The following is a 144,179-nucleotide window of genomic DNA, read 5'->3' on the forward strand; positions in this document are numbered from 1 at the left end:
AAAGTTGTATTTGCAATTGATGGATTTAGGCTCACGATATTTCGGACCTTTCGATAACACATTTCGTAGAGAAGTGTTATTGACAATGTTAAGGTCACCGGTAATAACGTGGCCAGCAGGATTATATGTGAATTGGGAACTAGCACGAGTGCAATCGGGAGGTTTAGACTTGAAGTCGTCAATATCGAGATCCTGCAAAACGCGTTTGTAATTGAACAGTTTAGTTGATACAGGTTTGGTATAGGTATAAGAAATTATTGGTACAGACTGGTCTTTGAAATAAGGAGGTATTTTCGATTGAACTAATTTATGATGAAGGATATTGCCTATGTTGACGCCATCGACACCTTTTTTTGTCATGCTTAAGAGGATTTAAAATCAAACATTGTTCAAATCTGACTTTAAGTACACTTATGATGGACAAATCAGGTTAAAAACAATAAATACAAATACATCAGTCAAAAACGAAACTGTACTAATATAAAAAGAAATGCCTGAATTACGCTCCTTTGAACTGTACATCTGTTCTAGTTGAGGAGCTAAAGACACCAGAGGAACATTCAAATATGTTCAAAATGAACAGACAAACAAACAATACTAAACATCTCACAACATAGTAAACTAGAGACTGAGAAACAAAAACCGAATCATAAAGTGTGTGGTGATCTCTGGTAATCCGGAAGGGTACGAATATCCTGATCCACGTGTTGCACTCTTCGTCTTGGTAATCTAATCACAAACCTGGTAATAAGTCTAATTCAGAAAAGGGTGCGGTATTACATCAGGAAATATCCGTTAAAATCTATGAAATATAAAAAAGCAGATGTGGTATGATTGCCTATGAGACATCTATCCACAAAAGACCAAAATGACACAAACATTAACATTTATAGGTCACCGTACGGCCTTCAACAACGCTATTCCATATCGGTCAACCAAGTCGTGATGGCGTCTTTAAAGCTTACGAAAGATAACTTCAGTATCACCACGTGGGACTCTAGGTTTGGTATGTTCCTTAGCAACCCTTTAACAAGGAAATAGTGATAGGAAGTACAAGCCCTGGAATGTCGTGTCAACTGGGAGATAGATACTTCGTATGCAGGCTTTACTAGAATATGGTTCTACATAGAAATGGAAAGTTTACAATTCGAAGCTGAAATCATCACGTTTGTCGTAAAGTTTTGTTTTCTGGCTCCCATTATCAATGTCTAGATGCAAGTCAAGATATGAGGCAGGCTTAACTGTATCTTTAATATCCGTTATCTCAAGTTCGATGGGATAGATTCGTTCAACATAGTCACCAAATTTAGTGAGATCATTTGCTGACAACACCAACCTAGATTTAGGTAAAGAAATAGTTTACAGAGTGTATTGTGTTATTCGTTATTGGATGTATTTGCATCTGAATATCAATGAAATGTTGGCCACTAAAAGTTTAAAAAAAAAAAAAAGAATGAGCGAAAGTCACCGAAGGTAGTCATATTCAAAGTGGAAAACAAACTGGCAATAAAAATAAAACACTAATAAAAGACAAACAACAAGTACACAAAGCACAACATGGAAAACTAAATACTGAGCAGCAAGATAAGCAAGTAGCCATTTTCCAGGATTATGCAATTTTCATTTACAGTGTGAACTATACATGCAATTACATGCATGTGAACTATTGAGATTTGAAAATAGTAAAATTTTAGAATATTTTGATGGCAGATCTCTTCTCCATCTCATGTAGATAATTCAATACAGAAATAAAACAGAATTACAAATAATCACAATTTTATTCAAATTAATTATAAATAACAGTAACAACAGGGACATTGAATAAATATAAATCAAGTATATAAAAATTCATTCACTAACAACATTTGCAAACATACAATAAAATTCTGATATGAATCGATAAATGGAAATATATTTACAATATTATGCATTCAATTATGTGAGAAAAGGGTATGCGTATCACATAAAAACAATGATTCAGGGGAACATTTATAATACTACAAGGAAAGTGTGAACAGATGCATAGATAAAAAAATCAATCTGTCCCATTTACGGATTCATCAAAATTCCCTTCGAATAGAAATTATTATTTAGAATGAAAGACAAAGGTTTTGGACTAGAGTTTTATCTATAATTCACTTTTTTCTCCGTCTGACGAAGAACCAGACTCTTGATATACTTTACTGACAATAGGATTAGCAATGTCTTCTAACGATTTCTTCTGTTCTTTAAGTTCTTCTATAGAAGGATCTGGATTATTTTCCAACCATTTAATTTTTTCTTCAATCGCATTTTCTATGGTTGATTTGTCGTCATCAGTTAGTTTTCCACCTAATTTTTCTTTATCACCGATTTGATTTTTGAGGTTATAGGTCAAACTTTCAAGTTCATTTTTAGCATCTACTTTTTCCTTTATAGCTTTATCTTCATCAGCAAATTTTTCAGCATCATTTATCATACGATCTATATCTTGTTGTGAAAGTCTGTTATCATCTTTTTGAATAACAATATTGTTTTTCTTACCCGTTCCTTTGTCTTCTGCACTGACTTCCAAAATCCCGTTAGCATCAACAGCGAACGTGACTTCGATCTGTGGTATTCCTCGCGGAGCTGGTGGGATTCCAGTCAAATCAAATTTTCCCAATATGTGATTGTCTTTTGTCATTGTTCTTTCACCTTCAAAAATCTGTATTGTTACGGCGTTCTGGTTGTCGGCTGCTGTTGAAAATATTTGTGATCTTTTTGTGGGTATTTGGGTATTTCGCGGGATCAGTTTTGCCATGACACCACCAACGGTTTCTATACCAAGTGTTAGTGGGTTAACATCCATCAATAGCAGGCCTCCAGTCTCTGCCTCACCGCTCATGATGCCACCTTGAACAGCGGCACCAAAAGCCACAGCCTCATCTGGATTTACCCCTCGGTTTGGTTCCTACAAAGTTGAAGGAGTTTGTTATGACCTATCATAAAATTTGTTTTTGTCTTTCAATATACAATTTGAATCATATCAAAAGGCTATAAAATTAAACTGACATGTCGACCTGTTACTGCCATATTCACTATCTATAGTCTAGTGTTGTCCAAATTTTAATGTATCAATTGTTTGATCACAAAAGGTAAAAAATAAAATTCTTTGAATATGGTTCCGTAGTAGAGTATATATAGTTTGGACGTTCCTGATGAAGGTAAATTGGGACAATCGCTTAAAACGAATGAAATTTATGATGTGGTGTTTTCATTTTTTACAGCCTAGTCAGGAAACCTTTAATAGCTGATGGACTTTGAGTTCCCGAGAGTACAATCAGTTCAGTAGTTAGTAATTCGGTACGGACATGATTAGTAACAAACCTTCGTATATAAATTTTAAAATTATAAAGAAACTATGGTTTGAACTCCCTCGGGAAAATTTGACTTTAAAAGTTTTTTTGTTTTTTTGGTTAGATAGCTCTTCAACTGTTTCGGTTCTTAAACATGAAAGGTGACCTATAGTTGTTAATTTCTCTTTGGTCTCTTGTGGATATTTGTCTCATGGCAATCATACCAAAATCTTCTTTTTTATATTTGAAATACTCGGCCGTTGGCGTCTCTGGTGAAGGAAAATCAAGAAAAGCGCGTAGGGCGTGTGAAATTTACGTGTTGTTTTTATATTTTATAAAAGTGGTAATTAAACAAATGCAAACACCAAACTTCTTAACATTTTCTTGTTTAACTGAATAGATAAAACTGGCACACACTCACCTTGCCGCTGAAGTAGTCTTTGAGAAGTTGTTGAACTTTAGGAATCCGTGTAGAACCACCAACAAGGACTACTTCGTCAATCTCAGATTTCTTCATGTTGGCATCATCTAATACTTTCTGTACTGGTTTCATTGTAGATTTGAATAAATCCTGCAAGACAAAGTTTTTATATTTACTAATATAATATCAAAAAGAAAGATGTGGTAAGATTGCCAATTAGACAACTCTCACAAGAGGCAACATGACAAAAATCATTCTAGACTTTCCGATAGCGAAACACAAACAATGGTCATTTATTTCACTTGCTTGATTTCGTACTAAGCTAAGCCTGAACCATAACAAAATTCAAGAAGGAGTTGTATTAACTTGTTCCTATCAAAATGCACCGTTGATTAATTAATCGGTTTTGATCAACGTCCTGTGGCAAATATTTCATGCATATCCTAGTCGATCTTTTCAAATGTAAAATCATACACAGAATCAGTTATCCTGTATGAAGAGTTGCAATTCTAATTTATTTGGTTCTATATTGCAGAGTAGGTTAATGCATAATTAAGGGTGTTTCTTTACGAGCATGTCAGTGTCAAAAATATTTACATGGTGTATATCAATATGCTCAAATCTGTTATGATATAAATATATAAAAGGAAGATGTGGTATAATTGCCAATGAGACAACTCTCCACCAAATACACAGAAATTAACAACTATAGGTTATCATACGGCCTTCATTAATGAACAAAGCTCAGACCATATAGTATGCTATAAAAGACCACGAAATGACAAATATAAAACAATTCATACTTAAATCAAAACGTACCATGTTTAATTCTTCAAACTTGGCCCTAGAGAGTGTTTCTGAGAAATCATTTCCTTCAAACAATGATTCAATTTCTACTCTGGTTTGGTGAGCAGACGACAGGGCTCGTTTAGCTTTTTCGACCTCACGTCTTAGTTTCTGCATGGCATGTTTATCAGTCCTCATGTCTTTCCCTGTTTTCTTTTTATACATTTTTATAAAATGTTCCATAACTCTCTGGTCAAAATCTTCCCCTCCAAGATGTGTGTCACCGTTTGTTGCGATGACTTCGAATATTCCATTATCGATCGTTAGTATGGATACATCAAAGGTTCCTCCTCCAAGGTCAAACACAAGAACATTTTTCTCTCCTTTCTTATCAAGCCCATACGCAATAGCTGCTGCAGTTCTGAAAATAAAAAGAACATCAACTCAATGTACAACAAATTGAATACAAAGGACCTGTAACTTTCATCGATTGTTATCTGTAGTGGCTTTGATAAGTTAAACTATTTAATTACAGTAAGTATTGCGAACGGAGTATATTATATTAATTATAAAGTCTAGTTTGTAGAATGTTCATAAAAATTTGGTAGCAGTTCATTGTTTTTTTTACAACACAACCTAGAGCAGCTATATAATCATTGTTCATAAATAGACTGAGTTACTTCTCTTTTATCATACAAATTGTACGTCTTTACTTACGGTTCGTTGATGATTCTCATCACATTTAGACCAGCAATTCTTCCAGCATCTTTAGTAGCCTGTCGCTGGGCGTCATTGAAGTAAGCAGGGACCGTAACAACAGCATTGGTCACCTTTTTACCAAGATAGCCCTCAGCAATGTCCTTCATCTTACCCAAGACCATGGCAGATATTTCTTCTGGTGCGAACACTTTCATAGAATCTCCAACTTTAGCTTGTATATGTGGCTTGTTATTCTTGTTCACGACTTTAAATGGATAATTTTTGATGTCTTTCTGTACAGCTTCATCATTCCATTCTCGACCAATCAGACGCTTGACGTCAAATATCGTATGTTCAGGGTTTGTTGTCAGCTGGTTTTTAGCAGCATCACCTATAAGACGATCGCCATCTTCAGTAAACGCTACGTAAGACGGAGTGATTCTGTTTCCCTGGTCATTTGCGATTATTTCAACTCTTCCGTTTTTGAAAACGCCAACACTAAAATAAAGAAACTCGATTGTATATAATAGATTCATCATATAGTGAAGCAGTGATGCTAAATTGTGTTAGTTTTGCATGTCCCTGTAACCTTCTATTGACACAGTATATTATATGTCAAAATCATATATGATGAAGTGAAAAAAAAAAACAGGAAAAAAGCGCAAGCCGTGTCTGTTGTTTGTTTTAGTTCGAGTTCTAGGGAATATATCAATGGAATCCAACCAGAAAAAAATGGATTGTTAATGAAAAGAACATCATCAATATATCTGAAAGTGAAATTAAATGATCTGGCTTCTTTGATCTTTCTTGTTTTGACAAGTGTCTAAAGGAACTCTGATTTATATGAAAGTAAGAAGAGGACTGTAAGAAGATGCGCACACTTTGTTCCCATAGGAAAGCCGACAATTTATAATATCTTGAAATAAGCACTGTATTTGCTTTGAACACTGTTTTCATAATGAAACATTATAATTAAGGAAAAAATAATAATTGTTTTGACTTTCAACTTACCAAGAATAAGTTGTTCCAAGATCTATACCAATAACTGTTCCAATATCATCGTCTTTTGCCATTGCGCATGACAGGAACACAAGCAAACTAACTCCAATTACAAGAAACTTCATCATGTGCATGTCTATAGGAGAGGAGAGGAAATAAAATATACATAATTATTTTTTTTTTCTAATTGATTTCTTCAAATAAAATGTAGAACATGATAGTATTGGGAATTTTACAATAACTTCAATAAAGTTACTTGAACACATATCTAGCATATACAATTTTAGGTTGAGATTTGTTCGTTTCTTCATTACATAAAATCGGCCAATATTTGATCCCAAACTTTGAAATTCCATATACGTAATATATTCAGTTCAATTCAATTCAAATATGTGTTGTCACATAAAATATTAACAAGGAGTATGTGACAAATTATATAAACATACACAAAATACATCAAGTTCACAGACAAAACCGAAAGAACTGAAACCTCGAGGAAAACATATTATAGAAATATAGAAAAGTTATATATATATATATATAGGGATGCATGTAATACAATATGCTTAAAATGCAGTCACTTATTTGTATTCAGTTTTAAATGATATTAGTGTCTACGGTGTTGTCTTTATGTATACACCATAACGAAATATACAACTCCAAACGATTTTAAAAAGAAATGTTGAAATAAGTGTATAATCGCGAATGTCCAATGTTAGATTATTCTATTTTAGAGCTTTTCGTTCAGTTTATACGGACTTAATGTATCTACACGTATATCAGATGGTACACAAAATGTGTGATGATATATCCTTAAAAAAATATTTTCAAATCAAACTTCCCTAACAAATATTCCTTTACAACTTTTAAATGTATTCGGTTTCTTGTAAAACTGAAATATCCCCAAGAAAAAGATATACTATATCTAAATAATGAACTGAAGACCGAATACCTTCTATAACACAAATAAAAATCAGATTCAATTTCACCTGTATTTTCAATGATGAGAACCATCATAGTTTATGTTCGTCCTTAAATTGTTTGAAATATTTGCCACTGAACTTTAAGCAATATTAACTTATCGTATATAGTTATACTATGTAATATACATGATATATGTACTTACTGAGAGATGTTCAGTCAGGTTTTGTTATAAATTAACAGTTTAGGTATACTAATTTCTTTCTTCCGGTAAACAATAAAATAGTTGAAGTCTGAGGTTGAAGATCTCCGGTATAGGTTGATTGAATTGTAAGCTTTGTATCAAAGGTGAATAAAATATATGAATTTGCATTTGATTTTATACTAAATTATTTCTCATTGTACTTAGTATAAGTTGTCGTGTCATTTATTTATTTGTCGTAATCATTTTCGCAGTAAATTCATTAAGTATACGTGTTATTGATAAGTACACGTGTTATTTAAATTCTGCGCCTGAAAATGTAAACAAACAAAAGTTTCATCATTCAGTATAGAAAGCTGACGTAATACATCAATGTATTTGTAGATATCTATTTTTACATGGGAATGAATTATTACCTAGAAAATAAGAGCATTTCTATAAAGCTGGTCACCCAGTCAATAGGCTTAAACAAAAGCTTGTTTTTCATTAAAGAAAATGAAACTTTCAAAGTTAAACAGAGATATAGAAAAATCTAGAAATATCATAAGTATATAGTATATTTATATACAATCTTGACAATCTTGATATCGGGATTTCCCAAAGTTTAAATAGAAAAATAAATAAATAGGTCAATGTAAAGGTAAAAATATCAGCTAGAAAATACTAGTTGATCTATTGGAACATTCTTTTGTCGAATCAATCATGTATGAAACAGTCAAACATATAATACTATACACTGCACAGTCAATATAGCATTTTTTTTATACTTTAGAAACATTTTCTCTTTTTTTTTGGCTAGAAATAACAGAAAGCGTGCGTAAACATGTGCAATATATGGCAGTCAGCAGGGTTCAAGAACATCAGTTGTTCGACCTGTTAGTCAAATGCGTTTTGTTTAAATATACTTTTTCACTCTTTTGGTCTTTTGGAAAATGTTGTTTGTGCTGTTTTTAGACCCTTCTACAACGAAATTTGTTTGACATGCACACGTATAAAAATTGCGGTTTTTATCCAACGCAGTCATTGGTTTGAACGTAGTTTTCAATTTAGACTCGTTTATATAAGATTAAAGTATATAAGATTAAAGTATATATATATATTGAAAATTAAACAAAGGCATTTCGAGGGCATGTACCTGTCTTTTTTGTGTTTGCATTGTTATGCACACAATCTTAAATTAGATATTTGTTAATACGTGTCCCCACCCAACACCAAAATGACACAGAAATTAACACTGGGGATAGGTCTCCGTACGGCTTTCGACAATGAGCAAAGCCCATATATTTCCGTTTTATCAATTTATCTTTTCTTTGTTCTTCTCGTGAGTTTATTTCCAAGGCTTGAAATCATGGAAATACTATGATTATTTATCATGATTGTTTTAAATTTAACATGTTTAACAGTGTGTTCAAGATGCTTTACTTTAAAAGATCTTAAAACCAGAAAAACGAGTTTAAAAACAAATTGACTAACCACTACAACAGCGTCAAACAATCGCAAGTCGGAATGACCATCGCAGTTCAGAGTCATACGTACGTACATCAAAGTTGCCAGAGCAGATGAAAACATTTGTGTGTTGATTGACCCTAGGCGGATACATGTGTTCTTGGTGCATGGGACTGGCACGACCCTATATGTAGCAAAAATTTGGTAGATTATATAGGGATCCACTGATTCAAGATGGGAGTGCCCCCTTTTTTTTTTAGATCATTCAGCCCCCCCTTTTTTAATAAAAGTTCTACCAATGATCCGCCAATGTGATATCTGTGTTCTATATAGGGCAGAGTGATATTTTTATAAAGAAGGATTTATCTCTCCCTTTAAACCCCGCTCACAACAATCGTACGATTTATTGTCGTGGAAAATCTATAAAATGGTTGTCGTTGCACTGTCGTGCGTAATGTAAAGATAATATTTTGAGTGGTCACATCAGCTACGACATGACCACTATGGTTCCATGATATGTACAAGACAGGACAAATAATTGTAATTGTAATGTTGTGGGTTTGTCGCAAGTCGGTCGTGTAACAGACTTGCGACCATCGTACGATTATCATGAGTTGCAATTGTTTGGGGCTATTTTCAGGTTTTCGTGTCATGGGATTCGATGAACTGTCGTGCATCTGTCGTGTGACTGTCGTTCCACTTTGATGCGACGGGCAACTCCCAGCAAAAGTTCTTGAAAATGACAGGCTCCATCTGCATGATTATCCAAAGGAATCTGCTCCAACTCTTGCATCAGTGAACTATACTGCGCCGTTCGATCCATGACAAAACTCACCAAAGTTGGGTGTTTGGATGGTTCCATTACAGTCAAATGAACGCTAACAGGACCATATTTTGCACCTGTTGTAGTCCGACAAGGCGCCTTCGTCAGCATGGCCAACTATAATCATGCTGATGGAATATCCATCCTCTTTAAACGGTAGACGGTATGTTTTTCCAAACATTCTTTCCCATCGGATTGTATTTTTCTACATACAACGAAATTAGCGGTTGCACGACGAACGTGTCACTGTAGTACGACAGACAATCAATGTTGTGCGAGCATTGTATACGAAATTTGGTATTCGTAATACAATCGCGCGACTGTATTGCGAGTGTCTTACAACAGTCGTGAGATTGTCGTACCGGACAGTCGTATGACGATTGTTTTATTAAAATGGTTTATGTTGACGTTGTTACCCATAGCTATGTGTTTATTGTACGACAGTCGCGCGACGGTTGTAAGACACATTAATTAACGACAGCCACAAGACAGTAAAATGACAAAAATCGTAGAGCAAAAAAGTTGCATGTCCAATTTTCGTCCTACGACACACGACAGCGCCACGATGCTCAAAATATCGTTCGACTGTCGTCTGATTGTCGTACTACGCTCACAGATGACCATCGATTTGATCAAATGTCATGTCGTAGCCGCTACATAGATGTGTCGTGCATGGGTCCGTTGTGACCAGGGCTTAGAGTTAGACTACGTTGGCTTCTTTTTCATAAACCAAAGCAATACCAACCAACTCTTTCAATTTGTCTTTTAATTTGGAAAGGCGAATTTGTATAAAGTGTAGAGAAGTCCATTGTTTTAATACTATTGCAAGATGAAAGAGTCTTAGATTGCGTGTACTCTTAGTGAAAAACCGGATCTTTTGATTATTTTAAGTATCCACATCATCGGCAGATTTACGCCAGCCCACCGTGGCTCAGTAGAATATATGCAGTTTTACAATAACTGTGAAGAGGGTGGTAATGAGGGTACGTCTGGCAAACCAAAGTCGACAAAAAGAAAATATATTTTTTTTAATATTAGCTGGGACCGGTATAATAGACCCAGATATTAGGAAATGATTTTGTTATTGAAAAGATAATGAACAATATAAGTGGTTAGTGGAAACTCTTTTTGTATGTAACTGTGAAAGAGTTTTTACTATTAGAAAATGATTTATTAATATTACAAAAGTAATTTCTAACATTAGGTTAATTTCTAACTCTTTAGTTTAAAAAAATCATTTATTTAAACAAGGACCAGGGACGGATCCAGCCATTTTAAAAAGGGGGTTCCCAACCCAGGACAAAAAAGGGGGGTCCAACTATATGTCCCTATTCAAATGCATTGATCGACCAAAAAGGGGTGTTCTAACCCCCGGAACCCCCTATCCGCCCCTGGATCCGCACATGGAAACTGATTTTAATATTAGAAAATGAATGACGAGTAACTGTAAAACCAAATGACGTTAACGGTCCTTTTCAAAGCATTACTACTCTCTTTGAAACCCTGTGGTTTCGTCGAACATTAAATGGAAAATGAAGACATTCACATATAGTTTCTTTCCCCTAATCTCATAGATCCCACAAGAGCCACATGCACATGTTTGTGGTTTGACACAGATACACATTCAGAATAATTTTAGGTAAACTCTCACGGTCTGATCATGACTATCTTGAGTAATTTTATTATAAAACAGTCAACACTTAATGCATTTTCATAGTAAGATTGAATTTTCGATTCAATTGTGTTTCTAAAAAAAAGAAGAAAACTTCTATTTATATGGATAGTCATCATAGTGATCACAGTCGACCTTCCGATAGAAACAAGGCAGTGTCTGCGCGTACCCGCATGCGGGTACGAATAGTCAAATTGCCGTTCTAGGCTGCGCGTACCCACATCCGGTTTTCTAATAAAAGGCCATCGTTTCGAATCGGGAATGAAACGTGAAATATGTAAGAAAATTATCGATAGTATAGGGATTTCGTGTAGAAATAATATTTTCAAATTGTATTTATTAATTAAAATTAAATGCACAATGATGGAAAATGAAACTGTACAGTCCCTGAAAAGAAAAAAAGTAAAATAAAACTACTAAAATTAAAGCTGGAGTTAATAAAAATTAAAGAAGCAAGTTATAATATCAATTTAAACAGAGACATATATTATATGTCTCTGATTTAAACCAATTACAAAAGATTCATGTAACTAATTTAAAAGATTTGGAACACATTTTACATATCAAATATGATTGTTTTGGCACGGATTTCAACCCGGCTGCACATTTCAAATGTTGCCAGCCTCCATTCACGTTTCATTAATCATTATTACTTGCTTCTTTAAATTTTAATTTTTATTAACTCATGCTTTAATTTTAGTAGTTTTATATATTTTAAAATTTTAGTTTCTGTTTAACATTTTACTTAAAGATTATTTTAAAATATCATATGGGTATATTTTTAATTTATAAAAAAAATATTCTTTAAATTTGCATTAAAATTTTATAATAGTATTAATTTCTATCATGTTTTTCTTTTACAGGGACTGTACAGGTTCATTTTCCATCATTGTGCATTTAATTTTGCAATGACTATTAATTATGTATCATTATTTAATAAATACAATTTGAAAATATTATTTTTCATACTTTTCACTCGTTCTACACGATATTCCCGTTTTATCGATAATTTCCGTAGATATTTCACGTTTTATACCCGATCCAATGGCATTTTATTGGAAAACCGGATGTGGGTACGCGCAGCCTAGAACGGCAATTTGACTATTCGTACCCGCATGCGGGTACGCGCAGACACTGCCTAGAAACAAGGGCTTGTGGCACAGCCAGTATCAAGAAGGACTATCACTAAATAACAGACTCCTGACTTGGGACATCCACTTTCAGAATCAGGGGCAGATCCAGTCGTTTTTAAAAGGGGGAAACCAAGGACCAACAAAAAGGGGGGGGGGGGGGGTCAAACTATATGTCCCCATTTAAATGTCTTGATTGTCCAAAAAAACAGGGGCTCCAACCCTCGGAACTCTCCCCCTGGATCAGCCACTGAGAATGGTAATGGGTTAAACATGCTGTGAGCACGTAACTCTTCCCTAACAGAGAAAGGTGTTACATAACAGCATAAACATGATAAGATTATCTTTACTATTAAAGGAGAAGACCTCATTTTGGGTGTTGCTTCTCTTCTTTCCAAAATAAATTAATCAACACGCCTCTGTGTCCCATAGGTACAGTGCATAGTGCCATTTGTCATCCATTCATATGATTATTCAGATTGAGTTATTTTTGGAGAAAAACGAGAAAAAAGGCATCTGGATATGGTCCCGTCATTGAATGAAATTTTAAGTCAGATTAGACTTCCAGTTTGCTATTTTCTGTATATTTTGAACATACATATACAAAGAATAAAGTCATTGAAAGGTATTTTCAGAATTCTATCTGCTATCATTTTCAAGTTTACTATCCACGGCACAGAGTTTATTAAATAGAGAGATCTGTATACTATATCAATGACCACTATGGATGGATGAGTAAACTTAGAATTGAAAGTAAATACACTATATTTATAAAGTAACGAATGTTCATAATATGTATATATACAGATAAGCGCTAAATATATTCATGTGAACTTTTGATTCCTATTCTGAAATTCTCCACTACCAGTCATTAAATATTGTACAAAATTCATTGATTACAAAAAAAAGAAGATGTGGTATGATTGCCATGTTGAGACAACTCTCCACAAGAGACCAATATGACACAGATATTAACAACTATAGGTTACAGTACGACCTTCAACAACGAGCAAAGCCCATACTGCATACTCAGCTTTAAAAGGCCCTGAACTGACAATGTACAATGATGTAAAACAGTTCAAACCAGAAAACTAGCGGCCTTATTTATGTACAAAAAAATGAACGAAAAACAAATATGTAACACATAAACAAACAACAACCACTGAATTACATGCTCCTTACTTGAATGTTCATAACATTCATATTGAAATTGATAGAAAACCAAAAAATGGGAATATTGGAAATAAAGGAGGAGGGATAAAAAAAAAAGAAGCCTTTTCCTGTCCCCAATAACCCGTTTAGGATGAAAATTTCAGGAACTCAATTTTCGGCTCTCCCTTGACACCATTTGCGATTATGGTCTTGAGGAAACGATGATAGTCCGTCGGACGGGGACGATAAATGGCTGACCCGTGTTAAGAGAGAGCCACATCTCTTGCACGTTAAAGACACCCTTGTAGATTTCGAAAAAGAGAAGGCTAATGCCGCTTCAAGGCAGCACTCGCACCCGCAAAGTGGAGAGGGATTAATATAAGTTGCAAAACTTGTTTCCCAATCCACTATAAATAAATATGTTTAAACTAATAACCTATGACTTGTGATACTTTTGCTGAAATTCTCCAGTCATTCAATATTTTACAAAATTCTTTCAACAACACTTTACATACTTTAAACTACGCTCTGAATGCCCGCGATTTCGCGGGTGTGTTCTAGAACTTATTAATATTAAAATCAGTTTCACTTTGATGATAATTTTTACCATTTTATTTATAGTTTTTTTACTTACATCATGTACATAGTTGAAAATTATAATAGATATAGATAGAAACATAAATTAGCAGACATGATTATTCAGACAAGATTTTCATTTTAAGACAATATTCATGCGAACTTTTGATTCCTTTTCTGAAATTCTCCACTACCAGTCATTAAATATTTTACAAAATTCATTGATTACAAAAAAAAGAAGATGTGGTATGATTGCCATGTTGAGACAACTCTCCACAAGAGACCAATATGACACAGATATTAACAACTATATACTGTTCATCATCTCTTTCAAAATTATCGCCCTTTTTTGACAATTTTTAGAATTTTTCGGAGTTTGCCTTACACAATAAACATTACAATACACAAGAGATAAGTGAGGGGGGGTTGTAAAATAGAATTCCCGGATCCCAAAAGGGTAAATCCTGAAATCCCAAACTTGAAAACACCCAATACCTGCAACGTCATGGAAAAAGTCCTGCCCCCCCTAAGTCGACACATGTTTTCCCAAACATTATTAGCAAGGAGCTGTGTTGAAGACTCATTGGTGGCCTTCTTTTTTTCCTGTCCTTAGGTCCCTGTTTTGTCTCTTTGACACATTCCCCATTTCCCTTCTCAATTTTTAGATCTACTTAAACAAATCACATTTTACTGATATAGGAAGTACGGCTGTCACTCTTTATAGAAGTGATTGCCCATCCCCTTAACGAGGATTTTTTTACCCTCTTTTGTGTTGTGAGCAAAATCCATAGATGATAGAGAGAAATTAAACAGACTAAAATGATCAGTAAAGCTGAGATTTCTGTCATGAATTCTATTATCTATAATGTTAGAGAGTGGCCTTTGTCGAATATGCACACTTAGGTGAGCAAATCAGTTTCTTTAGAGCCTGTAGTCTTCAAATGCACCTTTATCTAAACAAATTACACAACCTGAATTGTTGTAAAAGAAACTGTTGAGCAGGGAAGAGTTATCTTTCTTTGACTTTTCTGTACTTACATGTATGAAAACAAACTTTTATTATGTTGCTGTGCTCACCAATTCTACTGACTCACTTAGTAGGGTCTGATGGTTACATTAAAATGCAATAAAATTATTTTCTATGTTCATTTTTAATCATATTTCACTTTACAAAAGCAAGTAAATTGCAAGTCGGCAAATTTTGTATCCTATCCATCTGGAAATACCAAATCTGGATGCAACACTTGCAAAGAAGTTACAAGTTGCAGTTTCATATCTGTCTAGTCTAGCAGCTACTCCTTCTATGACAGCTGTAATCCTGTTTGCACTCAGACGACCTCCAGTCCAGGATTCAAGTCGTCTAGCAGCTCTTCTTGCTAGTGATCCATTTCTTCTCAGGTCTCTTGCCAGTTTTTTCAAAACCAATTTAGTTAGTCTAACTTTACCCCATCTTAAAATGAAAAAAAAACCCAAATTTTTACAAGATTAATTTTTATCATGTTTTTAGGCCTGTTCACAGGAGATACCGGTACAATGTACTAGTGTTATGGTAAACAGTCATCTATGATCTGTCTGTCCGTCCTACTTCAACATTTCAGTCAATATCTCAAAAACACTTGAAATAATTTTCATGAAACTGTGATTAGTTATTTATATCCATTTACCATGTTGACCTAAGCTAGCTTTCCATTATTTTGAGCAGTTTTGGTTAAACTTTGGTGACTGGTTAATATTTGCTAGAATAACATGAATAAGCTCCTTTTAGTTTTTATTTTAAATTTTTGATATGACAGTAATGGAAATTTATTTTTTTGAAAAAGGGACAAGAATATCATGCACTCATGGTGCAGCTCTTTATTTATCCTTCACCTACCTTAACTTTGGGAACAGTATCTCATTAATAACCAGTCATGTTTTTATATTGAAAAAAATCAACATGAGTTCATGGTCTATTATTCAGATATATATGTATTTAATTTATGTTGATGAGTTTTAATTTAATTTTTGCTTTTATTTGCAAAAATGATTAAATATACATTTTTTCTTTAAGCATGTTAAGAATGTAATTAGAAATGCTGTACCTACATGTAAGAGGCTATGTAAATTTACCTTTTCTCTACTCTATGATCGTTCTCTTCTACATCCCTTTCATCAATATCATTTATTTCATCCAAATCATCCTCGTCAGATACAGTAGTTCTCTTTCGGTCAGTCTCTTCTAGTTCACTTTCATCAATATCATTTATATATTCTAATTCATCTTCTTCAGGTAAAGCAGATCCATAAGATGTTGATGCGATGCACAAAACAAGGAAGCACCTGTAGAGAAGAAAATGAAATACATGTACTGAACGAAATACCTTCATACAGATTTGATATAGATATAGGAAGATGTGGTGTGAGTGCCAATGAGACAACTCTCCATCCAAATAACAATTTAAAAATTAAACCATTATAGGTTAAAGTACGGCCTTCAACACGGAGCCTTGGCTCACACCGAACAACAAGCTATAAAGGGCCCCAAAATTACTAGTGTAAAACCATTCAAACGGGAAAACCAACGGTCTAATCTATATAAACAAAACGAGAAACGAGAAACACGTATATATTACATAAACAAACGACAACTACTGTACATCAGATTCCTGACTTAGGACAGGTGCAAACATTCGCAGCGGGATTAAACGTTTTAATGGGCCCAAACCTTCTCCCTTTTTCTGAAACAATAGCATAACATCACAACATATAAAAACATACGATAAAATATCAATTAGCAGACTTAACTCAATCAAAAAACGTATGATTACACAAAGAATACAGGTATATGTAGAGTGTATTTGTTTCTTTTATGCTTTGATGAAGTTACAAGGTAAGAATTGGAAGTGCTGTCTCACTCGCTTGAGACAAATGTACTTCTGTGAAGGTTTTACGTCCCAATAAAATTATGACAAAAATAGAATTGAGAATATTTCAATAAGACAACAACCCAACATAAAAACAGAAAGCAGTCCAAGGCCAACTTTGTAAATATGCATGGTCTTGTTAGGAGGACTATTTATAAGAAATGAAAACAACACGTTATTATTTTAACACGTCTGAAGTGCTTTTCTTGAAGTGCCTTCATCAGGAACGCTCAAAACCGAATATTGGAAAGCAAAGGATGTATAGGAAGTGAAACAGTTGAAGAACTATAATACCTAAAAGTACCTAAAAACAGCAAAAAATCCATCCAAGATCAACTTTGCCTGAAGGAGTTCAAACCTGACAGTTTCTAAATTTATAAACAGACAATTTTAGAAAGTTTTTTTATAAATCATGTCAGTACTGAAGTGCTGACTACTGAGCTGATGATACCCTCAGGGACTTATAGATCATCAGCAGAGGTATTGACCAGTCTGTAAAAAATCAAAACAACACCTGATTTAATAATTGAATGTGTCTGAAAAACGTAAATTTCTGGATTTACCTTCATCAATAAGACAACAAAATAGCCACAAAATGAACATAACTCAAAAATGTTTGACTGATCTTCTGAAAGATTAAATATAATATTAAACCTACCAAACAAGTTTCATGTTTTGTTTATTACAGGAACGGAATGATCTCTTCCCTTTGAAATCAGAACTGGATAGTAACGAAAGTTGATACTTTTTATCTAAAAGTACCATCCAAAATGCTGGACAACACCTGTTATTGGTAAGTATTAGGTTTGTTTTGTTTCAAGGAAAAATTGTTTATTTTGTTTTCCTGTTAATTGATCTTTGTTTACAACTTTTCCTTGTTTCGGCTTATTTTAGAAAATTCTAATCAATTATTGAAAAGTTATTCAGTTGGAACAATGCTTCAATGGCAGACTTTGAAATAAAAGGGTTTTTGTCAGCCTTGTTTATGTAATCTAGAAAAAAACTAGTTTGTTTCAAAACGGTGCTTCAAATTTTATAAGAGGTTTAATAGCAGTTGATGAATTAAGTGCTTTAGCTACTTTTAAAAGCTTCAAATTTTTTTGATAAACTATAGGAACTTGATCATAACCTATTTTTTAGCTTACCTGGCCCGAAGGGCCAAGTGAGCTTTTCCCATCACTTTGCGTCCGTCGTCCGTCGTCGTCTGTCGTCCGTCGTCCGTCGTCGTTGTTAACTTTTACAAAAATCTTCTCCTCTGAAACTACTGGGCCAAATTGAACCAAACTTGGCCACAATCATCATTGGGGTATCTAGTTTAAAAAATGTGTGGCGTGACCCGGTCAACCAACCAAGATGGCCGCCACGGCTAAAAATAGAACATAGGGGTAAAATGCAGTTTTTGGCTTATAACTCAAAAACCAAAGCATTTAGAGGAAATCTGACATGGTGTAAAAATGTTTAGTAGGTCAAGATCTATCTGCCCTGAAATTTTCAGATGAATCTGTCAACCCGTTGTTGGGTTGCTGCCCCTGAATTGGTAATTTTGTGGATATTTTGCAGTTTTTGGTTATAATCTTGAATATTATTATAGATAGAGATAAACTGTAAACAGCAATAATGTTCAGCAAAGTTAGATTTACAAATAAGTAATCATGACCGAAATGGTCAGTTGACCCGTTTAGGAGTTATTGCCCTTTATAGTCAATTTTTAACCATTTTTCGTAAATCTTAGTTATCTTTTACAAAAATCTTCTCCTCTGAAACTACTGAGCCAAATTAATCCAGACTTGGCAACAATCATCTTTGAGGTATCTAGTTTTAAAGATGTGTCTGGTGACCCGACTATCAAATCAAGATGGCCACCACAGCTAAAAATAGAACATAGGGGTAAAATGCAGTTTTTGGCTTATAACTCAAAAACCAAAGCATTTAGAGCAAATCCGACATGAGGTAAAATTGTTTATCAAATTAAGATCTATCTGCCCTACAATTTTCAGATGAATCTGACAACCCATTGTTGGGTTGCTGCCCCTGAATCGGTAATTTTAAGGAAATTTTGCTGTTTTTGGTTATTATCTTGAATATTATTATAGATAGAGATAAACTGTAAACAGCAATTATGTTCAGCAAAGTAAGATTTACAAATAAGTGAACATGACGGAAATGGTCAATTGACCCCCTAAGGAGTTATTGTCCTTTAAAGTCAATTTTTAACAATTTTCATAAAATTTGTAAATTTTTATTAACATTTTCCACTGAAACTACTGGGCCAAGTTCATTATAGATAGAGATAAATGTAAGCAGCAAGACTGTTTAGTAAAGTAAGATTTACAAACACATCACCATCACCAACATGACCAAAACACAATTTTGTCATGAATCCATCTGCTTCCTTTGTTTAATATTCACATAGACCAAGGTGAGCGACACAGGCTCTTTGGAGCCTCTAGTTTTATGTAATCTAGAAAAAGGAACTTTCAGTTTCATTGGTATTTCAATTTGTCAGTAGATATTCTTAGCACACTAAATTGAACAGTTTCCAAGGTAACTATATGACTTTATAACACAGTCATTAGCATTGCAAAAATAGTGTCTAGATTAATAAAAAAAAATATTCTTTAATTCATTGCTTGGTTTTTGGTGTTTAAGACCTTTTTCAGAACTATTTTTTTGTTTGCAGTGGTAAGGTTTTATTGTTGGAGATTTAAGCTGGAGGGGACCACCAACTTTCTACAGGAAAACAGACATTCACATCGTCCTATATCTATTTTATTCAATTAAATGCCAGTCTGCCTAAGAATCAGGCAGTGGTGAAAACATGACCAAAAAAAAAACACCCAATTTGACATTGATTTCAGTTCATAATATGTAGTTATTCACAAAAAGAACATTACTTTCCATTTTTTGTTCTTGTAATAGAAGATACAATTTGCTTGAAATGCACTAGATTTTAACAAATAAGGGGAGATAACTCTGCAATTTGCTATCATCATGATCATTCTAACCAATTTTCTAACCAAGTTGTTTGATGTTACCAGACACACACAAACGAAAGACTAGTAATTTTTAATTCAGAATGATGGTTAATATTAAATAGCATGATAAGCTCGGTGGTTTTTTTCTGATTATGTTTTGATTTATACCTAAATTGCCTCATTCTTACATAGACTGGCACTTAAAACTTAAAACCTCAGTAATGACAGGCTAGTGATACAGTACAGTAATAGGAATTCAGGACCACTCTGCAATCAAGAAGCTTTAGATTTAGATAATGTTATTTTTAAAAAACTTGGCTTATTTTTTCATCATGTTCATCACTTTGTTCTACATATTTATGCTCTATTCACCATTGTGGGTCTCATTGGTGTTGAAGCCTGAAAGGGGATTGACGATTTTTTGTAAGCGTGACACTTAATAGTCAAATTACTGGGCCCTAAAAACAGGAAATAAGTCTAAGCGGGACACTTGAAATTACCAAAAAATGAGAATTGCATACATACAATGTGTAACCCAGATACGGGAATCTGACAAAACAGTACGTAAGCATGGTAAGGGGGATCCAGGATCACAACCCCCAATGAGACCCCCACCTTTGTTCATACAGATATGATTGCACGGAAATGATAAAAGCATTAAAAATAGAAATAATGTTAATGATATCACATTTCAATTGCATATTCCAGGAAATAAGTGTTCTACTGAAGAAAAAAAATATGTTGTATCCTGATTTTTTCAAGGAAAATAGAATTTGATCCAAGTTTTGTTTTTAACTTGTTTTGTCAAATAATATTAGTCTCTAGATATTTGGTATATTATTTCTCACAAATAATTATTTATATATATTTTTAATCTATATGTTGAAAGATTTATTTTAATTTTTTAATCAGAATTATATACTTAGGAATGTATTTAACAAAAAAAGAAAATCTCAATTTTAAACAAATCAGGTTCATTGTTAATTATGATTTTAAGTGGAATAGATATACCCTTCTAGATTATGAGTTGGCCATGGGTAGATACTGTCCCTGATGTGAACAGACATTATCCTATCCATTAAGGATAAGAATTACATATCATTTAGTGTGACAAAAAACTTGATTAATTGGATTGTAAAGCTTGGGAGAGAGAAAAACTAATTCCCAGGTTCATCTTCAAATATGACCTTTAGTTTGATGCCACAGTATAAAGAGATAATTAAGTACACATCTTCAATTATGACCTACAGTTTAATTTCGAGGTATACCTATATAAGTACATTAATTTCAGTGTGATTACATTTCAAATTCAAATTCTACCAAGATTTCAGTCTACTGATACTCGGAGGTGAAAATAGAAATAATATTTACATAAGGAACCTTTAGGATATAAAAATTTAGATATGCAAAAGCCTTCTACATAATTTTGTGTAATTACTGTATTTTACGCTGCAGAAAATAGCCGAACCTATCAATTTATAGCACGTCAAGGTGATTGTTATCGCCATCTGTGGGAAATAGACAATTATTCAGAAGTATATATTATTTCGTCTGTAAAGCTATTTCATGGTTTTTAAGGTAGAAATTAAATATTTGAAAAGATTTCTATTTGACTTGTTTAATTTGAATCAGCAAATTTTCATCAACCCATAGTGTTAACAGAATGTGGTGAAATAATTATAGGACTTTGTTTGATTCAAAGAATAAAATTTGTGAAGTTAATTTTTTTTATTTGCCTCGTTGGGTTTTGAAATTATATCTATTAAAACACCCATCATGAAAATTGACCAGACAGGTGTAATTAAAGAAAGTGGGGTTCTTTGGTTAGTTCTTCAGACTGATGTTGTCATGGAATTAGTTTTTTTAAAGTAAAATATTTAGTTCTAAAAAGGATGACCTTTTTGTATTTTAGGAAGAGATCATAACTTTACCCAAGATAGGACGAAAATCAATATTCATAGGCAGATCCTGCCCCCTCCCCCTTTTGTTGGAAACAGTTGGTTGCTTATGTAGGGAATCACTGAAGCTTTTAAATAATTCGTAAAATAAACTTTTTGCTTTCATTATTTAATTAACTTTATACACCTTTAGTTATTTTAAAAATCAGAATTATATTGAACACAATTTAAAAAAAGGGGGGAGTCAAGTGGAGACATTAAAATTGTGTTTATTTTTAAAGCTTGTTATACTTATTTATAACTTATCTCTATGATTTAACTTATGTTTATAACAATATATTTATGCATGCAATCTTCTTTACTGTATTTTCATCTGTATTTTATTTTTCTATAGTATTTTGTAAATTGTTGGTTTTTTTTCTAGATCAGCTCTTATTTTTTAACATTTTTAATATAAAAGCAAGTTTCAGCAATTAAAAATTATTTATCCCTAACAGCGTTTTTTGCATAATTTTCTTTATGGATTAAAATGTTTTTTAAACATTGAAATCTACATCATTTGTACATATTAAGCATTAATGCTAAAGTGCATATAACCTTGCTACACTGCAATTGTCTAGAATTGGGTCAGATAGTAACAGGTGCTTAGTCATAAACTTGCATGCTGAAATGAACAACTTGTTATAAAAATAGACTGCATATGGAAAGCATGCTATTTCCTGTTCAGTGTTTATTAGTCAGGTGACCTTAAAACAATGATTCATCCAATCAGTGTTCTTTGTTTGCTTTGATTGACAGGTGCCAGAGTGAAATGAACAGCAAAACTCACCAGGTAAAAGCAGGAACACCCCAACAAACATTGCTTGCAGAAGAGAAGATGAAACCAGCAAAGAAGAGAACTAATATTCTGATCTTGTAGGTAGAAATTAGGGTACTAAGTCATTGCTTTAATACCAGAAAAAATGTAAGTTATGCATCATGTTGGAAATATTGTTTGATATTTAATTCTACATAACACTGAAGGTCATGCAAACATTTCTGCTTTAAACAACATTATAAAAATCCTGCTTTTTGAATTTGGGGAACAATAGAACATGATCTTTTTATTCATACTATGATACTTAATAGTTTGTTTTAACTTTGTATCAATTTCCCTTTCAACCAAAGATATTACAATACTAAAAATACTTGAAATGTTTGCTGCTGGGATATAAGACAAAAAAGCAAACTTCTATAAATAGTGACTGGATGGAGAGTTGCCTCATTGGCACTCATACCTGATCTTCTAATACCTATTAAACTGTCAATGAAACTTTTAGAGAATCTGTTGTGTGTCTAGTAAAAAACAATAAACATGGTCATGAAATATACTGTACTGTAGTGTAAATGTATTGAATAAATAACAGAAATGAAGATGTGGTATGACTGCCAATGACATGAATGAGACAATTCTTTACAAGAAACCAAATGACAAAGAAATTAACAACTATACTAGGTCACGGTATGGCCTTCAACAATGAGCAAAGTTTTAAAAAGAAAACCCTAATACAATCATGACATTGCAAGTATTCTGTAGTAGGAACAGAGCCTATAAATCTAACACGTTAGTCTGTTGTATGTAACGTTCAAACTACAAAATTTAATATATTATTAAGAGTATCAACACTCACACCATTGCATGCCAAACATTGTAGAATATAATACCTTTCATTGTATACTATGCTACTTTGATACATATTTTTCTGGATAAAAATCTTGTAATGAGATTATAATTTCAAACGTAAATATTTTATATTATATTTCAAAATGATCTCATTATGATATCGTAACACAATGTAATGATTTGCACTTTTTAGAAGTGAATTTTATTACATGTACAATGTACAGGTATTCTTTAAAAACGTTGATCAGCTGTTCTTGCATCTGCATCCCTACATCGTTAAAGAATGGTTTCACTTTAATCCTAGGGGGGAGGGTAATGTTTTTCATTTAATAAATATATTATCTCTTAGTCTATAAATAAGAAATGACTACTTTAAGTTGGGTTAATTATATACATATACTCATCAGAGTCAATTGTTATTGTTAAGCAATTCCCTGTGTTTGGTTTTTTAATAGAAGAAGGGGGAAATAGAATAACTATTGAAATAATCTTACAAAAAAACTGAATATCAAACTGGAAATTTTGACAGAAATCAGTGGAAAGGGATTCTGAAATATTTTTTATTAGGTGTAATCTCTTCAAACTTTTCAAGAATGGTGCTTTAACAATGCCTTTTAAAAAATTGTGACACAGTTCCTCATACTGGAAAGAGATAGAAAAGGGGAATAGAATGATAAAAACGCACTGTGAATTCGTTTATTTGTCGGTACCAATTTGCATGGATTAAGGAAAACTTACATGTTTGTCGATATTTAATTTTGTGGTTTTGCCCAAGTCTAAATAAAAGCCTATAGAAAATTTGTTGTTAGTTGAACATGTAATTTCGTGGTTTGCCTGTAAATATGAAATCCACAAAAATGGGTATCCCAAGAATAAAAATGAATCCACAGTATAGGATATCTAAATTGGCTATGAATGCAGATCTAATTATTCCCCTTTATCTCGACTGCAGAAGTAAATTTAGTTGAATTTCAAGTTTTTATTATTCAATGTCAATAATTAGACTGGGGGAGTATTGCAATAATTAGTATCTGATACATATATCTGTATGCAGATTTTCCTGAATGTACAATAATTAAACTCACATTGTTGTTCATTCTTCAAAAAAAGCGAAAATAAATGCTCACTATAATTTCTAAATTTTCCATATGATGAATTATAGTAGAAAGAAGTACCTAAACCCACTATTATTATAATAGGAAAATTCTAAATGAATAGTCCCTAAGCAAGTGGCAAAATCATGCAAAAGCTCAAACACAATAAACTAATGGATAACAAACATTCATAAAATCTTTTAAACACAAATCACAACTAAAATTAATTTAATTTCTGCATTATTGATTATTAAATGCATAGTGGTGCAAAGACATCTAGTGATTTCTACAAAAAAAAAAATAATGAATGTTATTAAATTACGGTTCATGTTGCTGGCAGGCAGTACCAAGAACATTTAATGGTGATCAAACAATGATCCTTAACCAGAGGTGACACAATAATGGAGCTTTTATAAAAAGCCCTTATTTTTCCTCAGTGACTTCTCAATTAAATTGGCCAGTGAACAGTTCTTTCAGCTCTGGTGTATACAAAAAATAAAGATGTTAGTCATAGATGTACAAATGTTTTGCAAGTTATGACTGCAAGCTGCTAGCTGTTACAAGATTTTTGTACAATATTTGAATTTGAATTTGTTGTAAATATTGAGTTACTTCCCTTTATCTGGACTGTCAGTTAAGCAGTTAAAAATTGGATTTTTTTATTTTTTTAAGTGGCAAAGAAAAAAATAATGTGATGTGGTGATTTAATTATTGATAATTAAATGTAGTGTTATACAGAGACATTAAGTGATTTCATCAACAATTATACAAAAACTATTTAAATAATGAAGGGACATTACATTAAGGTTCATGTTGCTGTTTGGCAGTACAATGCACCAAATATCATTTAATTGTGATCAAATAATGATAATATTAGTCCTTGGACAGGGGTGACACAATAAGTAGGTATTGATGCAAAGCTTTTATTTTTTTCAGAGATACCTAAATTAAGTTATCCTGTTGACTGAACATTATGTTCCCTAACATATTATGCTGTCTATAAAAATAAAGGTGTAAAAGAACTCTGAGATACATGTAAGTCATGACTACAAGTTTTTTTCAATTACTGTGGGTTCATTATTATTCGTTGGATACCAATTTTTGTGGGTTTCGTGGATACAGGTGAACAAAAAATTCAAATGTTCAACAAATAACATATTTTCAATATGCTTTGTATACATAGATTAGCAAAACCACGAAATCAAATATCCACGATTATGAATGTTTTCAGCAATCCACGAAAATTGATGCGCACGAAAATAAATGAATCCACAGTAGTATTCTGAAACATAAGTAGTTTAAAGTGGTATTCTTTGCAATGTTTTTTTATACACCCCTTTAAGGGACATATTATGGTATACCTTTTGTCTGTCCTTCTGTCGTCAACTTGTTGGACAATAACTCAAACATGCTGGAACCAATTTGCATGAAACTAGTATTTTATAAATTTCTGCTATGACATTGAGGAGTTATGGAATTGAATGTAAAGTGTAACAATACACTAAATTCAACAAAGTGTAATAATACACTAAATTCAACAAAGTGTAACAATACACTAAATTCAACAAAGTGAAACAATACACTAAATTCAACAAAGTGTAACAATACACTTAATTCAACAAAGTGTAACAATACACTTAATTCAACAAAGTGAAATAATACACTGAACATTCAACAAAGTGAAATAATTCACTAAATTCAACAAAGTGAAATAATACGGAGGCATAGAGGACAAACATTCCCTTTGATTGGTTGTTGACTTAATGAATGAAGAAAAATGATGTGAATATGTCAAACTCCATCTGATGAGTTAATTATGCCATCATCTGATTTTTATAGTTCGTTCTTATGTTGTACTGTTATACCACTGTCCCAGGTTAGGGAGAGAGTGGGGATCCCCCTAACATGTTTAACCCCGCCACATTATTTATGTATGTGCCTGTCCAAAATTAGGAGCCTGTAAATTCATTGGTTGTCGTTTGTTAATGTGTTATATATTTGTTTTTCTTCAAAATTTTTTTACTTAAATAAGGCCGTTAGTTTTCTCCTTTGAATTGTTTTACATTGTCTTATCGGGGCCTTTTATAGCTGACTACGCGGTATGGGCTTTGCTCATTGTTGAAGGCCGTACAGTGACCTATAGTTGTTAGTGTCTGTGTCATTTTGGTCTTTTGTGGATAGTTGTCTCATTGGCAATCATACCACATCTTCTTTTTTATATTCAATCACTTCTTATTTGATTACATCATAAAAAAATAAGATTTAAAAAAAAACACAAAAATAAATCACTGCAAATTGAAAAGGCTAAAAACAAATAGAAGGGTATGTGAAAACAGGTTTGTTTATCTAATTTATGTTGATGGAAAAAATTTAGTTTTGTTTTATTTGAACTTGAAACATGCTTCCTACACAGGTTACAGTGTTTTAAAAAACACGTCTATTACAAGATATAAACTATGATATAGAGCTTCCCTAAATTGATTTTCCTTTAATGTTAAAAAGTCCCACATAGTTACAAAAAATATAAATCTAGATTTAGAGTGATTCTTGAATTGAATTATATAAATAAAAATATTGACCTAAGGCTGAAGATTGGCAAATCCTAATTTATGACCTGAACTTCAAGTTAAGATACATAGGTAAGAGTATTAAATAAAACTTATGTGCACCTACAAATAAAGATAACACAGATAATCCTCAAAAGTGACATATTTGGGTGCATATATATTTTAAAAGTCACAATTTTGATATTAAAGTAACTCTTGAACATGATACTATCTTTAGATTTTCCGATCACTGGGTTACTCTATAACTTTTGCTTTCTTTGGCCATGACAAATTTCATGACACTTGAATGAGATCCAACCCTTACAATTGATTTTTTTGTGTAGATGAAATGAAAATTACAAAATTCATAAAAAGATTCTATTAAATGGGTGGTACCTTGAAAAGAGGGAAAGATTAGATATTAAATGTAATAATTTAAATCTTTTATTAACTAATCTATTTCACCAATCTTTTTAATTTGAAGATAATGATCTAATGACCAAAAAAGAGAAACTTTTTACATGGGAAGTTTAAATTTGTACCCTTGTACCAGAGTTTTTAAGAAACATTTTTAACCCATTTGATCTGATAAATAGTCTTTTGAATTAGACGGACAAATTGTAAGTTTAAAGGATTAAAAAACAACCTTCACAGTTGTCTCTGTGTAATTATGCAATCAAGTAAAGTTTTCCTATGAAGACTGCTGACATCTGACAGTGAAAATGTACAGACTACGTGACATCTTTTAGAATAGACGGATTCTGTGTTTGTGTCAAGATTTGGTCGTCTGGACCACCTTGAAAATCTTCAAAGATAGTTAAAGTTGGCACTTGTGTTTTCGTCATCGAATAATCAGAACCTAGAAATAAGTAATCTTATATGAAATTAGTTTTTGATCTTGTTTTGGTGGGTTATTTTAATTCAAAATTGGCAAGATTTTTTTTTTTTTTTCCACAAATGAAACTTAATCTGTCACCTTATTACAGATGTGATTGTAAGTGCGTTTTATCATTTTACGCCAATTTTAACCGATCTTGCTTTGAATGCTGTTAGGGAGGTCCTCTACATGGGATCTTTCTTCTGTTCAGTTTGGATGAAGAATATTGTCAGCAATTGTATTCTTTGATGCCAATTATCAAAACAAAATATATAACTTTTTCAAAATATCTTCTTTTCTGAAACATGCTAAAGCTGCATGGTATACTGTTTAAAAACTCGGAGTTGGGGTGAAGTGATTGTTAAAAACAAATTAAGCCATTTCAAGATTTGTTTTTATAATTGGTCAATATTATATATAAGATACGATAAACTATAACTGAAGGATGTCACTATATAGTAGAAGTAGCCCAATCTTTATCTATGTCAGTCTATTCCTGGTTGAGGGTTGTTTCATTGGCAATCATTAATGAACAAATTTGTTCTTGTAGGAAAATAGGAAAACAAATACTTGTGGAGGGGTAGATGTTAAGCTATGAAAATTCTTCTGTGAATTTAATGTTGAGAGAACTGGAAAACATTCCTATTGAAAATGTATGTTCCATTTATTTTCATGAATTCTTTTTCAAAGGTTTGCCATATTATAAGGACCTCCATGGTTGCCTTTGTTCATTCCCCTAATCTTCCGTATGAAAAATTAAGTTGTTACCAATTAGGTTTTATAAAAAAGTTGGACTGGTGTCTTATGTTCTTGTAACGGTGATACTGATGATGCAATACACATGTTTGTGTAAATAAGCTAAAAACTGCTTGGACATTTCCTTTTACTGAAATTCTACACAAATTACTCTTATATGCTTACACTCACATTATGTTGATGTTTTCATTTGGAAAAATAGTTTTAAGAAAATTGATATTTTTTTTTTCTCAAAGTATCACCAGTTTATGAGTTTCCGCTATGTGTTGTCCTCTATATATTTCACTTTATTTAAAAAATGTTGATAAATATCTTTTCATCATCGAATCATGTAATGTCTGGCAATAAAAGCCATTTAATATCTGTAAAAAATCAATTTTGGAACACCACTTTTTAAAAATGACTAAAATACAATTTTAATGTTGTGTTACTTTGTTCATTGGGGGTAACCTAATTGAATTAGATGTCCCCATTATGCACGGAAAGTTTCATTAAAATCACATAACAAAAATTGTATGAAAGCATTATGATCAACCGAGGTATATTAAGAAACACTTTTTTCAAATAGAAATTTTTGAAGCAGAGAAAATAGCAATAAATGTGCCTTTCAAGTGTATAATTTCACAAAGATTTAACATGAGATAAGAGAGAAATAAACATACGTAAAATTGTCATTTTATTGAAGGGAGATGATTGAAAATGCATTATTACAAGTGTAGTTCAAATCTTTTCTCAAAGCTCATGAATTATTCATATATTAAAGATATATTTAGAAGGTAAAAATTGGTCAATTGCTAAACTGATATTGTTTACAGTTTTTATGAAACTAATCAACAGTTCTATAATATGTTATCATCACGAAAGGCTGTATAACATGATACATTGAAAATAAATCAAGACCAGATATTATCTTTAGACATATCAAAATTATTTTTAAAGGTCTTTTAAAGATATTTTTTAAAAATCTGTTGAAGAAAACAGAACAAAAAGATATTGATATTTGTCCTTCATTTTATGGATTCATGCAACAATATTTATTGCTACCCATGATGAAACTGTATATAATTTAAGATGAAAATCCTGATCTATGAGATGTTTGAAAAAAAATTACAAATCCCCCTCCCCCCTTTTTATGTAGGAAAAATTTGGTTCATTATTTGAGAAATCCTTGAAGCTTGACTAGAGTGTGCTCCTTCTTTGGTGGTAAATAGACCCCCTTATGATTTTTTTTATCTGCCACTGTTTGATAAATAGAAATTTTGGTATTGCATGATAACATAGAATTAGAGGAAAGATGCACATTAGGTTCTGAAGGGATATTTAAGCTAGTACCTGTAAAAAATAAAACGACTTCTCTATGGCTGAAAAAAATTAAAAAAATAATAAAAAGAACACAACATGATAACTATAGAGAATGAGCAACACAAACCATGTCAAAACAAAGGATTTTCATTTGTCCATTGTGTTTTTTTTTGTCTCTGTCCCATGAAATTTTGGTAGCACATTTTACAGTAACTACAATCAGAGCTTTTTGAAATTTAGTAGCAAGCTTCATGCCAGTATGCCATTTATTTATACAGTGTATGATATATTTTCAGATTTATAGCCCAGCAAAGGAGGAGGTGAGCTTAAGTGACATATTTTTGTGTTCAGGTGATATTGACCTAAATACAATAAGTATGTGTAAAGTTTTAACAGTGAGATCTTCGAAATATTGTCAATATTTTCTCCTAGAAATGACAAAAAAATGCATACTTTGACAAATACATGTTTGTTTATTAGATATTGAGTGCATGCATGTACCACAGACAATGAAGCACCATCACAATGCAACAAACAAATCAATGAATAAAGCTTTTAATTAACAAAGTCTGGAAATGATTATTGGTGTTACCTTAATTCCCAAACTTAAATTAAGGGAGGTCTGCAAAATTGATGGTTTTTCGAGTTTAACAAAAGGCATGTTCAACTGAAACATATTAGACTACTGTGGCGATGAAAATGTTACACTACTTATATTTTTATAGTATGCATAATTAAATAGCTACCCTTTTCAAAAGACATCATAGTTGTCTAAATATTCATGAAATATTTGCCACTGAACATTAAGCAACCAACAATCAATCAATCAAGACAGCATTTGATTTGTCATTCTTTTTGAAAAGTGCTAAAAGCTAAATAAACATCTCTTACTGGTTAAAACAAATAAAATGCAGGAGTTCTGTTTGAAATATAATCATTCTATGTGAAACATTAAACTGGTGATTCGATCCGATATTGGAACAATAATGTCCACGTTATATTAATTGAGATAGTGATTTTGATATTGTATTCAGTTGAGCAGACATTATCATCACAAACAGGAATTTTTTAATTGAAATAATGGTCCAAATATTTTTACCATGGTAAACACCATACTCTCAGATGTCTTGATATCAAATGAGGTTATAGAAGAGAGCACTTGATGAATTGATAGTGATATTGAGAGAAAAAAGAATGATACATTATTGAATAGGATTTTTTTTTATTTGTATGCCATATGGTATCTAAGGTTGGTAAAGAGTGATTTTTGCGGATGTTATTGAGCATGGTATCTAAAAATCAGGAGATGACTGGTATGATTACAACCTGATTATTTAAGACCAGATGTAGAAGTTAAGAACTATAGGTCACTGTACTGAGCCTTCAACCATATGCAAAACCCATCTTATATTAAGGCCCTGATACAACGAACATAAAATAATTCAAACAAGAAAGCAACATCCTATAAATTATGTAAAAGACAATATGCAAAAACAATTATCACAAAATGGTATACAGCAACAAACTACAACCGCTTATAATCACAGGTTACTGACTTATAAGGGATATGCACATACAGAATGTAGGAAACGTCAAACAAACTCTCCCCCTCCCCTTTGTCTTAGAAAAGCAGTAAGTTGTACTTAAACTACATGTATAGAACATAGGCAAAATATTTTCATATTGCAATGGTCATGCACCACTTTTCAGCTAACCTTTGTGCCTTAAGTAAGCAGATTTTTGTACCATTCCACCAGTATGTCTGCCAAACAACAAATTAAATATCAACTATAATAGAATTGTTGTTATACTAGTAGGCAATTTGTGTCACTGCACATATAACATCAACAAATTGCATAACAATATGGAAGTCATATGCCAAGCATTGACTGTCAGTCTTCATTCATTGATGCATATTTATTACAACATAAATTATTGTATATTAGATAAAGATAATGTTATCTATAGTGCTCAGACTAGTAATTAAGTTTCATGTTTTATTACATATACTAATTTCAGAAAGGAAGACATGAAAAGGTAACAGGAGACGAAACCAACAGGCACTTGTAAGAGATGAAAGAAGGTTACGTCAAAAAGGAAGAGAACCTAATTGATGTCAAAATAGGCCATACTGTACGATCGTTGACAGCCTCGTTTTCATTGTTATCAGGTATCTAAATGGTCATGTAATGTGATGCTCTAATATCGCAGCATCATTAAACGATTTGTTACGTCAATTAAATAATGGAAATAGTCGTAAATATTTCTATCAAGGTGTTTGCTTGGGTTGTCTTGTGTTATAGTCAAACAGTTATTTTTTGCTTTGTATACATTTTATTATTAAAATATTGCTTAAAAATGATTTTTTGTAACAATGCACTCAAATGACCACATTGTTATGGGTTTTATAGTTATCAATAAAATATTGAATATTTGTTCTAAAAACGTGTTTGGACGACAATGAACTTGTTTATGGCTTGGTTTATTGCCATAAAATTGTTTCTTGATTTGAAATGAATGGTATGTAACAATGCTGATGACAAAAGTTTACATACATTTTAGAATTTCGGAAGTTTGTAAGCTACAGATGTACTAAAGATAGTGGATTGTAAGAAAAGAATTACATGTACATGATTCAGAGGATAATTTAAAAATAAAACAAACAAATTGTTTAGTGTTTAGAATTTTACATTGATTAGTTTTTAAATTAGAATAATACTAGTGCATTAAAGGTACCCTGGCTCGAAAAATGTCAACTATTTGTATTTCATTTTAGTTAAAAGTCTTGTCTTATGATAATAAGTGAAGAAAATTAAACTGTATATTGTATACTTTAGAATTCGATGGCATAAGTCCTGCAAGCCCTTCACTCTTACTTTGAAAAAAAATATGTAAGGATTGTTTATCAGACTAACTGTTGCTTGCCTTAAACTTCCATTGACAAATGTTGTGTGTCCGTAACCCCCATATATTGAACACTAATAGAAACACATAATTTCATAATTTGTTAGTTTTAATTTGTACTAAATCTAGCATCTGACAAATGAAAAAATGATTGAAATGGAATTTAAACTGATAATGTTGACAAAAATGTGGCCATAAAAAGTTTGTATCAATTCTTTAAATTTTTCGCTAAATATGGAGTGAAATCTGTTTGTACCGACAATATAAGATGGTCATTGATAAAAGTATTATAAAATGATGATCACAGTGACCCGCTAGAGAAAACAAACATGTATCACTCATATTTACTACATTTGTATCTTTCCATGTCATAAAATCAGTTATCCTGTTGACCATCTTGTCCATTAATGTTCTTTGGACTGGAAATCTGCCCATAATAAGCCTCTGGACTAAAATTGATACTGGATAATGTACGGGAACTTGCTTAAAACTGGTGCAGTCTCCTGCATCTGTCTTCATTAACATAGAAATTAGTGAGAAATTGTCATTCAGCCACATGTGCTAATCTGCCGTCAAATTTTGATAGCCTGTCTGAACAAAAGAAATCATATTTCATTTTTAATAGAAAGTGATGCATGATAAAAGAGTAGATGAAAGAGGTGAAATTTCATGCATTTTAATGTTGTTTTTAGCTATTATTATAGTCCTTTCTATTGTCATCCCAGAAGATGATAGCTTTGTTGTGTTGACTCTGTGGTCAAGTGCCTAATTTACATATCTTGTGTGTGTCCACTGGTTTGCTTAATCACATTTTTCTGTCGTTTTCCTACAAATCATATTATAATTATCTTCTTTTTTAGGTGTTTAGCAGAATAATTTTGTGGTTTATTGTCCCTAACCTTTGTACTGAGAGAGGAATTCCAGTCTTGTTTGTGTTTTAATGTCATATTAAAAAACAGAAATGATGAAGAACAGATGTGCACCAGTATCAAGGTGACTTTCAGGGATATCATATGTTTTTAAGGATTTCAGCTTAAATTGAATTGACCATATATTTTTTTTAGAAACAAAATATGTTTTCAGAATGTAAGAGATAAGAATAGTAAATTTTATACAGCTTTTGGTCTATATATTAAACTGTGACTTTCATGAATCAAAGTAAACCTCTGCATTTTTTAGTGGTTTAGTACTTGGCATTTCTCAGGAGGTGCTTTTATGAGGGTTCTATAATATATAATTCTTACATAAAAAATAAGTTACTTAAAAATGTTTCATACTTGTAAACAAGTAATGATGAAATGAATTTTAATGTTATTTACTACATGCAATTCATTAAATTCTTCACCATACAGTAGAAGGTCAATTGTATGAAATTTAAGATTAACATTCTATTACAAAAATGTCATGGATTTTTGTTTACAGTTGTATATATATAAATCATGTTAAAGTACTTCAATGTCTATTTATTAATCTTTTTAAATATTTGATTAAGCCATATAAAATTGAAAAAGTATCCTAAGGTACTGCTGACAGGTCAACAAACCATAAACCACGAAAATCTTGAACTCATGTCGTGTTCTTTTGAAGGTTAAGATGCTGAACCTCTTAGTTTCCATGGCGATATAGATTTCCGTGATGGAAGGATGGGTAACAGCAAGCCTGACGTCCATAGATTGTAACGTATTGTTGCCGATTCTGATTGACACTGCTGGATTTTTTACGACTGGGTTGAGCACTTAATTGAAAAAGTGTCATCTTAAAGATTATTGCATATGAATTGTATTTAAAACAGTAAATACAATACTCCTACATAGAATTGTTTAGTGGAATTTCAAATATCTCAAACTGATTTGTATTGGATATATTGAGTATTTCTGACTCAGTACACTTCCGACTAATTGTGAAAATTTTAATTGGAAACTAACCATACTAGATTTTCTCATGGTTTGAATCAGCCACAAAATTTTTCTGGAAGATCTACTGCTGTGGTGAAACAATTGAAATTTTATTTTGTTCATGATTTCATGAAAGGTTGTAATTTTTTTATGTCTTTCATATCTTGCTGAACATAATTCAACATATTACTTCTGAAAAGAAAATAATGACATTCATATCTAGATTCACCTAAGTTTGTAAAATACAATTTTTATTATGATTTTTTTTTTATATTAATTAGGAAGATCTCAATCTTTACTCATACACCGATTTATAAGAAGATGTGGTGTGCGGGCTAATGTGACAACTCTCTATCTAATTCACAATTAGTAAACGTAAACCATTATAGGTCAAAGTACGGTCTTCAATTTGAGTCTTGGCTCACACGGAACCTCAAGCTATAAAGGACCCAAAAATGACTAGTGTAAAACCATTCAAATTGGATAAAACGAAGGTTTAATCTATATAAAAAAAACGAGAAATGAGAAATACTTATTAATAATATTTATTTCACACTTTTCAAACATAAAGTAACCACTTTTCTGATTATTGTTATATTTCTAAATACATATTTGTAATAATAGGTATTCAAAACAAATTTTAGATGTGACCAAAGATGAAATATACTTGTATAACTATATTTGTAGGCCTGGTCATAATAAAACAGGTAGACATGAAAGTGAAAAACAACCAAATGAACTCAATGCAAGATGCCAATACTGACCGAGATTTAAAGGTACCATCATAAAATTGTATTGTAGTGTGCTATTTTATGACCAACTGTATATACCTTTTACATATGTTTTATGTTGAAATGATTACATTTTCTTGTGGTAATGTATTATGTTAAATCTATAGTTCCCATAACAGGCAATGACCTTAGAAATAATGATAAAACCCTTCCCAGTTAGTAAGTGTTAAGATTGGTATACTTCAGTGCTTATTTTAAAAAAGTTTCAAGAGTTAGAAGAGAGCAAATGAGAAGTTAACGTTGTTTTTAGAGATAAAGTGCACTTTGTGTTAACATTTCACAAACTGTATAGCCGAAATATCACCTACAATACAAATAAACCTTAAAGCTGACACAGAAACAGAATGCAATTATTTGAATTAAATCCACAGTTTCTCTTGGGGTCTTATGTAGTTAGGTTGCTGTCTCTGTTTTTCGATGTATACATACCTTCTTCAATTCTATTAAGAAAAAAAACTTTTTGATTTTTATTCAAATTGAGATATGGTATAATGTTTTTTTATCGAAATCTGTTAAACCTGTCAAATTTGTAAAAAGTTAAATTATTTTTTTATGATATAACCATAATTTTGAATCCTTTGATTTTTTTCAGTAGTAGTTGCAGGCATATCAACCTTTATGTATACAACGTCGTCCTATACATATTTACCATAAAGTAAAAAAAAAATCTTTTCTAAAATGATTGGCTTAATTTACAAAAAAATATAATTTTATTATTGCTGTTCAGCATTTAATGATTAACGTGACTAAATGATTTATCCCTTGAAGTATTACAGCTTGAGAATCAAAATGAAAATCTGATTTTATGAAAGCAAACAAGTTACAATGTAATTATCAACATTTACTATAATTTCCCTGTGGTTAAGTTGTATAAAGTACCGATTGCTGTGTATCATTTGGAACCTGAGGTGATGAAAATCGGTGATTTTATCAGTTGTCCGAGTTTTGATGTGTTGTTTGTTCGACTTCTCCATTCATCTGTATCCTTCCCGTAACATTGGTTATATCTGATGAAAATTCTTTAACATAAAATCCAGCTTCTAGGCATTTACGATTTATGAATTAGTCATTTCGGGATTTTGCAGGTTGTTATGATCGAAAGTATAGAAGATTAATATGAGAAAGAGACAGCTGAAAGATTGAATGTAAGTTTTTGCATGCAAACTATTTTCATTCTATCAGCTAGAGCTAAAAAAGAAGGAGCTATTAACTGCCAGCTTACCCTTTTTCATCTGTCCCATTGGTCTTTCATATACTTGCATCACCAAAGATAATGTCTGTTCTCTATCTCAAGTTTGTCACAACAAATATTTTTATAAAACTTACAAACAGTTCTAATTTTTCTAGAATGATGTGGGTTTTCGACTTTATAGTTTTACTGAAGTCTGCATACAAGCCTTTGGTATACTTGTACTTAGTTGATTATTTAATTAATTTGTGCTTTACCTTCATCTCTGAAATGAACAAAAATTGGTACCACAAAAATAGATATAGCACCCATTTTGATGCCATTTATATATGTTAACATTTATACCACTACATTCAAAGTACTTCTTAAAGAACTTTGTTTACTACTTCTGGTAGAAGGATATGTACCTAGTGTTACTCACACTTCCATTTTAAAGGTCCACATCTCAAGTTGCATAGCATGCATGCTAGGCTTGGGCTTCAATTAAATATCATTAGGGAAATAAGCCTAATCTAATGTGTTTAATGTAACTACCAAATTTGTGTAGATTTATCTGAGCATGAAAATAGAAAATAATTTATGAAACATATTACCCGTATAAGGTTAAAACTCAAGTGGTTTAGGGTTTCTTATAACTACAAAAAGTGATCTTTTACAAACTGGAGAACAAAAGAGCTCTGTATGTAATCATTGTGACCTGATACAGTTAAATACGGAATAATGGTAGGTTTCGCTTAAAAGGTTAAAACGAAGCATCCAATGATTTGACCGAGACATTTATATATTGACATAGTGTCGTTTTCCTTTCGAAATCGACATGAGATGTGAAATTTGACAATTGTAAAGTAGGACTTATTTCAGAACACCTGCTGATCACTCTAATGTATTATGTCTTGATAAGCTTTCATGACAGAACTTTTGTATCAATTTATCTGAAATTTTTGGAACTTGAAGCTCAAAAGTTGTATTGCTGTGTCATTAATTGTCTTAAATTGATGGTTGAATTGCATATTTTTTTCATTTGTTTACAATGATATAAAGTGATACAATTTGCAATTTCAAAATTATAAATGATCTTTGGCTTTTTCTTTCATGAGTAATCTATGATAGCCTGTTAAATGTGTAATCTAATCGCATTTCTATTTATAACTTGTACTTGCAAACAGGAACACTGCTAAATATAAAGCACAAAGAGTTTTAAAAGAAACATATCAAGATTCAGTTTAATTTTTGATATTTCTTACTTACAACAATTGGAGGAAATGTTTCATGACTTGATGGAACTTAAGTTTATATCAGACTGACAGATGTCTCTTACTTTTGACCTCAATTTCACAGTTCATTGATTTGCTTTAAGAAATAACCATTAGGTCAGACACTGAATTATTGTTTCAATGAGTGAGATAAATTTATATTTTGGTCCATAGAATTGTAAGATGTAAATTATCTGTTCAAATAGGTGAAGTCTTGACCTGTACATCATTTTATATTTCAATGAAAATATCGAGTTTTCATGATCAGCTGACCTTTTAGTTACTTCCAGTAATTGATTATCGTATATATCTAAGTAATGCTTGTCTTGTAGGCACTCATACCACATCTTATACCTGAGTAATGCTTGTCTCTGGCATTCATACAACATCTTTTTATATCTAACACGTATAAGTAATGCTTGTCTCATTGCAATTGGCACTCATGCCACATCTTCTTATATCTAACATGTTTAAGTAATGCTTGTCTCATTGGCATTCATACAACATCTTCTTATATCTAACACGTATAAGTAATGCTTGTCTTATTGCAATTGGCACTCATGCCACATCTTCTTATATCTAACATGTTTAAGTAATGCTTGTCTCATTGGCATTCATACAACATCTTCTTATATCTAACACGTATAAGTAATGCTTGTCTCATTGGCACTCATACCACATATTCTTATATCTAAGTAATGCTTGTCTCATTGGCACGCATACTACATTTTCTTATATCTGAGTAATGCTTGTCTCCTTGGCATTCATACCACATCTTCACATATCTAAGTAATGCAAAGGCTTGCTACATATGATTCTGCCATGATCTCTGACAGAATTTAAACATTTCAGAGTACGGGTAACACAACATTTTATGCCCCATTTATGGGCATTATATTTTCTGGTCTGTGTGTCTGTTCGTCCTTTGTCTGTTTTGTCTATCTGTTCATTCATTTGTCCTTCTGTCCCCCTTCAGGTTAAAGTTTTTTGTTGAGGAAGTTTTTGATGAAGTTGAAGTCCAATCAACTTGAATTTGGTACATATGTTTGTTATGATATGATCTTTCTAATTGTAATTTAGATTAGAGGGTTTACCCAATTTTAAGGGTCCACTGAACACAGGAAATTACAGTGCGGATTGGGCATCAATGTACTATGTACACATTCTTGTTTTAGGAATATATTTAACAAGAATGTGTCCAAAGTACATGGATGCCCCACTCACACTATCATTTTCCAGGTTCAGTGGACCTTGAAATTGGGTGAATATCTACAGACGGACAGACACACAGACCAGAAAACATAATGCCCCTCTTTTATCCTAGGTGGGGCATAAAAATAAGAATGCGAAATATTGGGCTTTCATCTAATTCTCTTGGCTAATTATTATTAAAGAACTTTATTTTAAATTCATCTTTACATGCCAATTACAAGAAATGCACCAAACAGCATCTAATAAGCTGCACCATTTCTGTACTGTGAAAAGAAATCTACTGTGAAACACGACTCTTGGTGCAGGAGTTTCTCACTGCACTGAAGATCCATTGGTAGCCTCTCGGCTGTTGTTTGTTCTTTGGTTGGGTTGTTGTCTCTTTGATACATTCCCCCATTTCCATTCTCAATGTTATGCTTGCATGATTTTGTCAGTATACTTTTAAATATTTGTAAAAATACTGGTAAACTAAAGAAGTTGAGTAATATTTTTTTTTAAATCTATTGAAAAGTCAAAAGATATTTTTTTTTAAAATGATATGCAAGAACATAGATTGTTTTCAGGAGATAGACAAATCCTTGGTAAAGTGGGTCTGGGCTTGCTCTATGTTTGTTTTAGAAGAAATAGACAGTTGTCTGTAATAAAATTATGATTTATTAGACAAAAACTGAATTAAAATGAATTTTAGAAATAAAAATCATTGATTTCAAAAGAAAGGAAAATCTATAAAATCTACAAAGATGATGAAAAGCCATTTAAATATTGTAGTTTAAAGTCAGTATATCTTATTTTTGAAAAGTTGTGATGTATTGTATACAAGGCATTATCGTGTGAAACAAGCGTAATCTATTTATATGTCCTATAAACAAACATCCTGCTGGTCGATTAATGTTAATATCTGTTTTATTGCTGAGGTGTGAATAGAAATCTTCGGTTTCTTGGGAATAGAGGAAATCCTAGTAATTCTAGTGGCGGCAAAAGTATTGCTTGAATGAATATAGAAAGTAGGACATACATACAGGTCTGCTTAGTGTTATGAAGGTGTCCGACTTTGCAGATATTTATATGGGGAATTGATGACCTGCCATTAATCTCTCTTAATAAATATAGTAAATGGTTTTCAGAATTGAAAAAGATGGAGATTTATCTGAGTATTAGCCGAGTAGCAATTCGACCACATTGTTATTTATTTAAATCTTTAAAGAGGATCCTTCCGATAAGTGAAGAGTAAACAAGCTTATTGATATGGTGTATAACGTTCACAAAAAAGGTGATTAAAGAGGTCCGATGTCGATACAATTGTATTGTGGCTTAAGACATAAGGCGGAAAGGTGTCAGCTGGCTATCACCATCTATCAACTATTGTTAGACCTGACATGTATTTGAGGGGCTTGACACAATGAGAAGTGTGAAATTGTTGACTTAATAAATACTGATTCTTTAAAGCTGGCTTCTTTTTGTGCTTGCCATGAATATTTGGGTATATTTTAAGAATTTTGATGATGCACTTTGTCTGTTTTTAAGTAGCTTTACCTTTGTTTGAACTATTCTCATTTTTCTCTCTTTTTGCATTAATTTCTGCCTCTTTTTTTTTACAAGATAATATATTTGCATATCTTTAAAAAGAAACAATTTAGATGGGGATTATTTTAATAAATAATCTTGAACATGTTGAAAGAATGTGCTTTCTAAGAGGACTTGGACACGACAATTGAATATGTTCAGTCAGGATGCTACTTCTTCAAATTATCTCCCCATTGCGCCAGTTCATTTTCACAATCGTAGTAATGAAAGCCTTGTACCAATGATCATATGGGATTGGCTGAAATAATTGTGGTCATGAATTTTTAAATATATGTCTTTTGCTCATTGTTAATTTATTCAATGTTTAAAATCCTCCAAATACACTTTCTTCACCATACATATATAAGTTTAAAGACTCTTTTTAAAAAAAAAATTTAACACCAGTTGTCATTGCATGTAATGGTAATTCTAATATGACGTGCTTCTTTCGCTTTGTAAAAAACACTGTGATAAAATTCTCGATATATCTATACTTAGCGCAGAATCCGTGGTGTACATAATAATGGCTGTTACAATATACTTCCCACGTAAATCCACATGTATTGAAACCTATTTGCAAACCCTTTGTCGATTTAATTGTTTTAAAAATTGCAATTCAGAAAAGACAAAATCACTTTTATTCTTATTCGGATGCATAATAAAAAGAAGTCATGCATAAGAGCTCGGAGAAACCAACAAAATAAAAATAAAATAAAATTCCGCGAAAGTCTATTAATGTTTTTGGCGCATTTAAGTCATTTCAAAACATGACGTCATACAAATGAAAACTCTAGAGTTGAACGTTTTCTGTTACGTTAACTATTGACATGTTGTTTACTATTGTATTTAAATTGATTATCAAGGTAGGTTATGTTTGATTTTCTATTCTATTGCATTATTCGCATATGTACTGATTTCAGCAAGTCAACATGGCGGCTCATTGGTTACGAAATGTCAACTTTGGATTTGACGGTAGCTCACGGGAAAAGAATATAAATCAACATGACAATTGTTGGTTTTGAGAATGAAACATATTTTTTTTCAGCGGTTGTTCACGAAATAATCCGTGCAAGCTACGGATCTATTAAAATGATGAGCTTTATCTAACAGGGAGTAAAAAAGAACAGCCAAACACACAGATTTACCCACCCTCGCTTCAGTTTTTTTAATGATCGTATTTGTCCTATTAGAATCGAAATAATTCATGGAAGCCATAGATTATTGGAAATTTACACATGGCCTGGGCCGTGATATTCGTTGATTTTATCCCTCGCTAACGCTCAGGATAAAATTCGAATATCACGGCCCAGGCCATGTGTAAATTTCCAATAATCTATGGCTTCCATGAATTATTTCTTAAATATATCATATGCAAATTTTGTAACTAAAATAGATTTTTTATTTAACTGGCTGACAAATTTCATTGTGTGCCCTGCTTGTTTTTAAATGTCTGTCACAGATACATCTTAAAAAGTGTTCCTAGAAATGACAACACTTATTTTTTAAGGGGCCAGCTGAAGGACACCTATGGATGCGGGAGTTTCTCGCTACATTGAAGACCCATTGTGGCCCTTGGCTGTTGTCTGCTCTATGATCGGGTTGTTGTCACTTTGACACATTCCCCCTTTCCTTTCTCAGTTATTTACTAAGAGGAATCTTCCAGTTTGTTCTCCATTTATTTGATTAAATTATGTAAACTTATACAAGTACTAGTTATTATAAAAAACATTAACCTAACTTTGCATAAGAAATGATACTGAGTAAAGGGACAATAACATGTTTGGCCTTTGCTCTATACATGATCCATAGTTGTCTCATTAGTATTCATGCATTCCACATTTCTTAATTTTGATAACACTTTTAAGGGATATGTTGTTTCAAGAATCAGGAAATACTAAAGCTTAAGACCTGTATACATGTTATAACCACAACTATAATGTCATACTCTGCAATCTTGCATGTCATATAATAATTTGCATGTCATGTTATAAAATGCAAATATTATAACTAAAATAGATAAATTATTATACTGTCTGACAAATTCCATTGTGTGCTCTCCTTCTTTTTAAAGGCTGAACAATTTAGTGGCAAATGTTTTGACCACAAAAGTCATTTGAAACATTTGTCTCACCACAAATGAAAAGCAAAGTTTATTTAATAACCATTTAATTGTTAACAGTGTAAATTGTAATAGGCACATAATTAAATCAAAACTTGTAGGTAAACAAATTATGCAAATTATTGTTTTTATTGTTGATACGGTGCTTCCTTTCAAGATCCTTTTTCAGCAATATTATTTGAACAGCTATCATGGCTATTGTATAGTATACATTGGTTTTTTTTTGGTTTCCTCTACTTATTGGATCTTCCTTCTTACTATCAGGAAGAAAAGGCTGGATCTGATTTTTATTCTGTGGGTCAATGCTTTATTTAGGGATGATAAATTCACACTATTAAACAAGTCACTGTAAAAATCAATTGAGGAAGATGATATATTTGGTTTCTGAATAGTTCACATAAAATCAGTGACCTAGGCGGTGAATTAAATAAATTCAGATGCTTTTGAATAGATACGGTCTTTGATAAGATCAGAATAAATAATTTTGCGGCAAATCTATACAATCCACCCATATTATTAGGTGATATATGATTTACTGAACACCTTTTCTTCTTTTATACTATAGTCCTGTATGTTAATATTGTTGAGTCTTTATCCAGCATCTATTAAAATCTAATGATACCATGAAAATCATTGATATTGAGAAGGTTTATGAATAGGAAGAAAATTAGCTATTATATTTTCGATAGGTTTAATTCTTTTCCCAATCTGAACACTCATGAGAACTGTTTTTACTTGGCTGGTTTTGCCTAAGACTGTGATGGAACACAGAACCTCCCACCATTGAGGGACACACATGACTATTATAAGACCTCTGGGGAAGTTAAACAAATGAAAAGTTCTGAAAGTGTGTTATTGGTTAGAAAAATTCTGTGGTTTTATTCAATTTATAATATTGAAAATATATTATTCAAGTGTCTACCAATTACTGAGCAAAGATCTGTATGTCTTATATATAAAAAAGAAGATGTGGTACGATTGCTGATGAGATATCTTTCCACAAGAGACTAAATGACACAGAAATTTACAACTATATGGGACTGTACATCCTTAAACAATAAGCAAAGCCCATACTGCGTAGTCAGCTATAGAAGACCCCAAATCGACAAATGTGAAACAATTCAAACGAGAAAACTACAGGTTTAATCCATTTGAACCTGTATATTGTTTGAAAAAACAAGCCAAAATTTAACACTTGTCATCCACTAGTTAACATTTGTAACTGTCTTCTAATGGCAGCTGACACAGATAATCAGTTGACCATTGTTTTATCCTATGTCCATCTGTTACAAACACCACCTCCCTAAGGAAGACAGATCTAATGGACCTAAGCTTAACTGATATATCTTGTTCCACTTGATTGAGTCTGACCATTGGTACAGGTAAACAACTGCACACCTGGATATCTTATCAACTTATCTGGATTCTGTCAATTTGTTTACTCTGTGTGAAGATTAACATCGGTCCTGTCAGAGAGTATGCTGATTTTCTGTGGCCTTGTCCTTTTTGTTAAAAAAAACTATCTAAGTAAACACTTATTGTTAAAAGATTATCTGTTGATGTTATTGGGACAAAAAAACATGTATAACTACACAGTCAAAAAAATCAGGTATCATTATTTAAATGTTGTTTATTGCTATTCTTTGTCTTTAGAAATGCTGGTCCTTGGATGGTTGAGATTTTCAGCAATAAACTTTAATGTTACACCTTATAGCATAATTGTAAGAACAAAAAATAAGACTTGCTTAAAGGACTTCCCTTAAATAACTGTTCATAGTATGAAAAGGGGAGATAATCAAATATGTTGGGTATCCATTTTGTCAGATCACTGACAGTTCTAGCTTTTCCTGAATCAATGAAAAAAAATGAATCCATGTTTACATACTAGCTTCATATTCTTTTTTTTTCAATTCAAATATTTATTGCCATATTAAGTCTGATAATGCAGCTGTAATTTTGTGCCAAATACATCTAACAATCATTAAATAGTTGACACTGGATGCATGTTCAGCCATGTTCACTCAAAGTTTCTTGTGTTTTTGATTTTTTTTAACAAATCACATGTTAGATACTCTTGGTGTGTTGTATGTCTTAAAGTCTGATACAATTCTTAAAATCAATCAAAATGATTTCAAAGACAAAAATTAATAATAATGTCCTATAAAATGTCCCATAAAAATGATAAATTTGACACTATATGGACATAGAGATAAAGGTTGACTTGTTAGAAATCAATTAGACTATGTGATATGTAGATGTGTGGGATCACCTACAGTGACAAATTGACTTAACTCTTGTAACATTAGTTGTATAATCATTTTCTAGATGTCCAACATCTCATAACATATTGCATTAAAGAGATGTATTTATCTTTATGTTCAAATAGATCTGATTCTGTAGTACAGGAATTGTTAGGTTTATAGACTTAGAATAATTCTATTTGGAAGAGGTTCTATGATCATTTGATAGTTATAAAATTTAGATCTAATAAAATTGTTGTAATTTCCGAACGAAGAAAAAAATAATTAATCTGATACTTTGCATTGGATTTGTGCTGGAAATGAGTGTAATTTACTTTTACCATCACCAATTTGTTAAGATTAACTTTGTTCTTAATCTTGTTGTTTCTGCATATCTTTCCAGATATCTTTTTTTTTATACCATGTTCAAGCTGACATATTAAATGATATAGCTTTGCAGCAAAAATGTTCTAGCTTTTTTAATTTATATACTGGTCCGAGACCACAATTAGTTAGTGCATTTCTTTTAGAACATAAATAAAAATTAAAAAAATCCCACCTTCGCTTTCTCGATGAAATTTTTACAGTGTGTTGTACTACTTTTGGGACAAATTATATCAAAATTATAGAAAACTTCATCGCCTCTAACTCAAAATATGGACAATTTTGTGTTTAGGGTGTCTTGAAATCTTTTGACAGCTTCCGAAGTGCTAATTTTTAACCTTTTTCAGCTGGACCAAATCACTACTTTCCTGTAAAATTCTGGACCCAAAATTTTTTACAGTGTAATTTCACCTCTCTACTTACAATTTGAGGCATTAAACATGGAGAAATAAATTTGGAAGGGGTATAAAAATTATTGGCAAGTAACCCACTGTTAACACTAGGGACTATATTCGTGAACAACGAAAATCAAGGGACGACAATTGTGGTCTCGGACCTACTGCAAGATTTAAGACAACATTCTTTTTTCTCTTTCATTGACATTTTTGTTTCAGCGTTGATAACATTTTTGAATGTATTTCAGCTGATTTCCTAATGCATGAAGAGCAAGACTTTGGTTAGATTGCTTGCTTTGTTTGTATATTGTATAATTGTAATTGGTATACTGTCCAATCAAATTTAGATATAATATGTACAAGTTTAATTATGCCTATATATATTGCTTGAAGATGTCAATCTTAATTCTAATGCAATTATTTTGTAACAGTTGTTCTGATTGGATGCCAGCAAGCGTAAAATTCTCTATCTCCTTGTCTGTAACTAAGGAAGCCGACATTTTGAATTTCGGAATGTATTGAAATGTTATTTCTACAATAATAAACAAAAACTCACTTTTTGCGCCTAAAAATCTTCTTTTTATCAAATTTTATTACATTCTGAAGCGGCACAGAAGCCTGAAAACGCCCGGTGTTTATGTTTGACGCCGGAAGCATACCTATGACGTCACCTAGTGTAGGGACCAAAGAAGATAACATCTTTTCGCGGAATTTTCTTTAATGAAGATTTTATACTGAAATAATGATTGAAATTTTATTATAAACTTGTTTTGCATTAGAATAGAGATAACTGTATTGTATTTGAAGCTTTTCGGACGTCCATCGGTAGTTTATCTGTCGCAAATACCCGTTTACCTGTCTCCGCTCCGCGTCGCCAGGTAAACTAAATTTGCGACAGTAAAACTACCGATGGACGTCCTTAAAGCTTCAAATACAATACAGTTATCTCTTAATTGCAAAGCTTGAGTAAACGTTAACACAAACAAAGCAAGCAAGTCAACCATAGTTTTACTCTACAAGTATTATGAAATTAGCTGTAAATTTTTGGAACTTTTGCGAAAACGATTTCAAATTTTTTATTCATTTTAAATCAATTAATTTAAAAAGTTCTTTAGAGTAAAGCATTTTTTTTAGTTAGACAATGTTAGAGTGTGAAGGAAAAGGTATAAAAGGGTTAAGGGAATATTTGAAAATGAATATATAAAGTAGATTTTCTCAGGTCATGTAATCATGTCGACCATTAATATTGACACATAACATGTGATGAATGATCAGCTTCTAACTATTGTTGACAAATATTGCTCCTCATTTGTCTTGTTATGTAATCAGGAACTGCCATAAGTCTGGTAAAGGATATTAGGCCCAAGTACGCATGAATTCATGCAAATTAATAGAAGCTCATTACAACAATTTTAAGTTTTGGAATTTTCTGTTACATCACGCTTTTGTCGTTTGATTTTAAGATATTGGGGAAATATTTCAGTTTTAGTTAAACAATATATATAAGTGTTTTAGACAATCACATGATAAAAAGGAAATGTAAGATGTAAATATAAGAAAATGTGGTATGAATGCCAGTGATACAACTCTCCATCCAAGTCACAATTTGTAAAAGTAAACTATTATAGGTCAAAGTATGGTCTTCAACACAGAGCCTTAGTTCACATCAAATAGCAAGCTATAAAGGGCCCATAAAATGAATAGTGTAAAACCATTCAAACAGGAAAACCAATGGTCTTATCTATATAAAAAACAAGAGAAACATTTATGAACCACATCAACAATGGACAACCACTGAATATTATGTTCCTGAATTAGGACAGGTGCAAACAAATGCAGCTTAGATAGATTCTTATGGATTATATATTTCTGGAACTTTTTTTTTCAAATATATAATTATTTTCTAATCATTCCAAAGACTTTGGTCTTGTGGTCTAAAATGAGTAGTTCTGTCAATATAAGTTTGTAAAACTTACCTGGGTCAGGGTTGGTGGAGAGCATGGAGGTCATTTGAATTTAAAGTTAAGTGTATAAGTTTATCTGGTATGGTATTTCTAACCTTGGCCTAATTTTCATGGTTCTTTGATAATGCTAAGTGGTTTGACCTATATCATAGATACTTTTATCATAAATTTAATCATGATCAGTATATTGGGCAAGACATTGTGATTGCACTCCATCTAAGCATACATTTCATATAAATGCTTAGAGTAAAACAAAATTATGGTATAATTTAGCATGCTCAGTTCTGTTCATGTCAAGCTGGACGTTAATAGGAACAGTAACCCAACAACAAAATAAATCTAAAATGAAACATACATTGATGTAAAGTAAAAAATGTAAGGCCTGTTTAGAGAAGATTATAAACTTTGTGGGAAAGATTATTGACATGAACATTTTCTTCAGAAAAAAGAAAGATTATATATACTATTAGGTATATGTCTGAATATTCCTGTTAGCAAAAATATAAAAAAAATCTACATGTTCCATTAAATGCCATTCTTGCTTGAAAAAAGTAATTTAAGTTAATGACATCACAGTAAAATTGAGGCATTTATTTTCATATGAATAATGTTTGCATTCTCTGATTACAGTAATTTTCTACATCATTTTTCAATGTGATTTTGAGTGAACTTTAAATGTTTGCACAAGTTTTATTATCAAAATGACAAATAGATCTTGCAACAATAAAAGTATTATTTGAAATCTAAATTATAATCCGTATTTCTCGCCTCCTGAGAACTGTGTTTGCTGATGGCCCAAATCATTTCTTAATATTACTTATTAACATAAAGTTGAAATCTGTTTTAACTTTAAATGTATAATTTTCTTGATTCGCCAGACAATAATGATATGGTTAAATTTTCAACAGCATTAAAATTCTTCTGAAGTAGAATACTTAAATGTAGTTAACAGGGGTCAAAGTCTGCTGTTGCAACAAAGTTCAAAGTAAATCTGTTTCATTTTTTTTTTTGGTCAAGTCGTTTATCAGATTTTGCAGTAAATTATTGCTAATCCTTTCAGTAAATTAAATGTTTTAACTGTTTTGATGATTTTATCAAATTGATTTGTAATAAATGATTTGTTTATTATTAATTCAAAGTCCAAGCACCTGACAATATTGGTTTGGAATAAAAGGTCCAATTTGATAATGTTAGTTTTCAAGCCTGGAGATAAATTTCCGGAAAGAGTTCCTCGTTGAAATTAACATAAAGTTTGTTGACTATTATGTTGTCTTTTAATGGTTTGATCATATCACCTAATTTATAGGTTTTGGCTGAAGAAATGGACAATTCGGAATCAATTTTATTTTTAACTGATTGAAAAGGGACACTTGTAATACCATGCCTTGAGGTCAAGTCAGACATTTAACGTAAATGTTGATCAATTTTATACATTGTACTGTTGAAATTTCATTAATTATGTACAGTTCATAAAGTTCTTATACATACATGTGCCTAATTCAAGCCTCTTGGGGATGGTTTCAATGTCAAATTTCAAAGTGTTCTGCGTCCATTAAATTTAAATAAGATACTTTGTACTCAATTTGTAGTAACATTTATAGAATAAGTAGTAACAGATATTTGAGAATAGAAATATGATAATGTTTGAGCCCTAGGTGATGTGTATATTAAAATTTTGACAGAAACCATCAACCCTTTTGGTTTATCTGATGGGGCCTAAAAAGCATTAAAAGAAAATTTGTCAAAAATGGACACAGTATCTGTTGAGTAACAAATATTTTGCCTTCTACCATGATGACTGAGTGTTCCTAATTGATTTTTGTCATAAACATAATGGTGAATTTGCAGGTGAAAAAGTCTTTATTTTTTTATTACAAATATTTAATGAAATATGATCAGTTTTAATGTGGAAATTATTAATGAAAAAGTAAATGCTACTTAGTATAAGATGCAGCTTCTTGTGTATTGTACTTGACTATTATATCACGTAAACTCCATTATTAAATTTCAAGTTCAGATAGGTAAAAGTCATTCAACAAAAGTGTTCTACTAAGTATGAAGTTGGTATTTATTTATATTTTGCATGTTATTTAAGTACATTGCCTTCTTTGTTTTTAGGGAGGGAGTGGGGAGTTACTTTATCATAATGTTGATTTATGGATGTAAGTGTGAACAATGAACCCACAACTTCCTTGAAAAATTAAACAATTATGTAATTATGAAACATAAAAAAATCATGAAATAAAGTATCCAAAATAAAAAAAAAATATCTTATCGAGAATTTTATGCGAAAATCTGCCACAAAGGCTAATGATATGTAATTAAAAGTGAATAGTAAATTGCAATAGTGTGTTAATTTAAAGATTATAGTTTGTTGTTTGAGAGTCAGATTATTTTTTATTTCATTTTTTGTTAAGGTTTGCAAGTATATGGCATAATCAGCACAGGTGGATTCCTTATGGGAAGTACCATGAGTATGAGGCAACATATATGTTGACCTTGAACTTCATTTTCAAATTTAAGTGGTAAGAATAGATCATTTGAGAAATTTTTAGAGGCGTAGCGCATCATGGTTAACATTGTTAATTTGGCTGATGGATAGAATTATATAAATTTTGGTGAATGAATTAATGTTAAAGATTGCCAGTGCTGCAAACTGGACATGTGTCTTTGTGGCCATGACCGTTGTGTCTTATTCTTTTACCTTATAAATTATTTGATATTTATACACCATTGTGTTCTACTATTGGAGTCCATTCGTGATGAGACATTGTGAGTTTGTCATGGATTTGTGTTCCCAGGATATTTTGAATTAGTTTCAGCTCTTAAATCTTTCAGTATTGTTTATTTCCTTAAGTACCAATTATCATTATTTATTTATGGAAACAAAAGTATATATGTATATTGAAAATGTAAAATTTATGTAAAGTAGTTCTTGTTTTCTCTCACAACAAAATATTTATGAGAGAAAAAGGTTGAAACCAACCATAAATCATAACAAAGTGGACATATTAGGGTGTATCTGTTAGACTAAGATTTCTCCTTCATATTTGAACACCTTATCGTATTTTTATGTGACTTTATTAGTAGTTTCAGTTAAGCTTCTTTTTCAGATCAGGTATTTATTTTTGTCCTAGGTTTTGTTTTTTAACTCAATTTTCCTGTTGATAAGGATATCCCTTTTAAACAAGAATAATCATAACATACAATTATTTAAACATCATATATCATTTTTCTTCATATCATTTCCTTTATAGACTTACATAGATAGATATTGTTTCAATAATAAGGATTATTTTCCACATAAAAGTTATTTTATGATTGTATAGTTAGCATGCAGATTTCTCACTTACCAGGACAAGATAACAGGTGGTTTTAAAGGGAGGTTTTGGTTTTTGCTTGTTAAATTTATCACATAGAAATGTATTGCAGTGTCAGAAATACAAAGTATATGATAGAGTGTCGCAATACTTTTTTAAGGTGGACAAGCTAACAACTGGCATTGCTTATAATATCTCGTTACAGACAAATTGTTGTCATTTGGTCTCTGTTGGCAGAGAGGGATTTAGAGGGTTTTTCAGGGGCCCCGCCCCCCCCCTTTTTGTGGGACAAATTGGTTGATTATTTATACAGGGAATCACTGAAGCATGACTGGAGCAGACTGGAGCAGGCCCCCTCTTAAGCATTCAGTGGGTCCCCACTAATGAACATTTCTGGTTGCTGTCTGTCTTTGATTCATAATAAAGTAGGGATAAATTAATTTCAAAACTTACAAGATGAAGCGAAACTAAATACACACAAAATTGAACACAACTTTGAGTCACAGTTCTTCTTTCATGAAGACTACAAATTGTTGAAAAGTGAATACTGACTTGAATTATCTTGATATATATTGTAAAATATCAAAACTCTTTCAATAAACCATAATGTTATGAAATATGAGAATTAAGATGAAAGAATATTATAGAATTTTGCATAGTATTTTTATTTTTATTTCAATTTTTATGTGAAAATTGTTGTGTTAGAACAAATTGGTTTTTTTTTTAGAATTTTTTTGTATTGCATTTTCAAACGCCTTATTAGGCCAACAGTTTTTAAACATTGAACTTGATTAAGATCAGCCTAGTTTGACAACAATGATTTTGGAGTGGACTCATTGTGCTTTTACAAAATAATGAAGTACTTCTGTGGGTGGCAAAACCTAATTCTGAACTGAAAAGTCAGGAGGCACTAAATTACTGACTCAGTAGGAAATATTAAATTGTACTATGGATGAATGTTTCAAGTCTGTATTTCAATTTTCTGCTTACTTGAATGATTGAAACTTGCTAAAAAAAATACATTAGCTCTCCTGATTTTTTTAATTTCTGATTTGTAACATCCTGAGTTTCGTTTTTCTACAGGTAATGATACGATGTCTTCTTTTTAGTCATAATTGTAAAAATCATAAGGAAGGTTGATTTTACAAAACAGATTAAATTAGATGTTATGCAATGCTCGAATGATTCTCTTTATATAAAAGTTTTTGGTTTCCATGGATACTTGGTATAATGCTGCTTAATGATGATATGTTTTGAGACAATTTGTTTGAACAAACTGAAGATGTTGGACAGTTTTTTTTTTTATTGTTTCTTGGTTTGATTATAAAAAGAAACATTTCTTTTAGCATTATTTATAGACTTAAAAGATATAAGAAGATGTGGTATGAGTGCCAATGAGACAACTCTCCATCCAAGTCACAATTTGTAAGAGTAAGTCAAAGAAGCATAGTAGGAACCTTAAATAAATGAAAGACATTCTAAATTTTTATTTTAAATTATACAGATTAGTACTTTCAATATTTCAAGTAAATATATTTAAGAAGTGTTTTTATAAATTGGTAAAAAAGTTGCATTTATTCTATTCAGAGACAATAAATGGACAAGTAACTGTTGCACACATTTTCAGGGCATGTTCAGATATGTTGCCTATGAAATGTTTTATTTAGATCTCATTATTTTCTGAATTTTCTCATCTAATTTCTTTCCTTTTAATGGTCTATAATCCAACTGGGAAGTCAAAATACCCTGACCAATGTTTTGGAAAGTTAGCAATTGTTAATTTATAAAGCAAGACTTCATCAAAGCTTCTTAGAGAAATTGATCTTCATGATCATTTGACCGTTTAATGGTAAAAATTATTGAATGTTGGTTTTGATAATGGAAATATTTATACCAAATGACCAAATCGCTGACATTTAAAATATTGATGACTCAATTAGCTAAATGCATTCAAAATTAAAATTTATGGAAGAAAGTAATTTTGCAGTTTAATGGGATATCAATTTTCTTAAAATCAATTGAAAGTTCAAGCAGAAAGGGTACAATTTAATTTTAATTCGTGCAGACAAGAATCAGATTTGTGGCGTCAATTTTCACCTTCAGTTAAAGTAAGCTGGATTTGACTTTTATAACAAGATTTTAAAAGTGAATACCAACCAGTTGAATTTCATTTAATCCAAGCTTTTACATTAATTGGGATATTGAAATTTTAAAAGATCATTTAAAATCATGAATGCAAAATTTAATTAAATAAGTGGTTTGCACTTGACATGACTCTCTTATGGGGTAGAAAATAATGAACTGTTTAGTGTTTGATTGAATTGGAGGTCTCCTAAATTTAGATGTACCACTATAATAGCTGTCACCTTCAGTAAACAGAAGGTCATATAAGTGGATCGCCACAGGACAATCAAAATAATAACTATATCATAATTCAATATAATATTTCATAAATGTTTAAATTAAAGTTTTGGAATGTCCTCTAGTAATCAGGTAATACCATTTGTAATTCTATTATAAAAATCCATCCTTCATTTCCTGCCAACCAAATTATGTGTAGAAACTCAGAGATGTGGAGGTTATTTCTTAATATAATTAGATTACAAAGTGTTTAACTTGGCAAATTAAGCATACTGCAAGTAAATTTTGTCTATACTTTTTTTTTCTGTTCCTGCTAGAACACTTATCTTTAGGAACTTGAAGCAGTAGCAACAGCTCAGAATTTCAAGTCCTCCAGGGTCTTTCTAACCATGCCATTTGCCAAAACATTTTCAAGTTCCATTTAACAGTACCCCCCTGCGAGATGAAATTCATGAACTGATGAACCACCATGAGCTGTTCATGAATGTTCATGAACAATGCATGACTGTTCATAATGAGTTCATTAAGTTTCGTTCATGAATTTAGTTCATGAATAGTTCATAAAATGCAGTTCATGAATATTTTCTGAACTTTAATGAACTGTAAGTCAGTTCATAATGTTCATAAATTGTTCATAACACATGTTCATGAACATTTTATGAACTTTTAATGAATAAATGAATACATAAAGTTTATAAAAAAAATCATAAATTTGACTGTCATACAAGTTCTCATAAAATTTGACATCCATTACATTGTATCATGACATCACAATTAAAGTGCTTTTAGCATGACCTCCAGTTTATTCATTTACAGATCTTGAGATCATTTTGAGACAAAATTCAGTTGAATAGCAAAAGTGTAAATACATGTATGAGGGGGAGGACAGGGGTAAGGGAGACAGGGAGGAAGGGTGTAGGAGAAAGGAGAAAGGGGGTAGGAAAAAGGAGAGGAAGGTTGGGAGAAAGAGAAAAAGTTGGAGAAAAAAATAAAATATGAAAAAATAAAATATCTCTCTTTTTTGTGGTAAATTAAAGAAAATAAAATAATCATTAAAAAAAAATCATTTAACAACAGAAATTAGCTCAGCACCTTTTTCTTTTTTTCATACTACGCCAGAAGAGTGTTACATTTTTAATTCATACAAAATTTGGGACTAACTTTGAAGTTTTGTAACTTACTTTGAGCTTGAGATGTTTCTCATGTTTCGTTTTTACAATCATGACAAATTTGGTAAACTTAATTTCTTTCTTCTAAAGATGTAATTTCTGATTGTCTCTCAAAGTTCAAACATGTGCCTTTCTTAACCATCATACGGCACATAGAGGAACTTGGAAAAAAAGCACAGATTAATGACAATTCATTCTTTCCCAAACATTGCAGACTGGTGTCAATAATTATCATTATTAATGAATTACGTTTACCTATTGTAAAACGCTTCAATGACTTTGACAAAAGATTACAATGTAGACAAATGATTACAAGTGACTGGGAATTGAAAAACGTCATAATGACGTCAGCAAAATGATGTTTTTGGCGCTTACAATACAAATGAAGATGTTTGATGAGGAGTGGAGTAATATAGCTGTCAAAACAAAGCAGATTTGTTATCAGATAAGTAAATTATATATATATTTTGATTATATTTTTTTGCTGAATAACTATTTGTTGAAGCATTTTATAATAATTATTGATTAATTAAAATAAATATAAAACACCAGAAAGTAGCCTTTACATTTTACAGTGTTAGTTTAATGATTTCCATTCAGGAATAACTGAAACATTTGTACAATATATTGTATTTCAAGGTAAAAATAATTCATGCTTCAGCCACTCTTATGATTGTGTGTGGGTAAATTAAAAGGGGGAAAAGGGGGGTAGGTACATTATTTGAAATGTCATGAAAAGGCTGAAGTGATATTCATGTTATTAATCTTACTCTATTGATATTTTAATAAAAACAACATTTATTAAATTAAATTATTACATTGTATTATACCTGTTAGAAACTGTTTAATCTTGAGTGTTTATTTATAAAAACAAATATCAAGGACTTTTGATTCTTTGTGGAGTGATTTTTGATTTTGCAGGGGGAAACTCAGATGCATTTATTGATTAAAAGATCTGTTCAACTGTAAAGAATTTCAAGCAGAACAACTGCACCAAGATGTTATTTAGCATTTCAAGTTGGAAGTCCTGATACAGCAATTTTAATTACAGACAGGAAGAGAAGTTTACTTATGATAATAACACAAAAAATGAAAATTCAAAAAAATCCTTTTTAATTATTTCATGAACTTTAGATGAACAGTTCATGAACTACAAGTGGACAAACATTGTTCATGAATTAAATTACTAATGAACAGTTCATAAACACAGTAGTTCATGTGTTCATGAATGATTCATGGACTGGTATGGTTCATGAACAAATTCATGAATCATTCATAAAAAATTCATGAACTATACATGAACAGGACATGAACTACAAATGGACAAGCGTGTTCATGAACTATAAAATCATGAACAATTCATGAATAATAAAAGTTCAAGAACTATTTTTGTTCATGAACTTTAATGAACCAAAGAGTTCATGAACACTTTCTGTTCATGAATAGTTCATTATTCACTGGTTCATGAACGTGCTTGTCCATTTGTAGTTCATGTCTAGTTCATTAACTGTTCATGAATCTTTTATGAACAATTCATGAATTATGTTCATGAATCATTCATGAATCATCCATGAACATTCATGAACTATTCATAATCATTTCGCAGGGGCCTGCATGAATTACAAAGATTTTCTTTCAACATCTTTTTCTAAATTTCAATTTAATAGTCAAATAAGACTAAATTTCAATTTTATTTTATCTTGCTTGTTTGATCATGTCATATTTGGTTTTAAATTGCTTGGTTGCTGTCTAATAAATGTTTCACCCTTGTTTTTGTACTATCATAGGCAACATGATGAGTTTAACATGTAAAGCAGTGATCTGTTCACCTTTAAGGTACCTGAGACTAATACTGGTTTATGATGGGCTGTAGGGGGAGGGTTGGGATCCCGCTAAGTTAACCCTGCCACATTATTTATGTATGTGCCTGTCCCAAGTCAGGAGCCTGCAATTCAGTGGTTGTCGTTTGTTTATGTGTTACATATTTGTTTTTCGTTAATTTTTTTACATGAATAATGCTTTTAGTTTTCTCGTTTTAATTGTTTTACATTGTCTTATTGGGGCCTTTAATAGCTGACTTTGCAGTATGGGCTTTGCTCATTGTTAAAGGCGGTTACGGTGACCTATATGTGTTAATGTCTGTGTCATTTTGGTCTTTTGTGGATAGTCGTCTCATGGGCAATCATACCATATCTTCTTTTTCATATGTATGATGCTCAGTCTTTAGTTTTTCTATGCTGTGTTTGTCTTTTTAAATTTAATATGCTTTGCAAAATTAGATGTCTGTTAATCAATAATGTCTGATTCTTCTCAAAATAAAAAATGAACACAAATATGCAATTGTTACTAATGGCTGCGTGTTTAATGACTTTGCTTATAAATAACAGGACCTTGGGATCAAGCAGATATTAACAATAACCATGGAAACGATACAAATCAGCCAATAAAAAAGCAGTAAATCTTTTGTGTCATCTATACTGCATTAGTTTAGAATACAGTGAAGTCATTTTTCATGCGGTTTTCTTTCTACAAACAAAGAATTCTCTGATAGATATTTTACTGGAATATATATTTTTCACATTTTACTGGAATTAGTTAGAAATTTAGTTTTTGAGAATAAGCCTCTCTCTTTATGTCATTTGATACAAATTTGTTTTATTATTGAACTGCTCCATATTACCTTATATTCATATTTACCTCATAACTATTTTTCAGGCAAATGTCATCCCATGGTCTATTTTCAAATGATCTTCAGTTGAGCTGATTAAGCTTCAGATACATTGACCCTGGTAAGCTTCTTATACATTGATTGCTTCTGATGTCAGCTTAAACTTACAGAATTCCATTTTGTTGAAGATTCCTTTCTTTTCTTTCAAAGGTAATAAAAAACTGATTCTAAATTTTGAATCAATATTTAATAAAAAGATGAGCGAGGAACTATTGGAAAGGTAATTAGGAAATGATTTGTCACGAATAATTATTCTCAAATCTGATCTTTATTGTGTTTTAATGATGGTCAGCAGCAGATATGATTCAAAAGAATCTGCCAGTGTAGAGTCTTAATATAGTTGATTGTTCTGTGATGGCACGACCCAATGCAGGTGAGATAAGTGGAATCCAAATGTTTCCTGATTTTGAGAGATTTCTTCAATCACAAATGAATTGGAAAGAAAATAAAAATTGTTGCCGTATAAGTCTCTGAATATCCCAATTAATGCTGTATTAATTCTGGAAGGATTTAGTTTGTGCCATTTGGTACAGATTTATCATTGAATCATCTTAAAAACTAATATCACGTACAGCAGTAATTTTATTGAAAATCTGATCTTTTATTTAATTAAGTTAATAAATTAAAACAGATAAAATATAGATATTATGATTTAACGAATAAATAAATACATTTGCACCTGTCCTAAGTCAGAGTCTGATGTAAAGTAGTTGTCATTTGTTTATGTAATTTAAACGTGTTTCTCGTTTCTCTAATTTTATATAGATTAGACCGTTGGTTTTCCCGTTTGAATGGTTTTACACTAGTAATTTTGGGGCCCTTTATAGCTTGTTGTTCGTTGTGAGCCAAGGCTCTAGCTGTGTTGAAGGCATTACATTAAACTATAATGGTTTACTTTTATAAATTGTTATTTGGATGGAGAGTTGTCTCATTGGCACTCATACCAAATCTTCCTATATCTATTCTAACAAGACTTGTACATCAGATGGTAAGTGACGAAAGCTTCCTCCAGCCTCTTCACACATTATATCTCCTTTTAACGACTTGTGTGGTTTGTTAAATCTTGGGCCTTTGATTGTTGTGCCATACAAATGTATAGATGTAAGGCACTTAACAACACAAATGACAAAATCATTGCCGTTATGGCAAAAGAATAAGAAGCTTTGCAATGGTGCTAGTCAACTATCGATATTAATAACAAGTTTCTTTTTAGTACTTATCTAGATTGAAGCTATCCTAACATGGTTAAGATGAAATAGGAGACATTTTTCAAGTACCTTCTTTATATTGGATACACAATTTTAGGCCAGCTTAAGTTAGTTCCTAGTTTCAGGACTATATGAATGCTTTCTGTATTGCTTTAAAGAAATTAAATGGAGATGTTTTAAGTGGTTTGTTTTACCATAACAAATATAAAAAAGAAGATGCGGTATGATTGCCAATGAGACAACTATCCACATAATGACACAAACATAAACAACTATAGGTCACTGTACGGCCTTCAACAATGAGCAAAGCCAATACCACATAGTCAGCTATAAAAGGCCCCGATAAGACAATGTAAAACAATTCAAACGAGAAAACTAATTTAAAGGTCTTATTTATTTAAAAAAAGGAATGAAAAACCAATATGTAACACATAAACAAATGACAACCACTGAATTACAGGCTCCTGACTTGGGACAGGCACATACATAAATAATGTGGCGGGTTAAACATGTTAGCGGGATCCCAACCCTCCCCCTAATCTGGGACAGTGGTATAACAGTACAACATAAGAATGAACTATAAAAATATTGGAAAAGGCTTAACTCATCAGATAGACAAAAAATAAGTTTATTGATGAAATCATGGGATTGTTTTTTCAATAAAAAAAAAAACCACCTATCTTACACAAATACTGACATCAACTTCTGAATTATAAGAGTTCCAAAATTAAAAGTAAAATTATTGTAAGTGATAAACTTCACAACATGCGGCAAGTCATATGCACTTAATTGCAAAACTAAAGAAGGCAGGTATCTTGGCGGTAAAAATGGTTTTGCTCTAAGCACATAAAGCATGTAAAACAACCTAGAGCATATGGGGTAAGAGTGTCACAAAACTTTGTAATGCACAGACTATGAATGAAATTTGTTTAGTTAAATAACCTGTAACACAGTTAAGAACCATAAATTGTAAGATTTTATAATTTAAATTAGGAAATGCCAATATTAACCATTGCCAATGGGTATTTGATAATTATAAATTATCATGGCCTAACTGCAATCAGCTTATGAAAAAGATTCTAATAACAGATCTTGATCTTATTAAAGTTTTAGGATTATTTATTCTCTCTTTGTAGAAAGACGATATTAATATTATTGGCTAACGTATTGGTTTGATGTGAACAGTTAATAAATAAACGTAATGTTTTACTGAAGACTTGGCAATTCAGATTTGAGAAGGGCCCTAAATATATGAATTTGAAAGAAGATAAATAGAAATTGAAAGCACAATCTCGGAAATCAACATAGTCACTAAAATCTGACATACTTCTGCAGGTAAAAATATTTTCTGATTTTTGATGGCTTGAAGCATCACAAGCTTTAAAAATATATATATATAATATAAAGATATCTACCACAAAAGGGGTAAAGAAAACTTTTGGTTAAAAAAAGGGGGACAAGAGAGCTGGATATTGAGCATTCATTGAGATGTTTAATTGAAGCTATTTTCTTATAAAAAGAATTAAGGGTATAAGTTGGTTTCTTAACCAGTGGCTTCTCAGTTGTTGACAATGTTTTCTCGGCGAAACAATCTGCTCTTTCAAACTCTCAGCTATGTGTTATTTACATTATATTATTAAAGTTTCAGGGATATGGGCAATTTCATAATATATTTCACAACCAAACAAAAAATTCAATTTGATTGTCAGAATATAACATGCAGATCAAATTCAATTTCCAGTTCTGAAAATTTGTTTGTTTAATAAAAAATTAGTAGTGTGTGACTTTATGATATCAGATTTTCCTGATAATGATTTGAATAAAAGGCTATGTTATATAAAAAAAAGTCTGTTACCAACAAATTACAAAAAATGAATTGTTTTAGATTATTTCCTTTACATCTTTTTAAACTTTATTATAAATCAAAACAGAATGTCTCAAGTGTGTTAGATGTTCTACAGAATGGTTATGAAGATCAGTAATTATAAGGATTTTTTTTATTGCAACTGTTCTGTTTGAAGCTACAGAAAACATATTTCAGTAATTAATGATGTTTTTCACCCCCCCCCCCTCCTTTTTCTCTACCTTCACCAGGAAACGAAAGGAAAACAGTATATAAAACCATTGGTTGTTGTCTGCTCTTTGGTTAGGTTGTTGTCTCTGTGTCATATTCCCAATTTCCATTCTCAATCTTTTTATTCTATGAAATATGATTGATTCTGGATTTAACTTAAAGCATGGTAATATAAAATTATTACTTTGTCCATACATTCAAATCCTGATATATACTTTTTTATTTGACATTTTTCCTTAGAAGCTGTGTTTTGTTGCCTTTATAATGTTCAGTGACAAATTGTACATGTGTATTCTGAATCAAATTAAACTACACCAAATTTATTACGATGAATATAATTAAAAATATGCCTCGTCAGTCAGACCTACTCAAAAGGTAATAGTATTATCTGCACTGAAAACATTTTTGGTATTTGCTGAGCAACTTTGAAGGAGGCTATCATAAATTTAATGAAAACCTTGGTTGGAAAGCACTTCACAGTTAGTTAGTTGACACATTTTCTCATTGATCCATTTCTTAAATTATGACTTAATTAACTCATGTCTCCATCCAGGTTTTAAGATATTTCAATTGTCTTGAAACTGTATTTGAAATGATTGCTTTATGGTTTTTATATCTCCACCTAAATGTTGAAAAATAAAGTATACCATAAAAGCACTTTCACATTCATTTAAATCTGACTAAATGTTAAATTTGTCTGGTGAATGGGTCTAACAATATAAGATTAATAAAGTTGATTTCCCCTGAAATGTCAAATAACAAATCTCCATTTATATTTTCTGTTACAAGTTGTTGCAGGTATTTAATTGATATTTACACCTGTAAAACCACAGATTGACAACATGTAAAGTGAAGAAATCGTCACTTTCTCTCTAAAATTGTGATTAATTAACTTTTGTCACTCCATTTCTGCCAAACAAGGTTACAAACATACAACAATGTACCTATTTGATAAGAAACCATTGTATTTTCATACCTGTATCCCGCCTGAGGATAGTGATTGTAAAAGGGGGCGGAGCTTAGCCTTGTCCATCTCACAATAGTTGTCAATTTTCTACAGATAGCTTATGACTTTATAGAGATTTGTGTTGATTTGTGCATGTTGGTTTCATATTTTAATGCAAGTATTGTTACTTTTATCTCCTGGTAGTATTAAGGGGTAAATTTAAATACCTGGACTTTATTAACGTGTGAATTGGATTTTTGGAAAAGCTTATCATATATAGTGAATGGACAGTTATTAGATTGTTAGTATTATTATTGTGCTTCTTTGATTTCGATGTGGATTTAAATTTGTGTGATTAGCTTGATTTGGGTAAGTTTATGAATTTATTTTGAGAAAGTGTATTTGTACATAAGTCATGTGAAAAAAGCATGTATAGAAAGGCTGATAATCAAAATTGGCAATTAAAAGATGAAAAATTCTTTAATAAAAATTCTGCATATATATATATTTTTCCCCCATTTGGAAATAACACTTTTAACATAGAAAAAGATTTTTTTCTTCAAAAAACAGAGTTTGTTGTGAATTTAGTTTTGTCTATTAATGAGCAATATTTTATAGTGTACGAAAAGTCATTCACTGAATTATATTTATCAGAAAAAAACATTATTTGCTTACAACTTTTGAAAAAAAATGTTCACATAATTATGTTTTATCTGTGTTTTTGTGTACAAAATATCCTTCTGTCATTAAAATAAATAGATAAAATTTTAAATGCAAGTTCATTGTACAGTTGTGTGAAGTTGAAATCAGCAATATGTTGGCAAGTCAAGCTTCACATATTTACATTTATATATCAATAATATATATATAGAATTTTTATATACTGAGGAAGTATTTTCTTATTTCTTAATGTTTTAAATAGAGGTTAAATTTTAAAAATTGTCAATTGTTTTGTTTTTCATGATTGTGGTTTTAGACGTAACTTCATTTCAGTTAGTATAAAAAACGTATGGTTTTGTATAACCACAATGTCCTTGTAGATCAGGGTACTCCTCGAAAAGTCCCAAATGTTTTGTAGGTTCCAATTGCTAATATTCTATGTCTGTTTATGTTGGTAGTTATTTTAATTTCTTAAAGTCCAAAATTTGCTGTATCTATGTAGCATCAAATAATGAACATATTAAGAGAACAAAATGCAAAATTATTATGATCAAAAGTCCATGTTGCAGAGCTAAAGTCAGTAGAAATAGAAAAAAAATGAATAATACACCTCATATTTTTACTTCTATTTGGTCATTATTGAATCAAAAAAATTGTGACAAAGTTTGAAAACAGTATCTTTTATGATGCCCTCCTCTGCAATATTACAAGGAAAGGATCCAGATAAAAAGAAAGAAACCAGAATAGTATGACCCAGTATGCATTAAACATTAACCCTTTGGTAAACGAATAATAATATCTTTAAAAGGAGTAGTCCCTCATTGAAATGGACCATATCTGCAGCATTGTTTAAATATTCATTTCTCAAATAAAGAGATGGTTAAATGGTTTGAAAAGGTACAAATTTCAGAATAGAAAGAAACAGTGACATTTTATAATAGTAATGATTATTTCCCATGCAAAATGGTCGTATGGAATAGATACATCATCAGTACATTGCATGCCACCACGAAATAAAATAAAATTTATACGGCTTAAATTTAAATTTATAGACCCAATTTAAACCCAATTTGTAAACCATTTGTTACTTTTTCTGGTTACAATTTCACATTTTCTGTATACATTGCAAACATACACCAAAATTTTGACACAGTTAATATCTAAAACTTTAAATAAGGCATATGAATTGTTAAATATGGTTAAACAGACATAAAATATGACACACAATCAATTCTTTATCACAAGCTGTTTACTTGTTTAATTTCATAAAAGAGAAATAAATATTTTTCAGAAATAAAAGGGAGTATATCGTATCACAAGAAAATCACCTGTCTTTTTCTCATACTTAGATAAAAGGGACATTGAAATGTGCAGAATAAAATTAAAAGACATGCTATTTGAATAAAATCAAACATATAGATATGGTCACTATCTAAGGATTTAAAACTTCATGTTTTAGGAAATAAGAAAAGAAATCTTTCTATAGACTTATCCACTTCTTTTGGTCTCTGACTAACCCACAGTTGTCCAGGTAATCATACCACATCTTATTTTGATAGCCTTCATAGGCTTCTCTGTAGCTTACTTGACTGAATTGGTTATAAAAAGTCATCAAGGCCCCAATACATCCTAGTCATTCATTGATCGCTGCCTGCTGCAAGTTGCTGAGACAGTATTAAGTTTTCTATGTTGTGTATTGTATGCTGTTGTTTGTCTTTTGGTTGTATTTTGTCATATTTACTAGTAAGTTTGTTTTCAACTTATGTGTTTGAATTTCCCTTGTGGATCTCTTCTTTATTAAAACTTTTACCTTACTTTTAAGATACTGATATCATATTCAAAACAATTTAACAAATATAATTAGGACATGATGATTGTTAGAGACAAGCTATAAATCACTAGTTTAATATGTGACACAAGACATCATTACATTTTTACATGCATTAAAAAGATTTAATATCTAATCATTTTTCCATTTCATTTCATTCTTCTTTCATAGATTTTATTTAATTGTTACTTTTTCCTTCAGGTTCGTAACTTACAACCTTACAAGACGGGATGAAAAATGTCTTGTTACGGAAAAATAATTATATCATCGTGATCAAAAAAATTATCAGGAAAACATTTCATTTGATGTAACCTGAACTCATTACAGCAAGATATAATTATGATGCATATAAAATAAATGACTGATTTGAAGATCAGAAAATCTTCAATTAGAAGTAACGATTACAACCAGAGCAACATTAAAAATGCTTCAAACTGAAGTCTCCAGCGAAAACATTTATCATGGCGTCATTACATGAAAATATATTAAAATTTCACATTAATTAGTTTAATTGCATATTCGATTCTATCTGTACTGTTATTTCAATTTGCTAATTAACCTTAAATTAAAGTTGACCTATAAGTAGTCTCATGTAAAATAGAAACTGTCTTCTTTTAAACGTGGTATAATACAATGGTGTGATTGTCATATACAGAGTATTGTCCCCTGATTGACTGATGGAACTAATAAGTATGATCTATGGGTGTACCCATCTTGTTAGAGGAGTTAATGGACCTAGGCCTAGGCATTCCACTGCATGTCAGTTGCTATCTTCAGATTCAGTTGTTCTTGTTCAAGTCAGGACCAATCCCTTTTGACCTAGGCTGGTTTCTCTTATGCAGAGATAACTTTAAAAGGAAGTCTTCCTTTTATTCTTAATGTCTAACATGTCTAATTGAATATTCAATGATCAGTTCGGGTCATTAACTGCATGACTCTCAGTATGTAAAAAAAAAAGGATTTTCAAGAGATAAAGAGAAGTTTTAACAAGTCAACCTTTTAAAAGAAGATTGTTTCTATTTTTCAAAGAAACAACTTCAATATAAATTTCAATGACAGTAGAACATGTAAAGGGAGATAATTATTTGAAGCATATGAAACCATTTCAAAGCTTTATTATAAAAATAGCAATACCCATCCTCAGATATTTTTCTTTCTTTTATTTACCTTGATAAGCATGATAAGCTTTTTATGGTAATCAAAGTCAAAATTTTGTAAGTGATTTGACCCAGAGTGAACTCAGTGCTCCAGATTGAACAAAAATTGAAAATTAAAAAGTAATTGCTCTTTACTTCCTATGCTGGCTTTTCAATAAATTTTAGTCTGGTATAAGGATAAAAATCAGAAATGGCATTTTTATGTGACATAGAAATGACATAATAATAGTTAATTTTATTGTGATTTGTACATTTGTGATTTTACATAAGATAAAGAAAACCTTCAATCACCAACTTGTACAATTACATGGTCGTAAAAGGCTGGCATAAAGAAATGTTACAAATTTCTTGACAAAAGTCCCATGTAATTAAAATCTATGAAGAAAATAAAAAATATGGTTTATTATTTGTGTAATTGATTTTTTAATATGTTCTGTTTGAAGTGAAAGTTCAACTTTATTGACTAAGAAATAAAAAAAAGATATGAAACGGTAGCAAATTTGTTTTATTTTGAATTAGTCATGGGTTCGTATTGAAAATTTATGTAAAATCATTCATCGTGGGCTATAAAGGCTGAAATATATTTATTTGATACTCTTTTGATGATGATTTTTTTTTACCCAGCATCTTATTACGAAAAAAGTGAATATTTTTGTAGGTAAATGATATTATTTGCTGAAAGATAATTGCTTTGATCAGTTTCTCTTTAATATAGATTGAATGCTTCATATAAGATATACCATAATTGGTGATATGAAATATGCAGGTTGTTATTAATGAAATTTAATTAAATATAAAAACACCAAATTGTAACAATTTTTATGTTTGGAATTGAAAAGTAGCTTGCTTTAGATCTACAGTGCATTTTTTAAAGTTTTTATCGGCCCTCTTAATTTAGAATTATAAAACCTTTTTAAAGTATTCAAAAGTTGAATTGAATTTCTTCATATTACATGTGGTTTGAATTTGTATTGAAATACAGTTTCCTGTACAAACTTTTAAGAAAGGACCTTAGTTCTCAGTTATTGTTTGATGTTTATTAAATGCTGAAGCAGCACCTGAGAAAAATATACATCTATTCATAATTTTACAAAAGATTCAAACAAAACTTTAAAATTTTGTACAAAGAATCGATTATTATAAGTACCAATATTGATTCAAGGTCACAACACTGCTCTTTTACTGGATATCAAATACAAACATGTAGCTGAAGCAGCTCACAATACATCCATGGTCCACATCACATGAATGTTTATTCTGAATTATGTTTTTAAATTTTAATCAATGTTTTTTTTCAACAGTTTTAACAACTATTATGATAACTAACAATAGAATAAACTAACTTTTATAAAAATAAACATAATAAGTTGCTTAAGGAACGTTCCTTAACAAATAATGGAAGTACTGAATGTTTTTTTATGTAAATTAATAGCTTCTGCTAAAAAGTGTGTATATGACAGATGATTTGTTCAGTTGGTCAGTCAGTGGTCATTCAGTTTTGTGGTGGTCTGTCAGCTGTTGTCTATAAACTTAAATGAGACAATAAACCTATCAAGCAAGCAAGTAGATGGTCGTCAGATGGTCTCAAAATATTTGACCACTAGTCTTTGTTCTTTATATTAAAACATCAGTTTCTTTTTATATGCCGAGTCAAATCAAAGACTTATAAGTTGATATATATGCTGTGTTGCAACAAAACACAGCATGATCAAATCTGAGTTTAAATTTCTTCCTACAACCTGTTACCTTATGAACTAGCTTTATAAATAGATGGCTCTGAATGTCATAATCCAGTATGTACAAATCAGGGTTCATATATACATTGGATATCATATCCCATATTATATTCAGCATAAAAAAAAAAATCAAGTTGTATGTTTTTGAAAAGATAATGCTTTAATCTAAAGTTTGCCATAATTTTCCAAAACATTACAACCGAGTCCAGCATTATAATACTGTTAATAATTAGAGAACTTGCACCTGTGTTTATGAAAGTGATGAATTATTTGGTGACCTATTGTTTTAAGACAGTAGCCAGTATTCATTTCTTTATCTGTAAGAGATAACACAAAATGACCTGTCCACTTGTCCGACAAACAATTTATGAAGGGTCAGAAATTATAAAACATCAAAATATGACCTCATTTGATATGATTAAAGGTACAACTGTAGATTTAGATTAGTAAGTACATGTTTTTAGTGTATACAAACCTTATATTTGTTTAGTTGTCTGAGCTTATCTAAGGTTATACAGTTTGAGGGGGTAACTAAATTAGTAAATTGTGCATGCTTTACTTGCAGTTGTTGCAAATGTGAACAGTGGCAGATCCAGAAATTTTCATAAGTTGGGGCCCACCGACAGCCTAAGAGGGGGCCCTCTCCAGTAATTCTTGAGTGATTCCCTTATATAATCAACCAATATTTTCCCAGAAAAAGAGGGCCCCTAGCCCCTGAAAAACCCTCTAAATCTGCCTCTGGTAAGATCAAGAATTGTGAAGTAGAAATGCTATTATAGAATGGAGGCCTAAAATCTTCTTGTAATGTGATCTTGCACATGACCTGATGTGATATCATGATCCAAATAAAGATACTTTTATTTCGGAAAACACAAGATGTGATATTATGATCCAAAAAAAGATATCTGGACTCCCTAGAACAGCTGATGCATAAAATATATCAATAACATTTCCTGTCCAATATTTCAACTTTTCAAGTTAATGTCAATCACACAACAATTGGAGAAGACAAGAAAAAACACCACAAAAAACATCTGTGCTCACAATATAGGAAAAAAACAAGGATGTAAGAAACAGCAGCTTTTGAAGAATTATGACGGTACAGAATAAAAAGTACAATGACTTTGAAACTAAAACACCCAGATAATTTGTAATTCAGAGATTTGAGTATTAATGTCTTGTGTTTAACATATGTTATACTGTATTGATTTGTAATAAACGACTAGAAAATCGGGATAATCGTTAAATATTCACAGTACAATCATAGTAGTTAAGTATAGTCAATACAGCTGATCATTAGGTTCTAATCTTTATTGCTTTCCAACTAGAATTTAAGATTTACTCTTGAGTAAGCTTTGCATGTACTGGTACTCATAATGAGTTATAAATTGACTGTTCTTTTATGGCAGTTAATAAACGACTGAGTTTTGGTTCTAAATAATAATTCTAAATGAGAAGTTTGTTTTTTCAATTTATTTTTATTAAAAGATTTGATGAGGTTGATGATTATAAAAGTAATTTTCTGTTGTATAACTGTAGGATGTAATCATGTTGAAAATATAAATTTGTGGTGGTGGTCAGTTGGTCAATCAGTGGTCAGATAAATTTGTGGTGGCCTGACAACTGTAGTCTATAAACCTATTGGTTGTTAATTTTAATGTCAGACAAAACTCAAAGTAATGGTTTACTAGTAAAGTTGAGAAATACATTCCAGAAACAATGTACATGTACCTTGTCCATCCCAATTATAGCTTTTTAGACTCAGCACGTATAGACTTTAGCCCATATTCACCTGTACACATATATGCCTAACAGTTGGGACCATTTAATAGAACAAAAAGGATTTTTTATTTTTAACCCTTCCTTTCAGGAAAATATAATATTCCAGATCACATGCACTAGTTCAGTTCTATAAATAAAAATAAAATATGGGTGATGGGAGGAAAATAGTGTCAATACATATTAAAAAGATTTGTGTACCAGGATAATATATAGTCCTTCTTTTAAAATTTTACTTGATCAAATTCAGTAAAATAATTGGTTTTGTTAAACAACTTTGACTCTTTTGCATTGAACATATTACAAGTATTTCTCTTCCCCACCTTCACATTTTTACGCACTTTTGCATTGAATGTGATTATTTCTCTTCCTAACCTTCACATTTTCTACGCAGCAAAAAAAGGGTGGACATTTAATAGAATAATAAATTGCAAATTACTTCTTACTGATATTTAACTGATTTTCAAATACTAAGAAAGTTTATAAATTTGCATTGAAATTTAAATATTGTTTTAAATTTAGATTCACCATTGTAAAAAAAGTTATGTGATGATTTTTTCTCTTCAGTTAATAAGTACTCTCTGTAAAGAGGGTTGGTATACGATCCTCCCCCTGTCAGCTTTCAGATTTCTTAATCCTTGTCACAAACAATTTGTCAATTGTAACATTGCTCAAGTCCATTGTACTTAACAGAAATAAGTTCCATTGTTACGAACACAAATACAGGAAGTTAAGTTTTTGGCGACAACTATGTTTAAGTTCTATGCTAGGCTTCTGGCCTGCTTTTCACAAAAATCTTAACTAGAATTGATTGTAATTTTTCAGAATTATTCATGACTAATGGACACTTTTTGCCCTCTTTTGTGGAAAGATTCAGGCATGGGTTTCTAGAAACAGGGATTAATTGTCTCCACATTCATTTTGTTTTCCCTTAAGATATAAGGGTTATATATTTTTGTTTTAAGAAATTAAAAGTACATAAACCAGGCCAATCTTACTGTTATGCAAGTTAGCATTTGATTGTTTATTGTTTTTGTTTTTTATGTTTATATCACTTATCTTGTAAATAATCAGATAATTTGATACGGCATGTATTTAATTTTAAGAAAATTACAATGAAATAAGAACTTGTAAGTGAAATAGAAACTTTTTATTGAAAGTTTATCAGATATATATACATATATCAATTGTTGATTTGAGACAATCGTCAAATTACACAATCGTCAAAAAAGATTGTAAAGATGTCTAGTTAAAGTCTGTACAAGTCGTAATTTTGTTATTTCTATCTAATTGATCTTGTTTTAAACATAATATATGGTAGAAAACATTGCAAATATTGTTTAAACTGTTGGGAACATTTCTTATTCATCTTAATATATCTTGTACAAGGGAAAAACTCGGTACAAAATTTTAAAATGTAAATGTTCAATACATCATGCATTAAGATTGTTTCTGCTTGAACAGTCTTACAAATGTTCTGATTGGAACTTCCTTTTTAACTAATTTGACATGTTTTGCATTACATATTTCATATGGAACTATTTACACATTTAGAGTTTTTTTTATGTATTTTTTGTACCTTTCTTTTTTGAGGGGGGAAGGGGGTGCTCTTATTTGCTGAAATTAAAAGCTGAAGTCAAAGGATGTAAAAATTACCTAAATCCATTTTTATGAATATTTCATTTCATTGTTATGTTTTTTCTTTGTTTTTTAGTTATGAAGTTGCTCCTAATGCATGTATCCATGATGTATTTGGATTAAAAAAAAAATGTTCTCTGTTGTATGGAATTGTTGTTCTGAAAATTTATTTCTTGTGAATTATTTTATGTATTTTCTGAAAAGTGTTTTCTTTTACTTTTAGATATCTAACAGAACAAAGCAAAGCAAAGTTCATTCACTTTCAGGTAAGAATTAAGATCAATAACTAGAGAGAAAAAACACAAATAAATGTAAAAAGAAAAAGTTGGAAAAAATCATTGCTGCATATAGACTGTCAAAAAAGATAACAAACTCACAAAAATGGTTGATTAAAGATATTAAGGTGCATTAATCTGCCTCAAAATAAAACAGATAAAATTACCATATATGGACTACTTTATATTTAAAAAATCAATGACCAATACAATATGAAACAGGAAAGGCGGAAATATAACTACTTTGTAATTCAATCTCTGTCCAAATCTGTGATCTTTTCCAAAATCAGACTTTGAGGATCATGTTTTGTTTTTAGTGTGTGGTTTTTCCTGCAAAATGAAATGAAATTACATCAACTGAATGTTTGAAGTGCATGTTACGCAAATTTCTCCATGATCCATGTTCAACATAACCAGGTGCAATACGGTAAAAACACGGTTTAAACATTTGTCCCTTTCAATCAATAGTCCTCAAGTTTCATGTTAACTATCTCAAGATCAAAGTAGACAAAGATAGTTGAAGTCATGTGACGTTTACAAAATCAAGTATCACTTATTTGACAGGCTTCTCATTTTCGTTCAAACTCATTCGAAGGTGTTAAGTTTCCTCCGTCATTTAACTACAAATTGCAAGAAGTATTTTTGTGCATCATTACACATTGGCGATTACAACATTTTCTTTGAAAAGTTTCACGTTTTTCTTTCAAAATCAGTTGCCATCATTTTCGTTTTAAGTACATTTAATCATTACTGTGAAAAAAAGTGTAAGTGTGCAACTGCTACTTATAAATTTTTAAGTGCACCATGTTAGTGGGAGCAAAATTATAAATAGGTCCAATTTATTTCATTGTTTGCCTGTGTTTGACTTTCTTCCCATTTTTCTCTCTCTCTTAATTGAAAAATACACTTAAACCAATATCATTTTTTAATAAAAACACATTAATAAATCTCTCCCTGTCTCTATCCAAACACTTAGACCGTTGGTTTTCCCGTTTGAATGGTTTTACACTAGTAATTTTGGGGCCCTTTATAGCTTGTTGTTCGGTGTGAGCCAAGGCTCCGTGTTGAAGGCCGTACTTTAACCTATAATGGTTTAATTTTTAAATTGTTATTTGGATGGAGAGTTGTCTCATTGGCACTCACACCACATCTTCCTATATCTACTTAAAACCATGAACTTGTAACAATTAATCTTGTGAACTTAATCAAAATTCTGAAGTTGAGTAATAAGATTTTTTGCACAAGGTTGCTCAAGTATTTCACGAGTACATGGTCTGAATATTAAATATTATATCAGTTACACAGACACTTTTATGGGAATATTAAAACAAAGTTACATTTAATTGCTGTTCGTGTTGGTATTAATATGTAATGGAAAATGTTATTTTAATGTTGAAAGATGTTGTTTTTTAATTTTCTGTTATGCATGATATAATGTATGAAAATTTAGTAGAATTTGTTGTAATTTTTTTACCACATGTTTGCTCTGTTGTCAAATTTTAAGCAATCTCTATATTTGAACTGGATATACTTTAACCCTTCCAGAAGATGTGTAATGTTTTCGTGCAGTAAAAAACTTGTTTCCATTTTGTATGTTTTTCATTTTTTATGTCATTATTTTGTTTTTCTCTTATCTACATATGAGTTATGGTTCTCCAATTGGTATCTTATGCATCTGTTTTGTAAGTGAATTTCATTTCTTGTGTCATATTCAGATGCATAACTGAAATCAGTCTATTCAAGCCTGAAATTTTGGTTTGATTTTAATTTCTACGAAATCTGGATACTATGTAAAATTTTAATGTCTTCAGCAGATGAAAATTATTTTAAGGGCTAATATTTTTATCAGAGAATATCAACTGTAGGTAAAATGTTACTTAAACCAGTACAGCTAGATTATGATTTAAAATTCAGTATATAATGAGCGTTTATATGACTTATATCCATGTCCAAAATAATCCTTTTTTCATCTTTGTAATTTGGCTAATAGAAAGTTCAAAGCTACTGGCTATTAATGTATTACAAGTGATCCATAATGACTGTTACACAAACTGACTTTTTCCAAACAATCAGAATTGTATAATAGTTTAAAAATAATTGATCATTTGTCCAAGAAATTTTACAGACCAGCACCTCTTAAAAATTGGAATGAGCTAAAACTTCTCTGAACTGTGATTTTCGGCACTTTATATAGAGGACAGTGTAAAATCATCCACGTCCAATTTAACACTATGTATAACATTTAGAAATTGTTAGTGTAAATGTTTTTGGTGTTTGTAAACATCAAAAGGTGTTATATGTTAATGTCCCATGGTGTAGTTTTCTGTGCCCACAGAACACATTTTGTAATTGAGTTTTTAAGATATTGCTGGATTTTTTTCATTTTATAATTTAATGGATATATATACTGCTGAATTTCATTAACTTACCGAAGAAAAGTATATTATTGAAATATGAAAAGGTAAGTTATTAATAGAGAGAAAAATTACAGGAAAGATAGAAGATAATGCAAGTTAAAGACAGAACAGAATACAAAGATGGAAAAGATATTAAGAGAACCTGATTAATTATTTGTATGAGTGAAATAACTGAACTGATTTGGTCTGATTATAGAATGGATTGTCTTTTAGTAAAATATTTGAATACACATTAGGCTAACTAAAATGAATTTTGATGCAGGATAAAATAATTGCTAGTTTTTGTTGCGGTTGTAAACCTGGCTGTTTTTTGTGTGTGGTGTGTTTATTTATGCCAGTTGTGATATATACATAAATTGTACATAAATGTTGGCACACATTGAAATGAAACAATTTTGATCCTATTTATATTTATCAATTTTTATTTTTTTCGTTTTTTTATACAACATTATGGCAACATATTTAAGTAACTTATTGATTTAACATTTGTTATTTTGTCATGTCATTTTTCATCATGAGGCATTATAGTGTTAGGAAAGATCTAAAATTAACTCTCAGTTTTAAAGAGAATGGAACTTTAACATTCTCATGACAGACATCTTGAATTTTGTTCATAAGGTATGTGCTTACTAACAACAAAAACATATGGTATGAGGAAGCTCTACTTCTGGTGTAATAGGGAAGCTTTACGCACAATAACGGTTTGCTCTTATTTCTTTCCCTTGTATGGGTTTAATGCTTAATTTGCACACACTTTTTAAAGTGAGTCATCCATATCTTTTTTATACTTGATGTTTTAACATCGTTTACTGTTGAATTCAGAAAGTTCTTTCATTCATTAGTAGTCTTTGCATTGTAAGGGGTTTTAATTCTTCCTAAATGCTCTGACTTTCTGGGAGGTACACAATTAGCTGTTGACATTTTTTCATCGAACAAATAAGAAAGCAGGAAGCAAATATAACCTAAATATCCTTGATTAGTCTTGACCACAAAAACTAGTATCTCTTTCTTTCCAGAGTGCTGGACAACCATAATAAGTTTATTCTTACGCTATTTAAATCTCTTCTAAATGATCCTCTTCACCAACTCGTTGACTTGTAACAAGGGGAGTGTTACCTCATCCTACTAGGCATTCAGGCATGTGTTTGTATACGTTAATATGTACTATTGTCAATGGAGCTCGCTAATGAAGATCGTATCTTAATGGACACAAGTTTTCCCAAGTTAAGGACTTATAACCATTTTCCTACTGGCTATTTTTACTTGGAGGTTTCAAATGGGATTATAGATAGTTAAGTTTAAAGTGGCCCTTTCATGTACAACATTTTTATGTGGAAATTGCGATAATTTCCTTTTTCAATTTGCACTTTGTTATCGACAATTTTTATAGGTGTCATCTTAGTAATGTATCCTGTTAATAATCACTAGCTATTTGCTTAAGTGTTTGTAAAAAAATGTTAGAGATTTAACACACTATTTTACCTTTGTACCTCAGCCTTCAGCCTTAAGGTGTATTTTAAGGTATTGACTTTTACAATATGTATTTATGCTTGAATTTGTCTATATAGCCATTAAATTTGAACATTTTATGGTAAAATTATCTTTTAATCAAGGATTGTCCAGCTTTAATCCTAGACATAAATTATATAACCTGGCTAAATTTTGTTAAATTTTTTAACCTAAATTTGACAAAAATTTTAAATCTTGTGTACATGTGTGACTTGGAAGATTTGAAGCAAAATATGACTGATGGATCATTATATTTTAAGTATGTACAAATGTAATATAATTTTGGAGCCCTATTTGTGAAAATGATGGAAAATGACAAATTAATTTCTATAAATATTTGTTGACATAGAGAAATGATTAGTAATCATGGATAAAATACAATTAACTGAATTATACCTGATGTTTCCATAGTAACCAACTTACCTCACAGAACTTTGCAATTCTGTTCAATTCTAAGAAACCTTTTAAGGTAAGACTATTGATGATTTTGTAAGATATTGCTCTGGAAAAATGGAAAACTCATTTAGCTATAAAATTTTATAAGAATGATTGCTTATTTCAACATTGTAACTGTCGATAATTAAATAATGTAGGGGGAGCATTATTTGATTTAACTGAACAATGCAAAATTTGAGTTTTCTAGCTGTAAAGTGAGTGGCTGATTCAGAGGGGAAATTCCTAATGAAGAAAATTCTCCTTTATAAAAAAAAAATTATTGACTCAATGTAGCATTTCTCAAAAAAAAAAAAGAGTTTCCATAAATACTTTTCAAAGTCCTTGATCATTTAATAAAAAAATAACAATTGATTTAGATTTTTGGTGAATAATTCTTTCTTTCACTATCATTTTTTTTAATTTGTTTTACTATTATATACAAATTCATTTACAGTTATTTCATTTGTTTGCATAAAAAGTACATTGTAGTATATTTTTTCATGATATATATAGCAACGTATGTTAAGGGCATGTATATTTTTTACCTTACATGAACAAATGTCATTCTCAGTTATGAATACATTTGTTTATAGTCGCCCTTCATCATAAATATAATACAAAATGATACAAAGGCAAAGAGTAGGACAGGTCAAGCAAAAATGACCATAATTAATGACCAGTATTCAACTTGTACTAATTTCTTCACTTTTACAGATTTTTTTATGCATAAATAATGAATTAGTTATGAATAATTGCATTTTTAATGAGACGTTGGATAAGTGATTATGATAATTTTGACAAGTATTATTTTCTGGATTTTAATTTTGTGACTTCAACAACACGTTTCAACGTTGTAAACAACACAATATTTCTTCATACTCTCAAATGGTAAGACACTTTACTTATTATGATATTTACGGAATGAAAACCAGTTCATTATACATAAATTGTGTGGTATACATGAACCCATATTTAAACTTTGTTTCAAGTGAACAACATTACATGTATATGTTGAAACAAATCTAGTTAACAAGAAAGAGAATTAAATCTTGGTTAGGTGCGAGTTTAATTATTTTAAAATCATTACCTCACTCAATAGGTCCAGATTATTATGACTAACATCTGATCAGAAAAAAAACAATGCAACAGTTGTTTCAAAAAGAGAAAGTAAAATTACTCATTATGGTAGAGTTATGACTCCTTATAATTATCATAAGCATGTTGGATGCTATGATATCTACAATAGCTGTGTTAACTTGCTGTGACACACATGTGACTGTTTTTTGTATGTAAATGATGTATGTTCCTGGTTGTCATCATTTGTTTTTTCTCGGATGGCTACAATAGTATCTTTTGAAGTCTTTAGGGTAACAGATGTGGTCAACAAAGTCATATTTTTCCAGTTGATAATTCCCATTATTTATAAAGGTGTAAGAAAGTTTACACAAGGTTGTGACCATGTATATCTTTTTCTGTAATGATGTTAACCTTAAGCTTTTGTGTTATACAGCTGCAAAAAAATGTCTTCTGCTCTTAGATGTCAAAAAGTTTGATTTTTATTTTGGTGTTCATTATTTCATCTATACTACTATTAGGGAAGAGACTGATTTCTTTGAGTCACATCTCCTTTGAAACCATACAAAGTAAGATATATTTGTGATGTGACTTATAAATGTAGTGTTTTGTACTTCATAAACTAGTCTTTGACTTTTTCCCCAAAAAAACACCAATTTTAGAGAAAATAACTGAATTAGGAGACTGTTATCAATCCCTGTCTTATACACTTTCACGCATCAGTTGATATGCTGTCAGCAAAACTTAAGAACACTTGCCCTATTCAGAGGCGGAGTTAGGGGGGCCAGGGGGCCTGGGCCCTCCCTTTTTGGGAAAAAAATTATTTGCTTATATAGGGAATCACTGAAGCGTGACTGGAGCGGCCCCCTCTTAGGTCAGTCGGTGGGCCCCCACTTATGATATTTTCTGGATCCGCCACTTCTATTGTACCATGATTTTGCAGACATCTACTATTGATTTTGATATTTTATAGAATATTTTTGAATATTCTTAGCCACCTAAGTTGTGAAGGTTGCTGGTGGTTGTTTAATCTCATTGATTAACTTCATTCAGTAGAGAAGCACACCTAGCATAGATTTATAATAACCAAGTACTGTAAAAGTTGTAGTGTATCTTCAACAAACAATTAACATATTTGTCAGAAGAAATCATGTTGAAATAGTTAATGGTCACTTTTTGTATTTTCCCTCAAACAATTTTATTTTAAAGTAAAATTTAAGTTTTTTTAATAATTTTTATAAATTTATCATGTCTTACATATGAATTATCTCCCTTTAATTGCCTATTTTTTTTGAATGGTTTGTGGTTTTAAATTTATTGAAACCTAACTCCTTTACTGAGGATACAGTAACTATTTCGTATCTTGTAGATCTTATTTTATTACATGCAATTTGTGGTTTTTATTGATATGCTAAGGATTTATATATATCATGTTTCATGTTCAACCTCCGATGAAAGTTTAACTTTACGATAAAACTTCTAATCATGTAGCACCTGCTTCAGAAGATACAGTTTCTTTTAAATTGCAATTTTATTTACTATTGCCAAAATCCCTATTTCAATAGATACACCTTTCTCAGGTAAATAAACTTGTTAATTAGTCAACAGTACTTAAAAGCAACATTATTTTAAATCCAAGTTGTGAAAAGTATTATGCTTAATCTCGTCATACTTCAAAGAGTCCTGTACCTTGCTACTGTTGACTAAATCAAGACCCATATGTACACAGCGGCCACCCGGAAATGGCCAAGGAAGGAAGGTTAAAAGCATAGATAAATGAAAACTAATCTAGGTTAATTGGGTTCTGTTTGTTTTAAATAAGATCATATTTATTTAGACCTATGTCAGTTTGAGGTCCCTCAAGCGCAGGGGACATAAGGACTTTGATGTCATCTAAAAACTCCAAGGTTTGACAAACATCTTGAGTAACTCTGTCAACAATTAATTGTAAGAATGTTTACAAAAAGTTGTAACAGTTTGTGAATATTGTCTACTCCTTTTGATGTCAGATTTACCTGATTTTGTGTCAATTTTCACCTGTATGTTGAATTTTTCACATGTTTTCATAAATTATGCATAATTAATGTAAAAACAAAATTGTGTTTATGATTTAATTGATGGCTAGGATTAAGACAATTGTTCTATAATAGACATAAGGTTTGTTACTTAATCCTTTTAGGGCCTTGTCTTTGTGTACACAAAATTCCAAAACATTGTTTAGAAATAGTAATAGCTATTGTAAATTGGAGAAAAATAAACATTTACTTGAAAATGTCACTAAATTAAGAAAACAGTCATTGTTAGTATCAGTGGGAATGTAAGACCTCAGAGGTATACAACATAAACATATCTGAATTAGTTTGGAGTGAATTTGGACTATATATTTGTTATTCTCTAACTTACATGTACTTTTGGATCTACCTCTGCTAAGATTTTATTAGTTTTATAAGGTAAGCGTTTAGAAATTACATGTATTATGATATTTTCATTTTTTACATTTTTTTTACACTTAAGAACTGTATGTGATATACAGAAATAAAGGCTTATTTAGGAGTTGTTTTATATTTCCTAGGACTTGTGCACTAAAATATTAGTCGTAGGTATTTCATAGCCAAGGTTTATGTAATATATTTGAAAATATTAAATTTATAGCTTTTTTATGAAAATTATAAAAATTTTTAGTTATTTACAACATCTAACTTTGGTGTCAAAATGTTAAACAGACGACATTTTTTTTCAGACATCGTAATATTAAATGTCTAGTATATCTTTTGCTACAAGACAAATTTTGATATACTTTGACAATTTTACGAGACCACATTGATTGGAAATCAAAATGATAAGCAAGGTTAAACTGATAATTGATTCTAACGAGGTAATTGGTTTACCTGTATCAATTTAATAATTATGGTTGTCTGTCAAAATTATATATTCTTCTCATGTCTGAGGTTTATCATAGTAAAAACTATAAATCAGTGCAAAAATGACGAGGTAGGTCAACTTTTATACTTTTCCCCTTTCATTTGATAGTTTTTTTTCTTGTTTTTTTTGCATAGAGCTAATAGATTAATTTTTAAGCCTTTCTATAGTTAATATATTTAAAAAGAAAAATAATTAAAATGATATATAAATCATTGATAACTTATATATAGTTACCATAAACTTAGAAATTATTGCAATATTTTCAGACTATTGACAAAAAAGGGAGTTTAAATTATTGCAATTTCAGGAAAATCTGCATTCAAATATATGTAATTTATTCCAGAATGTGGGTTCCTTTTTTTAAATTTCACCCAGTTGAATAATTCATATTGTTGGAATCTTGCAATAATTTATCTAACAATCTATTCCTCTGCCTTGGAACAATCCAGTTACTTATATGTAAGGATCAAAATATTTTTTTTATACACAGTTAATTATATTTTTTTTATTATGACACTTTATTGTGTCTCTAGGTTGCTGTCGCGTCATTGAATTCCATTTTTCTGCTTGTTTTGTTAAACTGCACTAAGTCATATAATCTTATTTATGATAAATTTGAACCTCAAGGCATATTATTTTTCTCTGGATGGTTGTGGTGAATAAAATTATACTTTTAAAGATGTATGGCTAATCGTATATTCATTATCATTTAGAAAATTGTATATTGTTTAACAATCTTGTTAATCTCTAAAAATAAGATTTATTTGGTTTAATGGCTTATGACATCAGGTGATCTAAAGTGTTAATTGTTTTTAAATCATTCACACCTAATTAGCTTTTTATAATTCCTTATTGGTCAATAATTATAACTATTGGAATAATTGTGATTTATAGTAATGTATGACCCCAGTTTATACACAATTATATAAAATCTGGCAAATATTCATTACATAATTTATATTAATTATTTTAAAATATCTTAAAACTATTGAAGTAGAAGGGTATAGTAGTTACACTGGAAAATCTTTTTTTTAAGTAGATAGTAAAAAAATCATTTATATGAGTAAAAGGAGTAATTTTCATTTAATTTGAAACCAAAGTTAATACCCATGAAATCGTACATATAAGGGATAACATGTCAACTACATGTTAACTAAAAATGTTTTCATTTTGTTTATTTTTGCTTGAAGAAAATCATAGTAACACACTTTGGTGTCAACATGTTGTTTTGATAGAGGAAAAAAGATGACAATTTACTTTTGAAGTCTCGTATCAGCGGGTTATTAAAGATGGTAAACATCAAAATAGTTTTCAAAGGAAAAGATGATTTTTCATATTAGATATTCTTTATGTAAAGAAAAAACATTTTCCATCACACCATGACGAAATGCTAATTATTTCTTTTCTAAAGTGAAAATCACTTTGAAAATTGCTTTGAAATTGATTTTTAACAAATAATTTGCATTAAAATTAAAATTTGTTGAAAAAATACACCACATGGAGTCATCTTATTCAATATTCAGAATCCAAACCCATATCTGTCAGTTTCATGAATAATGAACAGTTAACAGTCATTTTTAACACTGTCGACCATACATTACGGTAGTCCATCAATAAACTATTAAATATAAACCTACATTTTTCACTTAAGCTATACGGGTAGATTTAAAAGTTAAAGAGGTTTAAGATTACCCAATAATATTAGTCATTCAAATAGTGTCTCTTTCTTCAAATAATGGAGATTTAACAAAAATATTTTTATTTGGAATATGTGGCTTAATAGACAACCATACAAAAGGTATGTTTTGATTTCTGTTAAATATTTGTATTTGTCTAGAAATTTATATACATGTTTATTGGCAGTTTATCCAACATTATATTCTGCTTTCAATTATAAACATTCATATAATCCTTCAATGAACAAGATTAAGTTTTAATTTATAATTATGGTGGTTGAAAAATATTGTTCTTTAGTAGGAGTTGCTTACAATGTGGTTATTTGATACATGTATTACTGTATTATTCAATTTGGAGATGTATATGTGTTCTCGAATAAAACGATTTTGCTTCAGAAAAATGTAAAAAAAATCATAGTTTTGTAGTGCTTAACAATATATTTGAAAGATATTATTTTTTTAAACTTTCTTCATAATTGAAGGCATAGGTTTATATTATAGAAGTTGGAAATAATTATCCTGTAACACTAATTATTTGACAAACAAATGCCCCAAAATGTTGATTATTATAGGTTGTTAAATTATTTTTTTGTAATTTCTGGGAAAAATTGATAGAAATTCATAATTCAGTTGCTACAGAAAGAAATATACTGCTAGGTAAAGCTCATAGAATAATCTTCATATCATTCAAGAAAAGAAAAACTTTTGGAAGACATCAATGTTCATTATGTTATATCTATGGACAGACTAAATCTGTACGGAACATCAAAGTGTATTTCTCTGGTATCTTATGAAGAGAAAATCTCAGAAAATCCTCAAATTTAGAAAGGATATTGGTCAGTAGCTTACACTAACACCCTGCTGATAATTAATAATCAGACATTGATAAGAGTTATAAAGATATCTGGGTATACAATAACTTTGGGTAGTGATAGCCCTAATTTGACCGTCTGAGATTGCTGTTAGGTCTTGTTTTATCTTAATAAGGTACTTCATATGTCTGAGTAGGTTATGCAGAGTTATGGTTCTTGAGAGTGTTATATTTATTTAGTTGGGAAAATAAAAATATTGAATTTTAAGGAAATGATTGATTTCGAAATAATAATTATTTATTTTCGAATATTGATTTATAAGGAGGGGTTTACATTAACGATTTAGAAAAACTTATTTTATGAAGTATTAAATTATAAGGACGAGAACCAAATTGATTTATTTGATTTTTCCTCCAGAAATGGGCCAACTAAGCACATATGTTTTCATTTTTAAATCAATTCTTGTGTTTTATTTATAAGGTAAGTTTTAAGGGTAAGAACAGATTTTCTTATAAAGAAACAAATTAAAAGTAGGTCCTATAATAATTCTATTTATTAAACTTTAGGGTAGAACTTTAAAACTTTAAAAAAATTAATTGAAAGATAAAAGGTTATAAATCATCTCTTTTATTACAAACAGGGTTTACAAGTTAAAAAATTAACTTCCCTGTAATAAAACTTTACTTATCTTGTCATGCTAAGATAACTTAGAAACAATAAAACGATGGACTGCGACATTTTTACTTTGCATTGAAATTCACATATGCCCCAAAGGACTCTGGATTAAGTTGACAAGAACTAAATGTGTCGGCTTTAAGATTTCTCTCGTCAAAAATTAATTACAAGATTTTGGACGGAATTACAACTAAACAACAAGATTTACCTGTCAGAAATTAGTGATTTCTCCATCACCTGGCCAGAGAAACAACAATGTGTAGATTAGGCGGATTAAAAAGTACATCAAATCCTAAGATATCTCTGCGTCTTTGTTGACTCACTGTAGAGCATTCTAATTTTGAGTTGGATTGTCTTGAAAACCTAGAAATGTATCCTGTATCTGTGTGGTACTGTTTTTGAACTGGGTTTAACTTTCACCCTCTTATGATAAGTGATGGTGAGTCTTGTTTTAATGTATACTTTTGACAACAATTTATTTTTACTTGATGTAAAGCCACTCTCTTATCTTTATTCAAACATTTAGTCATGTGTTTTCCTTAACAAATTAGTTACACGTTACAATGTAATGTATAAGTTTTTTTTCGTAGATTATAACTTTGCAGAACCTCCTTTTTTTTAAATTTGTTTTTCATTTGATCTAGTATAATCCCAAATTATCATGTTCATCTTTTGATCTCTGCCACGGTGGAGAGTTTTTTCATTGGCTATCATACATGTACCACATCTTCATAAATTTTTATATGAAATATTTGATACTGAACATTTAAGAAGACAAAAATCAATCATAATTTTGTTTTGGATGCATCAATTTTTTGTTAAGGTTAAGTTTTCAATGATTTATTTCCAAAAAAATGTGCAGTATAAAACCTATGCAATTTTTCATTTTAAATTTTGTGTAACAAATTGCATTAACATGGGTACTTCAAGTTGTGAAAGAAAAAATTGTTAAAGTACAGTCGTTACACAACTACTTGGTAAAATAATAAGTATTGTCATGTATTGATGTAGTAGTATTGTTGATCTGTGGACTAATCTGACATTTCCCAGGATATGCAAAGCTTGGTGATTGATGATATTCCCCCATAACTGATGTTAGAACACGTCTTTTCTTGTTAGAACCCTCGTAAAACGGAAAAAACTGAAAATACTCCCTGTCGAGGACACCAGATTATAACTTTTTACTGGTAATGTTATATTGTGTGACGATTCAATTGGAAACAGTGAAATAATAGTACCTCATTGAACATGTAATCTGCTAAACTTGACAATCCTCTTACAGTAATGATATATTCTCACCGTTTTACTAGCATGTGGAGATTTATTTGAAAATATAGTTGGACTTAGTTGGGGACAATGGTTAGAAATCAGATAGATTAGTAGGAATTATCTTTAATATATCCAACACATTACTCAACACTTGAAAATTTTTAAAGAAATAAAACATAATCTTTATCCAGTTACAAAAATTAATTTTAATCAGATTAAAGGTAAAAAATCAAATGTGTGCGTCCGTGATAGCTGTTGTTTGTGACAGTTCCGGTATAAATTTTGTAATGCTTCAAGTTTGAATTTATTTATTAAAAGGTTTGTGATTGGCTATTTGAGCATACTGCTAACCTATTTGGATCAAATAGTAGAGTTAAAAGAGTGGAAAACAAAACTATAGTGTTAAGCAAACAATAGAAATTAAGAGGGGGCCTAAACATAATACGACCGATAAAATGGATCATTTGACAATAAGAAAGGAAGTCCTTTCATGCTAACAAAACGAAGATCTCTTCTCTTAAAATAAAATCTGAACTACCTTTCTGATTCAGAAAATCAGGACCTATAATTTGTAGTTAAAAGAGAATAAAAATCAACGCGGGTAAGATGTGACGGAATTGAAAGCTGATGGGACAAATTATAGCCGTAGTCAGTTGGATATGAATGATAATAGTACGACAGATCAACAAGGTGTTATTTTCTGGAGTTTACAAAATTACGACGATGAGTTTGCTTAAGCAAACTTAAAAATTCAAACTTGTTAGTCTATGTTTGTCATTGTCAATTATACCGACAACAATTATACCCTTTACTTTTGACTTGGCCAGTGGTCTGAGGAAACTGAGTGGCCATTGTGGTCACTTGAGTAACGACTTTTTTATTTGGATTTAATGAAACAACCAACAGATTGTTGGAATAATTTTCTGGATGTTTGAACTCTCAACATCTATAATATTTTGATCTTTGGTGAGTAAATCAACAGTTATTTTATAATTATTGTCATTTAAGAATAATATTTTTTGTATTGTAAAACTTTTTCATGTTGATTAGTTTTGATAGAATGTTAAAAGAAATGACATTTTAATTTGATTTTAGTGCAAAAAAATCAAACCTTTTGAGTAAGGAAAGAACATTTTTTTTAATTTTGAATAGATCTTTGAATTTGTAAAAACTGGTAGATTTTTTTTACCCAACTTCCTGAGAACCTCTTTGTTTCGGAAAATGAAAATTGAAACATAGTTGAAAAATATTCTTACTGACGAATATGATGTAAATCAGTGGGTGTTTTTGTCATCTTTTGTTTATAGAATAGAGATAGTACCGGAGACACACTTCTAAATGAATTGTATCTTTTACATTGTAAAAATCTCTATCTTGTTTTTAACATCAGTTTTGACACCAACTAAAAACAAAAGAAGCCTTTCATAGAGTAACCAAACCTTATGTATTCTTTGGATACATATGTTATACAGTTAAAAAAAAATCTGTTCATCCTTTTTGTTTAACTTCTCAATTTACCAACACATCTTTGAAACAAAGGGTGATAAAGATTCACAGCTGATCTACTGCACTTGTTTAAATTCTCGCTCACAAGATTGGGACACAAAATAGATTTTTTTTCATGATAACATTTTGTGAAAAACCATACATAGCTGTTCAGCCTGATTGATGGACATTGTTTTTCAACTTGGATGTTTATCTGTTCATTTCTTATCCCATGTGATCTACCCATGATGCTTTGAGGTAAATCCCCCACAATATGTAATCATATCAGAGGACTATAAGCTTTCGAGTGGTGACTGAATTTTGCCCTTTTATGAACTTATGAAATTGGAAATTCTTTATATTTTTCGTAAACTGGTAAGTTTTTTAATGACTAATATTATGTTCATATACGATTTTAAAATTTATTTTTTTGTTTCTACTTTGATATAGTTTCTGTAGCCTATTGAAGAGTATAAATAGAAGATTAAGAACTGAATTTTTTTTTGGAAAGAAAATAGTGAAACTTTTGATGACATTAATAACATCTCTTTTTTGTCTTTTTTTCTAAAAAGTATTTGTGTCTTTTTCTGTGGGTACTTTCCAAGTCTTTAAGCAAATTTTCACACTTATTAGAATTGATAGAATAAAGCTCTTTTGGAGGAAAGCTAGAGTTGAAGATTTGTATACACTAAATGTATTGACTAAAATGTTTAAGTTTATGTGTTATTTCAATTGAAAATTAATAGAAAATTGAATTAAATGCCTCATTATTTTCTGGATGTAGATTGTATTTTGTATTTTTCATATATAAACACAAAAACCCAAATGTCTAGGATATAACTCAAAAGTTTAAAAACTGACGTGAGCACAATTAAAAGTAATAAATAACGTTAAATATTCATTTTCAATAATAATAATTAGTATTTTATGGAAATGATCTTGCCGACTATAATAGACCTGAGAGAGCAATGGTTGCTGAAAATTTTGCCTGATTATTTAACACTCTATATTAGGCATTTCTTTCTGTAATAGGGTTTGCCTTGTGTCACTTTTAATCTTCTGTAATTAATTATTATTGGCCCATTTGAGAGTTTCAAGCTTTAAATGTAGAAACTACATCAATGGAGAAACGTTACGATTTCTTTGTAAGAGTTATTAGTGAAAGGAAGTATTGAAAGGCATTGAATTCCTTATAGAGATAAATGACCACTGTTTTGTACATTTGACGATTATTTGGTAGATTTGTTGATTCCAGGTGTGAAGTTTGGCTCTAAAGGGTCAAGATAGAAAATATATTTCCTGTCTTAAAACATCTGAAGTATTTCGAAATGTGAAAAATGCAGTTGATTTTATTTCATTGAAATAGGGAATTTCCAAATAGATATTCTTCTAGACTTGGTTAAAATTGCATAAAGAGTGAAGTTGCAACTCCTGGTAATTTGAATTAATCATGATTATTTAGGTAAAGTTAATTTCGACTTCATTTTTGTAGAAAATATATTTCTCCAATATTGTATTCATATTTTTGTTACTAGAAAATATAAGTATAAAATTTTGTAGGTAAAGTTTAGATTTTTTTTACAAGTAAAATGAAGTAGAAATTCAGTTTAATTTTTGAATTATAAAAACTAGGAACAGTTGAATTTGTGTGTCTGATTAAGTCGTGAACAGTAAAATATCCATATTGTTCATTGACCTCCTTGCTTCTTGTTAGCAAGTATTTTATGAGGGAAGCTATAAAGTTTGACTGGATTAGCATAAATGATCGTATTTTGATACTCCAATAACAAATATGAGTATTTAAAAGTTAGAATCAGACGAAGTTTCCGGCTGATATACTGAATGATTATAGGATATACATTAGAGAAAATCAGGTTTGAATGTCGACATAAATATATACAGAAGTGAAATTTGATAGATTTACGAGGTTTAGGATTTCTTCCGTTCTACAGTCCATACCCCCTGCTTATCGAAGGTTTTGTTAAGTTATCATGATGAGTCAAAGTGACATTTGTTATCAGAGCATTGTAGAATTGAAAACAGACTTTTGAAATCATAGTATAGATTCAATGGAAAAAAATAAACTCCTCCATAAAAGTAATATATAATCATAAAGTAGGGTCCTTTCAGATAACTTCTTCATCCTAAAAACACATCTAAAACACAAGCTAATCCAAACAGGTAACAATTTTTTTCACATCTTAGTAAACAAGTGGGAATTTTTGTCTTTTTGTAGGTTGAAATCATAAGAATTTGGTAGAGGAAAACAGGAAAACAAAAGCTATCTTAATTCTGTTTTTCTTTTTTAGATGTAGGAACTAATGGGAGACAACTGACTTTCTTAAAACATTTTCTTTTGAACCAAGCCTATGTACTTTATATATAGCCTAACTTTCATCAAAGTCCAAATCCCTGAGTATACTAACAGAAGAATAAACAGTTGATAATGATTATTTCATGTGTGATTTAATTTTAATAACCATGTCACCAAGACTTGCTCATTGTTTCTTTACTGTATCATATACAGATTTAAATACTCCATCCCAGATTATTCTCTCAGAAACACAAATTTTCTGTGTGTTTAGCGTAAATGAAATGAAAACATTCGGATGTTAGTAACACAAGCTTCCTAATGATAAAATCGTTCAAATGAGGAACAAATTGGGTTGTTGGTTAATTAAAACTAAGTTGTTTTCTTAACTTTGTTTTTCATTTGCAAAGAATTAAAAACAATTATCTTAGATAAATTTGGGCCTTTAAAAAGAAGCGGTTTTAAAACATTTTTCAAGTTTTGTTGGAATGGGCACCAGTAGAGAAAAAAACTTTGTGCCCTGTAGTGACGAGAACTCTTAATGCTGCTGGCAACTTAAATATGCTGTGGTGATCCAACAGAAAACAAGGTTATACTGTCGTCTGCTTGCTGGATTAAATTTGACTTTCAAGAGAAACTTACAGTTGGGCTGAAGTTTTAAGTGAGATCGTTTTTAACTCTAAAAATGAAGAGAAGTTACAATCAGCTACTTGTATTTTTGATTAATCACGTATATTTAATATTAGACACAATATTTCTTCTTTAATATGCTTGTTTTTAAGTTTAATGTCAATGGAAGACTTTGTATGACATAATAAATTGGACAGATCGTGTTTTAAACTTGACTTTAGACTTGTTCAATGTGCTCAATACAGGAACGTGTTTCATAATATTGAAACTTTAGTGGTGTTACGTATTTCCGTGTGGTCTTATTTTTATGGTTGTTTACTAAGTGCATATGAAGTAGGAAGGACTATGGATTGATTTTAACAAGCTACAGAAAAAGCAAGTTTACATAAATCAATACACTGGTAACAGGCCATTTTAAGTGCAATGTGTAAGTAACTTAAAAAGAACTCTTTCTTTGAATTAAAGAAAATGATGCCAACAAAAATCTGAAGGGTCTTTAAATGATATTAACAATGTTTTTGATACTGATGTCATAATTTTGCTTATGAATGACAGGATTGACTATTATTTTGCAACTATGATAAAAGTTCTGCTTAAAATATTCTGATGTTTCATGAATACACTTTTTAATCAAACCTTACACTAAAAATTATATTTATTTAGGTGTATATATAATCTAACTGCAGGATTTGTTTTACTTTCAAGTGTCATATGTTCTAAAGTTGTTGCATTTTCAATTCAGTATTATTAGCTAATACAAAAATGTTTTCTGCAGTAGTAGTTTTATTATGTATTACTGTCAGAAAGGTAAAAGTAACTGTCATCGCTAAATTTTGAAATTTAAACAGATATATAATATTGCCAAATAAGATGAAATTTTACATATTGTTGAAATTTTTGAAATATTGTTGAAATAACTCTTCATGGCGACATGAATTCTTAATTTAAATACTTTTTCAAAAATAATTATGACCGTAATTATAATGACATGGCCTATTTATTATTTTCGGTACAAATTTATGCAAAACACATACAAACATATTAAATATACATTTAAGCATTTATTACTATGATAGGAATAGATATGAAAAATGATGTTGACGGTAACAGGCATGCAGACATTATGCAAATGTGATAGGTGTATAAAATACAAATTATCTACACGATCATCAGTTCTTGTCATCGCCTATTCTTCTAATTAAACACATTGTTTTATTCCTGTTATAATCATTAACCTTTGACGATTTAAATGGTGTGTCTTCTTGTTGATTAACTTAATGAACGCATTAAACTTAAAATTTTTATTCTGTGTGGGATCTTTGATCGGAACTTTGATTTTGAATTTGTTGTTCTCAAAATAAAAATGTGTGTCATATTTTTTACCATGATTTGGATGAATTTCTAAAAGTGGAAATAAGAATTTTCTTTGTTTAAGATATGCCGTCAAAATAAAGTTGGGATGACTGTTTACAAATATTATATGTAAGTTTGTTAGTATATACCTTACATTTAACTTGTTTCTCTCTATCAGGTGAATAAGTTATTATAAGTGTTTATTTGTTAATAATCAAAAACTATGAAAATATTTGCGTGAAATTTTCTAAATATTTGAATATTGTGTGTGTTTTATTTCATTACATAATTTGACCTGCAATAACAGTAGAGTAACTGTTTTCTTTGAAAATAACTTTTACCCTGTAATTTAATGAAAATTATAATCTAAAAGTAACTTTCTAAAATAAACTAGCATTATGCTAATTATAGTGATTATGATTCTAACAAATTTATCTTTGAAAATTTGTTATATTAAAACGGATATGTCTGACGCCACTTTATGCCGAAATCAATAACGAAAACTGTGACAAGCAAATTTTGTCTCTCAAAAGTTCGATACAATTAATAGTTACTATTTATCCAAGTAGTTTCTTATTTACATTGTATCGTCCCCTCAGATGAAGTGTTTACCAACTCTATTATATTTCCATGGATCTCTCACACGGAGTCCAAAAGTAAATGACAATAAGGGTTTACTTGTTTTGTATTTGCACAACTTGAGCAAATTTCTTGTTCAAATTGTAAGTTCCTGTTCAATTTGAAAAAAAAATGTTTTGACGTTGACCTAATCAACTTGTTATTGTTGAATTGTATTTGGATAAAATTATTTCAAAGTGTACATATACCGAATTCTAACATTTCCCTCCTAATTGGTAAAGTGCATCAAAGACGTGTTCAAAGAATACGAAAACAAAATTGAAATCTCACAGGATTTTACGTTAATTGGCAGAAAAAAATCTAAACCCACCTGTATGATTCAGTCGTGTACAATTGTGCGAAAAGTTTACATTTCAATAATTATCTGAACAGACGTGGAACATCTTAGCACCTTTCAGCCATGGTAATTAATAATAGCTGAAGAATAGAGACCAATATTTCTGTCAGAAAATTGAAACAAATTTTAATTAATTCCAACACGCTTCCGAATTGATAATAATGTTCATGATATCAACACAAATATGTATTGAGGAATAAGGTGTTGATTTGACAAATAATGAATACGAAAAACTACTTGTAAACGTCAAATTTTGTGATAACATTTTATATAGTACTACAAAAGAAGTCAATCACAGCTGGTGTCCTTATCCAGTTCTGTTGGTCCGAGGTCTTAGCACTGTATAGATACTTGGGAAAGTCACTATCAACTTTCATTGGACTTTAGTTTCAGCTAACATTGTTTTGGGGAAATATAAATAAGGATGGATTAACACCTGGTTTATTTTAGCGATGATTTAAGGTTATATTGTTTAACAAGCACACAGTGTTTTTCTATACTTTTGATAACATTGTAAAACAATAATCTCAATATCGTTAGGAAGTATTTGTGGGAATTTAAGCCAGTTATGAATGCATTTAGATACAACATCAGACACATTTGAACCTCATCATAAACAAGTGTTACCAAAAGCTTGTATATGTTTTTCACTTAACAAACATTTATTTACATATTTTCCTATTTATGTTTCAGATTAGTATGTTGTATTACATCTTTGCAGTTCAAATTCAAATTTTGATTAGAATGTATTTAATTCAAATTATAATTAATACATGTATATATAATCTTTTTTTCTTTTTCCAGATTTCGAAGAACTCTATGGTACTCAACAAGGAGTTAACTGAGTAAGGAAGACATGGGAACAAGATAATCGTAGCAACAGGAATCATTACATTCAAAATGGCTACCATCATGATACTATCAATCATTGTGCTGATTGCAGTATTAACATTATGTTCATCACAAAACATTACATTTATTCTACAAGAGGATAGACCAAATTCTACACTCATTGGAAATATTTTAACCGAATCAAAATTAAGAGAAAAATATTCTGCAGAACAACTGACCGGCATAACATATGATTTCTATGATAATAAATACAAACATCGTCATCTTTTTCGTCTTGACCCTCTGTCTAGTCATCTCTACACAAATACTATCATCGACAGAGAAGGAGTTGGAATATGTTTATATTTAGAAGATTGCTATTTTGATTTTCAAATTCTTGCACATAAAAAGGATATATTCCATATTATAGATATAAGGGTGAATGTTACTGACTTGAATGATAACGACCCCAAGTTTGAACCAAATGTACTGACTTTGAATATTTCCGAATCAACAGCTCAATATAGCAAATTTTCAATACAAGGTGCTCAGGATTTAGATACTGGGAAAGGAAATGGAATAGCCTCTTATAGTTTAACAAGTCAAAGCGGGAAAGACGATTTAAAACTTTTGGAAGAAAATATTGACGGCAATAAAGCATTATATATTTCGGTGCATAATGAATTAGACAGAGAGAGAACACCATCTTATACTTTATATCTGAAGGCATATGATAACGGCAGCCCATTAAGAACTGGAACCTTGACTATCCATGTTAATATTGTGGATGAAAACGACAACAAGCCATTATTTTCGGAATCTGAGGTGAGTGTAAATTTAGACGAAACTTCTCCGGCTGGAACTTTAGTCAAGCACCTCACAGCAGTGGATATCGACAGTGGCAAAAATGGACAGGTATTTTATCGTTTAAAAAGTTTCCAAGCTAAAGAAATAAATGACTCTTTTACTGTTGATGCCTTAGGGAAACTAACAACCGCTAAAAAACTGGAATATGAACAAAATAAAGTATATACAGTGATAGTTGAAGCTGTAGATAGAGGGAATACTCCACTTAGTTCACAGGCAACGGTAAATGTTCATGTTCAAGACAGTGGCAATAATGCACCAGAAGTCTCCGTGAACTTTTTGTCAAATGAACGAGATGGAGATGCAGTGTTGATTAGTGAGAAATCAGAAATAGATGTTCTTGTTGCAGTTATCAAGGTGAAGGACATGGACTCAGGAGACAATGGTGTTGTAACATGCCAAACATATAGTACATATTTTGGACTTTCAAGGATATCCGACACAGACTTTAGACTAATTGTGCAACATAAACTTGACCGGGAGAGCACTCCTATTCATAATGTTACGGTCACTTGTAAGGACAAGGGTCTACCAGAAATGGATGGGTCAGTACATTTTCAGATTATACTAAAGGATGAAAATGACAATCCACCAAGGTTTTCCCTATACTATTATCAAGTTGACCTTCTAGAAAACACGCCAGCAGGTGCACCTTTACTTACAGTTCCCGCCACAGACATTGACGCTGGTGACAATGGAAAAATAACCTATGCAATTTCTCCAAGTTCTGATCTACGATTTAAAATTAATCCACAGACAGGAGAAGTTACAACCAATCAACTGTTCGATAGAGAAGCAACGGCTCGTCTTACTTTCGAAGTGGTTGCCAAAGACCATGGAGTCCCACCGATGGAATCTAAAGCTCCAGTTGTTGTGAATATTAAAGATGAGAATGACAATAAACCACAATTTGTCAAAATGATTTTTGATTTCCAAGTCTCTGAAAACATGCCAAATGGAACAAACGTAGAAGTTGTGTCGGCCATTGACCCTGATCAAGGAACCAATGCTCAAATTGTATACTCTCTTGATCCTAATTCAGATACATCTTCAATACCATTTAATGTATTTACAAACGGACAAGTCACAACTCTAAAAATATTTGATAGAGAGCACAGAAGTCATTACGATTTCCCTGTTATTGCTGTAGATAAAGGGACACCATCTTTGACAAGTACAGTAACTGTAAGAGTCACCATAACTGACAAAAATGATAACAAGCCAGTTTTCACATTCCCAAAGAATGCTAACAACACAATACAAATTCCAAACACATTGCCTGTCGATTCCATCATTGCAACAATACAAGCATATGATTTGGACTATGAGGAAAATGGAAAAGTGAACTTTTTTATCCTTTCTGGGGATGATGAAAACTTGTTCTATCTCAATCCCTCTACTGGAAGTTTGCATGTGAAAAAGGTATCGAATACAGTGAGAGATAAGAATTTCAGATTAAAGATTGAGGCCAAAGACCGAGGTCGACCTTCATTAAATGAAACAGCAGAACTTAAAATTAGTATTCAGTATGTCAATGCTACTTCTGAAGAGAGCAAGGAGTATATTCTGATTGTAGTCTGTGTTGTTTGTGTAACATTTGTCGTTGCTGTTGCACTCATTGCAGTTATATGTTTCCTACGGAATAAGAATATAGCATGTGGTAAAAATGAGCGATATTTGGAAAATAATCGACCTCCCCAATATGACCAAGTCCAGGCTCACGCAAAAAACTTTCAATACAACGATAAGAATAATCAGAGAGTTAAAGTTGGAACAACATTTACCAAAGAGGAGATGATGGGTACCTTAACTGTAAGAATATTATTTATTACTGTAAATTAAGAAATTTTTGCAAGTCTTTTTTTAGATTGGACAAAAATCTGAGATTAATGATAGTGCTTTTAGGTAAATTTGAATAAAATTATAAGTCAGATATTATAATACAATAATAACCAAGTTGTATTATTCCCAATAAATAAAAATACTTTTCAATTTAAAGAATTATAAATAAGGGGAGTGATGTAGTGGAATATCACTGAGAAGGAACCAAGCATTTACCCATGTCAAACCAACTACATTTGGACTTCTTCTCACCAAAACTTCTGATTTATTTAATGGATAGATAGAACTTTTAGTGTGTGACTGTCTCCAAGTATTTTTAGTCTAAAATTATGGTAGAAAATGAAATAAAGAATTGCAGTTTAAAGTGTTAATTGATATAAAAATAATTTTTGTAAAATGATTTTTTGATCTATAAATGAAGTCAATCAGTTGAAATTCACATAAAAATTCTTTAACCATTAGTATTGTAACTTTAGGATTAATACACAACTCGTCAACTGGATCAAACCACATTTAAAGCCTTTTAGTACAGGGGTTTATTCATTCAAATCATTAATCTGATGAGTTTAATTGAATTAAGGTCATTTGTTCAGCCTGACCTTTTAATAATTAGTTTAAAATAGTTAAAATTTATGTGTAGATTAAAACATGATGAAATGGGTTTGTAGCCCCTTTCTATACCATGTGTTTTGGACACAGATTTCAAAATTTCTCATATTTTTGTTTTGCAAGCAGGTTTCATTTTTCAGTCCTATTCTCATTGCCCTCTTTGACTTTGTTTTAAAGTCTACAAAATAAATCTTCACCAGCATGGGTCGTCACACGTTTTGAAAAACTGTATCAGGTTTATCAAGTTTCTATAGGTGTGAAACATTACTCTGAACAGATCAGATTCCAAGTCTTGATTGTAAGACGTGCCAAACAAGGCCAGTGATTTTGAACGATAAGTTCTTATAGACTTGAACAAATCTTGTCGATTTGTATATTTCCTGTATTGTATACGTGTAAATCCACTCCTCGGTGGAGGGTTCTTTCATTTTGATGTTTTTAAGTATAGGTGTTAAGATAAATTGAGACCACAGGCTTACATAGTATGTCGTAACGTTTAGGTATTATTTAAATCATCATTGTCGGCCTATTGAATCATTAGCTCTGTGGTCAGCGATAATCTTCTAGCTAATGAGTACATCTTTTGTGATGATTCAGTACACAGGACATACCTAATGGTCAGATAATGGTTGTTTTTCTGTTTTCTTCATACTAATTGTCTGTTTAATTGTCTGTTTAATTTTGACATTAGACATCTTGGAGGTCTGTGTGAAAGAAAAAAAGTCAGCAAATATTTTTAAAGGAGAGAAATGCTCCAGCCATTATTTCTGTTTCTGAGGTTATAATTGCTAAGTGGATGTTTGTTCCGATGGTTTCTGAACTAATAAACAAGTTTGACTGTACCTTAGTTTTAATTATGAATTTAATAATAAATGGCTAATTTGCAAGATTTGTCTGTCATGATATGGTTCATTTTCTTAGAGAACTACATAAAAGTATGCATCCCTCCAACCCATCCCCCTTTCCCCTTCTTCAAATGATAAATACCTTACCACCACCATGACTTCCCCTTTATATAACTTAAGAAAATTTTCATTCAATGGTATAGGAATATTTTAACTAGACATAAAAAGTGTCCATAGAAAATGTAATAGACTCATTACTGGTGTAGTCAATTTGTTAGGTTAGGCTAATTATACCAACTGCTAAAACTTAAAAGCCTAATGCTATTCATTTAAACTTTTGATCTAAAATAAGGGAAATGGGGGCTAAGCGATAAAAAGTACATACTAAATATGTATACTTATAAATGAACTTAGTTTGACTGATGCTATCAGCACACAAATTTTCATTTAATTTGACATTAGTGAGTGAAAAACAAAACTATTATACCACACGATGAATTCATTTTGCCTTCTAGAAAAAAATTGTGAATATCATGGAAAATTTCGTTACATTATTGATTATTATCTTTAAATGATTTGCATATTGACTTGCCGGAAGACACGTGTCAACTTTGTCAGTGATAATGATGTCTCAATTTATTATAATAATATGCTGGTCGAATGCTAAGTTATGATAGTAGGCATGTTTTTTATGAATATATTTCATCTATTTACAAATGTATTTAAATTTCATGTGTTTTATGCAGCGCCAATATTTTCAACATGCTGCTTTGGTGACTATAATGAATAAGCAAATTTAAATACAAACTGAAATTGAAACATAATAAAAAGGAGTAATTGCTGGTACAGAAAATTTAATTATCATAACTTTTTTTTATGTTGAATACATTTATATCTCTATCTTTTACAAAAGTATGAAATATTTGTAGTAAATGTCAAAACTATGCCAAATTTTTTTTGTTTATTTAAGAAACATATCACAATCTTTTCTCATAAAATTTGGCGCTGAATCTCCATATAAAGAACAATGATTTGTATAGTATATATATTAACTGACAACAATACATCGAATCACATGACGCAACTTGAACCAACCTCTTTTTGTGCAACATCACGCTCTTTTAAATAGCCATATAGAAATCTGTCCTTGTGAAAAACCTAACTTCATCAACCGAGCCTTCAAATATTATTGTTTTCTTTCTCTAAAAGTTATCTTTTCAGAGCATCTTTCTTCGTTTGTTTTATTTCACAAATCAACCTTTGTTTTAGAAAAATGCGCAAAATGAGATTAAAACTGATATGGTAATTTAACTCTTTTCATCCTGTTTGTGAACATTTGACGATTTTTGGTTCTTTGTTAGATAGGTGTTTAATGGGGAAGAAAATCTGGATAGGTTTCCTTAAAAAGTCACTATTTTTTTCTTTATAATCGATTTCTTTTCACAAAGTGTTCTTTTTAGTTGCAAAGATTTTGTTTTTGTTTCTTGTTTTAAGTGAAATACTTAAGATCTGTTATCTCTAAGCAAAGATAAAATGTGGTTTTGTCACTTTTCTGCATGTACTTTAAATTGAAACAAACTCTTAAACTTATCAGATAAGTTTGTGTAACGAGTGTAATGTTTTTCATTCTTGTCTTTTTTGTTTGGCTAGGATGCTTAACCACACAGTTTACTGCTTTTATGTTTCTTAGGTAAAAGTGACAATCACATATTTTCAATCCTTATTTTTGGCTATGGAGTAAAAATTATTCCTTAAGTATATTCTGAAAAAAAACATCATCAAGGAGATATTTACCGTTATATTTATAAGATAATCAAGAAGTCTCCTTGTAGACCTTTTTGACTGAATGAAAAAAGTGTTTCTGGATATGTAATGCACCTGTTCTAAGAAATTTTTTGTTTGTTTCTTACAAGAAAGAACCAATGGATAGTCAAACCAAATATGAATAAAGCACTAAATCTCGATAAAACAAAAATATATTACAGCTAAATGAAAGGGTTAAAAATAAGATTCTGTTAATAATGTATATTAATAAATGAGAAATATAACATTTTGTCATTTTGTCATTCAAACAATTAAAACCCCTAACTACCCAGTAAGATTCGCAAAGCATGTTTTGGTTTTATAAATTTGACAAAACTTTTATTAAATGTGTCCATTTCTAAAAACAAATACAGGGATGGATAAATGTTTGTTTATTTACCGGGAAATTGACTTATAATGGAATAAAGATGATAAACACTTTGATCCAGGGATTACATTCATCATTAATGAAACTTTGGTGATGACCAACCCAAAAATTTGACACCATTATTTTATCTCTATCATTTGAATCTGTGATGTAGTAAAGTTGATGATCATTGATGATCAAATTTATAAAAAAAAATCTATGAATATTTTTGAAATATTTAACAATGTTTAAAAAAGAAATTTGTGATTGGTTTTTAATACTTTTAAAATTACTACTAGATTTAGTGTTAAAATTATCTCCCTTTAATTTGATATGTGATAGAAATTAAAGTTTTTAATTATAAATATGAAGAAAAAGCTACATCAACCTTGATTGAGTTGTCATATTTTAAATATCTATATTTATTTTTTAGTCAAAGAAAGATTCTAAAGATGACAACAAATACAATTATGATAGACAGGTAGGGGAAACAACTCTTAAAAAATTTGTTCTAGTAATAACTCAATGACAGCAAAATATATACAAGAAATTCTTGATTTTGGTTGACAAATCCATATTAAACCTGGACTGCTAGTACCTTATATGTATGTTCTATAAGAAACATATTCTTTCAATTTTCTATGGGAACGAGACACTTAATTACATTTTACTGAAAGTAACTTAAAATTGTATATTGAAAGTTATACTATGGTTCTCACTCTTGAAAAGTCATATTTTTTTTGTATGAACACAAGTACATTTTGTGAACATGGTGAACATTCATTGAGAATTTTGAAATTAATATTTTAACATGGTTTAATCTCGACTGTACTCTATTGACCTCATAAAGGCTTTCAAATTTTCACGCTTCCTCTTGCCCGATTAAATTCATAAAATACTAATATTTTGTATGTCCAGTAATTTAGATACACATAAAGTTGATTGATTTTATCCGATAACAATGTAGCATTATCTGAATAAATAAATTTTAATCTAAATTCAATTCAGCCTCAACAACAACAGATGTGTTTATTAAAATTCAAATTTTCCTCTTTCCAGAGTTTACTTTATGAAATTGACAATGGATAAATTCAAATTATTTTAACCATGGAATATTGATCTGCATAAATTGAATGTGACTCCTCCCACTTTATTAGAATTGTAGGCTGTAACTAATGATGTTATTGATTCGAAAAGAAAATGTCATAGTTTGAATGGGATGTATGATTACATTGAAAAAGGAGATATGATGAATATTTAAATTTAAAGGGCTTCCAATTCAAAAGCTGTTCTGTGAAAATAAAAATGAAAATAATTCTATCTCACATCAAACTTTACTTCAACATTACATATTCATGATATTGATCTGTATGAAATTTATGATTGCACTCATAGACTTAATTTTCTGTTTAGAACTATATTTTGAGTACTAAAGCCTTTTTTTAGATATTGAGATAAACAAAAAAAATAATCGCAGCTTATGATACAAATAATATATAAATGTTTAGGCTGACACTGGTCAAATAGAAACCATAGTTTGTATACTTTCATAATTATCTGTGATAATAAGTAAGACCATTTGTTCTCTGTTTAACCCCAAGTAGAATAAAATGAACATTAAGATAAAACTGTGTTTAAAATTTTGCCACAGGAAGGTCCTTAGATGACCATTAAAGTAGAGGTTAAGTGTAGCAGACTTATTTCAGTCCTGTCAGATGGACACTAAATGTTATCACTATTTTAATCTAGGGTAATTGTAATGGTGTGACAAAATAAGGCACATTAATCTTTTTAAAAACATTTCTGTTGGTCAACTTGACTAAAATAAAGTTCTTAAAATAGCCTTGGGAGATTCAGAATTTTATTGAAATTGACCAGGTGATAATTTTGTCAGAACCCAAAATAATATAAAGTGTACAAGCAGCATAAATAATTATTTGTGCCATTTGGCGTGATATAAATCCAACATTCAATAAAAAGAAGACCAGTTGATTTTTTCTCACTATTTTTTTTATTGGTCCAAGAATTTCTTGTATATATATTGCTGTCAAATTTAGCAATGTATATCATGTATAAGCTGTACTTATTACAATATCTGTCATGTGATATAAAAAAAAAATGCTGTAATCACTAATGATTTCACAAATTTAAAGAAGAAATTCATTTGTATCTAGTTTTAAGAACTATTTATTAAGATTAAGGCCATTTTTATTTGAATGTATGATTACTCGATGCACTGAAGTATTTGTTGAAGCTTTTTTGTCCCGCTTTTAAAACATTTTTCCATTATCAAGTATATCTGTTGCATAATAGTGTTAGATTGAACTTTGTTTGCCAAATAAGTCTAACCAAGAAAGCATTCCAGCGGAGCGTTAGTATAAACACATACAAGATGTTTTACCTTTGTATAATATCTTGCTGTTTCTGCACTGATTGTACTTCTTCGTGCCATATAGGAAAATGAAAATCAATTTAATGAATAAATAAGAAAAACATGGCTAACAAAGAGTCATAAATGTGACTTTTGTTTGGTGAAACTAGGCTTTTTAACGACAGCATTTGGACACAGGTTAAATTTGTAAGCATGTTAAAAATTTGGTTTCTAAAATTCACCGTTAAATTAATATTATATTTAATAAATTGAAAGGAAGAATGTACAAAAAGTTTTGCTTGTAAATAAAAATATTTTTTAACTTTTATAAAACCGTAAACACCATGAGTCTGATTTTTGAAGTTGACATATATCTACTGGAACATTATTTTTTTGTCCACAGGAACTGAAGCAAGATATGAAATTGATTCCTTATAATTTCCGCTAATCTTTTTCTTTTCACATCATCACTTTTTCAAAACAGAATTCATTTCATGGTGTAAAGTTCTATTCAGGCTACGGATATAATCATGTTAAGTTGGAATATCATTTTATACATGAAGAACATTCAATGACGTGCATAAGCCAGCCATGTCGAAAACACAGCGAATGAAATATGAATGTCATTTCCTCTTTGTGTTTTAGTCAGCAGGTGGCATTAAACATAGGTACAAGCTTCACTGAGAAGCTGATTTCTCTTCAAAGGCCTATACCAAGCACAATATGAAAAAGGGTGATATTATTGCTGTTTTATTTCCAAAATAGGACCATGTTATTGTTTGTGTTAGCTATTAAATATTAATTGATTTTTTTCTACAAAAGTGTTTACCCTTTTCTCGTTGGAGTGCATCGAAACAATCAATGTACATTTCCATAAAGTTTATTTGAAATTTGACGCTATATTTTATTTTCATAATATAACTTTTGAGATCAAAACACATGATAAGGACATGATATTGCAGAATTGATAATGATTTTGATTATTTGAATTTTTTCTTTTCAAAAATATTGTTAATATTTATACCGTATTAAAACAATTTCCTCAGATATAAATGTATTTCCCATACAGAAAAAATGATCACTAGGCCAACTGCATTGCTCAACTGGCCGCCAGTTGAGGGCTAGCTGGCGACCAGTTGAGCAAATAGTTGAGGGCCAGTTGAGGGATAGCTGGATTTTTGCCATGCAAATTAGGTAGCCCTCAACTATTCAATGCTCAACTTTATGCAAATTAGTTGAGCAACGGTGAGAAAATATCATAGTTGAGGGCTAGGTGTCCAACAGTTGAGCAATTAAAGTTGAGGGCTACCTGGCCAACAGTTGAGGACCAGGTCATTAAAAGTTGAGGGCTAGGTGGCCAAAAGATTAGGGCTAGGTCATTAAAAGTTGAGGGCTAGGTCTTTAAAAGTGGAGCACTGTGTGGTAATTGCTAACTGATGTTACTACACATAGTAGAAAAAATAAATTTTAAATTGTGTATTTTTATAGCCAAAATACTGCTGAAAGATCTCCACTATCAACAGACTACATGAATGCTTGATCCTTGCTTTTTAAAACTTATCTAGCAAATAAGAATAGACCTCTAGTTTTATACCAAATTATTATATAAGAATACTCTTATTTTATTAGTAATACTTTCTTAAACAAATTGTCTTAATAATGAAATAAACATGTCTCCTGTCTTACACATTTTGACAATATATAAATTAATGCATAAATATATTGTTTCAATTTTTTCTTCACTATAAAGTTTATAAAGAAAACACTTTAAATATCACTCTTTTGAACCAAAAGAGCATAATTATACACTAATTCAAAATGGTGGAAATCAAATCTAGTCCAATGTACTTACCAAAAGATGTTTCCAGAAATATGTGTTAAAACATCAATCTTCCTAAATCCTAGAATCATGTCATCAAAAAAATACACTGCACTTTTCAATGTCAATACAGTTATTTGTAACTTTTTTTATCTACATTCATTGTAAAATTCATATTCTATTCAAGAAAGCTAGAAGACATCTTTGCTTTTCATGTGCATGCTCAAACCCAGTTCAAATTTTAAATGTTTGAGGTTCTTTTGGGTATTGTGACAGTGTGATCACTTTGAGAATTGCCCCTAATAATAACTGTTAATTACCTAAATTTTGAATATTTGATATATCCTATAATAAAAGAAATACTGTTTGTTTTTATCTTTATGTCAAAGATTTAGTTAAGTTAAAATACAGAAAAATGTATGAAAACATGTGCTTCCCTTAATTTTGCCTCAAATATTGTGTACATTTATAATAATACTTCCTGTCCATTTGCACTAAAGACTGATAAAACAGATGGCATATAACATTTATATCACCAGGTCATATTTCTAATTGCTCAACTTTTGCTCAACTATAAAAAAAAATCAAAGTCTGAACGCTCAACTTTTCCTCAACTACAAAAATTTCAAAGTCTGAATGCTCAACTTTTTCTCAACTATAAAAATTTCAAAGTCTGAATGCTCAACTTTTGCTCAACTATATGAAAACTAAAGATCAATTGCTCAACTTAATGGCCAGCTTCAGTTGAGGGCCAGTTGAGCGACATATATTCAACATACAGTGCTAGGCCAGTTTTGAGTTGAGCTAAGATGCTCAACACCTAGCCCTCAACTATTTTGCTTAAAACAGCTAGCCCTCAACTGTCCACCACATGACCATCAACTGGCCCTCAACTTTTTTTTCTGTAGGGGTTGATTTATTGTGTTAGAAATGTAGCGCCTTAATTCTGTTACATGATTCTGTATAAACATTGAACTTAGGGAATGAGGCGACAGGACCATGACCATAAACTGAGCATTAAGGATTTTAATTACTGAAAAAGCAAAACAGTCAAGGCCTGAAGTAATATTTTTATTATTTATTTTGAATGATTCATAAAGAAGATGCAGTTTCTTTCAAAGACTTGATAGTTTATTTTTCTAATTTATTTGAAGGTGTTCTATTACAAGTTTTGAATCTAAACTATAAGCAGTTTATAAAGAAATTTATAGTAGGAAAAATAAGCTATATTTTTTAACCCCCTGTGTTTGTTTGGTTAATTTTTTCCCCACAGAACACACTATTTGCCTCTTTTCTTCTATCTCAGACACCTCAAATACTCTTCTAATGAAATCGTTGTATTGGTAAGTTTTTAGAAACAGGTTATCATGTCTCTCTTCCCAATATCATACTGTCAAAATCTTTGAATTAAAGAAGTATAAATATATATTTCCTGGTTTTATCTATGCTTATAACAATTCTATATTTCAAAAAACAAATAAATATAGAAAATTTGTTTCCTAGTAGTACATATCAAGTTTAATGACTCTGAAACTAAATATGTTTGATTTTATTTTTCACAGATGCCACAGAAAGTACCAGATGAAAGTGAAACTTCCAGTAAAACAGACAGTGGTCATGGCAGTGAAGAAGATTACAATCAGCAATTAGGTAATATACTATAATATAATATCTGTGTTGAAGGCATACTTTGACCTATTATTGTTAACTTTTTATACATTGTGACTTGGATTTGTGTAAGGAACTTTTATAGAACACCTTTCTCCATCCTGAATTAGATATAGTTGGGAATTGATAGCAAAAAAAAAATATATTTAAAAAAAGGAAGAAAGTGAGGAAATTGGACACACAATGAACATCATGATGAAATTTGTAAAGGGAGATAATACACTTTTACCACCATAAAGAAAAGATGTGGTTTGTTTGCCAATGAGACAATTATCTACTTAAGAGACCAATTCAAAAGAGAATGTGCTAGCATTACAAAATGTGAAACATCTCAAAAGAGAATGGACTGTTTTCAAATTAGATACCCATAAAAACTTTTTGAAATACCGGTATTCAAAAGTTTCCTGACAATATTATGGTGTTAATGTCATTGAAGCAGTTCACCTAAAAATTCCTTTTAAAAGAACGTAAAGCAAGTAAAGATTCATTAGTGTCACCAAAATTAAGTTGCAAACCATTCAATAGGACAATCTCTGAAAAGTCTCCAAAAAGGAAAAAATCTTTTAAAAAAACAAAACACATTAAAAAAAAAAGAAGAAAAAAGAATGTTAAATTGATTCACTCTAAAGTAAAGCTATGTTTTTCATTAAATACTAATTAATATTTTTCTTATTTCAGATAAAAATGGAAGACCATTTGCTCTGAACAATCAAAATTATAATAACACTGGAATATATGTTATGTTAGACAAAAACAAATCTAATAATACAGACATTGCACGTGGCAATATGTTACCCCCACAGCGGGACAAATCTAGTAAATATTTAGATGATAGCATGCTGACGGGGAGTTTAAATTCTATGTGGTCAGAAAATCCATCAAGTAGGCACCCTAGTAATTCACAGACTTCAACGATTAGTCCCTCATGGACTAATGATATGAAATTAAATTTTCAAAACAATTCACCATTTTATATGGCATTAGGTAGCATACAAAGTCGAGATGACGATGAATGTACAACAACATCCGGTAGCTACACAATTAATCCAGATGAACTGGACGATGAATTTGAAAATCGTCCAAAAGATCTTTTCGTATAGCAGGACAGTGAAGTTTCTACAAATAAAGGTGCCAAATTTTACATTATACTGTTACAGTGCTGAATGCGAGATAGAAATGCCTAAACTAATATGTTATAATAAGATGAATATCTGTTAAACTCACCAAACCAAATCTTAATCTATACAGAGTAAAATCAAACATGGCCCAGGGGAGATAACTCCAATTCAACCAATGACTGAAAGTACAGGGGACTACAGTTTCCTAATGCAGAAAGAAAGACTAGTATGTGGATATGAATGTATTGTACGCAGGATTTGTGGTGAGTTTAATTTCTCTTTGTTACATTTAATTGTGTTTCATAAAATTTAATAAAATAACATACAACTTTGTCATAGAAAATCTACTAGTTTGTGATAATTGTTAGGATTTAGAAACCTATTGTGCATGTTGATGTGAATTTGTATGTTTGCAAACGTTATGATTTTCCTACTTTTTAACCAAAAAAAATACAGTAATCTGCACACACAAATGTTAAGTTATTTTATAAGAAATTAATGTCATATCTTCCTTTTATGAGATCTGCAATAAAAATTTATAGAGCTGTTATATTTTATTCTGCACACAACATATTTCTGAGAACAGTTATTGTATATAACAAAAAATTGAAAGAAACTGTTTGCATTGTTTTAGATGCATCAATTTATTTATTTTTTTATTTGTATTTTCAGATGTAAGGAGAAAAGAAAATGGATTTCAGAAAGAGAAAGAAAAGTGGAGGAAAACCTATGTAGTAGTCATGATAGATCCTTATCATCATTAACTTTTACAATTCTTAAAAAACTAAAATGGCAAAATTTTCATTTCATTTTTTGCAATTTTGCATTGATCTCAGTAAATCTTTATAAGCATGACATGTAAGAGGTCTGTGATGTCATTTATTTACTAATGTGTTCAGTTTGTACATAATTTTGTTAACTATTTTTGTTATATTTTATAATTTGTAAAGAACAAAATTATATATAAAGGTGCTTGTTCTTAGGAATGGAAAGTGAATGTTATGGATATAAAAAAAAGTCCCTAATTTTATAAATGTGGTGTGAGTGAGAGAGATAGAGAGAGAGAGAACAAAATATGGTGTGAAAGATTGTTGTTACTTGTAGGTATGAAAGGCATAGGGAATTATGTTTTATTCTTACTGAAAATACTGCCAGAATCTGAAAAATAATAGTTACCCAAAGTATTCAGAAAAAGAAAACTCTCTCCAAATATTTTTTGATAAAAGATAGCATGAGCTACATTAATTGTGCAGAGGTAAAATCAATATTTACACTTAGAAATAATAATGTTTTTTATGTGCACATTTTTTTCGAGGAATTAAGTGAAATATATTCTTTGATACCTTTGGCATATAAGAAATTAAACCAATATATTTATTCACCTAAAGCTAAAATATTGAATTATCTCCCTTATTGTTCATTATGATAATTTGATTTAAAATATATTCAAGGGAGCATATTACATTCAGAGTAAGGAAAAACATTAATATAAAAGATTAACATTTTGCAGATAGATTATGATGCATTTCAAAATATCAAATCCAATAATTAAATATTAATTGGTGCATATGAATCTGACGAAAGATAAATATTGGTCAGTAGAAACTATACCTTATTTGTTATTTGTATGAATTGTCCTTTCTTGTTAGTATTATTCTTGTTAACACTGTTTTACACATAAACTAGATGGAGAAAATATACTACAAAATACAATGTTATATTAATGAAACTAACAAATAAAATAAATATAAAAGACAAACAATTGTTTATTTCAAACACCTACTCATAAGGAGATATGGACAGGTATGATTGCTAAGAGATAAGTCTCCCCAAAAACCAGACGAAAAGAAAATCCAGGTTAACAACTTCACACTGATCACAGTATAACTTACAATAGTGAGCAAAAACCATATACCATAGTAAGCTACAGAATGTATAACAATTCAAAAGAGGTAACTAATGCACCAAATGTTCACCTACTGAATCATCTGCTATAAATATAACTCATCTGATAGATCTCTAGAAAAGATGGCAGCATCATTGCTTACATATTTTTCAAATCCCATTGTCAAAAATCATGGAAGTTGAAGGGTTTATAGAATTGATTGTACATGCAATATCTAACTTAAACTTCAAGATGAACAGAAATTCACACATTATAGTCCAATAAAAACCTGACATATTTTCTAGAACATAGGAAATGAGATGTATTGTACAACATATAAAAAATGGTGAATACATTTAGAACAAAATAACTACATCTCTTTAAAATACTAAATGCAAAAGAAGTAATGCTCTTAGTATTGCCAGTAAGAAGTTAGGCCATCTTCGTTAGACATTTGGCTTGATGTAATTCACATTACTGGTAATCTCATTAATAAATTATAATGCTTGTTCTTTTAGCTGCTGCAACCAATTCCATATTCTAGTGAATAGGTCAGTGACAACGTCAATCTCTAGAGGTCTTACTCCTTCAATTGGCCACCAACCCCCTAAAACTGACAGGGTTATAGACTTTCAGAGTTTATAGATTTAAGCTTAAATGCACTATCTGTCTACAACTTAACATTAACAGATATTCACATATAATAATCCAATCGAAACCTGGCATATTTTCTAGAAACAAGAATATTACTATATTTAATATTATATTGCAAAACAGATTGAAGAAAAATGACGGATAAATTCAGAATAAAATCACTACACTTCATTAAAAATACCAAATGCAAAGGAAAAGCATTTCTAGTAGTGTCTAGAGCTCAAAGGAAGTAATGCTTGCAGTTGCCCTGATAGCATATCTGTGAAAAATGCTGTGAGCGGAATGCCATTAAGAAGTTAGGTCTTCATCGTTTAATGTATTTCACATTACCGGTAACATATTTATAAATGCTGGTTCTTTGGGCAGCTGTATCAGATTCCAAGTTCTTGTGAATAGACCAGAGGTCTTGCTCAATTGGTATAATTCATTGGTTTCTGCTTAATGAGCTTTTATAAAGTTGCCGTTCAGTTTCAATAATGAGGATGTAGACTTCTAGCAATAGATTAAATGCCCAAGCAATGTCTTGTGTGAAGTATAAGGAAGGATTGCTTATGATTTCGACTTGAAAGATTTGTAATAACACAAACTTTGTCAACTGGATTTGATAGATGGGCTTTGAAGTAGGAAGCCACACTGATGTCCCATGGTCACGTTAAAAATCGATCCTCAAATCACTAGGTTACTTATATACAAATTAAAACAAAAATTCACATAGTTATCAAAGTTACCAGGATTATAATTTAATACGACAGACTAGCGTTTAGTGTACATAAGACTCATCAATGACGCCCAGATAAAAAATAGTTACAGAGCCAAACAAGTACAAAGTCAAAGAGCATCGAGGACCCAAAATTCCCAAAAAGTTTTGCCAAATACGGCTAAGGTATATATAGTCTAGTTCTGGGATAAGAAAATCCTTAGTTTTGGAAAAAAAAAATCAAAGTTTTGTAACAGGAAATTTATAAAAATGACCATATGATATAATTGATATTTATTTCAACACCGAAGTACTGACAACTGGGCTGGTGATACCCTCGGGGACGAAACGTCCACCAGCAGGGCATCGACCCAGTGGTTTTCATAGTTATCAAAGGTGCTAGGATAATAATCTAATACGCCAGACGCGCGTTTCGGCTACATCAGAGACACATCCTATTTGTTTATAAGCCCCTTATATATGGAATTCACAGATTCTTTTAAATGAGTTGTCAGGTTACCATTCAGTTGGCCAATCCCCCACCCCTTGGAACTGCAATTTGTACAGATTTAGGCAAATTCTGAGTATTTGTACATAACACATGTAAAACAATGGACACCAACATTAGGTTAAAAGTAAATCCATTGCGTCTCTGATACACAGTATTGCATGTTGATTCGATGAAAAAGTGTTGTATTTGAAAATTTGACAACAGAATAATAAAAAGTGTTTTGAAATGAATCATTGAAACACTAGTCATTAATTACCATCTGGAAACATCAAGCTGCTGTTTTAATTGTTTTGGGGTGTGTGTGAAATTCATTCATTTGTTTCTTTGGCAAATATTTATGCCCTCGAAGTCTTAATAGCTGGTGTTTGAATCCTATTTATCTCCTATAGATTACCCTACACACATACGTTCTGCTATTTGCTTGTTTCATGACTTTTTTTTACTATATATCTTTATTTACCAATTTCATCACAACTATAGGCATACAACATATAAACTACACAAAGTATACATAGACAGCAGAAGATAATGTGTGAAACATAATACAGCATGTTAGCTCTTATTTTTTGGTGCAGGAAATATAAATTTACCCAAATTACATAATAATTCTGTAAGACTATTGGAACTCATTAATTGTATATATTTAAGAATTGAATGCTTCTTTTTGTAAATTTATTGGGTGGTAAAAGCGTTGACCGAAGTACATTTTGTATGAAGCGCGGAAGCGCTTCATTCTAAAAATGTACGCACGGTCAACGCTTTTACAACCCTATAAAGTTTCAAAAAGAAGTATTCAATACTTATAATTACATTTTTTTAGCTAAAATTATGAAAACACGATTTCTATCCAGTTTTATTTAATTCACCTGTGCACTTTTTTGTGGGACCTCGTGTCATCATGCATGATAAATGTTATTGTCTGATGCAATTGTTTACGGAATAACATGTTAGCCAATCAGAATAACGTATTATAATGAAACTTACATCTAATGTAATTATTTATACATAGAAGGTTATCACCAGTAATATGGTTTTATAAAATAAGATCTAAGAACTTGATTAGTAGGAAATTTTAAAACGAAATGCATCTCATCTTCAATGTCATTATTTTTTTACAAACACTGCATAGTATATTACTTCTTGGATTGCAGAATAGCGACCACATTCTATAGCTAAATCCTGACTACTTAAGTCTTATTTTGGTAATACATGTCTTAAAAACAACTAGTATTGGTTTACATAAATAATTTTGTAAACATATATCTTTATCTTGAACATTTAACTAATTTATTCATTTGTCTGCCAACATCTTGCTTCAGACAATCAAACAGGCGATGTTTAATTATCAAATTAAAAACTACCGGAGAGCTTACTATATGTAAACTAATTTTAAACCTTGATTTTACCAAATATCACCTAAACCTATACTGAACAACTCATTTTAATAAAATACAACCAATTTGTCTAATTATTTGGACATTTTTGTAAATCGTCAAATAAAAAACAGTAATAGTTTTTCAAAAAACAGTTTGTGTTACATAACAGCTTAAACCAGTATTCAAAAATGCGACATTTGCAGGTGTGCAATAACGGCAATCTACCTAGCTCATAGTACACCATGACATTACTAGTAAAGCTTTTTACTTTTATAATATTTTTACAATAGCCCAGCTGTATCCTTTCTATAGCTATAGCACCCCAAATTTCACAACCAGAACAGAGTACACTGTGAATATAAGTTTCAAAGTAAAAGTAAAGATACAAAATTGAAATAAATATCTTTTACATTTCTCCTTAAGGCAAACACAGCTTTTCTACCCTGTTCTGAGCGTTTCTGCTATAACACACTATATTTACCATTAAATTTGAACCATCACTCTCTCAAATAAGATAGTTACAAATTTTGATGCTAAAGCAGTGATTACGGGTACCTTTTCAATCCTGTCACTGGAAACAAATCTTAAAGTACATTGCTAATTTGGATATCAAATCGTAGCTAATTTGAATGATATTAATTTCACATTTCAGATATAGTGGTATGGAGGAGTAAATTTCAAAATTTTCTGTTATGTAGAAAGGGCACTAATCCAAACATATTATAATAACGTGTATTATCTTGTTTATAATGTACATGTTATTTCTATGAAATTATATTCCCGAGTGTCTTGAAATTTTATTTACAATTTTACAAGTTGAAAAATTAATGCAACCGTTATACTTTTGCTTAGGTTCAGAGATATGAGCCTAAAACTGCATTTTACCCTATGTTCTATTTTCAGCAATATCTGCCATGTTGGTTGGCTGGCGGGGTCATTGGACACATTTTTAATATATTCAAATGATGATTGTGGCCAAGTTTGTCTCAGTTCGTTTAGAGGAGTAGACTGTTGAAAAAGGTAACAAAAACTTACGAAAAATTGTAAAAAACATACTTAAAAGGGCAATAACTCCTTATAGGGTAAATTTACCATTTTGGTCATGTTGACTTATTTATAGCTGAACATTATTGCTGTTTATAGTCTATCTCTATATAATTCAATTTTTGATGTACCGCGTCTTCTGATTGTCTCACGTTGTTTTGTTTATCAACTCATAAACATAATTTTGTCATGTGATCGTGACGTCATCAACGTTTTGTCATGGTTTACTATGGTTAAAAATGAAATTTAGTATTAAATTAAAAGAAATGACTGATCTATTTTATCTGTCTATTCAAAATAACATACCAAATGTGGTGCACACTTTAAAATAACCCGCTATGCGGGTTATTCAGTTTGCACCCCATTTTTTTGGTTATTTCTTTATAGACAGAAAAAAGATTACAGTCATTCCTTAACTATAATAATATTCAAGAAAATAAGCACAAAACGGCAACATTTTCTTAAAATTATCAATTCAGGGACACTAACCCAACATTCAAAATTTCAGAACAGATAGATCCTAACCTGATGATTATTTCACTGATCATCAAATTTCCTATAAGGGCTTTAGTTTTAGAGATATAAGCCAAACACAGTCTTTGAACCATATGTTCTATTTTTATCCATGTCGGCCATGTTGGTCTGCAGGCGGGATCATCGGACTCATTTTTTAAACTAGATACCCTAATAATTATTGTGTCCATGTTTGGTTAAATTTGTCTCAAAATTTTCAGAGAAGATTTTTGTAAATTACAAAAATATACACACAATTGTTAAAGATTTACTATAAAGAACAACATCTCCTCAAGGGGTAAATTGCCCGTTTTGGTCATTCAAACTTATTTGTAGATCTTACTTTGCGGAAAATTATTGCTGTTTACAGTTAATCTTTATCTATAATAATATTTTTAAAAGATGTAATATCCAAATACTACAAAATTTCCTAAACATAACCAATTCTTGGGTATAAACGCAACAACTTGTTGTCCGATCTGTCTGAAAATTTTAAGGCAGATAGATCTTGACCATATAATCAATTTTTCCCCCATGTCAAATTTGCTCTATATGTTTTGGTTTTAGAGATATAAGCCAAAATCTACATTTTACCCTTATGTTCTATTTGTAGCCATGGTGGACATCTGTGTTAGCTGGCCAGGTCAATGTGCACATTTTTAATACTAGATACCCCAATGATTCTGGCTATAAAGTTTGGTCAAATTTGACCCAGTAGTTTCAGAGGAGAACATTTGCAAAAGTTAACGACTGACGACAACGACGGACGACGGACGCCAAGTGATGAGAAAAGCTCATTTGGCCCTTTGGTCCAGGTGAGCTAAAAAGCAGACATAAAAAAAGCGCACATAAAAAAGTAGAATACAGAGGTCTAAAACGAAAACAGACATAAAAATTAAAAAAATAAAAAAAAACACACGCGCATCAAATAATAAAAAAATAGAAGCCATAAATCGAAACCAGTCAAAAAACTAGACCTAATAGGTGTCGTCACTGCAACCGCTTTTTGAAAGAGAATTCTTTGACTACTTTACGAAATAAGAGGCTCTAAAGAACCTGTTTCGCTCACCTGTATTTACTGATGCTTTGGAAATCATGTAAAATAATGCTAAAATCATAATTTATAGTATAAGATATCATCATATATTATAATTATTTCTAAGATAATAGCCAAAAAAATGCAAAATTTTCATAAAATTACTAATCAGGGGGAGCAACCCAACAACTGGTTGTCGGATTAGTCTGAAAGTTTCAGGGCAGATATATCTAAATCTGATGAATATTTCTGCCACCAGTCATATTTGCTCTAAATGCTTCAGTTTCAGAGAAATAAACCAAAAACTGCATTTTACCCTTTGTACTATTTTTAGCCATGTCTGCCATCTTGGTTCACGGGCAGGGTCATTAGACACATTTTTTCTAACTAGATACTCTAATGATGATTGTGGACAAGTTTGGTTACATTTTGTCTTAGTAGTTTCAGAGGAGAAGACTTTTGTAAAAGATTACAAAAAAATTGTAAAATTGACTATTAAGGGGAATTACTTCTGAAGAGGTCAACTGACCATTTTGGTCATTTGACTTCTTTGTAGATCTTACTTTGCTGCACATTATTGCTGTACAGTGTATCTCTATCTATAATAATACTCAAGATTCTAACCAAAAACGGCAACACCTTTAAATTACCATTTAAGGGATAGCAACCCAACAACCGGTTGTTCGATTCATTTGACTTGATAAACAATTTTAAGCCTTTCAGATTTGCTCTAAATGCTTTTGTTTTAAAGTTATAAGCCAAAATCTATATTTTACCCCTATGTTCTATTTCTAGCCATGGTGGCCATCTTGGTTGGCTGGCCGGGTCAACGGACACATTTTTAAAATAACATACCCTAATGATGATTGTGGACAAGTTTGGTTAAATTTGCCTTATTAGTTTCAGAGAAAAAGATTTTTGTAAAAGATTACAAAAATTTACGAAAAATTGTTAAAAAGTGACTTTAGAGGGCAATAACTCCTTAAGGGGCCAATTGACCATTTTGATCTTGTTGACTTTTTTGTAGATCTTACTTTGCTGAACATAATTTCTGTTCACAATTTACCTCTATCTATAATAATATTCAAGATAATAACCAAAAACGGTAAAATTCCTTAAAATTATCAATTTAGGGACAGCAACCCAAGTTTGGTTTAATGTGGCCCAGCAGTTTCAGAGGAGAAGAATTTTGTAAAAGTTAACGACGAAGGACGATGGACGCAAAGTGATGAGAAAAGCCCACTTGGCCCTTCGGGCCAGGTGAGCTAAAAAGTGGAAAGCAAGAATATCTTGGCCTTGTTAGACAGCTGAAAATAAATGATAAAGTCAATACAGGAATAATTATGACAAAAAGTGATCGTTGGTTTTCCCCTTTGAATGGTTTTACACTAGTAATTTTGGGGCCCTTTACAGCTTGTTGTTCGGTGTGAGTCAAGGCTCCGTGTTGAAGGCCGTACATTGACCTAGAATGGTTTACTTTTTAAAAATAATTGTTATTTGGATGGAGAGTTGTCTCATTGGCACTCACACCACATCTTCCTATATCTATTATACATTTTCGTCCGGAAAATGCAAAGAAGCAGATTGAAAATGCATAGTTAATCCGGTAAAATCATTCTACCCCCTCCCCTTTCAAAAATCAAAATGGTTGCGGACCTCTAAGACGGTCTACAGATTTGCCTAGAAAGAAAAACTTTGCCAAAAACAGGTTAAAAAAGATTAATTTTGCAAATAATGTATAAACTTTTTGAACGACAACCCCTTCCCTCCCCCCGAGAAAAATAATGACTGAGTTTGTAATCACTGAAGTTATCTTATTTTCACCCATCTTGTTGTCCTCTACTTCTCTTGCGGTTTTTTTTTGTGATCTCACTTGTTATGTCTATGAATGTGTTTATACGTTTCTCCTTTTTAATTTATCTTGTTTATTATTTATATTCCCGAAGGCCTCTTTCGTTACAAAATACACATATTCTATTTGATATTTGATTAAAAATAGAAACGAACCCAACTTAACGGCTCAAACAAAATGGCAGGTATGTTATTTTAGTAGATGAAGCGTGTTGAACGCATATTTATCATCATTTGTTATCATGTTTTTATTTCAAGTATATTGAAAGTGAGAGTAAATCAATTTTTATGAAAGTTGGCACGTCTTCTTTAAAAAATATGTTTATCCAAGGTAACAGAGACATGACATATCAAGGTCATTCCCATAGGCGGATCTAGTGTCTGTTTCAATACATTATAATGAATGTAAATGTTAAAGTAAATATCTTGCTTGGACTTAAATTCACGTACGTTATACTAAGTATTCGTTATAGCGTCCCACTTACTGATAAAAAACAATTCTTTTCCTCAATTTTAAAGAAATGGATATTATTATCAGAGAATGTTATGAGTGAGACTTTTAACTATTAAATATAATCCAGTTCTTAATAAAAACAGTCATGTAATTTGATGATGACATTCAGCTAGAATGAAAAATTGACCAGTATCCCCCTTCCCATTAAAAGGCTAAGCATGCTAAGTAGTCGTTTCGTTATCTGTTTATGTATTTACATAATGTCTTATATTTTACTCTGGAAGAATAAGCTTTAAATCTTAATTAAATTAGGCCTTTATGTATAATATATTTTGCTATTTGTTTTTGTGCTTAGTATACTTATCTGATTGAGCCAAGGTAGTTCCATTCGATTTTACAGCGAATGTTTATATTGTTACACCACTGTCACAGACTGGGACATATGCAAACATGATCTACTGGTTCATGTCATATGTTAGGTGAATGTTGATCACCCCAATTTTTTGGTTCGGTTCGTGTTGCTTAGTCTTTAGTTTTCTATGTTGTGTCTTCTGTTTTCTTTTCTCTCTTTTTGTTTTCTTTTTCTTTTTTAGCCATGGCGTTGTCAGTTTATTTTCAATCTATGAGTTTGACTGCTAGCATCAGAGTTTTAGAAGAAAAAAATCTACTTTTAGAATAAATTGACTACGTATCAAATTATCAACAATGAAGGTAAATTGCAATAGCAGTTTATAGTTAACTGTCAGCTAGATGAACATTGTATTGTATCACTTTTAAAAAATCGCTTTATTTATGTTATGTTTATTTTAGACACAGACACAAAAAACGTATCATTAGCACTGTATCGTTACTTGTGTCAAAACATAGTTGGAACAGAAAACCATGTTAAAACAATCAGACTACTGAATACTGTCAGGGATAATGTGACGAGTACCAATAGTATTGTAGCTATCACAAGTGGAAGTTTTGGAGAAGGGCTTGAGTTGCGAGGTAGTGATTTAGATATGATGGATGTAACAAAATATATGGAGGTTTATGAATATGAAAAAAAGTTATTTATGAAAAATGTTGCATACTTTAGAATGGAAACAGACGATGTAAAACCTGGTTTCACCCAGTTGCTTGTAGAAGCAAATGTTATCAAAAATATACTAGAATTCTGCGAGGAAATTAATGGAAAACATTATTTATCGAGCTCACTATTTAAACATAAACTGTTAGCTCATGAAGAGTCTAACATAATTCATGGACCGTGTATATCGGACAAAACCGGCCAGTTTGACTGTTTAATCGGCTTACACTGTAAAACATGGATATCACAAGCATCACAGTGGATAACAAGATCAAATAACTCATGGCCAAGTTATAATGTCAAACAAAGTATTATAAAACATGGAGTACTTTTTGTACCAATTGGAGTTAAGGGATCGCCCATGGAGGACATAGAATGGCGAATATCCTTTTCTGTTGGTGAAAAAATGCTAATGAACATTTTTACACACACACAACTATTATGCTATGCCGTCTTGAAAATTCTTTTGAAAGATGCAATAGCAACCTACACAGAATGTTCAGATTTACTCTGTTCATATTTCTTGAAAACAATTATTTTCTGGCTATCAGAGGAATTGCCACAATCCGTATGGAAACCTGATAATCTTATACCTTGTGTTATGCGTTGCTTTAACAGACTAATTTATTGTGTGGAGTATTCAGTTTGTTTGCATTACTTTATTCCAGAAAACAATATGTTTGAGAACAAAATAGAGGGCCACGCTCGTGAAATACTGCTAGAGAGACTATATGCCCTCCATACTTACGGTTGGCGTTGCGTCTTATTTTCAGATCAACTATCTAACTTTCATGAATCAATGTGGATGGATAACATCAAACCAACTACATTTCGTACTAACGAGGTTGCAAAAATACTTAATTCTAAATTTTTATGTATGTTAAATAGTATGAATCTTAACATGGAAATTTGTGCATACAAAAGAATAATACACCAGCTAGTTTTCTGTAACCAATGTTCACACAAATACTTATATTTATACCACTTATCAGTATGGTGTGGACAATATATACAGTGTGTTCCACTGAGCAATACTATGAGTAGTAATAAGCATCAATACAAACAATATCATTTATGTTACTGTAGACTGCTACAGAATATTCATCATGATGCTGTTTCTGGATGGCTGATGTTAGCTTCGTTTTTCTATAAGTCGAAACAATACAATAAAGCGTTACACATCCTCATGTATGCTTTATCGAAATGTACTCCTGAAAAACTATATAACTTTATGGATATGACGGACAGTCATTACCAATTGCTCGAACTGAAATCATTCCAAGAGAAAAGCACATTTAGATTATTGAAAATTATGTTATTGAAATGTATGCAATTTAAACAAAAATCGTTGATAACACCAGATGAACTACAAATGGAAGTGGAAAATAGAGATTGTTATATTCCTTCTATAGTGTATGCTTACTTTCTAAAATGTTTGTGTCATTATCATCAAAAAAGTGTCAAACAATGTCAGGATTGCATCTTAGCTTTACAACTTATTGTAGCTGAAAACGTTTTAATCGAAAAGGATAAAAGTTTACAATCTGTGGCCTACAACATTCTTGGTATTACTTTACAGTTATCAGGAAACCATGAAGCCGCTCGTCAAGCATTCATGCAGTCATTTGAAATATTCCCTGATCAACAATTGAATACCTCTATAAAGAGACTTTGATTAATGGGCTCTTTGTGATAGGTGTACATTTAGTTAAGAGACCAGTCTTTACATGACGGACTTATTCCAGAATAGTGACATTTTTGTTTTCTCTAGGACCATCTTTTGTAAAATAATGTCGATTGAAAGATAAAAGAACTGCTAAGGTTTAACCAAGGCGAAAAACCTGATTTCAGTTTTTTCTGGGCTGTGCAATACCTTAAGAAATAATAAAATTAGACAATGTAATTTTTCAATCTACTTTTCTGTTATAATCTTATATTGACAGAATACAAGTATGCACAGTTGTGGATACCGTGTTTATTTCCCAGCTTTATTTGAATCAATCCGAAGTGTATCCGTAATTCATAATAGTTATTGTTGATACAGTTATTATTATATTGATTGTCTATAAAAGCCTCTCTAAGGAAAATGTCAGTAAGAAATCAACCAAACTTCATAATATACTTTGCTAAGTTATTTCACATTAATATGTTGCTTGTTAGTGGATTGATAAATCAAGATAAGATTGTTTCTTTTAAGAGTTTAATGAACCGACATACCTCATGGGTGAAAACCCATTTGCTTATAGGGAAAACAGTGTACAATAGTTTAAGCCCTGTCGAAGAGGTTAAATTAACTTTGCACGTTTAATAATCCTATTTTGTTAAAATTTTCATGTTTATTTTGTTTTCTTAGTTGGCTAGTACAAATGCTGTAAAATATAATCTTTGTGTTTTTGGATACCTTTAGTATATACGACTATTAAAGATGACTGCTTCATTGAGTTCTATTTAACCACTGTATGATATATTATACATAAAGCTTTTATGCTTTTTAGGAACACAATGTTTACCCAATTAATCTTCTGCTATAAATATAACTCATCTGATAGATCTTTAGGAAAGATGGCAGCACTTACATTTTTTTTATGTCATGGAGTTAAAAAGGTTTATTAAATTGAGTGCACATGCAATATCTATCTAAAACTTCAAGATGAACAAACATTCACACTTAATAGTATAATTAAACCTGACATATTTTCTTTAAACCAAGATATGAGATATCACAACATATAAAAAGTAGCCCTGATAGCATATCTGTGAGAAATGCCAGTAACAAGTTGGGTCATCTTCCATAGACATTTGGCTTGATGTAATTCATATTACTGGCTGTCTCATTAATAATTTAAAATTCTTGTGTTTGAGCTGCTGCAACAGATTCCATATTCTAGTGAATAGGTCAGCGACAATGTCAATCTCTACTCATTTAGGTGGCCACCAACCACCCTAAATTGCCAGGGTCATAGACTTTTTAGGGTTTATAGATTTTAGCTTACATGCAATATCGGTCTACAATTTAACATTAACAGAAATCACACCTAATAATCCAATCAAAACCTGGCATATTTTCTCGACACAAGAATATCATTATGTTTATTGCAAAACAAATTTAAGAAAAAGGACGATTAAATTCAGAAAAAAAACTATTACACCTCATTGAAAATACCAAATGAAAAGGAAGAGCATTTCTAGTAATGTCTGAAAGCTCAAAGGAAGTAATACTTTCAGAAGCCCAAATAAAATTGATTACGAAAATGGGGAATATGTCAAAGAGACAACAACCCAACCATAGAACAGACAACAGCAGAAGGTCACCAACAGGTTTTCAATGCAGCGAGAAATTCCCGAAACCGGAGGCGTCCTTCATCTGGCCCCTTAACAAATATATATACTAGCTCAGTGATAATGAACGCCATACTAAACTCCAAATTGTACACAAGAAACTTATATTAAAAATAATACAAGACTAACAAAGGCCAGAGGCTCCTGACCTGGAACAGGCACAAAAATGCGGCGGGGTTTAACGTGTTTATGAGATCTCAACCCTCCCCTATATCTCTAACCAATGTAAAACAGTAAACTCTACAATACGCACATACAAATTCAGTTCAAGAGAAGTCCGAGTCTGATGTCAGAAGATGTAATCATAGATAATAAACAAAATAACAATAATATATAAATAACAACAGACTACTAGCAGTTAACTGACATGCCAGCTCCAGACTTCAATTAATCTGATTAAAAGATTATGTCTTCATCTCAGACACAATCCTTCCCGTTAGGGTTTTAGTATCATACCATCATAACATATATGATAACACAACCCGTGTTATGCCAACAACTGGTTTCTAAACTGATTTGTTTAGTTCCGATGAAAAGACCCTATAAGTGATCAATATTAACGCTGATTGCATATCTGTTAAAAAGGCTGTGAGAGGAATGCCAGTAAGAAGTTTGAGATTTTGCTCAATGTATTTCACAGTACTGGTAACATATTTATTTATTCTGGTTCTTTGAGCTGCTGCAGCAGATTCTTAGATCATGTGAATGGATCAGACGACGTAGACTTCTAGCAATAGAGTAAATGCCCAAGTAATATCTTTTTTGAAGTATAAAGAAGGATTGATCATGGTTGATTATGATTTCGTTTTGAAAGATTTGTAGCAACACAAACTTTTTCAACTGGATTTGATAGATGGGCTTTAGAATGAACCCCCTGAGGTCACAAGTTCACCTTAAAAAAAAAATCCTCAAATCAGATTACTTATACACATTTAAACATACATTCTAATACTATTTTTTCATAAGCCCCTTACATATGAAATTCACAGATTCTTTTAATTGAGTCGTCAGGTCACCATTCAGTTGGCCACTCACCCCCTAGGAAGTTCAATTTGTACAGATTTAGGCAAGTTCTGAGTATTTGTACGTAACACATGTAAAAAAGAATGGACACCAACATTAGGTTAAGAGTAAATCCATTGTGTCTCTGATCCACATTATTGCATGTTGATCAGACCCATGTCCTTCGATGCAAAATTGTTGTATTTGAAACTTTGACAAGAGAATAATAAAAAATGTAAGAGTCGAAATCATCATTTAAACACTTACCATCTCGATACATCAAGCTGTTGTTTTAATTGTTTTGGGATGTGTGTGAAATTAAGGATTTTGCTATTAAAACTAAAACTTCCATCATTTGTTTTATTGGCAAATATCTATGCCCTTGAAGTCTTTAGCTGGTGTTTGAATCCTATTTATGGAAGACAGCCTTTAAGCCCAAAATTGCCGTTGAAAATGGTATGTTCTCTCATATATATTACCCTCCACACATACGTTCTGCTATTTGATTGTTACTTTTCATGACTTTTTTTTTACTATATAGCTTTATGTCATGACAACTACAATCATACAATATATAAACTACACACATAGATATAGGAAGATGTGGTGTGAGTGCCAATGAGACAACTCCCCATCCAAATAACATTTTTTTTTTTAAATAAGTAAACCATTTTAGGTCAATGTACGGCCTTCAACACGGAGCCTTGGCTCACACTGAACAACAAGCTATAAAGGGCCCCAAAATTACTAGTGTAAACCATTAAATCGGGAAAACCAACGGTCTAATCTATATAAAAAAACAACGAAAAACGAGAAACACGTATATATAACATAAAAAAACAACAACTACTGTAGATCAGATTCCTGACTTAGGACAGGTGCAAACATTTGCAGCGGAATTAAACGTTTTAATGGATCCAAACCTTCTCCCTTTTTCTGAAACAATAGCATAACATCACGTGAACATAGAAAAACACACGATAAAACATAAATTGGAAGACTTATACATAGATAGTAGAAGGTAGTGTGAAACATTTAACAGGATGTTAGGTCTTAATTTTTGTGCACGAAATATAAATTTACCCAAATTACATAATTCTCTTAGACTACTAGTATTAGAACTCATTAATTGTATATATTTACACGTAGAAGGTTTTCTCCAATAATATGGTTTTATAGAATCAGATCTAAGAACTTGATAAGTAGGACATTTTAAAACGAAATGCATCTCATCTTCAAAAACTACAGTCTATCACCTTGCAGAATAGCGACCACATTCTATAGCGAAATCGATATCATGACTACTAAGTCTCATGTTGGTAATACATGTCTTATAAATAACTGGTATTGGTTAACATAAATAACTTTGCAAACAAAAGTTGTGAACCATATATCTATAACTTGTACATTTAACTAATTTATACATTTGTCTGTTAAACTCTTGCTTCAGACAATCAAACAGGCGATGTTTAATTATCAAATAAATCTACTGTAGGGCTTGCTATCTAAAAAAAAACCCTTGTTTATACCAAATATCACACTTATACTGAGCAACTCATTTTGATAAAATACAACCAATTTCGGAAATTTTTGTAAATCGGCTTATAAAAAACAGTAACAGTTTTTCAAAATACAGTTTGTGGTACATAACAGCTTAAACCAGTATTTAAAAATGCCACATTTGCTGCTGTGCAATAACGGCAATCTACCTATCTCATAGTACACAATGACATAACTAGCAGGGCTTTTTACTTTCATAATATTTTAACAAAAGCCCAGCTATATCCTTTTTATAAAGCTAGTGCCTTGTGAGCACCCCAAATTTCACAGCCATAACAGAGTACACTATGAATAGAAGTTTCAAAGTGAAAGTTGAATTAAAAAAAAAAAAATATCTTTTATATTTTTTCTTAAAGCAAACACAGCTTTGCTACCCTGTTCTGAGAGTTTCTGCTATAACACATTATATTAATTTTTACCATTAAAATTTGAACTATAACTTAATTCACTCTCTTAAATAAGATAGTTACAAATTTTGATGCTATAGCAGAGATTACGGGTTATCTTTCAATCTTGTCACTGGAAACAATATCAAAGTACATTCCTAATTTGGATATCAAATCGTAGCTAATTTGAATGGTATTTATGTCACCTACAAGATATAGTGTTATAGAGGAGTACATTTCAAAATTTACTATTTATGTAGAAAGGGCATTAACCCAAACATATTATAATAATATAATAATGTGTATTATCTTCTTTGTAATGTACATTTTTTTTCTATAAAATAATCCCGAGTGTCTTGAAATAGACAAATTTTATCCTCTTTGCTTGGACGAGAAAAATGCCAAAGGTTCGAATAATTGAACAAAATTAAAAAATAAACAAAAAAAACCAGAGTGTTTTGACGTTAAAACACCCAAAAAAACTGACATATAAAAATATAAAGAGAGGTAAACAAAAGAAAGCTGACTTGAAACTAACTGTTGGCTGAAAGGAACTTGTGTCGCTCATCTGATATTTTTATTTACAATTTTACTATTTACAAAATTAATGCAACCGTTATACTTATGCTTAGGTTCAAAGATATAAGCCAAACAATGCATTTTACCCTTATGTTCTTTTTTTTAAGCAAGCTCTGCCATCTTGATTGACAGGCGTTGTCATTGGACATATTTTTAATATATTCTAATGATGATTGTGGCCAAGTTTGTCTCAGTTCTTTCAGAGGAAAAGAACAGGTTACAAAAAACTTACGAAAAATTGTAAAAAAAATACTTTTAAGGGCAATAACTCCTTCTGGGGTAAATTGACCATGTATAGTTTATCTCTATATAATTCAATTTTGGATGTACTGCGTCTTCTGATTGGCTGACGTTGTTTTGTTTGTCAGCTTATACACATAAATTTGTCATGTGACCGTGACGTCATCAACGTTTTTTTCTTGGTTTACTATGGTTTAATTAAAATGGAATTTAGAATTAAATTATAAGAAATGACTGAAATTTTTTATCTGTCTATTCAAAATATCATACAAAATGTGGTGTACACCACATTTTTTTGTTATTTCTTCATTGACAGAAAAAAATATTACGGTCATTCCTTAATTATAATAATATTCAAGAAAATAACCAAACACGGCAACACTCTCTTAAAATTATTAATTCAGGGAGACTTATCCAACATTCAAAATTTCAGAACAGATAGATCATAACCTGATGATAATTTTACTGATCATCAAATTTGCTCTTAATACTTTAGTTTTGAAGATATAAGCTAAAAACGGCATTTGAACCATGTGTTCTATTTTTAGCCATGTCGGTCATGTTGGTTTGCAGGCAGGATCACCGGACACATTTTTTAAACTAGATACCTAAGAATGATTGTGTCCATGTTTGGTTAAATTTGTCACAATAGTTTCAGAGGAGAAGTTTTTTGTAAGATTAAAAAAATATACACAAAATTGTTAAAGATTTACTTTAAAGGACAATATCTCCTTAAGGGGTCAATTGCCAGTTTTGGTCATTCAAACTTATTTGTAGATTTTACTTAGCTGAAAATTATTGCTGTTTACAGTTTATCTTTATATATAATAATATTTTTAAAAGATAAAATCCAAAAACTGCAAAATTTCATAAACATAACCAATTCTTGGCATCAACGCAACAACATGTTGTCCAATCTGTCGTAAAATTTTAAGACAGATAGATCTCGACCATTTAATCAATGTTACCCCCATGTCAGATTTGCTCTTTATGCTTTGGTTTTAGAGATATAAGCCAAATTCTACATTTTACCCTTATGTTCATTTTCAAGCCATGGCGGCCATCTGTGTTATCTGGCCAGGTCAACGGAAACATTTCTGAAATTAGATTCCACAATGGTGATTCTGGCTATAAAGTTTGGTAAAATTTAGTAGTTTCAGAGGAGAACATTTGTAAAAGTTAACGACGAAGTGATGAGAAAAAATCAGTTGGCCCTTTGGTTCAGGTGAGCTGAAACGCATACATTAAAATAAAAAAGAGCACATAAAAAAGTAGAGTTCTAATACGAAAACAGACATTTCATTCTAAATTTTAATTTTATTACAAAAATTAATAAAAATAAAAAACTCACGCGCATCAAATAATAAAAAAATTTGAAGCCAAAAATCGAAACCAGAAAAAAACTAGACCTAATTTCTGTCAACACGTTTTTAAAAAGACAATTCTTCGACTACTTTACTACAAAGAAGATGATAGTAATGAATTCCTTATGAAAAATGTGGGAAGGTAGAATATCTTAACCTTGTTAGACAACTGAAAATAAATGATTATTTAAGTCAATACAGAAATAATCATGACAAAAAGTGATAATACATTTTCGTTCGGAAAATGCAAAGAAGCAGATGGAAAGTGATTAGTTAATCCGGTAAAATCATTCTATCCATTTCACTTTCAAAAAATCAAAATGGTTGACATCTAAGACGGTCTTCAGATTTTCCTAGAAAGAATATCTTTGCCAAAAAACAGGTTGAAAAAGATTAATTTTGCAAATAATATATAAACTTTTTGAACCACAACCCCTTCCCTCCCCTCCCGTGCAAAATAACGACAATGACCCAGTTTGTAAACACTATTAGAATGAAGATATCTTTTGTTCACCCATCTGGTCTCCACCTACGGCTCTTGCGGGTTTGTTTTTTTTTGCGATCTCACTTGTTATGTCTATGAATGTGTTTATACTTTTATCCTTTTTAATTTCTCTTGTGTATAATTCATTTACCCTGAAGGGAATATATTTAAAAACGATTGCATTAATATGAATATTTGTACTTGTACTTTTAAATTTACAAAGGTATCATCTCCTCCAAAACATTTAAATATAGTCTTATACAATATGAAGGTTGTTTAAATTTAGATATTATATTTTTGTAATGATTGTCATGTTTGTTTTGGTAACAATCAAATATTTGGATTTTACACCAATACAATGATTTGATTTACTTGATTAAAAATAGAAACGAAAGAAGAACTGGTTTAACGGATATACACACCTTTACAACTCAAACAAAATGGCAGGTAAGTTATTTTAGAAGATGAAATATTAAACACATATTTATCATTATTTCACGTATATCGAAAGTGAAAATAAAATCAATCTTTATAAAAATTGGCAGGTCTACTTTTAAAAAAAATTGTCTAACCAAGGTAAACGTGAAGTACATGAAATACTAAAGACATTCCTCATTCAAAATATTACGGAGAAGGAGAAATTAAGGTAATTTAATGTGACTGTTTTAATATATAAGACGTACCTTGATTGAATGTTTTAGTATATAATTTATATCAATGTATATTCCATAATTTGTACTTACACTCACGTTTTAAAAAGTATTCGTTAAAGAGTACAACTTTTGAGCTCTGAGAGAGGGTTATGATTTTACGACAAAAAAATATATATATGTTCTTATCACCAACTTTGAAGAAATAAATATTGTAATCAGAGAGAATTTTATTGTTGAGACTTTTTGCTTTTAACTCTAATTACATTCTTTAGATAGAACAACAAAAACTGATGCTTTGGTGGTACTGACTTCTGACGATAAAATTCAGAATGAAATATAGACCATTATCCTTCTTCCCTTACACATTTAATTGATCGTTTCGTATCATATATTTACATAATGTTTTTTTACGCTGGGATAAAAATGATTTACATTATAGTTAAAATTATTATATAGTATTGCTCTTTGATTCTCTACTTAGTATACTTTAAAGCAGATTGAGCCAAGGCAATTCCATGTAATTTTACAGCGAATGTTTATGTTAGATGCTCACAATCAAATCTAAATCCGCCACTTCCTTTATTTGCGAGTGATCCAAAATTGCCATTGACCCCTCTTTTTCATATTTACCTTTCCTTTTCTTTTTAAAGACGATCCACATTTTAATTTATGAATTGTAGAAGAAGGAAAAAAAACGGAACTTCCGAAATATATATGGCTGAAGGTAGAAAATTCTACAACTTGGACTTGAACAGAAAAAATCACTTCTTCAGTCGTCATTTCATATGTTTCCTGCTTTTTTTTTATAAAACAAAAAGATGATGTTCTCCAACAAATATTAATAGAAAAAATTGACAGTATGATTAGCAGGTTATCATTTAATTGTAGCATTTAATTAGTATCACAAGTGCTCATTCTGACAAATCTTATTCATTTTCTTTCTTCGTTATTCCAATTATAAAGTGATAATTTACCAGCTGTGCAATTTTTTTTTATATGACCCCCGAGTTGCATTAGACAATATGGAGACTTTTATGAGGTCTACTGATTGAACGGGTGCCGCATGTGCAGCAAAAACAACCTATTATACTTCCAGAGCAAGTGAGATCAACAATACAAATGGTTTAGTGAAATTGATGTTATATAACCATGAAAAGAATCAGAGCAAAATCTCGCCCCCTTTTAAAGTCAATTGACACCACAACAGCTCATCAACATTGGAGCTTTGTAGCATTAGCAGTTCATTGTTAACGGTCAACATAGTGAACATTATATTTCATGCCTTTTAAATAATCGTTTTATTGATTTCGTTTTTTTTTATTTTAGACACAGACACACATATCGTTTCATTGGCACTTTATCGTTACTTATGTCAAAACATAGTTGGAACAGAGAATCTTGTTAAAACTATCAGACTTATGAATACTGTCAAAGATAATTTCATAAGCAACAAGGAAATGCTAATTATCACAAGTGGAAGTTTTGGAGAAGGGCTTGAGATGAGAGGTAGTGATTTGGATGTGATGCATGTATCAACGAACACCGAGGTTATTGAAGATGAAAAAACAAGACTTCGTCCAAGTATATTATTAAGAATGGAAACTGACGATGTAAAACCTGGTTTCACGCAATTGGTATTAAAAACAAATTCTTTCCAAATTTTTAAACAATGTGAAGAACATGATGGAAGATATTATGTATCGAGTACTCTATTTAAACATAACATATTAAATTGTCATGATGATAAAGATTACTACATATTTCATGGACCGTGTTTAGCGGACAAAGCCGGACATTTAGACAATCTCTATTGCTTACATTGTAAAACATGGATATCACAAGCATCACAGTGGATAACCAGATCAAATAACTCATGGCCAAGTTATGATGTCAAACAAAGTATTATAAAACATGGAGTACTTTTTGCACCAATTGGAGTTAAGGGATCACCAAAGGAAGATATAGAATGGCGAATATCTTTTTCTGTTGGTGAGAAGATGCTTGTAAGCACTTTTACACATGCACAATTATTATGCTATGTCCTTATGAAAATCCTTTTGAAAGATGTAATAGCATGTTACACCGAATGTTCAGATTTACTCTGTTCATATTTTGTGAAAACAATAATTTTCTGGATATCTGAGGAATTACCACAATCCGTATGGCAACCTGAAAATCTCATACCTTGTTTCATGCATTGCTTTCATAGGCTTATTTATTGTGTGAACTATTCAGTTTGCTTGCATTACTTTATTCCAGAAAACAACATGTTTGAGAATAAAATAGAAGGTCGTGCCCGTGAAATACTTCTCGATAAATTATATACCCTCCAAAGTTATGGTTGGCGGTGGGTCTTATTTTCAGATCAATTATCTAATCTTCATGTATCAATATGGATGAATCACATCAAACCACATAAATTGCATGCGTTTGAAGTTGCAAAAACACTGAGTTCCAAATTAATGTTTTTTTCAAATGTATTGAAAGAACCTTATAATAAGAAGACAACGTATTCATACAAAAGAAAAATATATCAAATAGTTTGCTGTAACCAAACCTCACTAAAATACTTTTATACATACTACTTGTCAGTAAGTTGCGCACGATTTGCGCAAGCTATAATTCCACAGGACAGTACTAGAAGTAATAAACATCAATACAAACAATACAATTCCTGCCTTTGTACTCTGCTACAGAATGTCATCACGACTCTGTATCTGGATGGCTGATGCTAGCCTCGTTTTTCTATAAAACGAAACAATATAACAAAGCGTTACACGTCCTAGAGTACTCTTTATCCAAATGTACTCCTGAAAAACTATATTACTTTATGGATATGTCGGATAGTCATTACCAATTGCTCGAACTGAAATCATTCCAGGAGAAAAGTATAGTTCGATTATGGAAAATAATGCTTTTAGATTTCATAAAATTTGACAGAAACTCTTGGTTGATACCAAATGAACTACACATGGAAGTTGAAAATGGACCATGCGACATTTCCTCTATAGCTTATGCATATTTTCTAAAGTTTTTATGTCATTATCATTTCGATGATGTCAGACAATATCAGGATTGCATCACTAATTTACTACTTGTTTTAGCTGAGAAGTATTGTATAGAACAAAAGGCAGAATTTCTATCTCGATACTTCAAAATTCTTGGTATTGCTTTTCAGTTATCAGGAAACCATGAAGAAGCACGTATATCATTCAAGGAGTCAATTAGGATATCCCCTAATCACAGATTTAATACTTCTTATAAGAGACTCTCGTTAATGACATCATTGTAATGATTGTACATTCTGTTCAACTACTGATATTAACAGGAGGGACTTATTTCAAATAAGTAATTTTTCAGTGACATTTGTTTTATCTAGCACATTATTTTGTAAAATAATGTACACTGTAAAGATAACAGAGCTGTTAATTAAATATTACTTGTGTTGAAAATCTGATCCCTCGGCAGAAATAGTTAAAACTGGGCAATATGATTTTTAATTCAATTTTTCTGCTTCTGTCTTACAAAGACAGAATACAAGCATGCATATATGTGAATACCTTGTATATGTATAAGGTTGATAAAAAGAAGGAGAAGTGGTTTGCTTGCCAATGACACAATTATTTACCAAAGTTCAAACGAAGGGGATGTAAGCAATCGTATGACCTTCAACAACGAGCAAAAACCATACCGTATGATTGACATTAAAAGGCGCCAACATGGAAATATAAAACAATTAGATTGTGACAACTAACGGCCAAATTTAAAACAAATAAGCTTCCGAAAAACAAGTTTGACAAACATGTACTACGACAACCACTGAACTACAGGTTCCGGACTTGACACAGGTGCATACATAATGTGGAGCGGTCACACATGTTTGTTAGCACAGAACCATCTCTTATCTCGGATAGTGGTGTATCAGTACAACGTAACAACTTATTATAAAAATCAGTTGAAAATGGCTAAAGTCATCAGATGGATACAAATAGTGATACATCTAGCAAAACCCAACGCTTTATGGAACATATTCGAATGAGGGTTATAATCGCATTATACAACAGAAGAAAACCCTTTGCATTTCACATTATTTAAAAGTGTAAAGTACTCAAAATTTACAGATATTAAAGAAATTGCAATCGTTGATTTTTCATATGAACTCAGAAATGCTGAGTATAGACCTTGTAATTTAGTTTTATAGGACGGAATCGCCCCTAAAAGAAACGGATTTGGTGTAGTGGGCAAAATAATTTCACCACAGATACTGCAGTGGTTATTAGTTATCCCTCGACAGTGTGTGTTGTTCTTCTTATAACATTTGATTTTGATTCTATTGAATGTTTTATTCATTTTGTTTTCCAGAGATTATATTTTAAGGTACCTAAGGTGTCTATATGTTTAACAATAATTTCTTAACATTTCGAAAAAGACTTCTTGTTTGATGTAAATTTAAACGTCGAATTTTCGTATAAATACAATAAACCTGGCATATGTCTTTCTTTTTCAGTACGTTTTTGCTTTTGTGATTGATTGACACACACCGGTCAATTATTCGCCTTTGAAATTCAGTATATAAAAAGAGTGAGGTTGATAAATTTATGCGACTCTTCTGTCACTTAAGGTTCATGTGGACCCTATGGCTAAAATGGCCGTATTTTCACCTCAAAATTTTCTCTGATTACAGGCAAACCTGTGCATCTGGAAAAGTGTTAAGGCATAGCATGCCCTAGATAAATAAAGTTCAAATGCATTGTATGATTTAGAAAAATCATAACTTAACTAGATTTTGCCGTACACTTTTTTCGTCTCTGCAGAAGAAGATAAAATTAACAAACAGTTGAGTTTACCTTGATATGGTCCACTCAGGTACACAGTTTAAAATAACCAATTGTTGTCAGGTATCTATTGTCCATCTAATGTCCATGTCAATTATAAATACTCACTTTAATTTTTACCTGTGGGGAAGTTCTCAAACCTGTTTCCCAACTTAGTTTATTTTGGCACCTTCTGGAGGAATGAAAAAAAGTGCACGGCAAAATCCTGGTAAGTTTTTATTTTTCTAAAACAGAAAACATACTTAAAATTCATTTATCTAGGGCATGCTATGCCTGAATTTTTTTTACAGATGCGCAGGTTTGTCTGTACTCAGAGTAAATTTTGAGGTGAAAATACGGCCATTTTAGCCATAGGGTCCACATGAACCTTAACTGGTTCTACTCACATATTGTTTTATTATCCTTCTAATGAATGTAATGTCTATGAATGTGTGAACGTTTGTCCTTTTACATTTCAATTTTTTTTATAATTCAATTGGTTATCAAAATGAGACGAAACATTTGATCATTTATTGGTGAATTTATTTGTCCATCATCTGTTATATCCCTTTAAGGCCTCTTTCGTAATTTACATATTTTCTTATATGACGAAAGACTAAAAATAGAAACGAAAGTAGATTGATCACATTTAGTTGAAATACCCATCTGATTAGCTTACACAAAATAGCAGGTATGTATTTTTTCGATGTAATGTAGAAAATGAAACATGTTAAAAGTATATTTGTCATTATTTGCTTTTGTGTTTTTATTTCACGTACATTGAACGTAAAAATAAATCAATTTTTAAAACTATTTACACGTTTAACATGTTTAAGTTTACTTCCAAAACAATGGCTGAACCTTTGGAACAAAGCTAGGTTATGTTAAGACTTTACTCAAACGAATTTCCCCAATTGATGAAACAAGAAATTATATTCGTTGAAAAGAACGACAATTGAACTCTGAGAGGGAGTATTCGTTTTCCACTATAAAATATTATGATCGTCAATTTCGTACAAATATATTTTGTGATCAAAGAGAATTGTATGATGGAGAGATTTTGTCATAAAAAAAATCAGAAAGAAAAATTATCTCTTGCATTTCATAGCTTTTATTCACATAATTTCTTAATTTTTATTCTGGAAGAAATGTATAGTATTGGTTTGGTTTTTGTTTCTGGTATACTTTCCTGTTAAAAAATATAACCAAAAGGAGATTAAATCTTACATGTTTAACGAAAAAACCCATATGAACAGCTCAAATACACAGTATGTAATTTTAGAAAATAAAACACATTTTGAAAATAACCGTTATAGAGTATGAGTATTGAACTCGCTAAGAGGGGATTAAGGTTTTAAACGAATAATATTTTGACTCAACGTTGTAGAAATATATCTTGTTATCAAAGTGAAGTTAACGATTGCATGTTTTACCATTATTCCCTCACCATTCAAAGTTAAATAGCCGTTTCTTTATATATCTAAAAGATATCTCATTTTACACTCGTGTATTCAAAATTTATTTTAAATTTGGCCTATATGAATTATATAGTTTTTGTAATACTTTTTTATGTTTAGTCAACGTATTTAATAAGCCAAGCTAATTCCATCAGCATGTTTATGTCATGGTCTTAAACCCTTGTTACAGACTAAACCCTATACACGAATGATGAACTGGTCCTAAACAGATAAAATTTGCTCACGAGTTTTTCACATGGATCTCGCGTCAAAAAATTCATGTGAGATTCACCTCACACGAATTAATAGATGAAACTCACGTGGAAATGTTTGACCATTGCTACAGATTGGACTCTTTACACGAATGATTACTGGTCCTAGTCACGTGTTATGGAAAAGGGTGAGGGCTCACAATCAATCAGATCTACCTCCAACATGTCTTAACATGTCTACAAACAGCTAGGAGTCTGTTATGGAGGATTTGTCGATGACCACTCTCTTTTGACTTGCTTCACATTTTGTCATGTCGGGGCTTTCTATACGACCTCAATATTTCGACGTTCGTATTTTGTTTACAGATATTAACTTTTGTATAAGTGAAATTGTGGGGATAATTGTCGTAGTTTTTAAGAAATCAGGGACCTGAAACCGCCTCTCCCCCCCCCCCCCCCCCCCCCCAAAAAAAACCCCAGCAGTTTTATTGTTTCAGGACAAGCAATTGTGAATAAGTGTTTTTATTTCTATAAAATTTGACCTTCAGGTTCTGAATCCTAAAAGGAAGGTTGAGATTGATTTGACAAGGTTTTGATTGGTTTTACAGTTTTGGTCTTGAGAACATTGAATGGGGTTTAAATCAAAAACTTGAGGCCTTTGGGATTCCTCTATTTGCTGAATCAAAATGTTTTCGATTTGTGGCCCTGTTTTTTTTTATTTGTCCATATCACGGTCCCTAGGGTCCAAATTTAAATTTAGTTTTTTTCAACATAATTAGTTTACAATATGTTCAGTTCGTTGAACACATTGACTATTATGTGTCAAATATTTATATTCACAATCAAAATTCAGAGTTGTATCAAGCTTGAAAACAGTTTCCATACTTGCCCAATTGTTCAGGCTTTGACCTCTGCGGTAGTATTAAGCTCGATTTTATTAAATATAAACGATTTTCATTTGTTTTTTTATTGTACATTTATTGACAATAGTACACTACTTCGATAAATTTTAAGATAAACGGTTCATTAGAAAAATGTCATATGATGCAACTCCGCAGTTTGTGTACTTTGTGCTAAACGATGAGGGAATATTCTGAAAAGGACCATTACGAGCATTTAAAGTTTGTAAGAAAAAACGACTTGCACTTCCTACAAATATAAATCTGAATATAAAACATTGTACAACTTGAACTTGGGCAGGACACTACTGTACCTTCGGTCTTTATTTAATAGTTTTATCTGCTTTTCTAAAATAAATCTAAACGATGTTCCACTTTTTTTTCACAAATGATGAATAAATACTCGTTAAATGACAGTATGATCAGCCAGTCGCTCATCTTAAAATAATAATGATTATTCAGTCTTACAATTGATCTTTATGTAACGTTTTGTTTCTTCTTTTCATAGTTATCGTTTTATTGACTCTCTATTAGATCGTAATCGTAAACCTTCCAAGCACTTCATATGGACCACATGTACTTTCGAAAATGTTTATGTTTCATTTATTTCTATACACATTTTCCTGTTTGAATGGTTTTACACTAGTAGTTTTGGGACCTTCTATAGCTCGCTGTTCAGTGTGAGACACTATTCCGTATTGACGACCGTACTTTGAACTTTAATTGTTTACTTTTATAAATTGTAAATTGGATGTAGTCTTGTCTCTTTGGCACTAATTTATATAACATCATCTTTCTACATTTCCCAAAAGCCTTTTTCATATTAATTTAATGCTATATTATGGAATAAAACAAATTTGGATAAATTTATAAAGTGATGCGGGTTTCACCCGCAGATGGCAGTTAGGTCCGCTGCTGTATGCCCTGAGGTAATCGGTGCCCTCAGGTAATCGTGGCAATAGTGCCCATATGCGTAGTAATAACATGATCTAAAAATAGAATAAACTAAAAATACATCATTGTACTTTCTATTTCGACTGACAGTATATGTGCGAAAAATAGGAGAAAACAGGAACACATACAATTTTTTACAATAAGTTACGACAAATAATTCACGAAAAAAATCCAAATATTTGGTTTATTTGTGATCATTGCAACGTGAACAGATATTTATTTAGTGAAACGTAAATGACTTAAAATAATTAAAAAGAAAACATTTTTGAATGGCGATTAAAACTTTTATAATAATAGTTGTCAAAAACTGGTTTCATAGAGATTTATGTAAATAAATGTATATACAATTATTTAAACTAACTATTAAAGAATAAAAATGATCCACACATGCCTAAGGCAGCAAACATTTGATTTTTTTTTTTGGGGGGGGGGGATTTTTTTCCTTCGGCGAAAGACAATATTTTTTTTCTTTCATTTCAATTTTAGCATTACATATAGTGGCGGAACAATTAGAAACAAACTTTAAAAAAAACCATAGCCCCCCCTCCCCCTGAAAATGAAATATATGACACTTACATATGGACAGATTACGCATATATTGATTTCGGTTACATCTTTTAAAGTAACATAAGTAGAAAATGATAACATTTAATAGATAGGTTATTAAAATCAGTCCATCTTGTTCGACTGCATGAGGGGCAGTGGCGGATCCATTCTTTTTTTTTTTAAAAAGGGGGAGTCCCCAACCCAGGACACAAGGAGGGGGTTCCAACTATATGTTCCCATTCAAATGCATTGATCTCCAAAAAAAAAAAGGTTCCTATCCCCAGAACACCCCTGGACCCGCAACTGAGCTGTTACAAAAAATATCGCTATAAACTGTCACGGCATTATTAATTTAAAGTGTACTGCATGCATCTTGCACTGTAAGATTAGCATTAACACTAATGCAAAATTGTTAAATAATTACCACTTTCGTTGGTTTTTTCTTTTCTTTGTTTGAAATGTATTTTATTTAAAGCTTCTTTGTGTACCATTCATTGTTTATTCGAAAGGGGTAAACGAGTCTAAATTGAAAACTACGTTCAAACCTATGATTGCGTTGGATAAAAACCGCAATTTTTATACGTGTGCATGTCAAAAGATTTCACTGTAGAAGGGTCTAAAAACAGCACAAACAACATTTTCCAAAAGACCAAAAAAGTGAAAAAGTATACTTAAACAAAACGCATTTGACTAACAGGTCGAACAACTGATGTTCTTTAACCCTGCTGACTGCCATTGACGATTGCCAAATAAAATTGATCACAAGATGTAACAAAATAAAATGGATCTGAATATAAATTTAATACGTCACTGAAAAAAAAATGGTTAACTTGTGGCTACGATGTTGTGCCACAAACATTCGGTGTCAATATTTCTTTAGTACACCAGATCTAGATTTCGACAATACATGTCTCTTCAGTGATGTTAGGGATCGAAACGGTATTTGGAAGGCCATATAATTTACTCTCAATTTAAGATTGACTCTTGAATTTTATATATTTTCTGTATCTGTATCTTACATTAATTTGTAGGATCCTTTACTATAGATAATTTAGCTGATCTGTAACAATAACATCTTCATGCCTTATATATCATGTACTGTAGTACGCCGCTAGATTAAAACTGTCGAGGAAAGGTAACACATGCCCACCGACAGCTCTTTTTTTGAGAGCCCAGGTGGTCGTGTGGTCTAGCGGGACGGCTGCAGTGCAGGCGATTTGGTGTCACGATATCAAAGTAGCATGGGTTCGAATCCCGGCGAGGGAAGAACCATAAATTTGCAAAAGCAAATTTACAGATCTAACATTGTTGGGTTGATGTTTAGACGAGTTGTATATATATATATATATATATATACAACTCGTCTAGATCCGTATTTTACTCGATTGGCTTTAACATACTAGTAGTTAATAATATATGACACTAAAATATAGACAGATTACGCATATATTGATTTTGGTTACTTCTTTTAAAGTAACATATATAAGTAGAAAATGATAACATTTAATAGATAGGTTATTGAAAATCAGTCCATCTTGCCCGACTGCATGAGGGGCAGTGGCGGATCCATCCATTTATAAAAAGGGGGGTTCCCAATTCAGGACACAAGGAGGGGGTTCCAACTATATGTTTCCATTCAAATGCATTGATCTCCAAAAAAAAGGTGCCTATACCCAGAACACCCCTGAACCCGCCACTGTCCATTGTTCAACTACTAAATTGTCTGTTTTACTTACTAGTACACATGGTACAATAAAAAACCTGATAATAAATTGTTCAAATAAGGCCTTTGAAAAAAGTGGAATTAATTACTTTTGGATTGTCAAAAAATTGCATGCATATATTGGTGATTTTAAATCTGTTCAAAGTTTAGATTTTTCTACTCTATATACCACTTTGCCTCATATTCTTATTAAGAAAAAAATCACATCCCTAATTAACTGGGCATTTAAAAAGTCGGAATGCGAGTACATATGTTCAAACTCTTTACGATCATTTTTTAGTAGCAATAAACAAAAGAACTATGTCAATTGGACATGGTTTGATACTATTTATGCGCTTGAATTTTTATTTGATAACATTTTTGTTCGCTTAAGAGATTCCGTATATCGTCAAATTATTGGAATTCCAATGGGGACTAACTGTGAACCAACTATTGCGGACCTGTTTTTGTATTGTTATGAGTTACAATTTATGACTTAAATAAGCAAAGATCCATCAAAACAATATTTGATACAAAAATTTAATAATACTTTTAGATATTTGGATGATATATTGGCTCTCAATAATAACGACTTCCGTATGTATACTAAAGAAATTTATCCTGTAGAACTTACTTTAGTTAAAGCTAATGATAACAATGACCACTGCCCTTTCCTCGATCTTAATATCTATATCATAAACGGGAAGATTAATACAAAAATTGTTGATAAGAGAGATGGTTTTTTTTCATTTCCTATTGTTAATTATCCATTTGTAGATTGTGACGTTCCCTTGTCATCATCTTATGGTGTTTATATATCTGAACTTGTACGATTCTCTCGTGTATGTTACAACGTATTAGATTTGAGCGAGAGAAATTTATGTATTACTAAAAAATTATTACACCAGGGTTTTCAATATCACAAACTGGTCAAAACATTTACTAAATTTTATCATTTGTTGAGGAAATAATTCGTAAATATAACTCAACATGCAGACATCTTATACGTTCAGGTACTTCACATCAAATTTTTTTATGGAAATATTTTTTTTTATGGAAATATTCTATATAAGAACAAAAATGTCATTCTTCTCCTCAGAAACTAACAAAACCTTTAAATAAACTTATTCAAAAGGGATATAGATACGATACTGTCAGGTCATTAAAGATTGCATATTTTGGCATTAATATTGATTCACTGATAGAGTCTTTGAATCGGAACTAAACACATCGATATATCTATTTCTAAAAAAACAGTTGTTGGCATGACACTGGTTATGTTCTTCTCATATATTTTATGATAGTATGATACTAAACTCCTAACGGGAGGGATTGAGCCTGATATTCATAATCTTTCAATCAGTTTAGTTGAGGTCTGGAGCTGGCATGTAAGTTAACTGCTAGTAGTCTGTTGTTATTTATGTACTATTGTCATTTTATTTATTTTCTTTTGTTACATCTTTTGACATCAGACTCGGATTTCTCTTGAACTGAATTATAATGTGCGTATTGTTATGCTTTTACTTTTCTACACTGGCTAGATCTAAAGGCGGAGGGTTGAGATCTCATAAACATGTTTAACCCCGCCGCAATTTTGCGCATGTCCCAAGTCAGGAGCCTCTGGCCTTTGTTAGGCTTGTATGATTTTAAATTTTAGTTTCTTGTGTATAATTCGGAGTTAAGTATGACGTCCATTATCACTGAACTATTATGCATATTTTTAGGGGCCAGCTAAAGGACACCTACAGCTGCGGGAATTCTCGCTACATTGGAGACCCATTGGTTGCCTTCGGCTGTTGTCTGCTCTATGGTCGGGTGGTTGTCGCTTTGACATATTCACCATTTCCTTTCTCAATTTTAATAACTATGTTTCTGATCTAATTTTGTATTCTATAAACGGCATCTATATATTCACACTACAAATCTACAACTCTCAGTCTATGGCTACACGTGCTGATCTTATCTATATTCATGCATACTATTCATTAGCTGTGTATGAGTATCAAAATCGTATCATACGCGATGATAACCAGCCAGTACATACTGATATGATTTTATTCACCATTATTAAAAAAGAGAAACATTGCAGTACGAACAGTAATCTATTTTTTTTCATTTGACATTACTTTGAAAGTAACGTAGTTACAAGCACAGGTTATATAGTATATAACTGCTTTTTTAAAATGTTAATTGTCTTAATCAATCTTATTTGAGAGATGTTGGATATTTTCAAGGAAAAAACTCACATCTCCAGTGGACTTTTGTACATGGTCAGATAACCTTAGGTCATCTCTAAATTACTGTGTATTTCCTGTATCTCAGATCATATCAATGATTGCTCACATGGTGAGGTTACCTCAGGTCACCTCTGTATGATTGAACATTGTGAGGTTACCTAATATTACCTCTGTATTGCTGTACATGGTGAGGTTACTCTGTATTACTGCACATACTCGTATTACCACACTTTGTATAAACTTTACAAAACACTATTTTTTTAGTTTTCCTCAGGGCACTTCTGCATTTCTATACATGGCCAAGTGCACATGTTAACTAATGTAATTTCTTAACTACTGTATATAAATATGTAACCTCAGAATACCTCTGTATGTTAGAATATGGTGAGGTTACCTACGGTCACAACTTCATGGTCATTATACCAGCTGCATGTTACCACAGATAAACTTTGCAAACCCCTTATTTTCTACAAACCTCAGGTTACCACAATTGAATGTTCATAACTCCCTTCGTCAGCTTAGTCAGTCCAGATTACATCTATGTTCTTTTTTCACAGACAGGCTACCTCAGGTCATCTGTAAATTACTGTACATGACAAGGTTACCTCAGGTCATCTGTAAATTACTGTACATGACCAGGTTACCTCAGGTCATCTGTAAATTACTGTACATGACAAGGTTACCTCAGGTCATATGTAAATTACTATACATGACAATGTTATCTCAGGGAACCACTGTACTACTGTGCATGGTAAGGTTACCTCAGGGAACCATGGTACTACTGTGCATGATCGGGTTACTTCAAGAAACCATTGTTGTACTGTACATGGTCTGGTTACCTCAGGGATCCATTGTACTACTGTGCATGGTCATGTTACCGAGGGAACCATTGCACTACTGTGCATGGTCCGGTTTCCTCAGGGAACCACTGTACTACTGTGTATGGTCAGTTTACCTCAGGGAACCATTGTACTACTGTGCATTGTCATGTTACCTCAGGGAACCATTGTACTACTGTGCATGGTAAGTTACCTCAGGGAACCATTGTACTACTGTGCATGGTCAGGTTACCTCAGGGAACCATTGTACTACTGTGCATGGTAAGTTACCTCAGGGAATCATTGTACTACTGTGCATGGTCAGGTTACCTCAGAAAACCATTGTACTACTTTGCATGGTCAGGTTGCTCAGGAAACCACTGTACATTTGTTCATGGTCAGGTTACCTCAGGGAACCATTGTACTACTGTGCATGATCAGGTTACCTCAGGGAACCATTGTACTTCTGTGTATGGCTATGTTACCTTAGGGATTCATTGTTCTACTGTACAAGGTCATGGTACCTCAGGGAACCATTGTACTGTTGTGTATTGTGAGTTTACATCAGGGAACCATTGTACTACTGTGCATAGTCAGGTTACCCCCAGGGAACAATTGTACTACTGTGCATGTTTAAATTACCTCAGGAAACCATTGTAATACTGTGCATTGTTAGGTTACTCAGGGAACCATTGTACAACTATGCATGGTCAGGTAACCTCAGGAAAACATTGTACTACTGTTCATTGCCAGGTTACCTCAGGGAACCATTGTACTTCTGTGCATTGTCATGTCTCCTCAGGGAACCATTGTTCTACTGTGCATGGTCAGGTTACCTGAGGGAACCATTTTACTACTGTGCATGGTCAGGTTACCTCAGGGAACCACTGTACAACTTGGCATGGTCAAGTAATCCCAGGGAACCATTATACTAATCTGCAGGGAACCATTGTACTGTGTATATTCATGTTTCTTAAGTGAACCATTGTACTACTGTGCATGGTAGGTAACCTCAGAGAATCATTATACTACTGTGCATGGTCATGTTACACCAGGTAACCACTATACAACTTGGTATTGTCAGGTAACCTCAGGGAACCATTGTACTACTGTGCAGGGAACCATTGTACTATTGTGCATGTTCAAGTCTCCTCAGGGAAACGTTGTTCTACTTTGTATTGTGAGTTTACCTCAAGGAATCATTGTACTACTGTGCATGGTCAGGTTACCTGAGGGAACCACTGTACAACTGTGAATGGTCAGGTTACCTCAGGGAACCATTGTACTTCTGTGCATTGTCATGTCTCCTCAGGGAACCATTGTTCTACTGTGCATGGTCAGGTTACCTGAGGGAACCATTTTACTACTGTGCATGGTCAGGTTACCTCAGGGAACCACTGTACAACTTGGCATGGTCAAGTAATCCCAGGGAACCATTATACTAATCTGCAGGGAACCATTGTACTGTGTATATTCATGTTTCTTAAGTGAACCATTGTACTACTGTGCATGGTAGGTAACCTCAGAGAATCATTATACTACTGTGCATGGTCATGTTACACCAGGTAACCACTATACAACTTGGTATTGTCAGGTAACCTCAGGGAACCATTGTACTACTGTGCAGGGAACCATTGTACTATTGTGCATGTTCAAGTCTCCTCAGGGAAACGTTGTTCTACTTTGTATTGTGAGTTTACCTCAAGGAATCATTGTACTACTGTGCATGGTCAGGTTACCTCAGGGAACCACTGTACAACTGTGAATGGTCAGGTTACCTCAGGGAACCATTGTACTCTTGTGCATGGTCAGGTTACCTCAGTGAACCGCTGTACAACTGTGCATGGTCAGGTTATTCATTAAGATAGAAAAGAATGAGATTTACAGATAATTTAGTAGACTGATTTATTTTTCTGAACTCATTTTTTTCTGTTTGTTTATAGGTTTATGGTGAATGGAAATATAAATATAGACTTTTTAAAAAATCTTGCATCTTTTTGGGATATCATTCCAGGAACATGGAAGGATATCATGTTTACTTGAAGTGGTGAGGTCTAGTAAAAATAGCAAATAAACAGTAGAAAAAAAATGAGTTGACTTCACGATTGCGTAACGTTTTATTCTTCGTGGCAAGGCCCCCTTTTTTCAATTAAATCACAATTTCACTTTGGTACATACATGATATGAACATGATTTTTTTTCTAAGATCAGCTGTTTTGCATGTTAGCCTATGGAGCAGTCAATAACAAGACTGCAACCTTATGTTAATTTGATTTGAATCGATTATATTTGTTGTTATTTTTTGGGGTACCTGAGGTAATCCTGTTATGAAAGAATACTTCGTAGATACTTTGCTGGTATATGCATTTATGCTGTAACTACACAATTTCTTAATTTAAAATGTAGGACTTCATAGATTTCTATTGTTTATGCGATTATATGTAAATGTTACATGAGTTCACTTGAGTTAAATGAGATGTATTTGGTGTTATAATTGGGGTTACCTGAGGTAACCCTGTCATGAATGAATACTTCGTAGATACTTTGCTAGTCTTTACACTAATTGTAATAAACTAATTTATTCATTTTGAATGTAGAACTTCATTGAAGTTATATCGTTTATGGGATATATATGTAAAGGTGATCTCAAATAACTTCAGTTAAGTGGGTAATATTTGCAATTATATTTGGGGTTACCTCAGGTACTCCTGTTATGAAAGAATGCTTATTAGATAGTTTGCTAGTGTTAACATTTATGTTTTAATCACACAATTTCTTTATTTTACATGTAGGACTTCACAGATATAAATTGCTTAAGCGATATTTAGAAAATACCATCTGTCTTAACTCGATTTAAATGGATTATACTTGTTGCTATTTTATGGGTTACCTGAGGTAACCCTGTCATGACAGAACACTTAGAAGATACTTTGTTAGTTAATGTATTTATGGTGTAATAAACCTACTTCTTCATTTTCAATGTAGTAATTCATTGAAGTTATATTGTTTATTTGATGTAAATGTAAAGGTGATCTGAATTAACTTGAGTTAAATTTGTTGTAATTGCTGTTTTTGCTTGGGTTACCTCAGGTAACCCTGTTATGAAAAAAATATTAGTAGATACTATGCTAGTGTATACATTTGTATTTTAATCACAGAATTTCTTAATTTAAAAATGTAGGACTTCATAAATTTGTATTTTTTATTTGATGCTATTGGTATGGTTACCCGAGGTTATCCTGTCATGTAAGAATACTTTGTAGATAGTTTTCCAGAATATACATTTAAGCTGTAATAAACGATTTACTTTTTTTTATAAATTTGAACTTCATAGATGTGTATTGTTTATATGATATTTAGGAAAGGCACTCAAGTTAACTTTATTTGAATTTCTTATATTTACTGTTATTTTTGGGGTTACCTGAGGTAACCCTGTTATGAAAGAATACTTCGTTCATACTTTTCTGGTATATGCATTGATGTTGTAATTACACAATTTCTTAATTTAAAATGTAGGACTTCATAGATTTGTATTGTTTATGCGATGTATAGATATATGTTACCTGAGTAAACTTGAGTTAAAAGGGTTGTATTTGTTGTTATTATTAGGTTACCTGAGGTAATCCTGTCTCAGGTAACCCTGTCATGAATGAATTCTTCGTAGATACTTTGCTAGTGTTTTCATTAATTTTAATAAACAAACTTCTTTATTTCAAATGTAGTACTTCATGAAAGTTGTATTGCTTATGTGATGTACATGTAAAGGTGAATTCAGTTAACTTCAGTAAAGTGGGTTATATTTGTAATTATGTCTGGGGTTACCTCATGTACCAATGAGATGAAGAATGCTTTTTAGAAAGTTTGCTATTGTAAACATTTATATTTCTTTGTTTTAAATGTAGGACTTCATAGATGTGTGTTGTTAATGTGATATACCGGAAAGACGACTTAAGTTAACTTGATATGAATGGATAATACTTGTTGCTATTTTATGGGTTACCTGAGGTAACCCTGTCATGACAGAATACTTAGTAGATACTTTGCTAGTATATGCATTTATGGTGTAATAAACCAACTTCTTCGTTTTTAATGTAGAAATTCATTAAAGTTATAATGTTTATGTGATGCATATGTAAAGGTGATCTGAATTCACTTGAGTTAAATAGGTTGTATTTGTTGTTATTGTATTGGTTACCTCAGGTAACCCTGCTATGAAAGAATTCTTAGTAGATACTTTGCTAGTGTATACATTTGTATTGTAATTCCACAATATTTTAGTTTGAAATTTAGGACTTCATAGATTTGTATTGTTTATGTGATGCATATATATTTAAAGGTGACCTCAGTTAACTTGAGTTAGATGGGTTATCTTTGTTATTATTGTTATGGTTACCTGAGGTAACCCTGTAATGAATGAATCCTTCGTAGACACTTTGGAAGTTAACTTGAGTTAAATAGGTTGTTTTTGTTGTTTTTGTATTGGTTACCTCAGGTAACCCTGCTATGAAAGAATTCTTAGTATATACTCTGTAAGTATATACATTTATATTTTAAATACACAATTTCTTAATTTAAAAATTTAGGACTTCATAGATTTGTATGGTTTATGTGATGCATATATATTTTAAGGTGATACCTGAGTTTACTTGAGTTATATGGGTTGTATTTGTTGTTATTATTGGGTTACCTGAGGTAACCCTGTAATGAATGAATTCTTTATAGATACTTTGCTATTGTTTACATTAATTGTAATAAACAAACTTCTTTATTTCAAATGTAGGACTTCATGAAAGTTGTATTGTTTATGTGATGTATATATATAAAGGTGACCTCAGTTAACTTGAGTTAGATGGTTTATCTTTGTTATTATTGTTATGGTTACCTGAGGTAACCCTGTAATGAATGAATCCTTCGTAGACACTTTGCTAGTGTTTACATTAATTGTAATTAACAAACTTCTTTATTTTAAATATAGGACTTCATGAAAGTTTTATTGTTTATGTGATGTATATGTAAAGGTGATCTGAATTAACTTGAGTGAAATAGGTTGTTTTTATTGTTTTTGTATTGGTTACCTCAGGTAACCCTGCTATGAAAGAATTCTTAGTATATACTTTGTAAGTGGATACATTTATATTTTAAATACACAATTTCTTAATTTAAAAATGTAGGACTTCATAGATTTGTATGGTTTATGTGATGCATATATA

The 144,179-nt window shown here is 31.1% G+C and overlaps 3 protein-coding genes and 2 long non-coding RNA genes across 23 annotated transcripts; 3 read left to right on the top strand and 2 right to left on the bottom strand.

The window, feature by feature from the left end:
- Positions 1-1,784: 1,784 nt before the first annotated feature.
- LOC134697300 (endoplasmic reticulum chaperone BiP-like) lies at positions 1,785-6,356 on the bottom strand. Its single transcript, XM_063559478.1, has 5 exons — positions 6,235-6,356; positions 5,242-5,721; positions 4,558-4,945; positions 3,739-3,888; positions 1,785-2,932 (listed from the first exon to the last, which is right to left on the bottom strand). Exons 1-5 carry the CDS (start codon positions 6,354-6,356, stop codon positions 2,129-2,131), a joined length of 1,944 nt encoding a protein of 647 aa, XP_063415548.1. The 3' UTR covers positions 1,785-2,128.
- A 4,847-nt stretch (positions 6,357-11,203) lies between these two features.
- Positions 11,204-16,464, top strand: LOC134696997 (uncharacterized). The gene is made up of 2 exons (XR_010103047.1): positions 11,204-11,287; positions 16,414-16,464. It is a non-coding gene; the product is annotated as an uncharacterized LOC134696997 (long non-coding RNA).
- On the bottom strand, positions 15,283-17,772 carry LOC134696996 (uncharacterized). Its single transcript, XM_063558994.1, has 3 exons — positions 17,706-17,772; positions 16,254-16,463; positions 15,283-15,594 (listed from the first exon to the last, which is right to left on the bottom strand). The coding sequence occupies exons 1-3, from the start codon at positions 17,717-17,719 to the stop codon at positions 15,312-15,314; spliced, it is 507 nt and encodes a 168-aa protein (XP_063415064.1). The 5' UTR covers positions 17,720-17,772; the 3' UTR covers positions 15,283-15,311.
- Positions 17,773-22,736: 4,964 nt separating this feature from the next.
- LOC134697094 (uncharacterized) lies at positions 22,737-35,047 on the top strand. Of its 2 annotated transcripts, none has more exons than XR_010103068.1 (5): positions 22,737-22,835; positions 30,455-30,478; positions 32,178-32,328; positions 33,923-34,055; positions 34,650-35,047. It is a non-coding gene; the product is annotated as an uncharacterized LOC134697094 (long non-coding RNA). The 2 variants fall into 2 exon arrangements; XR_010103067.1 differs by lacking the exon at positions 22,737-22,835 and adding an exon at positions 25,603-25,712.
- A 1,787-nt stretch (positions 35,048-36,834) lies between these two features.
- LOC134696627 (protocadherin-9-like) lies at positions 36,835-105,690 on the top strand. Of its 18 annotated transcripts, XM_063558499.1 has the most exons (9): positions 36,835-36,893; positions 57,633-57,706; positions 59,990-60,188; positions 70,895-70,937; positions 91,295-94,000; positions 98,088-98,135; positions 103,407-103,494; positions 104,191-104,893; positions 105,303-105,690. In XM_063558499.1, the coding sequence occupies exons 5-8, from the start codon at positions 91,391-91,393 to the stop codon at positions 104,610-104,612; spliced, it is 3,168 nt and encodes a 1,055-aa protein (XP_063414569.1). In that variant the 5' UTR covers positions 36,835-36,893; positions 57,633-57,706; positions 59,990-60,188; positions 70,895-70,937; positions 91,295-91,390; the 3' UTR covers positions 104,613-104,893; positions 105,303-105,690. The 18 variants fall into 18 exon arrangements, with proteins under 18 accessions (XP_063414569.1, XP_063414571.1, XP_063414568.1 ...); XM_063558501.1 differs by lacking the exon at positions 59,990-60,188 and having other exon boundaries at positions 36,853-36,893; XM_063558498.1 differs by lacking the exons at positions 36,835-36,893; positions 57,633-57,706; positions 59,990-60,188 and adding an exon at positions 61,975-62,242.
- Positions 105,691-144,179: the final 38,489 nt, after the last annotated feature.

The sequence above is a fragment of the Mytilus trossulus genome, chromosome 14, assembly GCF_036588685.1.
Source record: "Mytilus trossulus isolate FHL-02 chromosome 14, PNRI_Mtr1.1.1.hap1, whole genome shotgun sequence".
In the NCBI taxonomy this organism is placed as follows: domain Eukaryota; kingdom Metazoa; phylum Mollusca; class Bivalvia; order Mytilida; family Mytilidae; genus Mytilus; species Mytilus trossulus.

Coding starts and splice junctions, on each gene's coding strand:
- LOC134697300 (XM_063559478.1), bottom strand. CDS start 6,356: ATGCACATGATGAAGTTTCTTGTAATTGGAGTTAGTTTGCTTGTGTTC. Junction 4,946..5,241: donor ATGAGAATCATCAACGAACC/GTAAGTAAAGAC, acceptor TTTTATTTTCAG/AACTGCAGCAGCTATTGCGT. Junction 3,889..4,557: donor AGTTTGAAGAATTAAACATG/GTACGTTTTGAT, acceptor TTTGTCTTGCAG/GATTTATTCAAATCTACAAT.
- LOC134696996 (XM_063558994.1), bottom strand. Junction 15,595..16,253: donor GATCATAGAGTAGAGAAAAG/GTAAATTTACAT, acceptor TTTCATTTTAAG/ATGGGGTAAAGTTAGACTAA.
- LOC134696627 (XM_063558499.1), top strand. CDS start 91,391: ATGGCTACCATCATGATACTATCAATCATTGTGCTGATTGCAGTATTA. Junction 94,001..98,087: donor AGATGATGGGTACCTTAACT/GTAAGAATATTA, acceptor TTTATTTTTTAG/TCAAAGAAAGATTCTAAAGA. Junction 103,495..104,190: donor AGATTACAATCAGCAATTAG/GTAATATACTAT, acceptor TTCTTATTTCAG/ATAAAAATGGAAGACCATTT.